Source organism: Rattus norvegicus, chromosome 9, assembly GCF_021556685.1.
Source record: "Rattus norvegicus strain SHRSP/BbbUtx chromosome 9, alternate assembly SHRSP_T2T, whole genome shotgun sequence".
In the NCBI taxonomy this organism is placed as follows: Eukaryota; Metazoa; Chordata; class Mammalia; order Rodentia; family Muridae; genus Rattus; species Rattus norvegicus.
In genome coordinates, this window is record NC_141542.1 from 92,145,538 (window position 1) to 92,287,136 (window position 141,599).

The 141,599-nt window shown below is 47.1% G+C and overlaps 2 protein-coding genes and 2 long non-coding RNA genes across 69 annotated transcripts; 2 read left to right on the top strand and 2 right to left on the bottom strand.

Moving 5' to 3' along the window:
• The first annotated feature begins 4,356 nt into the window (after positions 1-4,356).
• Stk11ip (serine/threonine kinase 11 interacting protein) lies at positions 4,357-21,553 on the top strand. 49 transcript variants are annotated; one of them, NM_001432885.1, is given in 25 exon segments: positions 4,357-4,654; positions 7,230-7,435; positions 7,628-7,702; positions 7,934-8,029; positions 8,378-8,485; positions 8,613-8,684; positions 8,849-8,920; positions 9,582-9,708; positions 9,841-10,010; positions 10,119-10,214; positions 10,346-10,387; positions 10,569-10,718; positions 10,905-10,989; positions 11,454-11,804; positions 11,948-12,153; positions 12,455-12,571; positions 12,691-12,868; positions 14,874-15,086; positions 15,199-15,302; positions 16,334-16,431; positions 16,526-16,704; positions 16,928-17,009; positions 17,174-17,244; positions 17,758-18,005; positions 18,742-21,553. In NM_001432885.1, coding segments are annotated over 25 exon segments (3,357 nt in total). In that variant the 5' UTR covers positions 4,357-4,593; the 3' UTR covers positions 18,892-21,553.
• A 6,607-nt stretch (positions 21,554-28,160) lies between these two features.
• Positions 28,161-40,796, top strand: Slc4a3 (solute carrier family 4 member 3). 16 transcript variants are annotated; one of them, XM_087564735.1, is made up of 23 exons: positions 28,161-28,480; positions 28,639-28,781; positions 29,068-29,233; positions 29,783-30,060; positions 30,139-30,254; positions 30,696-30,892; positions 32,242-32,390; positions 32,494-32,674; positions 33,033-33,168; positions 33,423-33,606; positions 33,959-34,058; positions 34,553-34,737; positions 35,197-35,422; positions 35,566-35,784; positions 36,062-36,210; positions 36,397-36,591; positions 36,849-37,067; positions 37,314-37,403; positions 37,811-37,977; positions 38,565-38,818; positions 39,089-39,258; positions 39,446-39,619; positions 40,560-40,796. In XM_087564735.1, the coding sequence occupies exons 2-23, from the start codon at positions 28,731-28,733 to the stop codon at positions 40,635-40,637; spliced, it is 3,684 nt and encodes a 1,227-aa protein (XP_087420861.1). In that variant the 5' UTR covers positions 28,161-28,480; positions 28,639-28,730; the 3' UTR covers positions 40,638-40,796.
• LOC148003797 (uncharacterized) lies at positions 38,407-78,151 on the bottom strand. Of its 2 annotated transcripts, XR_015629663.1 has the most exons (4): positions 76,906-78,151; positions 70,967-71,089; positions 66,473-66,676; positions 38,407-40,461 (listed from the first exon to the last, which is right to left on the bottom strand). It is a non-coding gene; the product is annotated as an uncharacterized LOC148003797 (long non-coding RNA). The 2 variants fall into 2 exon arrangements; XR_015629664.1 differs by lacking the exon at positions 66,473-66,676.
• A 32,636-nt stretch (positions 78,152-110,787) lies between these two features.
• On the bottom strand, positions 110,788-135,679 carry LOC120094715 (uncharacterized). Of its 2 annotated transcripts, none has more exons than XR_015629662.1 (4): positions 135,604-135,679; positions 135,103-135,129; positions 114,018-114,305; positions 110,788-111,865 (listed from the first exon to the last, which is right to left on the bottom strand). It is a non-coding gene; the product is annotated as an uncharacterized LOC120094715 (long non-coding RNA). The 2 variants fall into 2 exon arrangements; XR_015629661.1 differs by having other exon boundaries at positions 111,595-111,865; positions 134,990-135,129.
• Positions 135,680-141,599: the final 5,920 nt, after the last annotated feature.

Consider the following 141,599-nt stretch of genomic DNA (forward strand, 5'->3'; position numbering starts at 1 on the left):
TTTTTGGGTGCTCTTAACCGCTGAGCCATCTCTCCAGCTCAACTTTTGCTTTTTATTTTACTTAATCTTTTTTTTTTCTTTTTCTTTCTTTCTTTCTTTCTTTCTTTCTTTCTTTTTTTTTTTTTTTTGGAGCTGGGGACCAAACCCAGGGCCTTGTGCTTGCTAGGCAAGCGCTCTACCACTGAGCTAAATCCCCAACCCCACTTAATCTTTTTTATATATATGCTTGCATATATTTATGTGTATGATCTCTGTGTGTGCTATGCTTGTGTTTTCTGTTTTTTTTTTTAAGATTTATTTTATGGGGTTGGGGATTAGCTCAGCGGTAGAGCGCTTGTCTAGCAAGTGCGAGGCCCTGGGTTCGGTCCCCAGCTCCGGAAAAAAAAAAAAAAGAAAAAGATTTATTTTATGTATATGAGTACACTGTCACTGTCTTCAGACACACCAGAAGAGGGCATCAGATCCCATTACAGATGGTTGTGAGCCACCATGTGGTTGCTGGGAATTGAACTCAGGACCTTTGGAAGAGCAGTCAGTGCTCTTAACCACTGAGCCATCCCTCCAGCCCCTATGCTTGTGTTTTATAAAAAGATAGAGAGAGGGAATCTGTTTGGTGGATGGGTAGTCAGATGTGGGGGAAGGGAGGCCTCTGTGGGCCCATGCTGAGGCATCCCTTCTCCCTGAGGGACCAGCCACAGTACAGTATAGTATAGAATAGAGTTTGAGCATAGGGAAGGGAGTTGAGACAGAGAAAGACAGGGAGAGGGAGAGGGAGAGGGAGAGGGAGAGGGAGAAGGAGAGAAAGGGAGGGGAGTAGAGGCGGGCCTTGAGCACCTGGAGAGAGCAGGGGGAGGGGGAGGGGGAGAGAGGGGGTAAAGGGCAAGAGGACAGAGCTAGAGCCGGAGAGGAGGGGGCAAGCAGCCCCTTTTATAGTGAGTCAGTCACACCTGGCTGTTGCTAGGTAACTGTGGGGCGGAGCCTAGGCAAAAATGCTAACAGTGCTGGCTGTGTCAGAGTTAGAGTCAGAGTCAGAGGTCAACTTGCTTTTTCTTTCCACCAGGTGTGGCCTGGGGTTTCAGACTCAGATTGTTAGGTTTTGTGGGCAATGCCTTTCCTGAGACAGGGTTTCTCTGTGTAGCCCTGGCTATCCTGGAACTCACTCTGTAGACCAGGCTGGCCTTAAATCCAGAGATCCTCTTGCTTCTGCCTCCTGAGTGCTGGGATTAAAGGCGTGCACCACCATCGCCCAGCTCATACTTTCATCTTTAACACTTTATTTTGTGTATGCCTGTCTACTGCTTCTGTACTTGGTGCTCGCAGGGCCCGGAAGCAGGGCAGTTGTGAGGATCCACCATGGGTCCTCTGGGACAGCAACAACTCTTTTTTTTTTTTTTTTTGGTTTTTTTTTTCGGAGCTGGGGACCGAACCCAGGGCCTTGCGCTTCCTAGGTAAGCGCTCTACCACTGAGCTAAATCCCCAGCCCCGCAACAACTCTTTTTAACCACTGAGCTGTCTCTCCAGGTCCCCTACTTTTTATTTTGGAGATATACCCTCTTGCTAAGTTGGGCTAGGCTAGCCCAAAAGTGATCTTTCTCTTTCATTCTTTCTAGTAGTTGGGGCTATGGGCTTGTCCTTACCTGGGCAATCAGATATGCCATCACACTCAGATCTATCTGTCTGTCTGTCTGTCTGTCTGTCTGTCTATCTATCTATCTATCTATCTATGCATTCTTTATTATTTTAGAAAAAAATTTGCACTTTTATATTTCTGGAATCTCATGTACAGAATGCAAGGAGAGGAATTTGCCTTTTTCCAATAGATAGGCACTTCTCCCAAGACTGTTGAATTGCCGATTATTCTGCTCTGTGTCCTGTTAATCTATTACTGTTTATCCCTTGGCTATTATCACCAGCTTTGGTCACCATGACTTTGGAGGACACTCTGCTGTCTAGGAGGGGAAGGCCCCTGTTAGTGTTTCTTGGATTTTGTTTTCATTTTTTTTCCTGTCAAAGTTTCTTGGTTCTGGAAATGTTTAGTCTCCCAGATATATTTTAGAATCAACTTGTCCATTTCTAAAATCCTCCGTTGGGACTGGGATTCAAATGTACTGAATTGACACTATTATAATAATCCTAATTTTTTTCATCATAAGCATGATTTGTTTTTCTTTGGCCAGGTCACTTTAATGGCCGTCCAGCTCTTGCTTTCTTCTTATGGATCTGATGGACTCTTAGAATGTTTACACCTCTCTCTCTCCCTCTCCCTCTCCCTCTCCCTCTTTTTTGTAGCTTTGGTTACACAGGATTTTCTTTTTCCCTTTAACTAAAACTTTTTTTTTTTAAGTAACAATTTACAGAAGTACACTTAGAACAGAACAATGTAACTTAGGCAAGAGAGGGAGAAAAAAAAAAAGAGAGAGAGAATTCTTTGGAAGGCAGCCAAGGCCTGGCTTGCAAGCCAAGGACAGAAAGGGGAGTGGGCCCCTCAGGGAGGACGGGAATGGACCGTTTACAATCTTGCTGCTTCTTTAGTTTGGTTTTTCTCTTCCCAATACAGTTTCATTTTCTTTGATTTTTCTCTCTTTCACTTATCTGGAAGCTTGACAGTGTAGAACAAACCTAATTATCAGGCTCCCCATATGAATGGAGGATTTTTACACAGAACTGTGGGCTGGGGAGGCCAGTCTAAAAGCAAGGGTTTCAAAGCACATCTCAAAAGAATGGGTTTTTTTTGTTTTTTGGGTTTTTTTTTTTGGTTTTTTTTGTTGTTTTTTTTTTTTTTGCCTAAGAGAATTTGACTTGATAGTGAAAGTTGACTTAATAGTTATGGCTTCTCCCCCACAGCCAGTTTTAGTTGATCAACAAACAGGGGCTGACAGTTGCCATGTAATGGGGTTACCAATTTCACAAAATACCCTGGATCTATGAGGTTGTATGTAGGAAGTTTGTTCATGCTAGAGAAAACTTCCACCCCCTCTAGCCCCCAACTTGACAACTTGAGATAAAGGTGACTGGCTCCAACCCTACTCTTTTCTAGACTTCTCATCAAAACAAACACTTGCAAGTGTGAACGTTTTGCCTCAATGCCTGAACACCATGTATGTGCAGTGTCCATGGAAATGAGAAGAGATTGTACGATCACCTGAAGTGGAGTCACAGATGCCTGTGGGCGGCCCTGCAGGTGCTGGGAATGGAACTCATATCCTCTGGAAGCCTAGCCAGTGCTCTTAATCATTAAGTCATCTCTTCAGTCCTACAATTCATTTTTAACTTTCTTGTATTGGAAAGGGGTGTTGTATAAAAGACATTTCCCTCCTAAACCCTAACTATTTCATCCAAAGAAATGTTTTCATAATGTAGTTCAGAAGTTGATGTCAACTGACAGACCAGGAGGAGCCAGGGTAAAAGCTACAATGACAATTTGGAAGCTAGAAAACTCATTAGTCTTGCTTTTGTTACTCACTGAATGACCTTTGCAGGTAAATAACCTAACTTCTGTGCATGTATTTTATTTTCAGACCTATAAAAACTATTTTAATTTCAGGTGTACTAAGCTGTAAATACAGTTGAAAGAAAGAAACGGAAGGAAGGAAGGAAGGAAGAAAGAGAGAGAAAACCCGATTCAAGTCACTACCAGTGACTAATTTTTGTTTTTGAGATCGGATCTCACTATGTAGCCCTAGATAGCCTGGAGCTCCCTATTTAGAACAGGCTGGTCTCGAACTCATTGAGACCCTCCTGCCTCAGTTTCCAGAGCTCTGAAATAAGAGACCAGGGACCAATTTGAGAGTGTGCTAAGGAAAAATAAAAGTCTAGAGACTGAGGACTATGACAGCAAAGGGGATTTGAGAGGTGGCATCCCGGGGTTGGGGATTTAGCTCAGTGGTAGAGCGCTTGCCTAGCAAGCTCAAGTCCCTGGGTTCGGTCCCCAGCTCCGAAAAAAAAAAAAAAAAAAAAAAAAAAAAAAAAGAAAGAAAGAAAGAAAGAAAGAAAAGAGAGGTGGCATCCCTGCCAGCCTTAGCCCTTCTGACTGACATAAAAGAACTTCGCAAGGACCACAGGGCAGCTGTTTCACTGGAAAGCCAATATTTGTTTTGGATGAGTTCTTTTCCTTCTAATACAAAATCCCATTTCTCCAAACTTTGCTTCCCCGCCCAGTCTGCAAACAAGGAGTCAGGTTTCTCTCTCCGCTGAAGGGGCCACCCAGAGCACAGCTAGACCTGAGGCCCAGCTCGGGGGCTTAATCCCGGCTCGCTCTGTCCTATTGACACATCGGCTCGCCCAGGGCGTGGCTTCCGGTAGAGAAGGCAGGCTTTCCGGTAGGTCCTTTGCTTTCCGGGGTGGGACTTCCTGCTCTAAAGGAGTCTGACTGCCAAAGTGATTGGAGTGCGGGTCACGAGGGCCCATGGGCTCCGGAGGTCCTATGTTTTTGGAAAGGGGGCCAGAGAAGACGTCCTTTATAGCTGTTGCTTACTTTTTACATTGCACGACGCCTCCATTTGCACGAAAGCTCTGGGTTTTTGTCGACACCGCCCACCTGAGGCTCTTCCGCTTCCCCTTTTCCCAGGCTCCGCCCCCCAGCGTCCCGTGGCTATGACGACCGCCCCGCGGGACTCAGTAGTGTGGAAGCTCGCGGGACTTTTGCGGGAGTCGGGTGAGTGAGTGGACTTCTGGCTAATCTGGTTGGGAGTCCTGAGTGTGGTCGATACTGTCCAGAAACGCCGGGAGTCACTGAGTCACTGCCGGCGAGGTCACGAGGTTCCAGAGTCTTCTGGGTGTGTTCCTTGTGCTGCGTTGTTTCCAGTCACGTCTTTGACAGTCTAAACTCGATCCATCCCTCATACCATTTAACCCTTCAGAGGGAAGGGACCATTAATAGATTAAACGCTTGGAGACAACATAATCACTTGTACAGAAAGCCAAGTATAGTACCTTAAACACCTGAGATTTTGGAGTGAGACCCACGCAGGTTAGTCCCAACTCTATTAGATTTTGATAAGTTTTTAGAGCCTCAGTATTCTTCGCAGATAGGTTAGCATAGTGATCGTACTGAACGCAAAATATATCGGGATTTTGGTTAGCTTATTTAGTGCAGTGCATAGTAAGTGTTCAAAAGATAGTGTTACTATAGTTGCTTTCCGGGTGCCTGGGCATGGGGAAGCTCACCGTGTTGTTACATGGTTGACATCAGTTGTGGTAGAAACAAGCTTTGACTTGATATCACAGATATATATCAGTTATCAGCTCATGATCACAATCAAGATGATTCTTTGAGGGCTGGGGATATGATTCAGTAGCAGAGCATATGTTTAGGGTGTACGAAACTTTGACTTCAATCTCGAGCACCCTGATAGGGGGTAAGGGGAGATTCTTCTTTGAGCCTCAGTTTCCCTTTCTGTAAAGTGGGCTTAATAGATGTCTTTAGGAGATAATGATGTGATGTAGATGAGGCAGCGGAGTCATTTGGCATGTGGTACCTGGATGACATTAGTACACTGTACTAATCGATATCTGTACACTGACATGGCATCCGTGGAGTCTCTTGATGGCAGTTCATTTTCTGGTTTGCGCCTTTTCTAGACTTCCAAGGGACTCCTTAAATCATGTGTATGTCTATACTCAGTGTCTAGTACATAGAAAATCTCTTTGTAAGATTTATTATTCAGCAAAAATCCGACTTGGTTCCCAGGCTAGGAATCATGGGTTGCATGGATATATGACTGTGATATGATCGTGGGGATGGAATCGTTTTATGTCTTGATTACAGTGGTGGTTGTCATAATCTACACTAGCAGAATAGAGCTAATGCAGTAACTATTATACCGACACCGATTTTTCTGGTTTTGATAATTGTACTATGATTCCATAAGTTTATTTGGGGAAAACCGAGGGAAGGGTATGGGAGATCTCTGCTATCTCTTGGTACCCTGAGCTGGCCTTGAAATTCTGATCTTTCGCTTCAGCGACTCATCCAATGGAATCACAGGTGTGTGATGTTCCTCCACTGACTTCTGCAACATTTTTTGACTTCTTGATTTTTGTCTCCCTCCCGGGACAGGGTCTCACTATGTGGCATTGGTCTGGAATTGACAGAGATCCACCTGCCTCTGTCTCCCACCTTCTGAAGGATTAAAGGTGTGCACCACCACACCTGGTTTCAGAATATATTAAAAAAAATTTCTACAGCTATTGTAAATGTACTTTCCTGATAGAGGAATAAGTGGGGAATATCTGAAAGACGTCCTCACAGGGCTGATAATCTAATTAAGTAGAACAGCTTTAAGAATTGCTGTAATAGGGTTGGGGATTTAGCTCAGTGGTAGAGTGCTTGCCTAGCAAGCGCAAGGCCTTGGGTTCGGTCCTCAGCTCCAGAAAAAAAAAAAAAAAAGAATTGCTGTAATGAACAGCAACGTGCATTTCAGTGTTGTTTGAGAATGTCTATAAATGTGCATGTCATTCTTACACCAGAAAAAGAAGGAAGGATCGACATACAGTCAGCCTTTGTGTAAAAGTGGGTGATTGCAGGGTGGAAAGTGCAGGGGCATTATTTCTTTAAAGGTTTTTATTTTGTGTGTGAGGAAACCTTTGTGTCAAGGCCAGAGGACAGCCAGGGGCCTCATGTTTCAGAAGTTATCTACCTTGTTCTCTGAGAAGAGCGTCTCCCACTGAGACCTAGAGCTTGCTGATTAATTAGACTGGCTAACCATTGAGCCCCAGGGATCTTTCTATGTCTTCCTCTTCCGTTCCCACCACTATGTAGGTGGTGGAGGTCAGATTCAGATTCTCAGGCTTTTTCAGCCAGTCCTTTACTGACTGAGTCATCTCCATATCCCCCAGAGGTATTGCTTTGCTTTGCTGGGTGAAGATGATCTTGGCAGTAGAAAGGGCTGTATCAAAGTGAAAGAGAGAGAGAGAGAGAGAGAGAGAGAGAGAGAGAGAGAGAGAGAGAGAGAGAGCGCGAGAGTGTGAGCGAGAGCTGTGAGCCAAGTGGGCTATGTTTCCAACTCTGTAAGTAGCCTAGGCTACGAAAAGCTAGATTTTTGTTTGTTTGATTGATTGTTTTTTAAAATGGGGAGCTATAGAAGATGTTTGAGCTGAGGAGGAGGTAGACAGTTTGATTTCTCAGTGGAATATCTTCAGTACATATGGGAATGGGTTCATTATTTTGGGGGCCCAGAAGGAAAGACCTTTCATTCTGTCCTCCTTCCCATTTTCCTTTCTTCCTGCAGGGGATGCAGTTCTCTCTGGCTGTAGCACACTGAGCCTGCTAACAGCCACACTGCAGCAGCTGAACAGAGTGTTTGAACTGTACCTAGGGCCATGGGGCCCCGGCCAGACAGGCTTTGTGGCTCTTCCCTCCCACCCTGCAGACTCACCAGTCATCCTCCAGCTTCAGTTCCTTTTCGATGTGCTGCAGAAAACACTGTCACTCAAGGTCCTAGGAGGGGCATGGGGATAGGACATACAGAGAGCTCTAGGGAAGGCAGGGGATGGGGTGGGGTGTGAGAAGGCTTCGAGGCTGAGATCCAGATGGTGTCAGTGATACCTACCGGTGCTTATGCTGAGGAAGTGGTGCGGGTGAGAGGGAGCTTGCCATGCATCAGTAACCTGAATGCTCCTTTTTCAGCTGGTCCACACCCCTGGTGTTGGCCTTCCAGGGCCTATCAAGATTTTCCCCTTCAAGTCCCTTCGACAGCTGGAGGTAAGGGAGTATTAAAACATATGGGGGGCAGAAACTAGTGCAAAGCCTTTTGGTGGGAAGTCATGTCTGAATGTTACATTGCTCCTCAGTGAGGTCTTTTCCATTCACACTTCCTCAAACCAAAGCTGGGCTTTGGATCTTTTCCCTCCTTCCCATCAGAAAAGGTAGGGATGAGGCCTTCGTTATCCTTGAAGCTTTGCTTACCTTCCTCTTTTACTTCTCTTGTTCTAGCTTCGAGGAGTCCCTATCCACAGCCTGTGTGGCCTCCGTGGCATCTACTCACAGCTAGAGACCCTGGTTTGTAACAGAAGCATCCAGGCACTAGAGGTAAGGAGGGCGAGGGGTGGACCTTCATGCCTTATCCTGAGAAATACAGAAGACCAAGCTTTGTGGTTTCCCAGTGTTCTCCTCCCTCTGTCCTGTGTGACGCCACAGCACTCTACACCTGTCTGTGTGTTTACAGTCACACCAAGCTGTGTATCGTCTTGTGTCTGTCTCCCCATGGTCTGCATGTGGTCCCCATGGTCTGCTCTTTAGGGACAGAGACTTGAGCTATCTTCAGAGCTGCGGGGTCTCCAGGTAGAGCCGGAACATATGAAAGGGGGACTGGAGGATTGAGCATGTCGGGGGAGAAGGCAGAGAGTGAAGTTGTAGTTATGCCTGTCCCCTATCCAGGAGCTCTTGTCGGCCTGCGGTGGGGACCTCTGCTCTGCCCTCCCCTGGCTAGCCTTGCTCTCTGCCGACTTCAGCTACAATGCACTTAGCAACTTAGACAGCTCCCTGGTGAGTGTCCCCCAAGGGAAGTGCCTTTGGGGAGGGAAAGGAGGGTCCTTTGGGGGGATCACCAGCTGTTTGACAGGCATCCTTGTGGGAAGAACCTTTTTGTGCTTCCTTTTCCACTCTCCTTCAGCGACTCCTGTCCGCTCTGCGCTTCCTCAACCTGAGCCACAACCATATCCAGGACTGCAAAGGCTTCCTGATGGTAAGAGGGGTCTGCCTGAGTGCTGACGGGCTTGGCCCTCAGCTGACTCCACTCTCTCTCTCTCTCACACACTGATTAGCTTGGGCTCCACATTGCTCTGGGGCCTAGGCGGAGGCACATCCAGTACTGTGAGAGTCAGTTCTGTGTGTGGGTTTCTCCTCTAGCATACAACAAGGCTTGGAATACTGGATGACCTAGGGCAAGTCAGTCAGCTTCCTGCTTCGTTCACCTGTAAGGTACACATCACAGTAGTACCCGTGAGGAGTACCTATGTCCCTTAGCCTAGTGTGTGGCTCAGAAGTGATAGATTTTGTGATGGTGACAAACCCTTTCCCTGTGTCCTTTCTGTCCTCACTTAAAGATAGGCAGGGCTGAGTACTTGTTAAAGTGGTAAGGGTTCTTCAGTGAGAAGTAACATGGGGAGGATTCAAAGTGAACTGTCTGGAGAATGGAGGGGTGGGAAGGGCGTGGATGTCAGCGGCACTAAGGGAGCTGGGAATTCACAAGTCAGGAAGTGGTGCTGGACCCACCCTGAAGTGCATGGGTTTCCCACTGACTGCACTGACTGCCTAGGTAGTTATCCTTGTCCCTCAGAGCCTAGGAGACAGACCCCATGGCTGAAGCTGAGGATTTCTTTGGTTGCTCTGAGTGTTCCTCAGAGCCTTGTCTTTTTCAGGTGGGAACTTAGAGGTTGGAGCTACCGTCCAGGGGTGTAGCCTGGAGCTGTTGGGAAGGTGCTGACGTTTGTTCAGCTCTTTCAGTGCGGGGTAGAGGAAGTCATTTGTGTTGGCACTGCAGTTTCGTAGGCCAACGTGCATTTGAGAGGATAGCACAGAGGACCCTGCCCAGAGCTTTGTCGAGTTGATCGAGAACCTCTGTCTCCTCACCCACCGCCAGGACTTATCTGAGCTGTACCATTTGGACATCTCCTATAACCACCTGCGCTTGGTGCCAAGAATGGGACCGTCAGGGGCTGCTCTGGGGACTCTGATCCTGAGGGCCAATGAGCTTCGGAGCCTTCAGGGTGAGTAGCAAGCGTACATGGGGTGGCGTCAGTCTGGAAGGAAGCAGACAGGAGTGGCTCGGGTTGGCGGCTTGAGCCTCATGAGAACTTAGAAATAGCAGTGTGGTGCTTTCTCCTCCTACTTCTGTCCAGGGAACACAACACCACACCCCCTCACCCACAACATGCCTCCACAAGGCCTTCTCTCCTCTGCCGTAGGCCTGGAGCAGCTGAAGAACCTGCGGCATCTCGATGTGGCCTATAACCTTCTAGAAGGACACACAGAGCTGGCACCACTATGGCTGCTGGCTGAGCTCCGTAAGGTGAGACACAAGTGCCTAATGGGCCTGAGAGCCACCTTCAGGTCTGATTCTCCTTGTACCTTCACATAGGGGCATCCTGTGCTTACGCTGTCCCCTTTCTGCCCTCAGCTCTATCTGGAAGGTAACCCTTTGTGGTTCCACCCTGCGCACCGGGCAACCACCGCTCAGTACTTGTCACCTCGGGCCAGAGATGCTGCTCATGGCGTGAGTGATTATCTTGTGTCTGTCCCTGACTGAGAGGCCAAAGTCCCAGTTACTCTATAGTGCTGTGAGTTTTTGGAGTCATTGGTGATGGGCTCCATCTTGAGCACTGTCCTCTCCTTTGTCTTGCACAGTTCCTTCTTGATGGCAAGGTTTTGTCCCTGAAGGATCTTCAGGTCAGTCGGGTGGGGATAGGATGAAGGAGAACGTGTGGGATGACATGAAGGGGGAGGACGGTAGCTTGGGAGACAGGGTAGGAGAGTCTTCCTGGTCAGTGGAGTGTAGGAGCCTCCTCTTGGTTAGCTCCAGCAGGCAGAGGTGCTCCTTTGGGTCTGACCCATTCCTGTCGTCACACAGCAGACTTCAGAATCTTCACGGCTTGGTCCCATGACCCAACCTTTGTCCTGGCCAGTGGGGAGTACCACTGAAACCTCAGGTGGCCCTGAGCTGAGTGATAGCCTCTCCTCAGGGGGCATTGTGGCCCAGGCTCCACTTCGTAAGGTTAAGGTGAGTGGGTTCTACTGGTTTGTGCCTGGACTTTCGTGGTCTCTTTACTGGTACTGTGGGTAACTTAGAAGACTAGCAACAGGAAGGCGTTGTCCTTCTTAGGACTTGGTATTTTATGGTAAGTTAGGTAGGTGGCCATGGATGGCCAGGTTGCCTTTCATAGACCTCCATCTCTGTCCAAACCAGAGCCGAGTCCGTGTGAGGCGGGCTAGCATCTCTGAGCCCAGTGACACAGACCCAGAGCTTCGAACTCTGGACCCCTCCCCGGCTGGTAAGTTGACCTGCCTACTCTCTCCCTTCTAGTCCTCTCTAGTCTTGACGTTGCCTTACATGTAGGTGTCAGAGAAGAAACTTCATTTTGGGGTGGTATGGATTATTGAGGAGGGCCCTCAGTCTGTTGTCTTTTTAGTTTAGTCCAAAGAGAGAGATCTGCTTCCAGGCCACATTCTCCTAAGGAGCGTGAATTTTATAGGGTGCTAAAGATTTTAAAATAAAGAGATTTTATGGCCACAACCATTTTGGAAGCACACGCTGAAACAATGTGAAACAGGTTTTTTTCCTTCAAGCCTCCTCCGAGTCTGAGATGTGTGGCCATGTTTGTTTTGTGTGCGGTCCAGGATTGCTTATGGTCACAGTATTCCGTAGGACATGCCTGTTGAAGAGTAGCCAGAGAGAGAGGCTGGGGTCAGCCAGGGTCTGGGTGGGGCCTTAGCTCTATGTCCTCCTCCATCTCAGGGTGGTTTGTGCAGCAACACCGGGAACTTGAGCTGCTGGCCAGCTTCCGGGAGCGGTTTGGCTGTGACTGGCTGCAGTATAGGAGCCACCTGGAGACCATGGGGAGCCCCCCTCTTGCCACCATCAAGACTCCTGCCCTTGGAACCCCTCCTCTGGATGCCCAGAGCCTGGAGACTGCACGCAGCCCTCCAGCGATAGGGGAAGACACTAAGGAATCGCCAGAGAAGGTGTCAGAGGAAGGCAGGGAGGAGCTCGAGCCCCACGAAGAAGAGAGGGAAGAGCAGGAGAGAGAAGAGGGATCGAGAGAGGACCTGGGGGAGGAAGAGGAGCAGGAGCAGAAGGCAGTGGAAGGTGAGAGCCCTGCCAACATAGGGGCTTTGGGGTATCCCAGTGTTAGACGGACAGGAGAGGCCAGGCTGGGTAGAAGACCACTCACGGGATAGCAGAGGCCTGGACGCTTTCTTCACTACAGGTCTCTTGTGGTCTCTCCGCAGCAGAGCTCTGTCGCCCCATGTTGGTGTGTCCCTTGCAGGGAACTGAGGGCGTGCAAGGAAGGGAGTGCTTTCTCCGGGTCACTTCTGCCCACTTGTTTGAAGTGGGACTCCAAGCAGCCCAGACTCTGGAGCGGCTGGAGCTACAGAGCCTGGTGTCAGCTGAGCTACAGTCAGAGACTGAAAGCCAGAGAGAACCAGGGTCTGAGGTGAGTTGTGGGGTCAGGTGCTTGGGAAGGGGTTCTTGGCTTTCCAGAGTCATTCTTGAGAACCTGTTGGCTCTTGTGTGCCAGGCACTGGGCTCTGTGTTTCCCATCCTCTCTCATGAGAACTTGGTGCCAGGAAGGGGTGCTGGGTGTGTGCAGGGCTGTCGTGTGTGACTTGGGAAGGTGGACAGAAGGATGGGTCTCACAAGGGCTTGATGTCAGCACTAGCATTGTGGGCTCCAGAGTTCCTGTTTTCCTCCAAGTTCCATGTAGCCCTGATCCCTTTTCCTCCTTTCTTGCACAGGGCTCAGGCCCACCCTCTGGGGCTCCAGTTCTTGTTCTGCGCTTTTCCTACATTTGTCCCGACCGGCAGTTGCGTTGCTATGCTGTGCTGGAGCCAGAGGCCCATGAAGCCATCCAGGTGATGGAGTCCAGAGGCAGGTGGAAGGGTGGGGGTAGCAGCTTCGGGCTGGAGGCTTAGAGCTCGGCCAGGCGGGTCCACCTGCTCACGGCTAGCTGCTTCTGACCCACCTTCCTCAGGAGCTACTTGCTGTACTGACCCCATTCACCAGCGTGAAAGACCAGCAGCCTGGGGAGGCCAAGGACCCACAGGGGCCCAGATTCCAGTGCCTGCGCTGTAGCTGTGAGTTCAAGCCTCAGGAGCCCAGGTTGGGACTGGAGAGTGACGACGGCTGGAAGCCTCTGTTTCAAAATACAGGTACCAGCTGTGCCCTTGTCCTCCTTGGCCACCCAGCTCTCCCCACTGCAAGGAAGATGTTTCAGAGAGGAGTATGGAGAGAGAGAGCGCTCGAGGGAAGACGTACTTAGGAGCGTGGAAGCAACTGTTTGGCCTGAGGGAGAGATATGACTCACTGCCTACTGCTGCATTTAACCATTGAAATGGTCCCATCAGAGTCCGGAAGTGCTTTTCTGTGACTATGCTTAAACACCCTCTTCAGGTTTTCATCACTTTTGGCTTTTGGCGGTCTGTGGGTAACATCTCAGGAATGGCGTAAAGCCTCCTGAGCCCTCCGTGCAGCCCCAGGTCATCCTGTACCCTCTGTGCAATGGCTGTTGAGTGAGCTGCTTTGGTGGTTGGCACAAGTTCCCTTCTTGACTGACCTTGTAAGCATTTGATAGGATACGGCACCTTGTGGTCTCTCTTTGATAGGCCACTCAAACAATAAGGGCTTTGGAGACATTGAAGAAGGAAGGGAAACTCTGGATAACAGCTATGTGAAACACGGTTTTTGTCAGCCACACTTCTTGGCAGCAGACATAGCAGGACTAAGTTATTTTTTTTCCAGAAAAACACCCTGTGTCAGTGTCAATTGTGAGCCTGCCCTGGCAGACCCGGTAGGCATAGCCACATAAGCAGTGTGATATCACAGTTCTTTCTGGATTCTGACTGTCTCCTGTAGATACTGTAGCTTCTGCATTGGTAGATTTTCTCTTTAAAGGTTTTGATGTTTCAAGACCAAGTCTCATATTACTAGGCTGGCCTCAAACTTGAATGTACCTGAAGCTGGCCTTGACTTTGGGATAGTTCCCCTGCTTCAGCTGAGTGCTGGGATTTACAGGCGCGTGCTACCTTGCCCAGCTTTCTTGTGAGACTTCAATATGACAATAAAGCGCCAACCATAGCCCCTGGCACAAAACGAAGGTCCCTCATATATGCTACTGCTATTATTTCCTCAGCTACATAGCTGTGGCAGGGCATATAAGTTATTTCGTTTTTTCTTTCTTTGCAAAATGGGATGGAAAAGTTTTGATGGAGCCGCCACATAATAATATTGATGTGGGGCTAGCACATGCCTAGAGTTCTGTAGCCATTCAGTATCTCTCCATCTCTCCCCTCGTTGTTGATCCACATCCTTCATTTACTTGCATCCACTCACCCATCCTGCCGACTCCTTGAGGCAGATGTGATTTTTCATTATCATCTTACAGATAGTGGTCAGGCTCAGAGGAGCTTCGATGGCTGGTCCAAAATTATCCATTTATAGTTAATGAAGCTGGGACTTAAACCTGCCTGGCATGAGGGACCTCCTTGCCTTCCCCAGTCTTGGTTTTGGTCTTAGTCGTTATCACCATCGTCGTCGTCACCACCACCACCACCGTTGTGTGTTTGTGTGTGTGTGTGTGTTTGTTTGTATGTGCATGTGGAGGCCAGGGACTGACCTTGGGTGTCCTCCTCAGTCATTTTCCACCTTAGTTTGTTTTTTTTTTTTTTTTTTTTTTTTTGAGCTAGGGACCGAACCCAGGGCCTTGCGCTTGCTAGGCAAGCGCTCTACCACTGAGCGAAATCCCCAACCCCTCCACCTTAGTTTATGGCATAATCTCACTGACCTGGAGTGCATCAGTTTGTGTAGACTGTCTGGCCAGCGAGCTCTAGGGATCTGCCTGTCTCTTCCCTCTGTCTCTTCTCACAGAGCCTTTACTTGGGGCCTAGGAATCTTAACTTGCTCTGATTTGGTTTTGCAGTACCTGGGGATTAGAAGATAGGCTGTACTTTTAGGAGGCTGTTGGCCATGGGCTAGCTTGACCCTCAGGGATGGGAGAGGCAGATTAGAGACTGTGCTTAGATATAGGGGTGAGGGTGGGATGTTGGGAATGCTGGCTGGGACGAGCTAGAGATAGCATGAGGAGGTTGGATGGTGGCAGGGAGCATTGTGTGCATCGTGCCCTTGGGAGGCTCACAGCGTGTCTGTCCCACCCTCCAGAATCTCCTGTTGTGTGTCCAAACTGTGGGAGTGACCATGTGGTTCTCCTAGCTGTGTCTGGGGAAGTCCCTAATAGAGAGCGGAACCAGGAAGAACAATCATCAGATTCTGCCTGTGACCTTGCTGACCACAGTGGCTGTCCCAGTGTGCCTGACGGCATCCCACCTCAGGCATCCATATCCCATGGCTGCAGCAGCTGGAACCTCAGCCCGAGTGAGTATGGGTGAAACAGTGAAGTGTGCTTGGGGAGGGAGGGGCTTTGGGGAGGGTAAATTGGAGCTGTGGTTTCCCAGAGTCAGGCTGATGACTCATTGGTTGTTCATAGCCCTTGGACACACAGGTTTTCGATCTGTGGACCACCGACTCCGGCTCTTCCTGGATGTTGAGGTGTTCAGTGACTCCGAGGAGGAGTTCCAGTGCTGCACCAAGGTCTGTGCCACCCACTGACCTGTGGCCCTGGGCATCGAGTCAGATGCTTGGGTTTCAGCAGCAGTGGATAGTTGCTGCGTGGCATGGTTCTTCACACTTAAGGTTCAGTTGTCCTGTCCAGGTAGGGATAATGCTCTTTGATGCAGAGCACAGGCCAAGAGCAGGTTTCTGTGGTTCAGCATAGCACAGCCCAGCCCAGCCCAGCCCAGCCCAGCCCAGCACAGCACAGCCCAGCCCAGCCCAGCCCAGCCCAGCCCAGCCCAGCCCAGCCCAGCCCAGCCCAGCCCAGCCCAGCCCAGCCCAGCACAGCACAGCACAGCACAGCACAGCACACCACAGCACACCACAGCCCAGCCCAGCACACCACAGCACAGCACAGCACAGCACAGCACTTGGCACCTACCTGGTAATGGGTCCTCCTGTCAGCACAAACACATGCTATCACTTCCTCCTGCCCAGGACACTCAGGCTCAGCCATGCAGCTGTCTTGCCCTTAGTCATAGGGAAACAGGGTTACGCAGCGTGGAGCTGCTGCATCAGGGCAAGGTCCTAGAGGGGCTGCCTGGTTCAGCCTGCGTGGGTCCATGCTGTAGAAGGCAGCTGTAAATGCACAAGGCCCGAGAGAAGGTAGCTCGTGGGAAAGATGGGACAACCCATGTGCAGGCCTAGAGGCAGGTTCCTTGGAGTCTAGGAGGCTGGGAACAGTGCCCGGGAGCACCTGCCTTGTCTGCCAGGGAAGGTGGGAGGGTCTAGTGACTACCCAGAGGGTTTGAATCAGGGCAGTGACGGGCAAACTTGTTACTTACGATAGTCTTGTCCGAGAGTGGGGGGATGGGTTGGAAATAGGGAGAGGATGCTGGGGAGGCCTGCGTAGACACACTGGGATAGGTGGGAGGGCGATTGCAGGGTCACAAATAGTGAAGTGTAGATGTCGGTGATAGTAACGCGGGTTGGAGTGCAGCCCAGCTTTTGGTCTGGCTCCTGTCTGCTTGGTTTATTTCTGGTTGCTCATCAGCCTTCTCTACCCTTAGGTGCCGGTGGTGTTAGCAGGCCACACGAGGGAGTCTCTGTGCCTTGTGGTTGTGTCTGACCGTATGCTTTACCTGTTGAAGGTGACAGGGCCCATCTGGTGAGTGTGCCAGTGTAGACCTGAGGCCGTGTCACAGTCCTGCCAACCTCATCCTATCCTCCTCTTAGTCTTGGCTACTCTGCTCTCTCCACAGCGGGCCTCCTGCTAGCTGGCTTGAGCCCACCCTGGCCATTCCTCTGCAGGATCTGAGTGGCATGGAGCTTGGCCTTGCAGGCCAGAGCCTTCGTTTAGAGTGGGCAGCTGGGACTGGCCACTGTGTGCTGCTGCCCCGAGATGCCAGGCAGTGCCGTGCCTTCCTTGAGGAGCTCACTGGTGAGGGAGACTCTCACTGGGAGGGATGACAAGGAAGTGAGGCTTTCGGGGCCTGCTGCTCAGTTTGGTGCTCACCAGTAGATGGTCCTGGAACTTCCTGTTCTGTCAATCCCACTGGTAGACGTTTCTGAGGTCCAGAGTTAGCAGAGCTTAGCCAGGGTCGAGGCTGAGGTAGAGGATTGCAGAGGATTGAGGGTTTCTGTCTCTGGCTGGCTTTCTCCAGGGGTTTTGCAGTCTCTGCCTCGTACCCAGAGGAACTGCATCAGTGCTACAGAGGAGACGGTGACCCCGCAGCATCGGCTCTGGTAAGTCAGCAGGTTAGGGTTAGGTGGTGTCCAGGTCTTCTCTTGACAAATCCCAGACCTATATAGTCCCATACTTGTGCCCACATCTGCCCAGCTACTCCCACTCCTTGAAGCCCATCCTGCCCTGGCTGATTCTCTTCCTGTGTCTGCTGTGATCTCCACAGGCCATTGCTGGGGAAAGATACTTCCGCAGAGACGCCCCAGTTTTTCTACCTTCGGGCCTTCCTGGCTGAAGGTAAGGCGGAGTCTGCAGGTGCGTCCCTGGTTTCTGTAGCTGTATTGCCCTTGGCCTGTCCACTGTTGCCCCTGTCGTACCCACGGAGTGGTGCTCAGTCCCTGGCACTGGACTCCTCACCCTCGCAGCATGTCTGCTACAGGATGGCTGTTTCCCACTTCTCCATGTGGGCTAGGAGATCCTTAGCGCTTCAGCTGCTCAGAGACCTTAGCTTTGGCATCCAGTCTTCCTAAAGTGGGTCATCGGCTGGATATGTTCTACTCATCCTGTCGAGAGGCCATGGGCCATTGATTGGGGTGGCTGGGGTGCTGGTTCCCTCACTTTAGGCCTTCAGGTCTTTTGGCTGTTAGTGGTCCCTGGAGTTCGTGGAAGCAGAGTGCCAATTTGTGGCCAACTCTTTAGTGCGGCTCACACCCCTTCTCCAGGGCAGCACTAGGACACTAGTCTGGGGATCTAGGTCAAACATAACCTTGCACTCTAGGCATCATCTTGCCCCCCTCCCTCTCTCTGCAGGCTCCTCTACCTGTCCTGTGTCCCTGTTGCTGACGTTGTCCACCTTGTACCTATTAGATGAAGACCCTGTAGGGTCCCATGCAGAATCTCCCCTCCCAGTGGGGTCTGGTGAAGCCTCTGAGCAGCCTGCTCCCCAGGGGCCAGGTCCTTCTTTGCAGGTCAGGGAGCAGCAACCACTCAGCAGTCTGAGCTCTGTGCAGCTGTATCGCACAAGCCCCTTGGACCTGCGGCTGATCTTCTACGATGAGGTGTGTATGTGTGTGTGTGTGTGTGTGTGTGTGTGTATGTGTGTGTGTGTGTGTGTGTGTGTGTGTGTGTGTATGTGTGTGTGTGTGTGTGTGTGTACAATGTGGCAGTGCATCTAGGAAGTATGGAATGGATTGGGATGGTGCTAAAGGAGGCGCAGGCATATAGTGGGGATAGAGTCCTGATGTAAGGACCTGGGTTTGGGTAAGCAGCATGTGTAGAAAGCAGCAGTCAGCTGTGGGAATGTCTGGCCTTGGAGCCCTGTACTGAAATACCTAGCTGGTGTGATCAGCCTACCCATTGTATTGTACACAACCGTTTGACCTTCACAACTCTAACCCGAGGAGGAGGTGCTATTGTTAGTTAGTCTTATATTACAGATGATGTAACTAAGGCTCAGAGACATGAAACTTGGACAGGTCACAGGGTAGCGTCAGGACTTGAACCTGCACAGTTCTTGGAGTTGACTTTAGACCTCATGTTCCCTACAGCAAGGGAGATAGAGATGGAACTGTGAGCAGCAGCCCTCTAGAGCCCTCAGACAGTGCTGACTAGGGCTGCTGACTGACTGACTGACTTTAAAGCTCAGAGTTGCCCTTTAATGCAGTGTCACATAGTGGGGGTTTGGGGGATGAGGACATGAGCCTTTAAAAGCCAATGGTGGTGTGTCCTCTCTTAAGACCTTCCTCAGACTCTTGGTATATCTCTTCCCATCTTTCCCCTGGCTCAATCTACCAGGTGTCTCGGCTGGAGAGTTTCTGGGCACTCCGTGTTGTGTGTGGGGAGCAGCTGACAGACCTGCTGGCCTGGATTCGGGAGCCCTGGGAAGAGTTGTTTTCCATTGGACTCCGGACAGTAACCCAGGAGGCTCTGGACCTCGACCGATAAGGTGTCTTCACTGATTTCACTGACTCGCTCTAGAGTGGCACTGCCAAAGCCCTTTCTCCTGGTGTCTGGGTCTGGCTGCTTGCTGGCTGCTATTGGCCACTGGCTTGTGAGGCTCGAAGTGACTCACAGCTTAAGAGAAGGACAAGAGAACCCATCTGGCCCTTGGGTGATCTGACCAGTAGAGCAGGCTAGGTGGTCAGTGGAAATGTTTTTCCAGCACTTTCTCTCAGGTATCTATAAAGCTGTTCCCATGCTGGGTGTCCTGGGTGGTACATAGAAATGTCTCTCATAAAGCCTGCCTGCCCCCTTATTTATCTCTTCCTGGAAGCAACCTTGTTTGCACTGAGACCCTTCTCCAGTCCTGCTCTAGCAAAGTAGGATTACTGACACAGATGTACCCAAGCAGGTTGTGACCTATCCTGTGGCCTTGCATGGGATCACTGCCAATCAAATAGTTGGGCCCATTCAGATTTTTCATTCTTTTTTTTGAGACAGGGTCTCACCATGTAACATTGGCTGGTCTAGAACTGGCTATGTAGACCAGGCTGGCTTTGGATTCATGGAGACCTGACTGCCTCTAAGTGCTGAGATGAATGGCTGAGCCACCAACTGTGAAAAAATTGTGAACTTCCCCTCTTCCTAAAAGTTTACATTTTAAATAAAGACCTACAATAAAAAGTGAGATTCCTCATTGCTGACTCTGGAGGTCACCTCTTGAGCCAAGCATTGTACCTGTCCAGAAATTTCAATACCTATCTTTGCACATGTATTCACTCCCCCCCCAAAAAAAAAAGAGTGGTTACTTCAGCTATCAACCAAGAGACTGATTCTTGGGGTTAATTTCCACCAGGCAATGCCCTGTCTGGTCTGCTGGGAGGGTGAGGGGGAAATGCCAAGTCTTAGGACTGACTGGCCAACAACAAGTGCTCTTGGAATAGCTGTCCTCCGGTACTGCCTACAGGAGACCCAGACAGGCCTGTGCAGAGGCTCACAAAATAATCTCACCTACTTCTCTTTTGTTCAATGCTGCCCTGAATTTTTAATTGAAGTAAATTAAAACTTCCCCAAAATACTAGTCTACTTTCTCAGTGCTGTCCTATCCGCGACTCTGAGCTGTCTGCAAGCAGAAATCTGAAGAAAGCCTGCTCAGACTCTGGCCCACATCTACCCTTTGCACAGATCTCTCTCCAGAAACAGGTCACCGTGTGGATGGGACCAAAGAATCTCCAGTCATTTACGCTGAAGTGCACGGGAGTGTGAACCTGAGGAGTCCAGGCATCTTCCAATTCTCTGTGCTTTGAGTTGAGAAACATCTTTGTTTAACGATGACAGTCCTTGGCAGCGTTGTGAAAAGGTATTCTTTCTGTGTCCCAGAAGACATTATCAGGCCTGAGGCCATTACCACTTAGGGGGGTGACTGCAAGCGTAGTTGTCAGGAGGCTCTTGCCTCACATGTTCTGGGCTGTCCCCAGAGATCAGTTGGTCCTCAGTCTGCTCTTCCCATCCCCCCACCAGTCCAGCAAGTATTTATCGATTGTCTGGCTTCTGTCTGGCCCTAGGCTGGCATGAAGAACACTCATCAGAGACCTGGAAAGCAGTGGCAAGAAAATGCTGAAACCACTATACCACTGCACCGTGTTGTCCATGAAAGTAGGGAAGAGGATTCTGGTTTACTATTTGCTTGTATGTTTAGATCCTAAAGGGATAAACTAGAAATAATGGAAGATAAAGTTGAGGAGAGGCAGAAGGGGATGGAAAGGATTGAAGGTTTAAACTCTTGGGTTTTTCAAGACAAGGTTTTTCTGTCTAACAGCCCTGGCTGGCCTTAAGCTCACAGAGATCTGCCTACCGCTGCCTCCCTAGTGCTGGAGTTAAAAGCATGAGCCCAACTTGAGCATTTAGGTGTTTAAAAAGGAATTTTAAAGCCTCCAAATTAATCATAGAGCCAAAAGTTATATTTAAATTTTTTGAGTCCTTATGGGGTTAAATGATTCTAGGCTTGGCTGAGGGGAGCTGGCCTGCTAAAGACATGGTCTCCGTATAGGAGGTGGTCCTGAGAATGAGTCATTTTTGATGGGGTAAGTAGCATCCTTCCTCCTTTATTAGGATTCTACAGTGGAGTCTGGGCGGTTGTGGCAGCACAAACCTTTAATCACAGTGCTTGGGAGGATGAGGCAGGGGGATCTCTGAGTTTGAGACCAGCCAGGTTTATAAAGCCAAGTTCCAGGATAGATAGAAGCCCTGTCTCGAAAGACTGACTGACTGACTGACTGACTGACTGACTGACTGACTGAACGAATGAATAAATATATCTCCCATATATGTGGGTTAATTCTACAGCAGCTTTGGCAAGATTGCCCTGGTGGCTTACCTGCACTTGAATTCAGTCACATGGTTGGTTCTGTATGAGGGCACACAGGGACTCCATCCACGGGGGTCAGTGTGGTGTAGTTGTAATATAGAAAGGACGCAGGATTTAGAACTGTGTCTTAGTTGTATGACTCTCTGCTTAGCTGTGAGCAAAGAACGCCTCCTTGCTTGCTCATCAGCAGTGTGGGACAGAGACCAATCGGTAACTTATCTACTCCACAGAGGTGTTCAATATCCTTGGAAGTATTGTGCAAACCCTAATGCTTTAAATAAATGCTGGCTACGAAACTTACCTGTTGGTTGCTACCTGTTACTTTGTCACCTGAGAGCCTCAGAATGTTCTTTGTAAGTGGTAGGGTGGCTGCCTGCTTCTTCTTGCCCATGTGTTTATGGGGGGATATTTCCCCGGTGTGCTTTGGAGGAAACTCGGACACCTCTGGAGAGAGCATGAGTCAGGACATGTTTTTTTTCTGGTCCATCCTTTTGTCATTTGACCATTTAGGACTTGATGACCTCGCTGGCTTCCCCAGAAAACATTCTTTTGTTTATTAGTTACTATAATTACTTGTGCACTTGCTCCACAGTATTTGTAGCTGCCTGGCTCTCTGGGAGGAGGGATACAGGAAGAATCACAATCAGATTCTCTTTCAGGGCCTGGTTATATAACTCTGGCCGGTTGTGAACTTGAGATCCTCCTGTCTCGGCCTTCTGAGTCCTGGGATTATGGGTCTGAACCAGCATGAACTGCACAATGGCGGTGTGTAAGGACATACCTTGGGCTTGGCTGTGCACTCCTCCTTCCTGTGATGGTATCATGGCCGTCCTGAGGAAGATCTGAGGCTTAGGTTACTAAGGTGCTCTCACACTTGGACCCTCTGTCTCCAAGATCTGAGCTGTCTTCCCTAAACCACCTTGCCTCCTAGGCCTTACAGAGTGCCCATCCCTTCAGGCTCCAATCCTTTCATCTGTTCTCTGGTGGCACCAACTTCCGAGATCACCACATCCTGCCAACAGAGCACCATCGAGACTGTTGAGCTGTTTACGCAGACTGTTGAGCTGTTTACGCAGACCGTTCTTTCCTGCTACAGGTTCCTTCCCAGGGGCTTGGGCGTTGCCCTTTCCCCTACTTCTCCAACTCACCCTTAGTCGTGAATCTGAATCTTTCATATCCTTAGGGTCATTGCTTAATTGTTACTTGGTGCTGTTGGTGCTGTTACCTGAGTCTCCCGTTACTGGGCTTTTCCCTCCTGGGAATTTCCCTGCCATGAATGCTTTGTAATAAAAAGTAGGTGTTTGCTTGTGAACAATAACCAAATTATTTACATACATACATACACACACACACACACACACACACACCACTTAGCATGGATTATAGAGAGAATGTGTTAGTCTTGCCCTATGAGGTTGGGTGCCTTGAAATAGTGATTTATACTTTCAAAACAGCTGCACTTTAATTTCAAGCTCCCGTCCTATGGGTTTGACACAACTCCCTGACCTCTTTTCCCTTCATGCCTTGGGGGAACCTCCTTCTGTTTCACTGGCTGGAGAGAGCAAAGGTCTGCTCCTTTACCCCCACCCCCCAGCCCAGCTTCTGGTCAAGATCTCTTTCTCTTGCTAACCCATCTCTTTTTCTTCCTTTTGAAAACACCCATGGCTCTGGTTTTGGGGAAGCAAATGGGCAGAAAGGCTGGTAGGTTATCTCTGCCTTCTCTCCCCTCTGTGTCCCCCAAATAAAAGGCAAGCAGGCCGTTAGTTCAGGAATGACAGAGGAGCATAAAAGCTTGGTTCATCTCTCAGGATGCCATCCCAGCACAAACATGTTGGGATGGCTGGTCTGACCCTCAGGGATACTAGCAGTGTCCCAGCATTGGATTTGTGTCAAGATCAAGGCCAGGCACATGTGGATTATGAGATAAACCACTGCAGAGTAACAGCATAGTAAATAAGAGTGACAGTTATTGAGCACTTGTTCTGTGCCAAGCATCGAAGTGGTTTTAAATGACGGCATCTCAAACCCCAGAGCCTGGACCCTAATTTAATGCCACCTTACCTGGAAGAACCCAATCGTAAACCCACTCAGTCCAACTGGCCCTGAGTGCTATGCTCTAGGAAGCAGGAAGATAATTCTAATAAGAGTGTAAGTGACAATCTGGGCTCTAGGAAACCATCTGCACTGTCTGAGTTCGATTTCCAATGCAAGGATTTGTTTATTGGGGCTGGGTTACAATTCAGAAGTTGAGTGCTATCTTAGCATGTGTGAAACCCTGGGTTCAAATGCCTAGGAGGTTGAGGTGGGAGTGAGAGGATGGGGAGGTAGTTGGTGGGACTGGGTGGTATGGGGGTGAGGAGTGGTGGTGGTGGTGGTGTATTGGCCAAAGGGTGTCAGACTCTACCTGGTTAGAGATCAGAGCTGTTCTGGGTCTCCTTGCCTTTGTGGGGTTTGCATGGTTGGTCAATTCACTGTGGCCCTAAACCTACTTCTCTCGTATGTAGACATACGCTAACATGCACTTATTTCATTTGTGCGCACACTGCCCTTTCATGTTTATATGAGGGCTCTGAAGACTTACATCTCTTAGGTTCCCAGCACTGGAGCTACCCAACGCTTCCCGAGCTCCACTATGTGCCAAGTCTCTGTTCTATGTGCTACACACAGACAAGCTCTCTTTTTTTCCCTCTCAACAACCCCATTGTCACTGCTGGAGAGACCAGAGTGCCCGACACAGTAATAAATAACTTGCTCAAGCGGTTATCAAGTGGCCTAGCTGGAGTATAATATCAGGCCACTTGGCCCCCAGAGATCTCGGTTTAGCTTCTCACCTCTGTAGCCTCTAATAGCAAAGATTGTCTTGAAAAGTAAACCTGAGAAGTGAGTGATATGTTTCAGTTTTGCACATGGCTTGGAAGGTTTAGCAGTTGCATAAGGGCATTGAGACATGGTAGGGAGTAGCAGCAAGCTGTGATATTTAGGGGTAAATGTCAGACATGATACCAGAGCCCTGGGGCTCCCCTGGCTTTGTTGCCTATGGGTCTTGAATCTTGAGCAAGTCACTTACAGTTCATGTGCCTCATGTTTCTTACCAGTCAAGTAGAGGGTTGCTGTGAGGGGCCATGAGACTATCACAGTGCCTTGTAGGATGGAAAGGACCACTTGAAGTCCAGGTAAAAAAGCTATCACGCTGCTATCATTAAGAGTAAAGGATGTGCCTTTTGTTTGGTGAGGCTGTAATGGTTGGCAGACACTCTCTGAGTTCACCATACTAACCAAAGACAGGTGATAAGAAGAAAGATCCTGGGGGCTGGGGATTTAGCTCAGTGGTAGAGCGCTTACCTAGGAAGCACAAGGCCCTGGGTTCGGTCCCCAGCTCTGAAAAAAAGAACCAAAAAAAAAAAAAAAAAAAAAAAAAGAAGATCCTGGAAAGTTGACCAACCAAGATGAAGACCCAGTAGACAAACCTCAGGGTAAAGCCAAAAAGAAGTGACACAAAAACAAAGCTCATGACAAGCTCAACATCCTTACCATTTAACAAAGCGATGTATGACAAACTGTATGGGAGCATCTATAAGCTTATTACTTCAGTCATGCTCTCTGAGAGACTGAATATGTGCAGTTCTTTGGCCAAGGCGGCCCTTCAGGAGCTACTTACTAAAGGATGTTTCAAGTACTGAATCCACGTAGTTTACCACAGAGATAGAAAGGGTGGAGATGCATGGACAGGTTCAACCAACTGTACATTAAAATAAAACTCTGCCTGAAGAAAAGAATGAAAGATGTGTGTCTGTGTAGGGGGTGCGGAAGATAAGAGCACTTGTTGCTCTTGCAGGTGACCTGAGTTTAGTTCCCAGCACCCACAAGCTCATAGCCATCCATTACTTAGAGATGGTATCTTCTGAGCATATCACTCACTTCTGAATTCAGGACTTGTACTAGAGACTTTGACTGTTGAAACTCAGGGCCATGTCTTAACCTAGCTGCAAGGGAGTCAAGACGCGTGTGTTTTCTAACTTCTACCTTCAAAAGAGAAGACTTAAATGAAGAAGTTTCAAAGATTTAGGTTGCCCTAGATGACAGATAAGTTATATACTGGTCTAGTTTCTAACATGTTGGACCCCAAGACCAAACCATTCTAGGGGGTGGCTCTAAGAGAAATGCACTGTGTTGAGCTCCTGGCTCAATTGTGAGGAACTGTGAAAAATTGTACTTGTATCTCTATCCAACTCTGGATGCCAAAATGGATCTTGCTCCCTGGACAGAGGACATGGGTTGTGGTGATGTTACATGTATCAAGAAGTCTGGAGCATCAACATGAAGGTGAGACGTTCAAATCAGACTGCATTATGAGGGAGAGTAGGTGGGGTAGCTCTTGTTTTTGGACCTGTCTGTCACTGGTTTTGTCTGCTGTTGCTATCACCATTCCTGCCAAGCATTTAAGCATACACAGGCTCCAGAGGTGGGAGTTGGTATACACCAAAGTGGCCATCCTTGGTGCGTGCAATGGCCATCCTTGTCACAGTAATAAAGACCCTATCAGAGCTCACAGTGGGGGACTGACAGGTACAGGTCTGCTGAAGGCAGTATGCTAGGAGAGCTGCAGGCATAATGAAAGAATACATAATATACCAAATAGAATGAGCCAACAGGAAATAAGAGGTAGGTGAGTCAACATCTCCTGCACACCCTGCTGCAGAATGAGAGAGGAACATGGGCTTCTAAAATCCCTCCCAGGGAGACATTTTACCTCAGCATCCCAGAGATACGGTTGATCAAAGAGAGATGCTTGTGGAGTTGAGACTGAAGCTCCTGACTCCAGGAGGGATGAGGCTGTCCAAGGGATGGGCGTTCCCTCCTAGTGAGAGGAGACTCTATGTGCAACATCCACTCTGGAGTGGGATCTCTGAGGGACAAATCGTGTGTGTGATACGCAGCCCAGCACCCTACGTCTCCCAGGTTGACAAAAGCTTCACAGGCTGTCTTGACATATAACAACAGACGGTTTTCCAGGCTGTGGGGCAGGGTCCAGCCTCTAAAATGTAGAGGATAGAACGAAGGGGCAAGGGATTCTCCTAGAGTGTTCTCAACAAGGGATGGCTCCAAGAAGACTTAAAGCCAAGTTAGCTGGCTCTGGCTGATGAAGTTTGGGCACAATGGGTTACTTCACTGGGGCTGCTGCAGCAGAGGATGACAGAAAGAACTGCTTTACAATGTCTGAAATCCTCTGAAGATGCTCAGGAAGGACCTGTTCTAGGCATCTCAGTTTTCGGAATTTCCTTGCCTTGTGACAGCATACCGCCAGTCTTCACACAGTGTTCTTTCTGTGTGTGTCTGTGTCCAGATCTCCCCTTTTTATAGACACACTGTGTCGAATAAGAAAGGAGCACAGCCACTCAAGGATGGCCCTAACAACCGCAGTGGCTTTACTTCCAAATAAGGGCTCATTCTGAGGTCACAGAAGTTGAGGTTTCGCACGTGAGTTTTAGGGGACGCAATTCAATGCTAGCCTTGTATGTCCTCGTATGCTTGACTTTTGGAAGGTGAATTGCACGTTCTGTTTCTGCACAGCTGACACCCAGCACTGACATCTTTGTACACCTGGATGAAAGTGAGAAGTCTGGGGTAAACGGCAGACAGTAACCTGCAACCTGCCAAAGATGTTCCAATTTGTGGGTAACCTTCTTCCTAGGTGTAACCTCTATGGGTGTAACCTCCTTCCTGCATCCCCACTTCCTTAGCAGAAGGAATAATACTTCCCTATGATGATTAGTGTAAAATGTCAACATGACGGCATCTAGAGTCACCTTAGATGTGGGCCGTGCCTGTGGAGGATTCTTTTGATTATCTTATCGGTGTGGATAAACTGGCTTGCTTGTTTTTTTGTTTTTTTGAGACAGGGTTTTATTTTGTAGTGCTGGCTGGCTGGAACTCAGTGTGTAGATCAGGTTTCGCCTTGAACCTATAGAGATTGACTCGGCATTTTAAGTGATGGGATTAAAGCCGTGCACCACCGTGCCCGGCTCTTGGAAGACCCTGTCTGTGGTAGGACTATTTCTCTGGCCAGGGGATTCTGAATTGTGTAGACTGGAAAGGGAGAACCATTCATCCCTGTTCCGATTGTAGGTATGATATTAGCAGCTGCTTCAAGCAATCCCCAAGGCTCTCTATGTGCCAGCTCTATCCTTGGGTGGGGCTGAGATCGTGCAGGGCAGAGGTCGGAAGGGCTTGTACAGGCTCCTCTCTCCTCCTTTCCTCTTCCCCTGCTGAGCCAGGAGACATCCGTTGCTCTTGTAGGACCCATCCCACCTTCTGCTGACCCGCGGTTCTTCTCCCTTTGTGTATTCTAAGGTGTAGGGGCATGGCTTAAACTGACTGTCATTTTCAAGGCTTTTATGGGCATGGCTATGCTAGGTGCCCAGTTTCAGAGACTCAGAAAACACACTGGGGTCCAGGTGCCCTTTCCCAAGATCTCTCTGACCTTGGAAAGTGAGATAGGTCCTCTACGTTTGGAGAAGAGCTGGGTGGGGGTGGGTGTTGGGCAGAGGAACGGTGTGGAAACTTAGCCCACAGGATTTTACAGTGGTTGGCCCAATTGGAATGCCCCTGTTTCAGCTGCCTCTGGCTACAGATGGGTAGATACTGTGCCAAGGTCAAATGTTGGGTGGCACCCAGCGCCAGAAGCCAGGCCTTTGAAGGGCATCAGCTGAACTGGAGGTGTTGATGGCAAATGCTTTCAGGGGTCTGTGATCTTGGAAACGGGCCCAAGCTGGAGAGGCTTGTTTGCGCGAAGAGGGTCTCCTCCAGGGCTCCTGAGGGAAAGGGAGGGGTGGCTAAAAGCAAGGTGGAGGAGTGCGTTTGAGGGATTGTGGGAATTTAGGGCCGTGCACCCGCCCCTCCTCCCCCCGCAATGCGTGGGGCGCCTGGAAAGGGGTCTTGCGGGCAGGTGGGATCCTGCGGGGACCCGAGCGCCGGGCCCATGCTGGCCCAGTCGGGGTAAGTCAGGAATCGTCCACTCCCATTGTGCGGCCGGGCGGCGGCCGGCTGGCAGAGCCGAGCTCTAGGAGGTGGAGCCGTGGACTGCGGGCTCCGGCGCCTGCGTCCGACCTGCCCGGCTCTGCGCGGCGAGAGGCCGGACGGGAACCCGGCAGCCGCGCCCCGGCGCTAGCGGGGAGGGACATGGGGCGCGGCGGCTCTCCCAAGCCCCGCAGGTTCCGGAGCCCGGAGGTACTTAAGGGCAAGGCGTGGGCCGCGGGCCTGGTGGGGACATCGGACTAACCTGGACCGGGTTGGGCCTCGGAAGTGAGAGCGGGCTGGGTACGGGGATGGAGTACCCCGGAGGGGGCCCACCAGCGCGATTATTGACCCCGCCCTCCTTCCCCAAGGCTCCCCAAGAGGTCTCCGCAGCGCCCCCTTCTTCTCACCCAGGATTTGGGTCCCGTAGTGACTGAGAGACTCCTAAGTCTTCAGCCCAACCATGGCTAATGGGGTGATCCCACCGCCCGGGGGCGCCTCCCCCCTACCCCAGGTGACTGATGCGTGGGGGTGGGGTGGGGGAGGAGGGGCAGGATGGGTGGGGTGTCCTCTGGATGACCCTGGGATTGGTGGTGTAGAGGAATAGGTGGTCTTTGGTATTTCATGCATTTGTAGCTGTGATGCTCCCAAGGCCTGGGGCAAGTCCTCAGAGGGCGTTTTGGGGATTTTGATGCAGGCAAGAGTGGAGGGGTTGGGAAGGCCCTTGAAGTATGGAGTTGGGGGTGGGTGGGGAGTGTTCATGAACTAGGGATACTTAGGAGAGGTTATCTGGTCTGCAGGTCCGGGTGCCCTTGGAGGAGCCCCCACTGGGTCCAGATGTAGAAGAGGAGGATGATGACTTGGGCAAGACCTTGGCTGTGAGCAGGTTTGGGGACCTCATCAGCAAGACCCCGGCCTGGGACCCTGAGAAGCCTAGCCGCAGCTACAGCGAGCGCGACTTTGAGTGTGGGTAGCCTGGGGACCCCTAGTGCTACAGCCTTCACCACCATCACCTTCATCACCACCATTACTGCGCTCACCTCCGGCTTGATCACTCAGTGTTATCCTGTGCTGGACGCTGTGCTGGGCCACCATGCCATGTTAAGTCATCCTGCCTCCCATACCATCACCTTGTTCACCTGTCAGGGGAGCTGGGCTCCAGACCAGGGGAGATGTAGGGAGGTGAGCCTGAGGCCTCCCTCAGTGACCTTCATTATTCACTCTGTCCCACTCACCCTCTGCTTCACTGTGTTTCCTGTTATGTCTTCCCTCAGCTTCTCTTTCTCTCTGTACCACATCTCCCAACTCCCTTTTGTGACTTTTCCTTTGTTACTCTTGTCCCCATTCCACCTGGCCTCACCAATGACAGGAGCAGGGGCACAATAATTGGGAGAGGTGCCCTGGCTCTAGGGTGCCTTTGTTTTTTAGATCTTGAGCTAGAATAAGGTGTGTACTCCTTGTGGGAGAAGCCCCACTCTGTTTCGGGGGTCTCAACCCACTCTCCTGCACCCCCAGTTCACCGGCACACATCCCACCACACCCATCACCCGCTCTCAGCCCGCCTGCCTCCACCCCACAAGCTACGGCGACTGCCCCCCACCTCTGCTCGGCACGCCAGGAGGAAGAGGAAGAAAGAGAAAACCTCTGCTCCCCCCTCAGAAGGGACACCCCCTATCCAGGAGGAGGGGGGAGCTGGAGCAGAAGAGGAGGAGGAGGAAGAGGAGGAAGAAGAGGGAGAGTCTGAGGCAGAGCCTGTGGAGCCTCCACCCCCAGGGCCACCACAGAAAGCAAAGGTAGGGCCTCCTCATGGAAGGCTGGCTGGTCAAGACGTGACGTGATGAAGGTCTGAGTCTGTCCATGTGTGTCCACAGTTCTCCATTGGAAGTGATGAGGATGACAGCCCAGGTCTTTCTATCAAGGCTCCCTGTGCCAAGGCCCTGCCTTCCGTGGGCCTGCCGTCTGACCAGAGTCCCCAGCGCTCCGGCAGGTACCAGTCCCAGCTCCCAGGACCCAGCCATCCCGGAGCAGAATCCACTGCAGGCCAGAGCAGTTGGCCCAAGTCCCTGACACTTACCTGATTCCTAACCCAGAAGAGCGCCCGTAGGTGTGACCTGGAAAGCCAAGAGAGTGAGGAGAGTCTCATCTGTCTCCATGGTTTACAAGTGGGAGGAGGGAGGAAGAGGGGAGAAGAGAGAATAAAACCAAGAGGTTAAGGGTCAAGACTCCTCTAGGCCTGACGTGTTGAAGAGAGAGGGGTACAGGTAGAGGAGATGAGCCAGCGAGTGGGAAGGATGGAGCTTGCTGGGAAAGGAAGCCTCTGTATTCACTCACATTCTTGAGGCTTGGGGAGTTAGTTATAGGAGCCTGCTAGCCTAGCCAGATCCTTGCCTCTCTCCATCAAACCTAAAGGCTCATGTTGCTTCCTCAGCTCCCCCAGTCCCCGGGCCCGGGCTCCCCGAATCTCTACAGAGAAGAGTCGACCCTGGAGTCCATCAGCCAGCTATGACCTGCGGGAGCGATTGTGCCCAGGCAGTGCCCTGGGCAACCCTGGGCCAGAGCAGCGGGTGCCCACTGATGAGGCGGAGGCTCAAATGCTGGGTTCTGCCGATCTGGACGACATGAAGAGTGAGTGAGACCCTGTGGCAGAGAGAGCTTAATTCGACTAAGCCACCTCTCTGCCAGAGCTTTTCCCTTAGTGTCACTCAGGAGTGCTGTCTGAGCCACCTACTGCATAAATCCACCCTGTTCCACACACACTCCTGGAGGAGAGCTCTCCTAAGGCCTCCCGCCTTTATAAACTCTACGCTAACCCACTTGCCTGGAGGCTGAGGGCTGAGCTGCCCTGCCGGCCCCTTCTCCCCAAGCCAGGCCTGCTGCTACCCTCACTCCTTCCTACCACCCTTGCCCTGGCCTGGCTGTGATCTCGGCACATTCCTTCCATCTTATCAGTGCCTGGCTCTGGTGCCACCTGTCATCACCCACGGGGCTCTGTGCCCAGGCTAGGGGCATCACTGGTCTCCTGCCTCCTCCTCCTCCTAAGGTTCACAGGGTGTGGGCGGGGGCAGAGGGGGGGGGAGTTAGGGCTTTGAGCTCAATACGTCATGGAAAGTTGCCAGGGCCTGAGGACAGGGACAGGAACAATCCGATGGCAGCAGCAGTGGGATTGGGGGAGTCATAGGGAGGGTGTATATAGGGGGACAAGGAGAGTTGGGAGCAGGAAACCTTACCACGTCCAGCTCTGTGTGGGCAAAGGCAGTTCCGGTAGGGTCTCCCACTTTTTGGGACAGCCAGGACTGAGGCCTTGGCCACCAGGGGAATGACAAGCCCTCTGGACAAGGTCATGGAGCCCAATGGAGCTCTGGGTCCTAAGCCTGGGGACACTGAAGACCGAGGCCCTGGGAGGAATCCAGCCCCTGGCACTGGTGACTTAGTGGCCTCAGAGGATTTGGAAATGTTTGTACTGGACTTTGAAGACTATGGCCTGTGGGAGCCCATGAGGGGCCACCCGAGCCCCCTGGCAGGGGTAGCTGCTTGTGAGTAACTGGGCAGCTAGCCTCTCTCCAGCTGTTCATCTGGGCAGGGCAGGTGGGAGGGTAACCAAGCAGCCCTTATAAACTTGCTTGATGGGCACTAGTGGGTCTGGGAATTGGGTGCTGTGGTTATGAAAGTGTTGGGAGCTAGGTGTCTAGGGGCCAGCATTGAACCCATGGCCCCACAGGTTGTGTCAGGGGCTTTAGGGTATAGATGGGGCTGAAAGCTTAAGTGGGATCTGGCTTTTGTTGTGACTTGGCCAGTGCTACAGTGTTGCTTTGTACTGTCTGAGACATTGTCGCCACATCTGTGAAATGGCTACCTGGATAATGTGTATGGGATAACAACCTGGACCTGGTGGGTACAAAAGGGGCCTAGAGCATGTGGGCTGTGATCATGACCTAGAGATGGATCCTTGGAGTCCAAGTCCACCTTGTCCACAGGTCATCGGCTGGAGGACAACCCCGGAGTGCGGCGACACTTGGTGAAGAAACCATCCCGGATACAGGGTGGGAGAGGCAGCCCCAGTGGCCTGGCGCCCATCTTGCGCAGGAAAAAGAAGAAGAAGAAGCTGGATCGGAGGCCTCATGAGGTAGAGTAGCCTGAGGCTGTCAGCTTTTGGGATCCAGGTTTTCCCCTTTGTGACAGTCCCAACTCTGACAGCCTCCGAGCCCTCACCTTGATACTGATTGCAGGTGTTCGTGGAGCTGAATGAACTGATGTTGGACCGGAGCCAGGAGCCACACTGGCGGGAGACAGCACGCTGGATCAAGTTCGAAGAGGATGTGGAGGAGGAGACAGAGCGCTGGGGGAAGCCTCATGTTGCTTCGCTCTCCTTCCGTAGCCTCCTGGAGCTTAGGAGGACCATTGCCCAGGGTAGGGCTCCTTGGGCTGGCCCTTCTCCCCACCGTAGCTCCATCTGTGTTGGGCTGCCCAGTGTGCCGGGATCATTTGGGGAATTCTGAGGGGCAGGACTACACATTGCACCTGGGCCTAATGGACGGCCTTCTAGCTGTCTGCACTCTTAGGGTATGACTCCCATTGCTCGGCTCCTTGTGCCTCAGCCCCTCGCACACCATTTTCCATATGCTCCTCCAGATGCCTGTGAGGTGTGTAACTGCTGTTAGTGCATTGGCCCTCAGCTCACTTTACACATTGGCCTGCCCTTGGGGAGCAAGGTAGTGGGGTGGGCCTCCCTTCTGGCCGGACGGCTCTTTCCCTCACTGTGTCCTAGGAGCGGCTCTCCTGGACCTGGAGCAGACCACCCTGCCGGGCATCGCTCACCTTGTGGTGGAGACCATGATTGTATCTGACCAGATCCGGCCCGAGGACAGGGCTAGCGTTCTGAGAACTCTGCTCCTGAAACACAGGTGTGAGGGACTGGGGACGAGGGCTCTGTCTGCTCGGGTGTCTTAGAACCACTGTCTCTTCCCAAGGGATCTCAGCCTGAGTTTGCATTACTCAATGTGATGGGAGAGCTTATCCCCTCCATCTTTCTTCAGCCTCAACCAATACAAAGCTCTCACATTAAGAAGCACTCTGGGCTGTGCTCCCTTACTTCTCATCTCCTTGAGATCTCCCGTCTAACACAAGCCTCTCCAATGTACCTTGCCCCCTTCCTTAGCCATCCCAACGATGACAAGGACAGTGGCTTTTTCCCTCGAAATCCGTCAAGCTCCAGTGTGAACTCAGTCTTGGGGAATCACCACCCAACTCCTAGTCATGGCCCTGATGGTGCAGTACCCACCATGGCTGATGACCTAGGGGAGCCAGCCCCATTGTGGCCACATGACCCTGATGCAAAGGAGGTTAGTGTACCTTGCCTGACCTGGGCCTGGGAATCTAGAATATGCCCAGTTTAGTTGAGATCGGGAGGGCTGGGTGCCTGGCACCGTGCCAAGCATGCTGTGGGTCTGGGGGCACACAAGGGCTCCCCGTGCTGACGATACAGGGTTTTGGTGTGGTGATGTGCCTGACCCACGGGAGTCATTCAGCTGATAAGGCTGAGGTGGGGTAGGGCATAGAGGAGGGTGAAGTGTCCTCCTAAGAGGCTGAAGAGAGAGGAAGCAGAGCTTAGACCTAGGGCCAGGACAAGGGCTGGAAGGGCCTACCGTGGCCTCTAGGCTGGGTCCCAGCCCTATTCCAGTTCTGCGTCCTCAGAAGCCCCTCCACATGCCTGGGGGAGACGGTCACCGGGGGAAAAGCCTGAAACTGCTGGAGAAGATCCCTGAGGACGCTGAGGCCACTGTCGTGCTTGTGGGTGAGGAGGGCCGGGGGCTGGAGGCAGGGCATGGTGAATGTCCTCTGTTATGGTCCGTGCCCCTGGACCTCTGGAGGAGGCTACTCTGAATCCTTTCTTCTCCATTCCCGGTTTCCTGCCATCTTGGCTAGTTTAATATCTAGTACCACTGTAAGAATTAGGGGGAGGACAAAACAATCCTTATGGGACACCCTTACTTTCCACCTCTTGGTAACTGCTATGTGAATATAGACACATAAGCGAACAGGGTACTTCAGATCTGAGATTTCTTTTTTTTTTTTTTTTTAATTCTTTTTTTTTCGGAGCTGGGGACCGAACCCAGGGCCTTGCGCTTCCTAGGCAAGCACTCTACCACTGAGCTAAATCCCCAACCCCCAGATCTGAGATTTCTTTTGCAGTGTCCAACTGCTCCCACTGTACAGGAGAACCCAGCTCTCCCTCCCAGAGCCAGCTTTGACTCTCCTCTGTCCATCAGTGCTTTTGCCTTCCTTCAGGCAGCGTGCCTTTCTTGGAGCAGCCAGCAGCAGCTTTTGTGAGGCTCAGCGAGGCTGTTCTCTTGGAGTCTGTGCTGGAGGTCCCCGTGCCTGTTCGCTTCCTCTTCGTGATGCTGGGGCCCAGCCATACCAGCACCGACTATCACGAGCTAGGGCGCTCCATTGCCACGCTCATGTCTGACAAGGTTGGTCCTATAACCTGGGATGGGTTCTTTAGCCTGTCTGCCTGGGTCCTGCTTGTCCCCTAGCTGTCTGTCTCTAGAGTGGAGTTGGCAGACTCAGCTCAGGGTAGAAAACAGAAACCTGGGCTGTGCATGGTAAAGGTGGGAACAGTAAGAGAGACCCAGACTCAGTGTCTGGGGTGTAGTAGGAAATGTGGACTGTCTCCCTGCCCTGTGTTGATGGTGCTGACCATGGCTGGCCTTAGACAGAAAGGTCTCCTAGCTGGGGTGATGTTTGGGGTGCTCATTAGTCTGTAGGATGTGGGCACTGCCTAGTCAGAGATGTTCTGGAATCCTCCCCTAGACTGGCCTGGTGCATATGGCTGCCTTCTCCACTCTACCTCTATGACCCAATATCACCTCTCTGAAGTCTCCTTCCTGGGCTCTCTTGGCCCATCCTTGAGAGCCATCTCCTCTCTCCAGCTGTTTCACGAGGCTGCCTACCAGGCAGATGACCGGCAGGACCTTTTGGGTGCCATCAGCGAGTTTTTGGACGGTAGCATTGTGATTCCCCCATCGGAGGTAGAGGGCCGAGACCTACTCCGTTCCGTGGCTGCCTTCCAGCGAGAGCTGCTGAGGAAGCGACGGGAGCGGGAACAGACCAAAGTGGAGATGACCACCCGGGGAGGCTATGTGGCCCCTGGCAAAGGTCAGACCCCAGCCCACTCCTGACTCCCTGAATCCTGTGAGCTCTTTCCATCCCTGCCTCCCAGAGCTGTGGGGGATGCAGCTAGGGCCTCCAGACAGGATGGAGTGGCCTGGGTTTCACCAGACTCTTTCCTGTTTTCCCAGAACTGTCTTTGGAGATGGGAGGCTCCGAGGCAACCTCTGAAGATGATCCCCTGCAGCGGACAGGCTCAGTGTTTGGGGGGCTAGTACGGGATGTGAAGCGCCGGTACCCACACTACCCCAGTGACCTACGGGATGCACTGCACTCTCAGTGTGTGGCTGCCGTGCTGTTCATTTATTTCGCAGCCCTCAGCCCTGCTATTACCTTTGGGGGTCTGCTAGGTGAGGCTCTAGGGGTCACCGTGGGGGACAGATGTCACCTGTAGGGTTCTATGGTTCACATCACTCAGAGGGTCAATGGACAGAGGGGAATAAGAAAGCCACAGGAAGCTATTGAGCCAGAGGACTCAAGTGATCCATTTTCGGGGTGCCATAAAATGGAGGTGTAAAGGCAGAATCCCTGTAGTTTCCTTGGGGATGTGAATGGTTCCTTGTCTGTTAGTCTGGGAGCTAGATGAGGAAGGGAACAGGCTATCTCGCTGACCCCTTTCCACCCCAGGAGAGAAGACTGAGGGGCTGATGGGTGTGTCAGAGCTGATTGTGTCCACGGCTGTGCTTGGGGTTCTCTTCTCTCTGCTGGGGGCCCAGCCGCTGCTCGTGGTGGGCTTCTCTGGCCCTCTGCTGGTCTTCGAAGAAGCTTTCTTCAAGGTGAAGCCTGCCCCTACCCCAGGCACTGTCCCTCCCTCCTGCCCACTGTCAGCCCCTTATCCAAGTGTCCAAGTGGGTCTCTGTTATCTCCCTTCTTAGCCTTGGAGTCCACTCCTGTTCATCCCCCAGGTACCAACCTCAGGGCAGACGGCCCATCTGTAGGTAACCAATCTCCTTACTATCTAGTTCTGCCGAGCTCAGGACCTGGAATACCTCACCGGTCGAGTGTGGGTGGGCCTCTGGCTGGTGGTCTTCGTCCTGGCCCTGGTGGCGGCTGAGGGCAGCTTCCTTGTCCGCTACATCTCGCCATTTACCCAGGAGATCTTCGCTTTCCTCATCTCACTAATTTTCATCTATGAGACTTTCCACAAGCTCTATAAGGTGTGGTAGTGTCCAAGAGGGTGAGTAGGGATAGGGTGGAGGTGGTGTCCCAAGGAGACTTGGAGCTTGATGAGAGAAGACATAGGGAAAGGGGCTTCGTGTGTGTGTGTGTGTGTGTGTGTGTGTGTGTGTGTGTGTGTGTGTGTGTGTGTGTACATGTGCATGTGTACTGTCTTGGGAGGTGGGGATTAAGGGACACCAGGGCTGGGTTTGTTATCTGCCTGTGGAGAGTGAGGCCTCTTCTTCTCCACACATAGGTGTTCACAGAGCATCCTTTGCTGCCCTTCTACCCACCGGAGGAGGCCCTGGAGCCTGGCTTGGAACTGAATAGTAGTGCCCTGCCCCCCACAGAGGGACCACCAGGTCCCCGGAACCAGCCCAATACAGCTCTGCTGTCCCTCATCCTCATGCTGGGGACTTTCCTCATTGCCTTCTTCCTGCGAAAGTTCAGGAACAGCCGCTTCCTGGGGGGCAAGGTACTCTGTTCCCTTGGTTCCTATTGTCCCTGCTAAGCTCAGCTCCTGAGAGAGCCTTCCTCCCTTCTTGGCCTATCCATTGGCCCAACAGCCCCACCCCCACCCACCAGAAGACAGGAGTGCCTCCCAGCTGTGACTGGCGCATGGGCTGGCACACAGGCTGGCACAGCTTAGTCCCAGAAAGGGTTGGGGGGGGGTGTCTCCTGTCCCTTAGCCTCTTGCTTCCAACTTGGCTGCCTTTGGCAGGCTCGGCGCGTCATCGGGGACTTCGGCATTCCCATCTCCATCCTGGTGATGGTCCTTGTGGATTACTCTATCACAGACACCTACACACAGGTGAGCTTGCACCAATTCCCCTATGGCCGCTGCAAATTTCCACCAGCCCCAGGATCTGGAGCAGGGTTGCAGCCCAGCTCTCCTGGTTGAGTGGCAAGACGTCGGGCCAAACCAGAGGCTGGACTACCCAGGGCATCTAACTGTGTATGATCCCAAACGGGAGGAATTTGGAAGAGTAAATACGAGCTGGTGCAGAGTGCCAGGTCTCTCCCACAGCAGGTCTCCTGACAGCTTCGAAGCTAGGGGGAAAGTATCCCATTGCTATGCCCTCAGCCAGCCCCTGGAATAGTGACTTTGGAGAATGACCTCAGAGCTCCGGGAATACTGTGGTAGGAACAGCTGCAATGTAGACCTCTTCTATGGGCAGCCTCTGGCTCTGACCCACGTCTTCCTTCCTGCCATTGCAGAAGCTGACGGTGCCTACAGGGCTCTCAGTGACTTCCCCGCATAAGCGCACGTGGTTCATCCCACCCTTGGGCAGTGCCCGCCCCTTCCCACCATGGATGATGGTGGCTGCTGCTGTCCCTGCACTCTTGGTCCTCATCCTGATATTCATGGAGACTCAGATCACTGCGTGAGAGGACTGGAGAGGGAGGGGAGATGGACGGGTGGCTTGGCTTCAGGGTTAAGGCAAGCATACCTTACCTGTCTAGTGAGCCTTATGGTAGGCTGCGAAGAGTTTGTTGGGATGTGATGGGAGTGAGGAGGAGGAGGGGGAGGGCTGAAGGAGGAGGAGCAGGAGGAGCAGGAACTACAGTAACAGGCTGGAACAGGCATGGGCACGTGGGCCCAGGCATGGTTCCCCTATGAGGGTTTGACCTGGTACCTCTTGCTGTCACCCCTGGTGGGGTGACACTTGGAAGTTCTCAGATTCTGTCAGGGTGTTCTCTCACCCAGCGATGCTCACACATTTCTGTTCGGTTCAACCAAAATAACACGGTCTGATCTGGCATCTGGCTTTTGTGGTGCCTTAAATGTTCGCAGCGTGCGAATTTGGCTCAGATTTACTGGAGTGTGAGAACTTTAATTTGGGAATGTGAAAGAGGAAGCTGCCAGGTCCGGGGAGCGCTGTCGTCTTTCCCTCCCCTCAAGCCTGGGTGAATGCTGGGTGCAGTGCAGGTCTGCCTGCTAGCTAGCTCCTTCCCCTCCAATCCCACACAGGCTCATCGTCAGCCAGAAGGCACGGAGGCTACTCAAGGGTTCCGGCTTCCATCTTGACCTGCTGTTGATTGGCTCTTTGGGTGGCCTCTGTGGGCTCTTCGGCTTGCCCTGGCTCACAGCCGCCACCGTCCGCTCTGTCACTCATGTCAACGCGTTGACGGTGATGCGTACTGCCATTGCACCTGGTGACAAGCCCCAGATCCAGGAGGTGCGGGAGCAGCGAGTCACCGGGGTGCTCATTGCCAGCCTCGTGGGTGAGCACCGGACTCTCTCCATAGACTTGCTTTCTTGGGCCCGACGGCTTTAAAAACCTCATCATCCCGGGCTTGACCCTCCTGAATCTGCAGGCTCATCAGCTTGGCTCTCCCCCAGGTCTCCAACCTGTCACCTCACACTGGGATAGGTTCCCTGCTTCCCCTTTGTCCTGATGCATCTCTATGTGGGAGGCCCAGATTGGTCAGATCAACACATCCCTTGCCAGGGTCTGCCTGAGCAGGATAGGCAGCTCTGTGTTACTCTTCTAGGTCTGTCTATCGTCATGGGAGCTGTGCTGCGCAGGATCCCGTTGGCCGTGCTCTTTGGGATTTTCCTGTACATGGGAGTCACATCACTGTCTGGTATCCAGTTGTCCCAGCGTCTGCTGCTCATTTTCATGCCAGCCAAGCATCACCCCGAGCAGCCCTACGTGACCAAGGTCAGGCCCAAATGCATGGAGTTGGGGACATGCAGGGGTTGATGGGAGGGTGTCCGGAGGGACTCCTCAGCTAGGGATGAGCAGAGGGAATAGGAGGAGGATGACTGGGCCCCTGAGAGCCACGGTCCCAAAGGTGTGGGTGGGGCCTGAATGGCGGCTGTGTAATGAGACTGAGCCTGTACCCCAGGTGAAGACATGGAGGATGCACCTGTTCACCTTCATCCAGCTGGGCTGCATCGCGCTCCTCTGGGTGGTCAAGTCAACGGTGGCCTCACTGGCCTTTCCCTTCCTGCTCTTGCTCACGGTGCCTCTGAGGCGTTGCCTTTTGCCCCGGCTCTTCCAGGACAGGGAGCTGCAGGCGGTAAGGGATGGTGGCTGGCTTAGGGCTGGTGGGCTCCGGTTAGATTCCTGGGTTCCTGCCGGCGTGTGTGAACCGGGCAAAGCGACTGGAATGCTGTTTTCACTGGCATAATGGGGTTGTAGAGCCGACCAAATAAGCTGGCAGGAGATTTAGCTACAGATCCAGGTAAAGCTGCTGATAGGAGGCTTCAAAAAGGACAAGATGGGGCCGCTGTGGACAGTTGTGCTGGTTGTACCCAAGCAAAGCACTTGGGTGGGATAGCACAGACATCAGTCCTGGGCCCTGTTTCTGTCAGCTGTAACAAAGGACATCTTTTTTGTTATTCTTTCCTGTTTTCCTTCTTTCCTTCTCTTTTTCTTCCTCTTCCCTCCTCCCCCCTACTTCCTCCTCCTCCCTCCCCTCCTCTTCCTTCTTCAACAGTTTTCTTGTTGAGGGGTTTCCTTGTGTAGCCCTGGCTTATAGACCAGGCTGGCTTCAAGCGCATAGAGATCCACCTGCCTCTACCTTCTAAATGCTGTGCACTACCATACCCGCTTTTGAAAATGTATTTTATGTGTGTGTGCTGAGGTCAAAGGGCAACCTTTGGGAGTTGGTTCTCTCTCCACCATGTCAGTCCTGGGGATTGAAGTTGGGTCATCAAACTTGGTGGCAGCACCTTTTTCTGAGTCCTCTCACTGTCTGACTTTTGCAGTTCTTTCATGCTCAGATGTGGGTCACAGAGGTGCCACAGCCCTGGGCCTGTGCATCCTCTGTCATAGTTGCTATTGCACTGGTCCATTTGGGTGTTCTGGGTGATCTGGAAATGAAGGTTTGGGGCAGGGAAGCACTTCCAAGCTGGGGTCCTGGAGAGGGAGAGAAGGTGTTCAGAAGAGGATGTGAGGACCACAAGATGACGTTTGCTGTCCCCCTGCTTTCCCTTACCCTGTGCTCTCTTCTGCAGCTGGACTCTGAAGACGCAGAGCCAAACTTTGATGAGGATGGTCAGGATGAGTACAATGAGCTCCACATGCCTGTGTGACCCTCAAGATGGTGGCCCTCCGAGACCCCACCTTGGTGACTCACCTCAGGACCCAGGGATGTGCCTGGAGTCACTGCCCATGCCAGGACAGTGGCCCCTTGACTTTCACAGCCCAGACGGCACCGGCTTTGAAGTCATTATAACACACTCCTTGTCTTGTGTCTGCCTCATTTTCTTGGTGCCACCAAATGTGGCTTGTCAGGCCACATTTACCTCTCTGAAATGTTACCAGGGTCATCCAGACTGGAAGAGATTTAAAGCAAGGGACAGAGAGGGCTTGAGGGGGAGGGGTAGATTCAAGACTACAGAGCCCCAAGCTGGCTCCCTTCTTAGCTCCCTTGAGTGTAGTTGAAGAGCAGGAGGTTCAAGGTCTACTGAGGGTCACATGCCCATTAATCTAGCCCTGGATTAGAAAGGAGGGGACGAGGAGACACTGCTTCCCTTTAGTCGCTAGGGAAATCAGGGTGACTTTAGTCCTCTGGGGCTACAAAGATGAATGAAAAATGTATCTAGGAAGCATGGGTAGCGGCTCAACCCCCTAGACGCCAGAATGGCGCGGGGTTTGGGGCCCACTGGACCATTTTAGATTCTTCTGGCTTAAGAGTGAAACGGTTCTAGGATTCCTGAAGCCACTCCTTGTGCAACAGTCTGTTTTGCCAGAAATAACCCTGGAGGCCTTGAGGAGGGTGGAAACAGGACCCATTGCATCACGGTTGCTAGGTAACCAGCCGCCTGGCGCCTGCCGGCCTTGTATAGCCCTCTGGTGGTTGTTTTGGCGCACTGTATGCTCTGTCGGTTGAGTAGGGGGAAGGCTGCCACCTGGCGGATCCGATTTAATCCCAGGTTTCATTCAAGCGGGTTCAGTTTCCAGAGGACTCTGGGAGGAGGTTCATGGAGGGTTAATGACGCCCTGGCATCACATGAACCTTTCCTTCTGGAGCTGGCTCTGCAATCCTATTCTTATCTGATTTGACCTCTCCTTTTCTGTCGTGGGTTCAGGCCTATAGCTAGTGCCTGGGGCAGGCAGGGGACACAGCACTTGAGATGTTTACTGCCTTCCTAAGTCAGAACAGAGACTATAGTATCGGGCTGTCATCATGTTTTATGCATTTCATCCCAGTCTCGGATGGTGTCATGCCTTTGACTGGCTCCCCTAGCCTACGTGAAGACAAAAGTCTTGTTAGATGGACCATGACAAGGTAGAATGTCAAAATAACTCTGCCAAGGATCAAAACAAAGGTCAGAGGCAAAGCTTAGATGACAGGCAGGTGTGGAGCAGATCTCACACACAGAGAGGGCAGGACCTTATCACAGTCAGGCTTGGCTGACAGGCTTCTGTGAAAGCCCCCTTGCTCTCCGAGCTTGGAGCCCTTTCTGGGTATTAGCTGACAGCTGGCTCTTCTGTTGTTCTTCCTTTACAACTCATGAAGAAGCCTGCTTTTCCCAAGAGCCTTCTCGTGCAAGCGAGAAGGAGGGCTCCATGTGGAGATGAGTCCTAGTCAGGGTTAGTGGCAGGTGACAGAGAGGTTCAGTGAAGTAAAGAGACCCTTTGGCCTCTGATTGAAGGTGAGAACAATATGAAATTAGAGTCAGGTAGCCATGACGACCAATATGGAAAGGACACGGTGAGGATACTGGAGCTGCAGAGGACCAGCTGAAGTTTAGGAGGTCAAGCCTGAGCTGAACCTCACAGGAGACAGAGTTCTGGGGTGCGTGCCTTGAGCAGACCCATAGGGCTTTCTCCACAACCCCAAAAGTCACCAGGAAGGGTGCTGTGAGGGAGAGGAGTGGAGACTAGGTTGATTCTGTAAGAGATGGGCTGACAAGACCATTCCATACATCCAGGCTTGGACCTGGGTGACTAGACTGAATGTCATTTGAGGATATTTGGAATTTATCCCAAAGTTGGTAGTCCCCATGTTTCCACTGACCATCTCTTGACTGGGCCTTTGGCCATATCCTCTCAAGGGCCTGGGACCTTTGAGGACAATTTTTTTAAAGCATAGAGGGGCATCAGTAGAGAGGTGTTCTGTTCCTACAGCACAGCTTGAGAGGGGAGGGGTGGATATTACCAGACAGCTGTTCTGGAGTATGGCCCTCCAAACAAAACAGCTGCTGTGATGAATGAGTTATGCCTGCTTGTAAGAGAGCATCAGGAGAGGCCTGTAGGCTGTTGGCATTTCCCCAGAACAGGGCTTGGACAAGGTCATCAGAGACTGTAATGACTTCTCAAAGCCATCTGTGTGCAATTCTGCCTTGATTGCACTTAGTGTGTTCAGGGGGCACGACCTCAAGGTCTCGGGAGGTGCTAGGTCTCTGGCAGCTAGAGTATGTAGGCGGGGAAAGGTTATTAGAAGGATGCTTCATTTATTTGCCTATGTATGGGGAAGTCACCATCCATGCTGGGTTCCTTGCCCATGCTCTGTGATCAGTCAACTTGCGGGTTCTCCAGAGTGAACTCTGTGGGATCCTACTTCAGTTTGTTGTTGGGACCTTATAAGGAGTGGGTAGACTTTGTTTATGTCTCCTCAAGGAAAACCTTCTTCCAATAGGAGTTGAGGAAGGGGGAGAAAGGTCATGGTCTATTAAACAACCAGCCCAGCTTCTATGGCTTAGGGAGTAGGCAGGTGCAAAGTGTTGGGGTCAGGGTGGGGACTTTACTCTTCTTTGTAAGTTTCAAAGTAAGATTATGGGCAAGAGTCACACCTTGGCCAAGTGTCCGGGTTCTCATTATCCTTGGACAAGTTTAAGTCCATTCGTGGCCCAGAGTTCTAACTCCTTTTCTTTGTACAAGGAAGGTGACTGTCACTGTCCTGGTTCCATGCTGAGGATTCAGCTCACTTAAGACAGCTGAGGACCCTGTGACAGCTTCTGCTGTCAGAGCTTGTGGACCATCTGCTCCTACTGTCCTACACACCTCCTTTAGGGTACAGAAGCTGGCAGTAATGTGTACCATTTGGTAGGCCAGATGACATCTCTTCTTGTATCATATCAGGTGACTCAAATAATCACCATGGCTGTTGACACTTGGCCCTCTCAAAGGGAGTTCTAAGCAGCAACGGGGAAACAAAGCTAAACTCAAGGGCACCTGTACCAACACAGCCTGCTGCTCAGCTCTCAATGAAGCCATTGCTGAGAACCAGCAAAAAGCAGATTCTGGCAGTGCCTACCAGTGGCCTGAATCCAAGGTGGCAAATTAGAAAATGCAGAGTGAGGAATTTGGTTTCCAGATAAATTATTCAATCATTTGAATTTGATCCATTTCATGTCTCATCCATTGTGGCGGGGGGAGCACAGGCTCCAATATTCATAGGATTTATGTTCTGTGAGGAAGATTTACCGTTTGAGCAGGCTGCTGGGATTATTTTCAATTTCCTAGGAACTGTTTCTTAATATCGAACGATGCTTTATCAAATGCTAACTAAGCAGACAGTCACTGGGATATTCTCTGGGTGACAGATGAATCACAGTGTTTGTAGGTGATGGAAAAGAGTTGCTCAGAGCTCATCCATATCCTGTGTCCTGGGAGAGAAGTGGAGGCCAGGCATAGCTTGGGTCAAGGTACAGTGGAGCATGGAGCTGGTGCAAAGACAGAAGGGAAGGGGGCTCTGAGGAAGCGTGCCTCTGAACCAGGCTTGCTTCTACAGTGGCTTAGTGTCTCCTCGTACGCCACCAGACCCACCCTGCACCCATTGATTGTGCTTTCTGTGAGGTAGGCAGAGACTAAGTCTAAATCGTGGAGGGAGGGATGGACAAATGTCAGAGTAGGAAGGACCACATGGTTCTAAACTCATCTCCTTTAGGATCCAGCATTGCCACGTGTGACACCAATAGAGCTTTCAAAGAATTACAAAGAAAGATCTTGTTTCTCGTATTCGTTTCTATTAAAGTTGCCATTTCACTGTGGCTGATAGGAATAATGCCCTAGAGCCCAAAGAGGCAATGTGGACATCCTTCTGAGACAGTTTGTAGAATTTTAATCTAGCAACATGGTTGCTCTGGCCGGAATAAGTCATGCCCTTAGCACATGCCTTTAATCCTAAACAATGCAGCTAAGATTAGTTTCTATAAGGAATCAGCCATGTTTGAAGGTGACGACTAATTGAGGGACAAAGTGACAAATCAGAGAAAGATTTGACAGAATGAGTCAGAGATAGGATACACCCAACTCTCAAGGGAACAGCATAGGAAAGAGGAGATATTTAAGAGCAGTGCAGGGGGAGAGAGAGAGAGAGAGAGAGAGAGAGAGAGAGAGAGAGAGAGAGAGAGAGAGAGAGAGAGAGAGAGAAGTGAGTTGGAAACCAGTTGGGAGTGAGTGCAGTACAATGGGGTTGAGTTCATTCATGAGTTCTGTGCAGAGCAGCAGAGGCAGTTGAAGCCAGAGAATAAGAAGAAGCCAGAAGGTTAGAACAGATTACCAGAGTTAGTTTGAGGCCAAACAGAACAATTCAGTCAGAAGCCGAGAGAAGCCAGATTGAATCAGTCAGCTTGGAGAGGAGTTTGAGACGCAATGAGCACAGTAAGTCTCTGAGATGGCAATTAGTGCAGAGAGTAGAGGTTGTAACAGTTGGAGAAAGAGATGTTGATGATGCTGTCCCGAGTGCCAGGCTGACAAGCTGACATTGGTGGGCTAAAGAGAAAGTACAACCATGTTTTCCAGTTGCTGCAGGAGATGAGAAAGGAAGATTAGGAAGTCAACCTGCTCTTCTTGGACCCTGGGTCCATCTGTGCTTCCTACTCTACCAATAGCTCCTCAAGATACCAGATCATGTTCTTCATGATTGCTTTGGCAGACAAGTCATAGATGGGACATTTGTAGGTACTTTTTCCAAAGCCAGGATGACCGGAGATGGTGTTCAGCTCTCTCTTCTTCCCTCCAACCCTCTCAGTTTCTTAGTGTGTCATACGGTCTCTCTGTATCCCATTCATCCAAAGAATGTAATAAAGCCTTGAACTCTGGGTGTGGTGGTGCACATCTGTAATCCAGCATTTGGGAGCCACAGCAGTGTTTGAGGTCATACAGCGAGAATTGTCTCAAAAGTCAGGCAAGGGAAATGGTGAAGTCCAGGAAGGAGTCTATGTGTTGATGAGCTTTGAAGCCCAGACTCAAGTACTCTCATCCTATCGATCTTTGGAGTACACTTTAAGGCCTGACAGGGATTTTGTCTTCTGCTTCCACTCATATTGGTTCTAGGTTCATTATTTAGAAGGAATTGGAAGTCCAGTGGTGCCTACCTGTGGAGTCCTTCTGTTTGGGATCAGCAGACTATTCATAAACAGGAGTTGTTAGCAAGTGGGTAGCAGCTTCCTGCTTCCCTGAGCCTTCCAGGTTCCGTCTGTGTAGTTAGATGCCCTGTAGACCGCACTGGTACATGTGGAGGGTGAGTTGGCAAGCTGTGACAGTTCACCATGAAAGACTCTGCTGCATCTTCACATTCTAAGTAGCTGAGGGAGGTTGTGCAGCTTTCCAAGTGTTAGGTAGAAGGAAGCGAGTGGGTGAGAGTTTAGGAAGAACAGACTTCTGGGAACCCTGAAGGGAACTCTAGCCTAGACTAAAGCCTAGAGTGGCTAAGAGCACTGGAGTATATTATTTTAGAGTGTGTGTGTGTGTGTGTGTGTGTGTGTGTGTGTGTGTGTGTGTGTTGGGACAGAGACTTGCTATGTAGCTCTGACTGGCTTGGCGCCCTCTATGTAACTCAGGTTGACCTTGAACTCAGCATTTCTCCTGCCCTATGCTCCCGAGAGCTAAGATTATAGGCACGAGCCATTACAACTGGAATAGACATTATATTTTGTTGTCTTTTGAGACATAGTCTCTCTATGTAGCCATGGCTGTCTTAAAACTCACTCTGTAGATCAGAACCTACAGACAACTGCCTACTTCTATTTCTCAAGTTCTGGGATTAAAGGTTTGTATCAACACACCCTGCCATAATTTTTTTTAATTAAAAATTTGTGTGCACGCGCATGCATGCACATGCGTGGTATGTGTGTGTGTGTGTGTGTGTGTGTGTGTGTGTGTGTGAGTTAGAGAACAATATAGGGGGGTTGTACCAACCATGTGGGTACAGGAATCCAATTCAGATCACAAGGCTTGGCAGCAAGTGCGATTATCTGCCAAGCCATCCTGCCGGCCTGTGAACATTTAAAATGGTTCCCTTGTGTCAAGGCAAATAGCCATGGCCCTTGGCCCTTTCCATTTCAGGCACTGTTTCCCTAGTGGAGGAGGGCACACATATTGGTGCTTACGATGGCTTGACATTGTGTTTGGATAGTCTGTCAATTCGTGGTTAGGTGTCTCTACATGTCATAGAGAAAACTCAAGCAGTTCTGCAGCTGCATTAGAGGCTGAAGTAAATTTATAAGGCAAAAATAAGGGAGTTGGTGCAGAGAGAGAACTGGACATTCAGCAGGTGCATATGGCACAAATCATGACAATCATATGACAGAGGTGTCCCTCTCCCTCTCTCCTATCCCTCTTCCCCTCCCTCTTCCCCTCCCTCTCCTCTCCCCCCTCTCTCTCTGTGTTAGTAGTGATGGAACTCAGGGGTCGTATATGCTAGATGAACTGTCTGTCCCAACTCTCACTTTGACCTTTTGAAAAACATGCCTCCTTCAATCTCAGAGCATCTAACATAAAGTCAGAATTGACAGCTCCATCCTAAACTTGTATTTTTTCCGATGAATCATTTCGGACCTCATTTCCATAACAGTTTAAAGCAATCTCTTATTACTGCTTCTCCTTGCTACCGAAATGCAAATGCACAGTTTGCATATTTATTTTAGAATGCTGCAGGGCAGGAACCAAGCCTATTTTTACTCTTCCCTTTACCAGGCAACAGAGAGCCACACATGACAGTCTGCACTGCCCCCAGGTTGTGATCTGGGAGCATCCTTTGCTGGTTTTGCTGTCACTAAGGGCATTGTGACTGAGTGGCCAGAACCTCAAGACTAGAAGCTGTAAGTCCTGAATCCTAGCTACCAATTGGCAGCTTGGGCTGTGCTGTCAATTCCTTCTGGGAGATATAGAATTTGGCTGCAGGGACTCTTGCAAGGACCTTGTTCTCCCAAATGACCTTGACCACTGTAGTACTTGGGAGACGTAGAAAAGAGGCTGCCCTAGGGAATTAATAACTTCAGGAACTTCTTCCTAAAGCCGCTTCAGATAGAGCAGAACATAGAAGCTTTCTTTGCTAGGCCCAAGAAAATCAGGAATTCTAGAGCCATAGAATGTAGGGCGCCCTCCAGTGGTGAACAACGGTACTGCGCATGTGCAGGTTTTGCACCTGGTGTCAGTTGGCCGTTAATATGCTAAAGAGGGGTGGTACCATGCTAGTGAGGTGATTCATTCTCCGCCAATCCCTGGAGGACAAGTAGTGGGGTGATAGTGGGGTGACCCGTGCCCCACCAATCCCTGAGAGATTATTAGCATACTGTTGTGAATATAAGGCGAGCAACTTTGCCGCTCGTGGTCCCCTGTCCCTGTTCAAGAGAGCTGTAACACTAAGAGAGCTGTAACACTAAGAAGAGCTGTAACACAGTAAAGGCTTGTTCGCAGAAGAATCCTGTTGCCACACGTCGTTCTTACTGGCGGGACATTAGGTGCGCGACAAGTAGTGCCGAGGGGACCCTTCAGTGTGCTGAAGAGGATTCAGAACTGCGAGAAGGTAAATTAAAAGGTAAGCTTCGAGAGGCATGCCCCTTTTTGGATTTAAGAGAGCATGTCAGAAACGGAGCAGAGTGAGAAATTAGGAGCACGCAAAAAGAAAAAGGTTACTAAAACAAAAGTGAAAGAGATACAAAAGGCGGAAGAAATGCCGCTGGAGGAAAAAATAGGTATGCCCCGGAGGATGAAGTACAAGTCATCCGGAGAGGATACTTTGTATCCATTAAAAGAATCAGAAGCCTTAGAACTGGCTGGTAGTGACTCTGAGCAAGAGTTGTCAGAGTCGGAGGAGGAGGAATTAGAGGAAGAGGCAGCCATATAAGAGGAAGAAAGATATGGGCCTAGGTGGAGAGCCACTGTGAAGAAACCTAAAGTTATGGATCCTTTGTGGGCAAGGCTGGTAATTTTGTTTCTTTTTTTCTTTGTGTGGGATAGAGAAGCCACAGACAGCAAGCTTAAGCCAGGAACAAAACCTCTTTGGCGAATGGTCCCTGCCTGCTTAGAGGATAAACGATGTGAGGAAGCTGGTTGGACAGGTCAGAGGGTCCTTGCAGAGCAACAAGAAAGTATGTCAGAGGGAGAAAAGGTCTCGAAAGAAAAAAAGAAAAGAAAAGGAGATAAAAGGAACAGAGAGAAGGTAGAGATAAAAAATGGGGTCAGTGCAGCTTTTGTTGTGGCTCAAGTTGAGGCTATTGCTAGGTATGTGATTAGGCTCTGGAAACCTCACAGAGTCATACTGATCAGATTTGATAGAGGTAGACCGCCTGAAAATTTATTCAGGAGAATCAAACAAAAAGATAAACTTGAGTGTGCCTACTTGGATTCCTGGTCTCAAGGAGATTTAGCAAGTGACAAGGTGCTTCTCTCTTTTTTTTTTTAAAGATTTATTTATTTATTATATATATAAGTACACTGTAGCTGTCTTCAGATACACCAGAAGAGGGCATCGGATCTCTTTACAGATGGTTGTGAGCCACCATGTGGTTGCTGGGAATTGAACTCATGACCTCTGGAAGAGCAGTCGGGTGCTCTTAACCGCTGAGCCATCTCTCCAGCCCCGACAAGGTGCTTCTCTTAAAAAAGCAGTTTCAATCAGCCCTTGGAGCCTTGCACCTGTAGCTAAGATATGTGTAGCCACTTCAATTTTGTTTTCTGACTGGTTTTAAATGTATAAATATTCTCTACATGCCTTGGTTATGGACTATTGGCTTTCAAGTTATTGGATATGGTTTAAAAAAATGTAACATTGATAACAGAAAGTTGACATAAAACTGGTAAATTTGGACGGAGTCATTCTAGACAACATGTGGCATGAGCCAATCTAGGGAAACAGGTCTAAATTGGGATGCCTTTGCTACAATTTTTTACTGAACATCCAGTGATCTTTCCTAAGATCACTGCCTCAGAGCCTTTGTATGGAGTGTTAGATATTTATACAGATGGCTCCAAGACAGGTGTAGGTGCCTATATGGTTGATTCTCAAGAACCAGTATTAATTCAATACAGTCCAGGTACCCCCCAAATTACAGAATGTAAAATTGTATTGGAAGTTTTCAAAAGATTTCATGATTCTTTTAATTTAATTTCTGACTCTGCTTATGTAGTTAATGTTGTGCGCTCACTTGAAATTGCAGGGCCAATTCGGTCGACTAGTACTGTATGTCAAATTCTTTTAGAATTACAAAATTTGATTTGGGCCAGAAAAAATAAATTTTTTATACAACATATTTGAGCCCATACTAATTTGCCTGGTCCCATGACCAGTAATAACACCCTGGTGGATGCTAGTACTCGTAGAGAGTTTATTTTTCATGCCGCTCTGGTTGATCTCGCTAGAGAATTTCATCAAAAGTTTCATGTACCTGCCTTTACTCTTCAACAAAAATTTAAAATCTCTAGAGCTGCAGCTCGTGATGTGGTGTTACATTGCCAAAATTGTGTTCAATTTCACCACCCTCCTCATGTGGGGATTAACCCTCGTGGTCTGATCCCACTAAAACTTTGGCAGATGGATGTCACACACATATCTCAATTTGGAAATTTAAAATATGCTCATGTTTCTGTTGATACCTGTTCCGGTATTATACACGCTACTCTGATGACTGGTGAAAAGGCTCGTAATGCCATTAGCCATTGCTTAGAGGCATGGGCAGCCTGGGGAAAGCCTGATAGTCTCAAGACAGACAATGGGCCTGCCTACACTGCAAAGTCCTTTCAGGCATTTTGCCAGACAATGCAGGTCAAACATACTACAGGATTGCCATACAATCCCCAAGGTCAAGGAATTGTGGAAAGGGTACATCGTACCTTAAAAGAGCTTATAAAAAAACAAAAAGAGGGAATTGCCAGCAGCCGAACACCAAAAGAACAACTTTCTTTAGCTCTTTTTACTCTAAATTTCTTAATTTTGGATGTGCATGGCCGCTCTGGCGCGGATTGCCATGCTACTACTACATCTATAACTAATGCAGAAGTAAAGTGGAAGGATGTCTTAACTGATGAATGGCGTGGCCCAGATCCCGTGATTTTGAGATCTAGGGGAGCGATTTGTGTTTTTCTGCAGAATCAAGAAAATCCAATTTGGGTACCCGAGTGCTTGACTCGAAAATTGCCTTCTGCTCTTCCTGAAGATGAAACTACGAACCCTACTATTACTACTGGGAATGGTAATACAGGTTAATTCGCTCACCCTGTGGGCTATTGCCAGATCCTGGCCAGTACCCATGCCAGTTCATAGCAATTCTACTGTTTTGAGAATAAGACTGGCAAGCATAATCTCTGGCCTTGGTTTCAATGGATGCTGTCCAATGAGCAAGGGGCATATACATCCCTGACCCCCTTTGCTAGGTTGATGGGTGAGAACTTCGTGCTGTATAATGTTTCAGCTACCAGAAAAGGTGATACCAGGTTGATCAATATTCAATATAATAACCTCTTGGCAAATAATATTGCCACTAGTACTTCAGTATGTGTTAGATCACCTTTTTTTCTTTCTGATAAGCACTAATGTCAGCAATGGTGTTTTAAATTGTAATAGCTCTGATGTAGTCTGCTATTTAGCTGAATGCTGGATGGCACCAATGACACCTCAGTGATGGTTAAGATTCCCTCCTTTGTGCCAATCCAAGTGGAGGCAAATCCAGATAGCTTTCCTATTCTTAATTTACTGAGAGCCAAAAAAGATTTTGGAATTACGGCAGTCATAATTTCAGCCACTGTGCTGTCTGCTGCCGCAGCTACCACAGCTGCAATCGCTATGACCAATCAAATACAGACGGCTGAGACTGTCAATCAGATTGTAAAAAGAACTGCAGTGGCGCTAGAGATACAAGAAGAATTTAATACCCATTTGGCATCTGGCCTTCTATTAGCCAATCAAAGGATAGATTTAGTTCAAGAACAAATTGAAGCACTGTATCATATGACACAGCTGTCTTGTGTTTCCTCCCTCAGAGGTTTATGCATTATTCCTTTGTGAGCTAACTTTTCTCAGCATTTTCAACAGAGCAAAGAAATTTCGAATTATCTGAAAGGAAACTGGTCCATGAAAGCAGAGCAACTATCAAGACAATTGCTGATGCAGATTGCTGTCCTCAACAGCACTAGGTTGGACCCCATCACAGTTGAAGACTTTACCTCATGGATTACCAATGCTTTCTCCCTTGTTAAGGAGTGGGCGGGCATGTTTGCCTGGGGAGCTATTGTCCTTCTGGGATGCAGAATAGATCTCTGCCTTATTGGCCGTTTAAAAAGAGAACATGCCAGACACAAAGTGGTTGTTTACCAGGCTATGACCGCCATCAAAAAGGGTGCTTCTCCCAACATATGGCTGGCCTCTTTGAAAGATTAAGAGTTCGCCCTAGATCATTTTTGTCACTGTCACGTGGAGTCATTGTATCCAGAGACGGGCAACTTTCCTCAAGCTCGGACCAACCTAAGACATGGGGCCCGGTGGCGATAGGGTAACTCTACGACGGGTAAGGCCGAGTTTGGATGAGAACGACCTAAGACAGGAGCAATGACAAGATTGAGGTGACACCCAGATCTAGACCAGTCATTTTATTAAACAAAAAAGGGGGAGATGTAGGGCGCCCTCCAGTGGTGAACAACGGTACTGCGCATGCGCAGGTTTTGCACCTGGTGTCAGTTGGCCGTTAATATGCTAAAGAGGGGTGGTACCATGCTAGTGAGGTGATTCATTTTCTGCCAATCCCTGGAGGACAAGTAGTGGGGTGATAGTGGGGTGACCCGTGCCCCACCAATCCCTGAGAGATTATTAGCACACTGTTGTGAATATAAGGCGAGCACTTTGCCGCTCGTGGTCCCCTGTCCCTGTTCAAGAGAGCTGTAACACTAAGAGAGCTGTAACACTAAGAAGAGCTGTAACACTAAGAAGAGCTGTAACACTAAGAAGAGCTGTAACACAGTAAAGGCTTGTTCGCAGAAGAATCCTGTTGCCGCACGTCGTTCTTACTGGCGGGACATTAGGCGCGCGACAATAGAAGACCAGATAGGAAAAGGATGTGGGGTCCACCATGACCTTAGAGAATGATTTGGGGGTCAGACTTAGGTAGCTGTAAGAGATGATCAGAATTCAACTAGATATTTTGATATAAAACCACCATGGTTAGTCTTAACATCCAGAGTTCTATGATCTTACAGGTAGCATATAGAAATGACAAAAAGTCAAAACAAAACAAAACAAAACAAAACACCCCGGGCTGGAGAGATGGCTCAGCGGTTAAGTGCACTGACTGCTGTTCCAGAGTCCTGAGTTCAAATCCCAGCAACCACATGGTGGCTCACAACCATCTGTAATGGGATTTGATGCCCTTTTCTGGCATGTCTGAAGACAGCTACACTGTACTCAACAACAACAACAAGAACAACAAGAACAACAAGAACAACAACAACAAATTAATTAATTAATTAATTAAAAACAAAGACAAAAGACCCAAAAGGGTCTGTACCATTCAGGCACCAGGATATGCTGCTGGCCTTTTTACAATCTGAACTCAAGTTTGTGTGGAAAGCACTCTATCAGCTAAACGATCTCCCTAGTCCAAGGACAAAAGATTCTTTAGAGATAAACAAACACATAGTTCTATGCTTTCAGGGTTAAATAAACACCAAATCAGGTATAATACTTGTGTGGATGCTGTGGACTGGCTTGGAGACGGTCACCTAAGAGGATGAGTTGCTTAGCAACCTGCATCTTTAAATTAGAGATTGGCTCAAACTTGGGCCAGTCCCAGGGCTTCATGGCTCAGTCCACCAACTGGTCTAGGTTCTAGTCAGTGTTCTACTTAGAACCTCTGGCTTGTTAGCATCCTCAGTTAGTTGAGAGGAAGTTACCATCTTCTCCGTGGTAGACATTTTAGTAGCCCTGGGAGCAATACAATTAAGACTGCTAATGTTCAAAGGAATAAAAACTATCATTTTGGTTCTTGCCTTCCGGCTTCCACTGTCTCCCCATTCTCTTTCCCCCTCTCTCTAAGTACTCCAGCTGGCCTCTACTTCTCTTCTCTTCTCTTCTCTTCTCTTCTCTTCTCTTCTCTTCTCTTCTCTTCTCTTCTCTTCTCTTCTCTTCCCTTCCCTTCCCTTCCCTTCCCTTCCCTTCCCTTCTCCTCCTCCTCTCCTCTCTTCTCCTCTCCTTTCTTTCTCTCACCCCCCTCTTGACTACCCTCCCCATGCCCTGACTAAACTCTATTCTATACTATTAAAAATTTCATTTTAATCTCTTCAAAATAAACAATTGGTGCATATGCAATAATAGCTTACAGATGTATACCTTACAACTTATAAAAGATTTTGGCTTATTACAGTAATACATCACACTTAGCATTCTACTGTAATGTTTGTTCTCTCCTTGATATGTGTAATTCTTTTTTTTAAAGCATGCTCACTTATTTTTTTAAATTTATTTATTTATAACATATAAGTATACTGTAGCTGTCTTCAGACACACCAGAAGAGGGCATCAGATCATTACAGATGGTTGTGAGCCACCCTGTGGTTGCTGGGATTTGTACTCAGGTCCTCTGGAAGAGCAGTCAGTGCTCTTAACCACTGAGCCATCTCTCCAGCCCGATTCTTTTCAAGTTGAAATCTAAGATTATATCGACTTTGTAACACTTAGCGGAATTTAAGTTTCACTTTTTTCCCTCAATTTATTAAGTCTATTTGAAAAATCACTTTTGTACCTTGGGAAGTTTGTCAGTCAGGTGAAGTATCTAAAATGGAATCAAATACATTAAATGTCACTGGTTCTTGACCTAAAGTTATTTTCAAGTGTAGTATCAAACATAAAATTTATAAATACTACTTATGATATTAAAGAGGTTTAATTAAGTGTATACATGGGACAAAGCATTAATCGAATGCCTTCCAAAATGCTTACTGGTATTTATTAGCATTGTTAAATAGGACAATAAACTGGGCAATGGTGGCACACACCTTTAATCCCAGCATTTAGGAGACAAAGGCGGGCAGATCTCTGAGCTCGAGGCCAGCCTGGCCTACAAAGTGAGTCCCAGGACAGCCAGGGTTACACAGAGAAACCCTGTCTCAAAAATAAATAAAAATAAATAGGACAATAAGATTCTTCATTTGCTTTATAAGCTTGAGGAAGGGCTATAGATGTCTAAATCTGTAAACTAAATATTAATTCTCACCTTTTGGCTTTTGGCTCGGAGGAGGCTACGGTGCAACTTTCTTTGGTCAGCCCGAACCCAGATTCATCTAACACCAGCTGCCTCCACCCATGCCGCCCAAGTTCTACCCCAAGGAGATCAAAGTTGTGGACCTGAGATGCACCGGAGGCTAGGTTGGCACCACATCTGCCTTGGCCCCAAGATCAGTCCTCAGGCTTTGTCTCCAAAACACAGTTGGTGATGACACTGCCAAGGCTACCAATGACTGGAAAAATCCCAGGTTACAGTGAAACTGACCATCCAGAACAGACAGGCCCAGACTGAGTGGTACCCTCTGCCTCTACCCTGATCCCCAAAGCCCTAGAGAAGCCAACAAGAGTCAGGAAGAAGCAGAAGAACATTAAACGCAGTGGAAACATTACTTTTGATGAGATTGTCAACCTTGTCTGACAGATGCAGCACTGGTCTTTGGTTTGGCATCTCCTGACTAAGACTATTTCTCTTGCTTTAATCATTCCTTAGTTGCGTGTAGTTCTTAGTGTAGGCTTGAGGTATGGTCATCCTCTACCCCATCCCATGTTCCTGAGTTGGCTGGTGTGTGTGTGTGTGTGTGTGTGTGTGTGTGTGTGTGTGTGTGTGTGTTCACTTTGGTATGTCAATTGGTGTCTTCCTTGTTCATCTCATGATTAGACAGTCATGTTGGTGAGACTTTATAGATATAGAAGTGTTTTTTTTCCTATGTTCCAAATCCAACCTTAAGGGACATAATCACTTTCCCTCTAATAGGCAAAGATTCATTAGTGTAAGAAAGCCTGGAGAATGGGGAAGTAGAGAAGGGAAACATGGGTTCCGGGGTTGTGAATTTGCTTTCTTTCCAAGGTTGAGCTACTTAAGGGACTCACCTCACTAGAAGAGACTTTGATTTCCTTTGCTCTTTTATTTGGGCTTAGAGAAGTTTTTTTTTTTTTTTCTCTTTTCTTTTTTTCGGAGCTGGGGACCGAACCCAGGGCCTTGCGCTTGCTAGGCAAGCGCTCTACCACTGAGCTAAATCCCCAACCCCAAGAGAAGTTTTGACAACTGAGAGAGCTGGTCTAGGTTTTGGGCTGGGTCTTATCTTTCTGTGCTGCTATAATAAAATATCTTAGGCTGGGAAATCCATAAAGCAAATGAATTTATTTCTTATGGTCTTGGAGGCTAGGAAGTTCAATTTAGCAGATTCAGTGTCTGGTGCTGGGCTGTGTCTCTTTCCAAGATGGCACCTGTTGCTGCTTCCTCACATGGTAAAAAGAGGAGAGAAGGGACTAGAAGGCTTTCTCTGGTACAAGGGCACTAATTCCATTCATGAAGTCAGCACTACCATGATGCACTCACATGAATGGCTAGCTCATCTCTTACACAGGGCCCCTCTCCAACAAGAATTTTGTCAAAACACCTATGTTCTGCAGGTTCTGAGGAGTGCCTCTCAGTAAGCCCTTAGAGGTTACTTTCTGCTGGGCTCTTTGCTCTGCCTATCCATCTAGACATTTCCCGTGGGTGAGAGCAAGGTCGCACTGTGGGAGATGCTGAGATTTTCCTTCCTCAGGGGGTTTTGTGGCCAATAGGCAGAGGAAATGTGCACCAGTTCAAATTCTTTGCTCTCATAGAAGCTGGCTCCAGCTGACTTAGTTACAAGCAGGACTTTGGAAAGGGATTCAAAGAACTCCTGCACTGTAGAGGAAGGGACTCCAACTCAGACATAGCTGGTCAGAACCATAGCCAAATCCATAACCTATCAATATCTGGTGAGGCCACTGTCTCTGAGCTCAGGGTGCTACAGTCGAGCCTCTGAGAAGGATGTAAGCTTTGCTACTTTGTCTCTGGAGTGTCTACCAGAATTCTACCACCATCCTACTTCTCCGTATTGCTAGCTCCTGGATCATGGCCTTGGGTGGAAATACCTGACTGGACACATTTAGACTAGGTGTCTGCCAGGAAGGCCAGAAAGAGAGAGGCTTAGTTTCCATGATGGGCAGTGAGGCTGACTGTGAAATTCACGGTAGTGTTAAACTGGAGCCAGCTTACAAGGGCTCCTGTGAGAATTTCAGGGATCTGTGAACAGATAGTTCAATTCAGCTATCAACAAGTAAATTACAGCTATATAAATAAATTGCAAAGTACAGCTAAACTCTCTTTTCTCTTGTGTATAAAAGAAACAGAATTCTATAGGAAGAGACAAGAACACAGACTAGCTTACCCGAGGGACAGGTTCTAAAGCCTCGAGGGGCAGTGCTTGGGTACATTCTTTTTTTGATTCATATTTCTTTTTCTTTTTGCCTTTTATTTATTTATATTTTTTTGGAGCTGAGGACTGAACCCAGTGCCTTGTGCTTACTAGGCAAGCTCACGACCACTGAGCTAAATCCCCAACCCCTTGATTCATATTTCTTCACAGTGAAGCTGAAGAAGCTGAAGGAACAATAAGAGGCAAGACAGAATCCTCAAAAAGGAAATCGCTAACCAACCTCAATACCCAGGCTAGACCCACGCGAACAAAATACTCCAGGTGTGTCTGTTTTCTCTAGCTGAAGGAAAAGGTGACTTACAGCAAGGCAGAAAACATAAAGATGACTATTCAAAATATCATAATAAACAACAAACAAACAAACAAACAAACAAACAAACAAACAGGGTCCACTCCCTCCCAGTCCAACAAAGGTTGAGGTGTATGCTTAGACTTCCAACTCAGAAGGACTGTGATGGGGCACCTCAACACTCCTGTTAAAGAGGTGTCCCAGAGGCGAAGTGGGGAGCCGGTTTCCAGCTCCCTATAACCCCCAACAACAATGAGGTATCCTTCCCCTATCTCCTCTGGATGGTGTTGAGAAGCTTCATGGCCTTTCTGAGAGATAGAGTGTGTATTGTGTCTACATAGTGATTTCAAGACTTCTTTACAAACAAACAAATGAAGAAGAGGAAGAAGCCTGAAGCCATTGCCCCCGTACTACCAACAACCATCAGGACTGAACTGACATGTAGGGCACACTAACTTGGAAGCATCATGATACATACTCCTTTTGTGTTCTGTGTCTGTTCTGACCCTCTCGCCATTTTTGTCTCATTCTTCATGGAGTATATACTAAGAGACAATATTCTGGACTATAAAACAAGTTGCAACCAGATTAAGAGAATCAGCATAGAACTTGTTCTCAAACACCGTGGACTCCAATGAGAAATCAATAATAGAAAATTAACAGGAAACTCTCCAAACATATGAAAGTTAGACAGGTTTTGAAAAATAGTCAATGAATCCAAAAGAAATCATCAGGGAAATAAAATATTGAACTAGATAACACTAAAGCTGTTATATATCAAAATTTGTGAAATGCAGCTATAGAAGTTCTGAGAGGGAGATTCATAGCTCTAAACATATACATGAGTGAAGTGGAACATGCTGGGTGTGTTGGTGTATTTCTGTAGTCTAAGAACTCTGGAGGCAGAAGCAGGAGGATGGAGAGTTGAGGCCTGCCTCTGCTACACAGTGTGTTCAAAGCCTGAGTTACATAGATCATATCTCAAAAACCCAAGGACAGGGGTATCCTAGGCGTAGAACTTCTGCCTACTCTTGTTGTTTGAGTGAGAATGGCCCCCCATATGCTCATATATTTGAATGTTTGGTTCCCAGGCAATGGAACTATTTGGGAAGGATTAGGAGGTGTGGCCTTGTGTGTGTCACTAGGGGTGGGTTTCAATGTTGAAAAGCCCATGCCAATCAATCCCCAGTTAGTTCTCTCTCTCTTCCTCTTCCTCTTCCTCCTTCCCTCTCTCCCCCTTTGCCTAGGGCATTAGAAACAAAGCTCTAGAGAAATGCCTGCCGCCATGATCATGGAATCTAACCTCCAAAATTCTGAGCCCCAATAATTTTGTTGTTGTTTATAAGTTGCCTTGATCATAATGCCTTTTTATAGTAAAAGTAACTAAGGCTGGGTAGTAGTGGTGAATATCTTTAATCCCAGCACTCTGAAGGCAGGCAGATCTCTATGAGGTCAGTTTGGTCTGCAGAGCAAGTTCCAGGACAGCTAAGACTACAAAGAGATACCCTGTCTTGAAAAATGAGAGAGAGAGAGAAAGAGAGAGAGAAAGAGAGAGAGAGAGAGAGAGAGAGAGAGAGAGAGAGAGAGAATAAAAAAATAACTAAGTTTGGTCCCTTGAACTGAAACAAACAAACAAACAAACAAACAAACAAACAAACAAAAGAAAACAACAAACCCAAACAGAAAAAGAGGAATACAAAAAACAGTTGTAGTAGTACGTGGCTGCCATCCCGGAGCTTGAGAAGGAAGGCTGATGAATCAGAGACTCACCTGAAACAGAAGCAGAGCTGGCCCCTGTCTAAGGGAGGAAAAAAAGGAGAAATGATCTCAAACCAATCTTCTAAGTCCTATCCCAAGAACTTAGAAAAAGTCTAGCAAACCACAGCCAAAGGAAATGGAAGCAGGGAACTAGGGAGGACCCAGCAACACCGAGTAGCAGGGCGTGGTTCACCCCTGCAATCCCCAGTATGTGGGAGGTGGAGGCAGGAGGGCCAGGGGTTCAAGGCTACAGGGTGGCTTCAAGAAACAAAAGGTCCTCCTCACCCTACCCAAAAAACAAAACAAAATAAAAGCAAACGAACAAACAGTCTCAGGCTTGGGGGCAAGGAGGAAAATCAAATATATAATATTATTTGCAACCACTCAACTATATAAAATATTTAGGCATAATCTAACATATATAATCTATATGGTGAGAACTGCCACGCTGAAGGAAGAAATCAAAGAGGATGTGAATGAATGAGGAGACACACCTTGTTTATGAGTAGAGAGTTCAGTATCATAAAGGCATTGATTTTTAAAAACATATAGGTTCAATGCAATTTTTAATCAAATGCTAAACTTTTAGTACATATAGATAGAACTATTTTATAATTTATATAGAAAAACATGGGAATCATAGTAACCAGGAGAACATGAAAAGGGAAAATAAGGGTGACTTCATCTACCTGAGTCCAAGAATTACTATATAGCTTCAGTAATCAAGAGAGACAGACACATGGATTAATGGAGCACAAACGGACGACCTAGAAATCGATCCGCAGACATGTACTAACTGACTTTTGGCAAAAGGTACAAAAAATAACTTAAGGGATAAAAGACAGCTTTGTCAATAACGAATGACATAGTGGTCGCCCTTTCATAGGCAAACAAGATAAATAAAATCCTGGTATAATCTCAGTCTGGAAAAAAACGAAATCAAATCACAGGCTTTTTTAAATTATGTTTTTTAGTCATTTTGTTTATTTATGTTTGTACATGTATCTGTGTGAGTGTATGTGCGTGTAGGGTGTGTGTGAGGGTATGTGTCTGTGAGCTTGCAGAGGCCAGAAGAAGGCCCTTGGAGCTCAGGCCTTTGAAGGACACTGGGCTTGTTACGTGGGTGCTGGGATCCGAACTCTGGTTCTTTTTTTTTTTTTTAAAGATTTACTTATTTTATTTATGTGAGCACACTGTCACTATCTTCTGACACACGGGAAGAGGGCATCAGATCCCATTACAGATGGTTGTGAGCCACCATGTGGTTGCTGGGAATTGAACTCATGGCCTCTGGAAGAGCAGTCAGTGCTCTTAACCACTGAGCCATCTCTCCAGCCCCCGAACTCTGGTTCTTATAATTGTTCAGCCAGCATGTTTTAACCACTGAGCTATCTCCCCAGCTGTATAAAAGAATCGGTCGGATCCTTTGCATCTAGACTAGGCAAAGAGCTCTTAGATTTGACAGTGAAGACTACTGACCTAAAGCTTAACGTTTTCACTCTGCAAAAGAATTTGATACGTGAAGCCAGGTGCGTGCCTTTAGTCCCAGCGCTTGGGATGTAGGGGAAGGTAGGTCTCTGTGAGTCTGAAGCCAGCCTGCTCTACACAGTGAGTTCCAGGCCGGTCAGGGATACATAGTGAGATCCTATTTCAAAATGTCTCCTCCACCCCCTGCTGCTGATGACGTGAGTGCACACACACACACACACACACACACTCTACAGATAGATCATACACTGTGTAAGGACCGGCTTGTGCTGTGTACATCAGAAGGTCATTCCGTTCCATTGCTCACTTGTACTCCAGTTTCTCCCTCAGAGAAGGGCAGAGAAACTTATTCCGAATAGAGCACCTATGGGTCATTCTTCACCATATTTTATGTGAAGACGCATCTTCGTTTCTTTGGGGTACGAGTCCGAGAGTTTTATTGGTAGCTCAAATGGAAGTTGGACATTCAGGTGTCCAAGAGAGTGACATCACATTGGCAGCTACACATCACCTTAATGGAAATGAGTAGACAATGCAAGCAGATGGTGTTCCTTCTCTCTCCATAACAGGCTGCTCTGCCTCTGCCAGTGTACCACTGTCTGCAACCTAGGAGGGTTCTACAGGCATAAGAAGTGGGTTTAGGTACAGACTGACTCTGGCTGCTGCCCAAATAATGAATGTTTACTAAAAAGTAGGAAAGGGTCTCAGACCATTGTAAGGGGAGTCAGAGCCTGGTCCTCCCTCAGGCTTTTTCCCTGTGTTTTATTTTATTCAAGGGGCCAGCTGCCCATGGTTGAGGTGGATCTGAGGGTGGATATGAGGGTGAATCTGAGGCATTGGTTCCTCAGTGTCTGTAATCTCATCTTTGAATTTTTGGTAAAGGAATGGGAAGATAGTGAGTGTCTTAGGGTTTTATGGCTGTGAGCAGACACCATGACCAAGGCAACTCTTTTTTTTTTTTTTTCTTTTTTCTTTTTTCGGAGCTGGGGACCGAACCCAGGGCCTTGCTCTTGCTAGGCAAGCGCTCTACCACTGAGCTAAATCCCCAACCCCAAGGCAACTCTTATAAAGGACAACATTTAATTGGGGCTGGCTTACAGGTTCAAAAATTCAGTCCATTATCATCAAGGTAGGAGCATGGCAGCATCCAGGCAGGCATGGAACAGTAGGAACTGAGAGTTCTACATCTTCATCTGAAGGCTGCTAGCAGAATACTGACTTCCAGGCAGCTAGGATGAGAGTCTTAAAGCCCACACCAGCAGTGACACTCCTACTCCAACAGGGCCACACTTTCTAATTGAGCCACTCCCTGGGCCGAGCATATATGAACCATCATGGTGAGGCTCCAAAAACATGGAGGCTTATGGATGCTCAGCTGCTTGACCTTTCCCCTCAGCCAATGCCCTTTGCCCTTTGTATTCTCCCTGTCCATCGCATTTTGGTTCTTTCCTTAGCACTTTGATCTAGAGACCGAAGGCTGGGAATGCATCACAGACAATGGATGTATGAACACGGGACGTATGGAGCCTTTAGCAACAGAGCTAACAAATTGGTACTGGGTGTACTCATAGTCCCGGCCACAGAGAGCGCTTCTGAAGGCAGAGTGGAGCTGACACAGAGGTGAGCTACAGGCAGGGTGGGCAGGCAGAGAGATAGACTTTGTTGAGCTGAGTCACTGGGACACCCCCGCCCCCCAGTTCCTGGTCCATTACAGCTAAATTCTAGCTCACTCTTTTTCATTTCTCTCGCCTGCCCTTCCCAGCCATACTCTATTTTTGACCCGCACAAACTATAGTTGAGGGTTTTTATTTTTTATTTTTTCTTTTCTTTTTTGGCATGCGCCGCTGAAAGAATTCCAGATAAACATTCTGTGAAGAGCTCTCCCTGGTCTTGACAGAATCTCTTCCCTCCCATGGTTCCCCTCTACCGGGAAATTACATATGCTGTCTAAAAGTGCCAGTCACATCTAAACGCCGCAGGGCAGCGTCTGTCCCCGAGAGGATCAGCCAACCTCAAGACAAGCCCCAGGGATCTCTGAGAGGCTGCATTTCTCCTGAGATCTTTGGATGCCTCATTCAGCCACTGAGTTGAATCAGAGTCACGCTAACAGCATGAGCCTGCGGTTTATATCCTATAAGACACATTTGGACAGAAAGTTCCGTACTTTTTTTTTTTCTCCCTTTAGTATAGAAAAACATTCCTAAAACCAAGTCAAACGTTTCTGAGAAACATTTTGTGGGGATGAACCGATCTGGTGCCAAGACAACTCCGTCTCAGGCTCCCGTACTCCCTGATTTATTTTGGCACTGAAACGGTTGCAGTGCCACCCTTCGCCACCTTTTTTTTTCTTTGTCTACAATGGTGAAAGCTGCATACGGTTTATTTCAATTAGCTTAATTGTTTTTGGTGTTTAATAGCTAATTGTCTTAATTAGCTTCCAAAGCACGACAATGCCAACAACGGTAATGACTGCATCTTGTCCATATGGTTACAGAAGACAGATGAGCTGTTTCCGTCCTCAGGCCGTGTCTGTCCCCGGAGGACAGGGCAGATTCGAGAGAGGAGGAAGACAGACATCCTCAAGAGGGCTGACCTGGCCTTGAAAGCAGAAGCCCGAATATTAAGAATAAAGAGGAAGTGACGGATGGGAAAATAAAACCAGAGGATTAAGGATTTATGGAGAATTCAAGTCATCAATTTTCTTAATGTAGAGACCACAGAATGATGCTGGGTGAATAAGAGCAGCAGCACATTTCTCGGGTCCGGCAGGCTATGCTGGCTTTGATCTGGAGAGCAAACATTCAAAGAACAGATGGCAAGACCCTAAGGATGAGAAATGTCCCATGGCACAATATGTCTTAAGAATAGCTGGCACCAGTCAAAACCTGGGTGACGTTCCTCTGGCCAGTCTGGCTCAGAAGTAGTTTCATAGCTAGTGCTTTGTATACACTAGGAGCTTACTATATATTCCAATCAGCCGCTGTCTGGAAATCCTATAGGTTCAACCTTCAAAATATGTCTAGACTCTGATGCTCAGGAACTCCTTAACCGCTGTGCTGACCTGATCCCCTATCATCTTTGACCTGGCCACCTCCACCAGCCTTAAAACTGGTCTTTCTGCATCTACCGGCAGATTCTTAAAGAGTTTATTCTTTTTAATATACAAGTTTAAAAATGTATCTAATTTTTTATTTACTTGATAGGTATGAGGAGGAGAGTATGTGTGCCATGGCACACGTGTGAAGGTAAGAGGACAACCTTTGAGAATCAGCTCTTTTGGGGTTGGGGATTTAGCTCAGTGGTAGAGCGCTTGCCTAGCAAGCGCAAGGCCCTGGGTTCGGTCCCCAGCTCCGAAAAAAAAAAAAAAATTTACGTATTTGGGGCTGGGGATTTAGCTCAGTGGTAGAGTGCTTCCCTAGCAAGGGCAAGGCCCTGGGTTCGGTCCCCAGCTCCGAAAAAAAGAACTAAAAAAAAAAAAAAAATTAAAGGGCCCCATGCCACCCTCATAATCTTATTCAGCCTTAATTATTCCTCCAAGACCCCACTGCCAAGCACCATCAATTTAGGGACAAGTTTTCAACATAGAAGCTCTAGGGGGATGCATCCAAACCATGGCAACAGCTACAGGAAGCCATTTAAAGAAAAGTCATAATGCTATGTGACTTTTGTGAGCACCTGCTGGCAGCACCTGGGTCACTCAGAACAAAGCCTCACGATGGCAATGTGCAGCAAAGGCCTTCTCATCCTGTGTCACCTTTCTGACCTCTTCTCCATGTGCCCTTCCTTCCCACTTCCACTGTCCTTCACATGCCCACACGTTAGTGCCACATTGCTTGGGTTACACCTACCTGCAGGTATTTACCTCAAGGAGAATGGAAAGTCTAGTCCCTGTGTATCGCTTACTTGCTCGATGCTGGGATGAAATGCCTGATATTCTGGAGGCAAAACTCTGAAGGAGTTGGGCTGGATCAAGGGGGGAGGAGGAAGTCACTAGACTGAAAGGGTCACTAGACTGAAGGAAGGAGGGATGCTTCTAGAAGGAGGCCTGGGTCAGCACGGAGGACTGGTTATAGGATGATTTTCAGGAAGGTAGTGGTATTCCTTGGGAGGTGTCTGGAGTAACAAAATACAGTGTTTCTGACATTGCTTATAGGACCTCTGAGCTATATGATTCATGTTTGAAAGAGCAGGAATTCACTGTTACCAAAGAGTGCTACAGGGTATTTGAACCTGTTTCTAGTCAGCCATTAGCACTCACCACTAATCCCTCTGACTGGAATATACACACACTCCCTAAGTACACACCTTTAATCCCAAACAATGTAGGTAAAGTTAGTTTGAAGAAGGAGGTGGACATGTTTGAAAGTAATATTTATTTATTTATTTATTTTTTTTTTTTGGTTCTTTTTTTCGGAGCTGGGGACCGAACCCAGGGCCTTGCGCTTCCTAGGCAAGCGCTCTACCACTGAGCTAAATCCCCAACCCCGAAAGTAATATTTAATTGAGTGGCAGAAAACGTGACTTATCAGAGAAAGATCTGACAGAATAGGATATACCCGACTCTCATGAGAAGAGAGAGGAAAGGGAAAGTACTTGAGAGACAGTGCAGAAGTTGGGGGCAGTTTTGCCGGGAGAGCTTTACAGAGAGAGAGATTGGAGAGACAATAAGCTAGACACAGGTGGAGTCAGAATGAGCAAGAAGGAGCCAGAAGATTAGAACAGATTGCTAGAGTTAGTTTGGGGCCAAGCATACAATTCAGAGGCAGAGAGAAAAGCTAGATTGAACAAGTCAGCTGGGAGAGGAGTTTGAGCCACAACAGCTGAGTTGACCCAACCAGCTAGAGTTCAGAAAGAAGAAGAAAGATTGAGCTTACGCAACAGCAAGTCTCAGAGGCTGAAAACATTCTAGGCCTAGATAAGATTGTTCTGGAGGCTAAAAGCTTCCAGGACTAGGCCTAGGTTAGTAGACAGAGGCAGTAAGTAAGCCTCTAAAAGGACTATTACTACAGGAGAATAAATGTTACATTTACAATCTGGCACATTCTATCTGCCACACATTGTTCTAAGCATTTTATATGTAGATAATCATTCATCCCTTACTATTCAATGACGTAGCTACTCTTACTATTTGGCCAATGAGGGGCCAAGGAGAGGTCAAGCAATTTGCATATGGTCACTAGGCCAGTGAGTGGTGGAACAGAATTGAACCATGCAGACTGGTTTCAAAGCATCAGGCTACTTAGTTATACTTTGTGCCTACGACTTTAGGAAACACCTCTCTCGCCCTTGCTTCAAACAGCTTTTGGGGAGCTATGGAGGCAGAGTCCCTTCCTTCTGACTCTTGTTTTCCTTCTGTCCCTCCTCTTCCCTTCTTTACCCTCTAACTTCTGACATTAGTACGTCAGCCGGGGAGTGTGGCTGGGTGACTTCATGTCCTGTGAATTGATGGTGGAGAAGGGTAGTGTGTACTCCCAGGTCTGGCTTGGGTTAATTTGGATTTTGTGGGGCCTGAAGTTCATATTATCTATTGTAGGAGGACACATCAAACATAGACGCGGGGGAGGGGGAGACAAACAAAAGATAGAAATTATCCTTTTTGCAAATTTCATGAAACGACTGTCGAGGTGAATCACACCTTCCCCATCTTTAGCTCTTCAGAGAGAGAGAGCTTCCTTAACTCCCTAGAAACCTGTGTCTCACCCTGGATCTGGCTTTTCTGAGCGTCCCAGAGGGGAAACTGGACCAGCTGAGATTCCGTCTTCTGATCGACTTGAGTTCCTCTTAGGACAACAGCCAAATGGAGGAAGAGTCTCCTGGAATTGTTCTTTCTGAGTCTCTGAGGTGTTGGGGTGGCCCGACTCCCATCGTAGCTTGTAAGGGGAGGGGGTCCCCATTCAGTCTCATCTGGGGAAACAGTGATTTATGAAAGGCCAGGTGGTCTTACCAAGCATGGTTCAGTTCTGCTTGCAGTTCAGAATCTAACACTTGAGAGGGAAGAGTTTGTGTCAAGGAGAAAACATTGATTATGAAAAGTTAATTGGGAAATGGCTGCTTTATTGTCCCGAGGACCACGTCAAGGAATGTGGATACATGGAAGGGTTTTTGGGGGGGGGTTGAAGGGAGGAAACAAGAGGTGTCCAAAGGGGGAGCAGACTGAAGACTACTTGCTGAGTCGTATATCCACCAAGCCCCATGAATATCCCTGCCACATGAGATAGTCCCTTTCTCCTTTGTCACACCTTCTATGTGGTACCAGTTGACCTAATCCCCAGAGCCAGTCCCTGAGATTCTGTAGACAAATGCGCCATCCCTTCCCTCCCTGAAGTTGATCATTACACTTTTTTAATTAAAGAAAAAAGATAAATCCATGGCTCATGCTTCAGTGTTATCTGAAGATCATCAGTAATTTTGAACAACTGATAACCGATTACGGAGTCTTGGGACCAGTGTGGTCTTGTTTTTCCTTGCAAAGTCTGACTCTGACAGTTAGTGTCTCTGTCATATGAAGGTCATTTTTTTTTTAGAGTTTTTTAAAAAAAGATTTATTATGTATATGAATACACTGTAGCTGTCTTCAGACACACCAGAAGAGGGCATCAAATCCCATTACAGATGGTTGTGAGCCACCATGTGGTTGCTGGGAATTGAACTCAGGACCTCTGGAAGGGCAGCCTAGGCTCTTAACTGCTGAGCCGTCTCTCCAGCCCTTTGTAGACTATTTAATGCTGGACAAAGGGGAAACATATAAGTAGCTTTACTAGGGACAACTTACAAAGTAGGGCTGGATGGAGGAAGGCAAATGGGTGAGAGATAGATGTTGCTATGATAGGACTACTGCAATTCCAGCCCTGGGTAAGTGGAAACAAGTCCAAAGTCATGTTCAGCTACACAGGGAGCTCAAGGCCATCTAGGGCTATTGGAAACCTTGTCCCAAACAAACAAACAAATGGGCAAATTAATGTATATGCTCATGTTTCCCTGGTAGGGCTTTGGGGGATAAGCTACCATGGGTCACAGTTGATGGATTTAGCTCTGTCCCCCGTGTTGGCTATGTACTTAGTTCAGCCTGTTTCTATACATCGTGCAGTCACAGAGTGGCTTGGCTTCAGCCTCCAGGCTGTCCTGGCCTTTTTAGAGTGTCTAGCTCTGTTCTCCATCCCTGTTGGGGTCAGCAAGGCCACGTGAGAACCTTTCTGGAGATGTTTGACAGGATGGCTTCTACCAAGAGAGGCAGAGACAAGCTGGGTAGTGATGACAGGACCTCAGGGCAAACCCGTGAGAAGTTGGAGTCCTAGGTGGGAAGGGTAAAGCAAATGTACCCAGGGAAATCCGTCCTCAGTCACTGGACTCTGAGGATTATGTCACACGGAAGGGGCTGTCCTTGTGACCTTGGCGTGTGCACTGGATTCTGCCAACTCCGCTGTGTGGTCCTGCCTTGGACCACAACTTCATGATGGTTCTCCCTGAGCGGACAAAGCCCACTGAGAGCATTCACTTGATATTCAAGTGTCCCCCACCCCCCACCCCCATTAATTTACTTCTCTCCCTCGATCAGAGAAAATTGACTGTAAGTGGCTACTCCACAGACACTCCTGCGCTGCAAATTAGAGCTAAGCCAGCAGTCCTGAGATTTACAATTATAACCTCCTGGAATTGAACTATTAACTAACCCAAACATGAGTGTATTAAGTCACCGGCCATGGCTTGAGCGATTACCAACGTCCCCTGTTCAGTCGATAATTTTAAAGTGCTTGGAATTGCTATTGCCTCTTCAATCATATCCCTGGACTGAGGTCATCTCTCCTCTCTCTCTCTCTCTCTCTCTTTCTCTCTCTCTCTCTCCCTCCCCCCTCCCTTCTCTCGAGATACTCTCTGCTCTCCAAGTTTTCCTGAGGTCTCACAGGAGCCTGGATAGGATGTCTTTCTTTTGTCTTTTAGGAATTGTTTGACAAGGAAGGTTTGAAGCTTGAAGGTAGTGAAACTGAAAATCTAGCCAAACTCCTTGTAATCCCCAACTGTTTAAGAAGGACTTGGGATCTGATCAAGAAGCCAGTCGAGCAACAAGCAGACTCCATCTAGACACGGACATGACAGGTGAGTTGTAATGGGAACACTGAGGGCACTGGCTAAAAAGGTAAATCAATCTTAACAGCAAGGTCTGCTTTATTAGCGTTGTGGAGAGGGGTCCTGTTCCCATCTCTGTTTATTTAGATATGTGTTCTCCTTATGTTTCCCAGGGTGGCCTTGAACTCTTTGGCTGCCCCAGCCTGAAGAGTTCCCAGGGCAGGTCTGCCACTTTTTTTTTTAAAAGTCTTTTATTACTACAATATCTTTTTAAAAAATATTTATTTATTTATTTACTTATTTATATGTAAGTACACTGTAGCTGTCTTCAGACACACCAGAAGAGGACATCAGATCTCATTACAGATGGTTGTGAGCCACCATGTGGTTGCTGGGATTTGAACTCAGGACCTCTGGAAGACCAGTCAGTGCTCCTAACCACTGAGCCATCTCTCCAGCCCGCAGGTCTGCCTCTTACCTGTTCTTTTGACTGCTATTTTTATTTTATTTCATTTTTTAAAATTTATTTCTGAGACAGGGACTCTCTATCATGTAGCCCTGGCTGTCCCAGAACTTGCCGTGTTGACCAGGCTGGCCTTGAACTCCCACACATCCATCCCACCTGCATCCTGAGTACAGGGATTTAAGGCGTGCACCGCCGTGCCTGGGCCTATGTTTATTTTTATGGAGACTTTGAATCTCACATTCATAGGCCATGGGAAGTGGATTGTACTTTGAAAGAGTGGAAGGAAGTCTTTTTCTTTGAGAGCAATGTTAAATAAAATGTGAGACGATCTAAGGGAGAATATTTAGAAGACAGTAGCGATAAGGAAAGGAAGATGGCAGTGATTTTGAATGTGGGACACGGAATGGAAGCAGAGGAAACAGTAGACGGTCATGGTGTCTGAAGGAGCTCTGGCACCAAAGACCCTAAGGTAAGGATTTGGCGGACATTTTTATATGCAAGTAATGACGTTTCTCCGGGAAGTGGCCTCTGCCTTCCACTTAGTTCCGTCTTTGTCTTTCCGTTTGTGGCTACACAGTGAGACCACTAGGTCAGTCTGACAACTGTCCCATCTCCTGCCATGTCCTCTCTGGCCCCAGGATCATGCAACCCTACTGTCTAGGTGTGGAGGGTCTCAGAGAAAGTGCTAGATGGAGTCCAGGGCTCCTTGGGAGTCTCCCAATATTCGGGAACTTGGACTATGGGTGCCTGATTATTGCCCACAGTGATGAACAGTCACCAGCTTTTTCATTGTCCTAAATAAAGAGAGAAGAGCTGCCCAGGGTCAGAAGGCCACAGCCAGTGAGTGTTAGCCGTGCCCATCCACAGGAGATGGCAAAGGGGACAAGGGCAGGGATCCATGAAGGAGCCTTGTTTTTAGATATCATAGACAGGCAGATCCAGAAATATGGAAATGTAGTCCAGGAGCTAGACTGAGTTATTACAGAGAGGAGTATTTGGGGTCCTATAAAGAAGGTTAGAGGAAACGTAAGTCATAAATCAATAAGTCATATTGGTGATTAAATAAAGACCTTTGAAGGACCTCAAACGTGAGATCGTTCCATAACTCTATACCTCAGACCTCTAGAATGTTCCCGCTGGGGCTCTTGGTGGGATCCTCCCAGTACAGTTTGTGTCAGCTCTGGACTGGTCCTGTCTGAGAAGTGTTACGTATGACTTAAGCATCCTTGACTTCTTTCTGTCTTCCTCTAGATCCTTGATTTGATCCACGTCCTTCCTGCTAGGAGGGCATGTTACAATTCTGAGATTCTTTCTCTAATAAAGGATTAATTCCTGTCTGGAGAAATACTTTGGTGGCGTGTGTGGGGTGACTTATTAGCCCTACATGTATTTGTTTCTTGCTCGTTGAATAAATAATCAGACAGTAATGTCACCACACATTTGAGTCGAGAAGGTCTCTTAATTTCCCGGGACTGCTTTTAATGGAATCCCTTCATGCTAAATATTTCCCCCTCCCCTGAAATAGCATGCTATAGTGTACAGGAAGATTTCCTATTCAACAGTGAAATGGCTGTGCTATTTTGATTACATTCCAAATCCATGGTAATTGTCTGGTTTTCCTTTTGTAAAGGGAATTCAGATACCTAAACACAATCGCACCTCACCCGTTCCGAGCGTAATGAAGGATTCTGCCAGCAGAACCCAGCACATCGTGAATAGCTTCTTTGTTCACGTTTGGTTGCCTCAAATCGTCCGGGATTCAGCGGCAGCACAGATGTTCCCAGCTGCTGGAAAATGAAGCTGGAAGTTAGAGCTGGTAAGGAGAAAAATACCTAATTCAAATTCCAAGAATGATTTGACCCAAGCCAATTTCTACTTGAGAAAATGGGGTCAACACTCCGGACCCCACAAGAACCACCCTGGTGATTAAAAAGTAAATCTCGAGGAATTAAATTATGTTGCTGTTCAGCCTTCATATGTATGCTTAGAGGGGGAAAAAAAACCTCACAGTGCATAAAAGGCTGTCGGAATAACTTAATTTAGGGATGGTGGCAAAGCCTTGCTGTGAAAGGGTTTTCTGGGCAGTGAGCATTGCTGGGGGTGGGGGGGGCTGCTGCACACATCACTTGCTATCTGAGAGAAAGAAAGAGGGCTTTCTAATGAATAATTTCATGACTTTCTTTTTTTTTTTTTTTTTTTTGGGTTCTTTTTTTCGGAGCTGGGGACCAAACCCAGGGCCTTGCGCTTCCTAGGTAAGCGCTCTACCACTGAGCTAAATCCCCAGCCCCAATTTCATGACTTTCAACCACACACATACTGCTTGAATATCAAATTATTTTAAATGAGAACTTCAAAAGGGCCTAACTGTTAAGTGAATGAAAAGCTCTCAATAGCTGCCTGACAGAACAAAGGCTCAGAGAAAAAAAAAAAACCCACCAAACAGGGGTGGCAAAGGTGCCAGACTCTATTGGGCCAGGCATCCCAAGACACACGCACAAGGTCATCTTGCTCTCTGATGTAAGCATGTGTGTGTGTGTGTGTATGAGTGTGTGTATGAGTGTGTGTATGAGTGTGTGTGAATGTGTGTGTGAGTGTGTGTATGTGTGAGTGTGTGAATGTGTGTGTGTATGTGTGAGTGTGTGTGTGTGAGTGTGTGAGTGTGAGTGTGTATGTATGTGTGAGTGTGTGTGAGTGTGTGTGAGTGAGTGTGTGAGTGTGTGTGAGTGTGTATGAGTGTGTGTGTGAGTGTGTGAGTGTGTGTGTGTGCCTTAGCCTATTCAGGTTGCTATAACAAAATGCCTTAGACTGGGTAATTAATAAACAAGAGATGTTCATTTCTTACACTTTTGAAGGTTGAAGAAGAGTCTGAGATTAGGGGAAAGAGTAAATAGTAAACCCCACTCGCCCCTTCCTAACTTGCAAAGATTATGGTGTTTTTTTTTACTTAGGTTTCCATTGCTGTGGTAAAACACTGACCAAAACCAATTTGTGGAGCAAAAGGTGAAATAATTCACCTCACAGATCATAACCATTATGGAGGGCAGTCAGAGCAAGAATTAGAGACAGGAAGTGAGTAGAGGGGTGCTGCTTACTGGCTTGCTCCCCATGGGTCACTCAGATAGTTTCTTATGTAACCCAGGACCACCTGCCTAGGGATGGTACCGCCCACAGTGGGCTGAGCCCTTCCATATCAATCATTCATCAAGAAAATGCTCCACAGTGGGCTGGCCTACAAGTCAATCTGATAAGGACATTTTCTTTATTGAGGTTTTCTCTTAGATGACTCTTACTTGTATGAAGTTGACAAAAGACCTGCCAAGGACAGTGTTTTATTTGTATACATACACATGTGTGTGCAAAGACCAACTCAGGGTCATCAGTATGTCCATGACTTTAGACAGTTCCCATTTATTTGCATTGAGAACACTGAAATCTGATCTTCTAGCTATTTTAAATATGGAACCAATTATAAACTATAGTTAACCCCAAACTGCATTTAGTCTCTGCTATGGAACACAAGAACCACTCAACCTTCTCACTTATTTTGGTACCTGTTGTCTAACCTCTTCCCATCCCCCACTCTACCCTTCCCCAGCTCTGGGAATCGTTCTATTCTCCACTTCTAAGGGAACAGTTTTAAATACTATTAAAGTTACAGGTATGTATGATGTATGTATGACTGTGTCATGGTGTCTGTGTGGAGGTCAGAGGAACATTTGTGGAAATTGGCCCTGAGCTTGTAGGTCCTGCAGATCAAACTCAGCTTATCAGACAAGTGCTTCTACCCATGAACCATCTTGCTGGCTCAAGCTCAGCTGTGTGTGTGTGTGTGTGTGTGTGTGTGTGTGTGTGTGTGTGTGTGTGTGTAAAAAGACAGTGTATCCCTGACTATCCTAGAACTTGCTCAGTAGACTAGGCTGGCCTCACCAAGCTTAACTTTTAACACTTTCTCCTAATCTGTATTTCTGTTCCTGACACATTCTCTTTTTTCTTGTGAACTACCATGTGGTTGCTGGGATTTGAACTCAGGACCTCTGGAAGACCAGTCAGTGCTCTTAACCACTGAGCCATCTCTCCAGCCCCAAATTCTTTTAATTTAATGTCTGCTAGGTTCATTCACTTACCCCTTTTAAACAGTCACTAATCCCATTCATGAGGACCTTGCCTTCATGGCTTAACCACCTCTAAAGACTCTGCAACTCATGATTACACAGTAGCGCTCTCTCTCTCTCTCTCTCTCTCTCTCTCTCTCTCTCTCACACACACACACACACACACAGAGAGAGAGAGAGAGAGAGAGAGAGAGAGAGAGAGAGAGAGAGAGATGACATTCAGATCATAACAGTGGATCATCTCAGGATTCTAGGGATAATCAAATCTCTCTTATCGCATTTTCCCGGTGAAAACACAGAGGTCAGAACAGGTGTCCCCTAGTCCCCTCCCCTCCCGTCTAGTCTAGACATGGCATCCCAAGTCATGGCAGAAGGGAGAATTAATGATTGATGAACTGCTTTCGCCTGTGAGATTAGCGGAAGACAATGATTTATGTATCTGCCTTCCTAGCTGATACCTATGTCTTAAAAGAGCACACCAGTGTCTTCAACTCAAAGAAGTGAAGGGAGGCAGGGGTTTCCAGGCAACTGGAACAGGATGAGACATTACTCCTTAATATCCAACAATTGGATGTGAATTTATTAAGTTGCCCACTGAGTGTTGTGGAGGAAAAAAACAGTCTTAAAGTTTTGCCTTGTTCTCTTCCAGAATAACTTGATATTCATGCGGCATCTTTAATCTTAATCCCTTTGTTAATAATACTACCACCACCATCATTTGACTTGGCTACTTGCTTTATCCAAGTTGAGCCTCAGGAAACTGGACACATGGGTATTTGCCTTGGGCTTCTTCTCCTGTAGAAAAGCTGGGAAGTTGGGAGCAAGATTCAGGTTCCCCAGAGTGCATTAAGTTTGTGAACTGGGAGATTGGGGTCTGATTTTCACTCACTGAAGGGGGAAGGCATTTCTAACAGCAGTGCCCTGCTGTGTGGACTCCATCTTTGCTGGCTTGCTCTGCTCTCAGGGATGCACTTATACTTGGGGACCCAGATGGCAGCACTACCCCGGGGGAGGGGCAGAGGCTCAGAGGCTGATGGTAGTGCCACTGGGCAAACTTTCGGCACAGTTTGCAGATTACTGGAGAGCAGGGTTGTGTGTGTGTGTGTGTGTGTGTGTGTGTGTGTGTGTGTGTGTGTGTGAGAGAGAGAGAGAGAGAGAGAGAGAGTCTCCTGTGTGGAGATAGGAGAGCAAGTTTCAGTCTGCCTCCCCAAATGCAGTCTAAGATATTTGTGGGATCAAGAAGCAGATGGTCTAAGACGTGGGGGAAGGTGATGAACTGAGGGAGATCCCAGGTAGTCAGCTCTCTGAGCACACATGCTCGAATGTCACAGCTCCCCAGGCCTGTGTTCAGAAGAGGGCAGCATTTTCCGTGCCCTGAGGGTGAAGATTGGGCCCTTTGATGACAGAAGTTCACTCCTCAGGCCTAAGTGAATGACTGGAATTTCACCTGGCTCAGGCTTCCTCCAAGCTCCCGAAAAATAGCTTCAGCAACTGTGACCTGTGGGCTGAGCTTACCCATGACCTGTAGAGTTGGAGAAATGACTGAAACCAGACTATGCAGGCTGAGGAGGCTTGGTCAGGTTTGTCTTGGTTCCGGAGGGTGGGCGGGCAGCCCTGCTGGCTCCTCCTGGCCTGTGCCCGGGTCCCAGGTCCAGGGAGGTGGCCAGCAGCCACACTTAGAGGGTCCAGAGGATAACCAGGCCCTGCCTTTACATTCCGTCTTCTGCCTTCTCTCATTTCTATTCTTGGGCACCATAAGGAATTTCCCCCACACTGCCTTGTCATCTGTTGGTTTTGAAAAATTTATGAAGACTCTCATTAGAATTTAAACATTTTAAAACTTCATATAGATCCAGAATATTTTTATTAGGTTTAGTCTCATATTTTTTTGGGGGGATATATTTGGCAATTTAAATGAGACTTTTCTTCTTTCATTATATTTTCAAATCAGTTGTGGGGGTAGAATAAGCTATTGATTTTCAGATATCCATTTTTATAGCTAGCCTCCTATTGAATTCTTTTTTCTTTTTCTTTTTCTTTCTTTTTTTAATCTTTTGAGACAGGACCTCTCTGTGTAGACTGGCTGTCTTGGAACTCCAACTCTGCCTCCTAAGTGCTGGGAATGAAGGCATGAGCCACCATGCCAGGCAATTCTGTTGCTTTTAACTCGATTCTTCAATTGCCAAGTGTGGACTCAAAGCTTGTCGCAGATAACTGTAAAACTTTCTTTTTATTAATGTCAATGGCTCTGTTCACCTTTCTCTTTTTTCTTAGCTTTTCCTTGGGTTTCTTCTGCCTCTGATTTTGCTTATTATTTGAAGTCTAGAGCCTGACTTGGCCTCTCATTGTCCCTGAGGAGCAGGAGTTGCAGGTTCCAGGGGGTTCTTAGAATTTGGGTCCCAGGACATTGCAGGGCTAAGTTATTTTCTCCATTTGTGACTTATTGAGTCTGGGTCAGACTCCCGCACTCCCCTTTTGGGGATCTTTTCCAGCTTGACTTGAATTCTTGGAGTTTAGCAAGAAGTTTTAGGAAAAAGAAACAAGGAAGGAACACACACACAAGCTTACCGTTGTCTCAGTGTACAGGTTGTGCAATCAGGGATACACATCATGGGCGTATTTCTGAGTAAAATTTTGCCTTTTAAAAACAGTGCTGGGGCTGGGGATTTAGCTCAGTGGTAGAGCGCTTGCCTAGGAAGCGCAAGGCCCTGGGTTCGGTCCCCAGCTCCGAAAAAAAGAACCAAAAAAACAAAACAAAACGAAACAAAACAAAACAGTGCTATCTAAATACTTTTTAGATGTTACTTGCAGAAATTGAACTTGAACGTGCTTACACTTCCAAAAGCGGGGAGTTTAAGGAATAAAAGCATAAGACAGAAAAAAAAAAAAAGAGGAGGTGAGATTATTGACTCCTGTGACCAAGTTCAGGAAGACTGGGTGTCTGCTCTATTTTCTATAAAGACAGACTTTGAGGATTGACTTTCTTGAGGACTGACTTGCTACGAGGTTAGATTCCATCCAAGGACAGACTTCTTTGAGGATAGGCTCTGTCTGGTTTGAGGATGTCTAACACAGCTTTTACAGTGTCAGCAGCTGGGGGGGTGCCATCTTGAAAAAGGGAACTATCTACTGAGTTCCCAGGAAGTGCCAATACCATCCTAAGCATATAAGAGGCGTATAACCTTGGAGTAAAGGCATAGTGTACCTGTATGGGTGGTTATTAGGCCCATACGCCCGCTGGGATTTCCAGGTCCTTGTGTCCTGGAACAACAAACTGGACTAGGGACACATGGTCCAGTCAGTGGCAGAAACAATTTATTCAGGACAAGAGCACTTGGAAGCAAGGATGCGGATCAGAGAGGCAGAGAAGAAGATTGCAAGTTCAGTGGCATCATCCCTTTAGAGCTACGGACTTTTAGGAGCATTTACACAGTACCTGCCCTTTCCTGTTGGAAACCTCAGGTTTTTCTCTGGCATCTTCCGTTCCTTACCTGTTGCCCTTGGTGGTGAGGAGGGTTGTCGCTGATGCCCTCTGACCCTCTCTTCCATCCCACTCTTCTGCCTCTGCATGATTATACTCTTCTTACTCACGAGGAAGTGGAGCCTTGCCAAAGTACGTGTGCAAACTCACAAAGCCAATGAAGACATTGGAGTTTAGAGATATTTGGCCCAGAGAAAGGAGGCTCTTGGGCCCTGCAGAGCCTCCTCTGGAGAGAAGAGTTCCTCTTGCCAACTCCAGCTGGAAACATTCCTGAAACCAAACAAGCTGTGGTTGGTCTGGCTTGATTGTGTGCCCATGCCTGTTTCAATCACTGATATCAAAGGTACTGGTTGCTAGGTGTAGTCCAGTCTGGGCTCTTTGCTTTTCTCGGGGGTATAGGGAGAAGAGGTGTTTCCTAAATAAGGGTGTGTGTGTGTGTGTGTGTGTGTGTGTGTGTGTGTGTGTGTGTGTCTAGGCGTGGCTTTGTTCTGGGTGGGTGAAATAGTTAATAATTCTTAAGCACAAATCCTCCACTCTGGGTAGACCAGCCATCTCCAGAAGGTCTGAGGATATCAGGCACATTTCTGCCTCCCCACTTTTTATATACCATCTTCTCTTTCTGAATGCCTTTCTCTCCCAACTTGACAAAGCCTGCTTCAGTTGAGGGATTGCCCAGATCAGACTGCAGACTGGCCTGTGGTTACATCTGAAAAGGATCGTCTTGAGTGTTGATAGGTGTGTGTGTGTGTGTGTGTGTGTGTGTGTGTGTGTCCACTGTGGGTGGTTCTATCCCTAGGAAGGTAGATGTGTGCCGTTTTGAGGTGGTGAATGAATCAGAGAGAGCAAGCCCACAAGCAGCCTTCTGCCACAGTTTCTGCTTCAAGCTCTTGTCTTGAGCTTCTGCCTTGACTTCCCTCAGTGAAGGACTGCGACCTGGAAGTTAAGAGATGGTAAATTCTTTCCTCCAGCAACTTGCTTTGGGTCAGAGTGTTTTCTCGAAGCAAGATGAAGCAAACCGGAGCAAGTCTCTTCCCCTAAGCATCATCCAGTTCCCCTCCCTGCTGATTTGGAAGATTTGCTCGACAGATTTTCCACTGCCATTCAATTAGCAAGAAGATGGTTTTATCTTCCAGAGGAAGAGAAGGAACAGCTTTGCTTCTTCACGTTTCCTGATCTCGAACTTTCCAATTGATGGAACTTTGCTGGGGAACAAAGTGGTTCAAGGTGCCTGTGCCAAGATATTAGCATATACTGCCCCAGGCAGAGACACCGCTGGGCTGCTCTGTCTGCTTCGCCAAGTTCTCTTATGTAACTGACAGCTGAGGGTGTTTTGAAGGGAACGCAGGGTGTGTCAAACGATACATCTTAATAGAGGCACCAGCATGAAGAGCTCCCTTTTTCTAAGAGCAGGTTTTTGCTGGAGGGGAACTTGGAGGTGAGAAGCTGTTCTTGAAGGATGGGAAGGAAGGCAGGTGGGGTCAAGAGAGTTTTTAATCTGTAAAGTGCTGTCGGTAGAGGGTACCCTGTGGAGCTCCTCTTGAGGCAGGAGAGATGTTTGCTACTGGGGGACTACACACTGCACCGGGGTTAGAGACCAGCCCTTAACTTGGCATACTGGTGGCTTTAGATATAAGCTCCAAACCTGGTAGTAATTTTGCTTATTTGATGAGGGTGGGGGTTAGAGAACGTAGCTCCGAAGTTCCTGGGGCAAAAGGGTGGGATCAGGACACCTTTTCCTAGATTCTAGGTAGGCGGTGTCTGCCTGAGATGGCAGAGAGTGGCAAGGGCTGAGACAGGCTGATGCTTACACTTGGTGCACGGCTCACTTTCCAGACCCCACAGCACAGAGACTCTCTCCCTGAGCTCAGTAGCTGTCCTGTGAGAGGCCATGTATAGGTGCTCTGGCTGGCCCTGCAAGCTGTAGTACCAGCCATGTGAACTCAGAGCCATCCGGGAGTCTGTGACCCAGGTGTCTTCCACGTAAGGAAGAAAAGAATCAGAACAGCACCCCAGTTTGCCTCCTGATCCTCCACTTTAATCTCCTGGGCACTGGGATTACAGGTGTGCACTATTACGCCTGGGTTATACAGGCACACACTGCTGGGCTCCTGTTTGGCAAGGGTTCTGCCCACTGAACTACAATCCCAGTCCCCAGTCAGAATCTTTTGATACCAATGGCAGCTGAGAGCCTGGGACCCTCTTCAGCCCCTAGTTCTAGGAAGTGAGGTTCCATGAGGCTGGAATTCTTTCCAAATGCCTGAGATACCAGGCTACTTGGTATAATTTCATAAGGCATCCCGAGTGTACAAAAACAATGCCATCTTGTCCAAGAATATTTTCCCAGCTTGGAATCTGCCCAGTTCCCATGGCATTTGGGCACTGGGATCTAACCTGTGAGTCTTGATGGAAAATTCCAATGAACCTCTCCCTCCCCGGCCCCAGCTATATTTAGTCTCAAAGAAGCAAGTCCTGGTACCTTAACTCCAGGGTAGTCAACTACACAGAGGGCTGGAACGTAAGGGTTCTTCTTATGTATTGTTTTGTCCCCAGTTACAGAGGGCGACATTGGCTTTAGATCACTGGTACTTGAAGGATTTCTATCAGCTAGTCGATCAACCAACAGTGGTTGGCCGACTACTCTTCTAAGTGTCAGTGGGAGGAATGAAGTCCCAGCCCCTGCTCTTGAGAACTGGTAGTTGGTTTGGAGAAAGGAGACAGATGTAAAGTAAAAAACACAAGACTCCTCCTCGACGATTCCCCGAGTAGGTACCATGCGCTCACTTACGAGACTGGATGGCAGGCACTCTGTCTTTTTGGTGTGTTTGGGGGAATCTAGGGATTCCTACAATCGAATCCTACAATCGTAGGATTGCAAACAAAGCCAACTTCTCCAAACAGGAAAACAGAAACAAAAGCAAGTGTGTGGGTGGCCATGGCCTCTGCACTCCCAATAAATACAGGTTAGCAATTGCCTGGGTTCCTTTTTTGCTGCTGTGATAGAACGTCCCGGCTGTTGTTAGAATTACTGTTCTAATAAGTTGATACAAGACACATAATCCAGATATTTTATTTATAAGCCAAATGCCTAGATTGGGCAGATCTAGGGCTATTCTAACTTATTCTCCAGCTATTAAAGCATCGGTTACTTGCTATTTCTCCTGGCCACGCAGTTCTGGTCCATGGCAGCTTCCTCCCCCTCTCTGTCCTTCTCTCTCTCCCCACCTGGAACCTCCTCTTGAACCTCCAGTCCCGCCTTACTTCCTCCACTGCCCAATCACAGGCTCTAGCCTTTTCTACTTAACTTCTCCCCAGTTAAGTCAGAGAAGGTTCACGCAGCATCACTTGAGCATCTTCTTGTTAGGGGCGACTACATCTAGCGCAACAAGTTTTAGCTATAGGGTACAAGCAGCATCAGACAGCCCACTACACCTGACCAAAGCAACTGAAGGGAGAAAGGGTTTATTCTGGGTAGTAGTACAGTCACGACAGGGCAGGGAAGGCAGGGTAGCAGGAGCCCAAAGCAGCCAGTTGCATTCACACATCACCATGAGTAACGAGTGAGTATGAGTAGCGAATGCAAGCCAGCACTCAGCCCTTTCTCCATGTTATACAGCCCAGGATCCCCTGCCCAGGGATTTGTGGTACCCAGAGTTAGGGTGGGTCTTCCTGCATCCATGACCTAATCAAGATGGTCCCTCACAGGCATGGCCAGAGGCCCCTTTCTAGGTGATTCTAGACCGGGTTAAGTTGACGATGAACACACACACACCCCAGGAATACTATCATAATCAGCCCGACTTGACGCAAAATAGTATAATATGTTACAAAACAGCCATGATTTCTACCCTCATGCACACACAGGCGATACATACTATACTGAGCTACGGATGACTGTGATGTGATGTGGCTAGGGACAGGGGCCCACAATGTGATATAAAACCTGGGACTTCTACGGTTGATAACATCACGCTGATGGTGACTATTTCTGGGGACAGGCAGGGCGTGCTTACATTCATAACAGAGGCTGGATTTTAGTTACTGGTTATAAGGGGTGCATGGTCTGTAGCAAATTTGCAAATGATAACAAAAATTGAAGCTGGCCTTGCTTGTATCACCACCATGTTTAAACAACCCAGTGACAAATGACTCAAGCCCCCGAGGTTCCAAGGATTCTCACTGCCTGCTCCCACACCCTGGTTATGCATTGGGTCCATATGGAATTCTTTCCCTTACCAATTCTCAGACCTCTGGCTTCTGCCCATGGACCCCTCAGAGATCTGTGGACTCTAGGTTACACACTCCTATTGAATGACGCTTCACAGACTAAGAGGTGGGCTTTGGATTAGGTGGATCTGAGGTTCGCTTGGATGTGCTAGTTAGTCCTAGAGGAAGAAACAAGTCTAACGTCTCAAACCCAGGAGGAAAAACTGAGTTGCCTATTAACAGAGTAAAGTTGGCCACCGAGTTCTCCCTGAATCCCTCAGTCCTTACCTGTTACAGGGCCCTCCTGGCTGGCATATCCCTCCTCTACCCTAGACTTCTTCAGCTCAGGGGCTGGGCTGCTCTTCCCTATAGAATCTAGCCATTTTAGTCACAAGGCCTTTCCCTCTCCCCTACCCTCCTGGCCTGTTCGTCTGACTCTCCCCTCCCGCATCTCCTCACGTGGTCCAGTTCAGTCTGGTCATGTTTGCTCCAGACTCTCCCAGATGTTCCTGCCTCTGACTATGCTCTCCCATTTATCTACAATAAACCTCCTTCCCCACCATTCCTGGGACCAGTCATTTTCCTTTCCTTTTTATTTCTTTTTTTTTTTTTAATTCAACAACCATTCTGAGAAACACTTTCTTTCTTTGGAAGAAGGGGTATAGGAACGGTGCTGGTGCGGGGAACACTGTATCCAGCTTGTGGAGGCATCTTCATTGGTGGAGACCCACGTTGATGGTCTTTGTGATGATTTGCCCTGTCAGTGGTGTTGAGTTTGGTTTATTAGGTGAGAAACGAAGCCCTCCTTTCTGTCAAGGGTGCTCTGAGGACTGCTTTCCTGCTGCCCACACATGGAGAACCCGATGAGTGTTTTCTGTATGTTTTCTTGCCATGGTGGACTCTGGGTCACACTCCGGGATTGGCTGCCAGCCTTGCTCAGTCGTCCGGGAGGGCTCTTCTGGACCAACTGGAACATGCTGGTTCCTCAGCTCCATAGGAGGCTCCTGGCGCTCTCTAGTTGGGACTCTGGAAGTTTTCCTGGCCTGTCCCATTAGTAAATAGTAAGCAAAGTGAGGTAACACAGATGCAAGACAACCCTGTGTACGGAGGGGACTTTTTACCACTATAATTAACAAGCCCTGTGCTAAGGAGATGGGTTAGTGACTTAGCACTTGCCACACAAGCTTAAGGACTCCAGTTTCCCAGAAGCCATGTAAATGCCCCTGGGGTGTGGCTGCCCACCGGTAATTTCAGCCTCAGAAGGCAGAGATGGGATCCCCAGAGCATGCTGGGTAACAAGCCTGGGTTGACTCAAAGGGCTTCCTCACTGACTAAGGTGGGAGAGCAATGGAGGATGGCTCCTGACAGGCGAGTGCACCCATGTGCCACAGATCCACTCCCACACACGCCTGCATAAAGAACACACACAGGAAAATGGAATGTCACGGTTGAAACGAGCTCTCTCTGGATTGTGTTTCTTTCGGAGCAGCTCTACCTCAATTCTCAGGGCCAGGGCCTCTCTTTGTCCTTTGTTGCTCCTTGCCGAGCCCTTAGCGTTCACACACAGTGTTTGCACCTTTGGCTCCTATGTCCTGTGAGGTGAGCAGCGAAGGTCGATTGCATCCTGATGAGTATGGAGGAGGAACAGGGTCAGAGGTCAACCGCCCAGGTCCAGAGAAAGGTGCTCTTGTCTCAATGTGTTTACGCTGCTGTAACCAGAAACCACAGACTGTGCCTTAGATACCTACAGATTCCAGTTCTCATGACGCTAGAAAGTCCGGGGGCAAAGCGATTCTGCGTCTGGTGAGGGGCTGCTTTCTGCCTCTTGGGTGGTGGTTTTTGTGATATCTTTGCAAGGCAGAAGCAGACAGGCCCGGTCTCTTGCTTATTAAGGACCTCATTTATTTTTATTTTTAAGCAACTGATTTCATTCTTTGGATCATTTCCAAAAGCCCATGGCTTAACACCATCAGGTTGGGGCTTATGGTTTTCCATATGGGCTCAATGGTACTGTAATCGAGAGCTTAAAACCTTCAGTGCCCTAGACCCTGCTAGAAACTCAGACTTATTTGGTCTGAGTGGTGACCCGAAAGCTCTTGGTTGCTTCCGCTGCTGCTCATAGCGGAGCCATCTTGGGATTTCTGATTGGTTTGGATCTGGACATGTCAAGCCATTGGCTGTGTGCTGCTACATATGCAAATCATATGCAAATAACCTCTTCTTGGGGAAGTGGGGTAATGGTGGTCTCTGCCTCTAGGTTGAGAAACCCAAATGAGACACTGTGTTCAACACCCAGCCAGTGAGCAGGGGGCCATGATGTCCTCTCTGTCTCAGCCCTTTGCTAGGTTCCGTCACGAGTGTTTACCCTACAACCGCATCAACTCTGGGCGCCCAGGGTTGAAGTGGGTTCTTGGTGGCCCTTGTCCACTTTCCCACAGTGGACCACTGAAGCTGGGAACTGTATGACACCTTCAATGACAAGGTACGGAGTGGCAAGGGGAGAGACGTCTGCATTTAAATCACTTTTACTTTTTATTAAGAACCCCTCTCATGTGAGAAATGCTCACACGGTCGCTTTCCACGGTCACTGCGTTGCCGTCATTTTCAACACTCTGAGGACAAGATGAGATTAGATGGAGGGAAGGGGCCGCGCTAAGATGAGCATCAAGGACTGGATTTAAATCCAATTCGCCAGGTGAGCCTCTTATTACAGGACTTGAGGCAGGGGCCTCTGTGGCCTAATCCAAGGTTTCTCTAACACCTGGGTCACTGGCAATGTCACTGCTGCTTTTATTCTGCGGATATCAAGGGGATAGACAGTCAGAGAGCTTGCTCAAACTAATTCTGAATTCCCACAGTCGCTTGCCTCAGAGGCATGGAATAGACACTCCTGCCAGCAAACCTTCCCCTGATCACCTGAGATCTGAACTAAAAATGGTTTAACCCTTCGCGATGCTTAGACAAGGCCTGAACTCGGATCTTTCCACTCTATATGAGTGAATTTCAAATGGAAGATTTCAGGGATCAAAGAAGGGGACAGGTTTAATTATCTCGCGGCAGCTGCACCCTCTCAGCCTGCGCAGAGCGCCCCCGCTTGGTCAGGAGAGAGCGGCACATAGACCGGGTACATAACACAGAATGGTGACATGGGGTTGGTTTGATAAGCGGCTGTGACCAAGGCCTTGAGGGAGCACGGAGGGCATGATTCCTAAGCTGACCCGAGAGCCATTCTCAATATTTTCTGTGGCTATTGTAAGATAGAAATGGCTAGTGATATTTATCTTTTTATTTATTTTTGCACAGCTGGCCATGAACCAAGGGCCTCACATATGACCGGCAAACACGTTACCTCTGAACTGCATCCTTAGTCTAGAGATGCCATTTAAACTGAAGTCAGGAATTCTAAGTAGAACTCTGGGGCCAGTGAGATGGCTCTGGAGGTAAAGAAGCTTGCTGCTGAGCCACAAAACCAGAGTTCGATGCCTGGGTACCAGATGCTGGGAGGAGAGAACTGATTTCTGCAAGCTGTTATCTGACACCAGCATGCATACAGTGATCTTCCCATGCCCATCACACAGTTAAAAAAAAATAAAAAGATGGGGTTGGGGATTTAGCTCAGTGATAGAGCGCTTACCTAGCAAGCGCAAGGCCCTGGGTTCAGTCCCCAGCTCTGAAAAAAAAATAAAGAGGAAATTAAAGTTATTTTTATTTTCTCTGTCTCTGTACCTTCAGAGGCCAGAGTGAGTCAGATCCCCTGGAGGTTGGGTTACAGATATCTGTGAGCTTCCTCATACAGATGCTGGGAACCAAACTCAGGTCCTTGACAAGGGTAGTGTGTGCTCTTAACTGCTGAGTCTAGCCCTAATCAATCAATCAATCAATCAATCAATCTATCTATCTATCTATCTATCTATCTATCTATTCTATCTATCTATCTATCTATCTGAAGGGAAAATTATACAGATTTGGGGTTTAAAAATATGGAGTTGGAAGAGTGTGTTGCAGGGTTCATAGACTCAGGACTAAACACTGTGAAAAGCAAGTCCAGGCAGCCCCGCCCTGCCGCTACAACTAACAGACCATAAAAGGAAAGGAATGCAGAACAGACCAGGAGTACCTGGATCTGACTCACAGGCCACCTGGCAGGAAGAGATAAGCCCCCAGCCCCCGACATCCAGGACGCCCCAAACCTGCCAATGTGTGTAGCTATACCTTATTACCTCATCATGTGAAATAGCCAATCATATGTGAACATGTCTATGTGCCTCTTTTGAATCCACCAATCCCCGTAACTATGCATCTGCTTCTGTACGCCCGCTTCTGCTTCCCCAATCCCTATAAAAGCCCCATGCTGGAGCTGCTGGGTGCGCAAGTCCTCCGAAGAGACTGTGTGCCCGCAGGTACCTGTGTTTTCCAATAAACCCTCTTGCTGATTGCATCCGAGTGGACTCGGCTCGGTCATTGGGCGCTTGGGACTCCTCCTGAGGGAAAGGTCCTCTCCGGGGGTCTTTCATATCTATCTAAGCAGAATTCTGCTAATGGATTTTAGGAAAACTTCTGTTCCTCTGATAAAAGAGGAGAGGCAGGTGGCTCTGCTTTTTCTTTCCACCGTCTGGAAAGAAAATATGATGCCTGCAGGTGTGGCAGCCATGTTGTCTCCATGAGGCCGCAAAGCAGGATCAAAGGAAGCTTCTGCTGGGAGTCTAAATATTTCTGCTCACGGCATCTTGAACTGCCATTTGACCAACTGCCCACATTGGAGATTAGAGGAATGATGTATGCAAAAAGAAACATGGAGTGGATGCGCTACTTATAGGTTGGGGGACAAGGGACAATAGGGCCCATGGCCAGCCATTCCAAAAGGCTTGGGAGAGCTGTGAATTCCCTCACTTGTAGTATAACTAGGGATTTCAACAGTCCATCCTGCCCCAGGTTCACACTCCTGGGACCTGTGGTGCTCAATGGGCAAAGAGCCAAGGGTATCTGGCTTCCAGAAAAATAAGAAAGGCCAGACTGCCAGGGTCGTTCCTCCCTAACCAAAGACATCAAATTCCTGAGGAGGGATGGGAACAAGGGTCTGGGTTGTTTCAGTCAGGTGTCCTGCCCCACATTACACCCCCAACACATTCTGCAGTTATTTTGAGAATCACATGTGCAAAGAAGAGAGACTGGGTCAGTTAAGGCTATCTGGGGACTGCCCAGTACAAACAAGCCTTAGACAAAGACCATTGAAAAGACACCATGTCCTTTGTTGTTAGGCCTCCAGTTACAGCCTACCTTGGGATTTCTTATTGTGGAGAAAAAAGAAACACCTATTTACCTAAGTGGCCAAAGGTTGGTTTGTTTTCATTTGTTTTTTCTTTTTTTTCCAGGTCCCTGCATCCCAATGCCATTCTCATGGACACAGGGAAAATCTCCATGTTCATGGGGATGTGTCGTGGGGAGAGCCAGGTGCTGCAGGAGAGGGGTCTGGGGAAGTTTTCTGTGCTCAGGGATGGGGTGAGGGGGGGATGGCATTTATACTGGGGCATGGAGAATTCATTTTGTAGGGAGAGAAGGGAGCTCACCGGGTGACATAAGGTGAGTAAACGGGAGGAGAGGAGTGAGACGCTCTGTGGCTTAGGTGACTCCAAACACTCAGGGTTATTTGTTGTCACCGCTGGGTGTGTGCACGGGCTAGAATTTTAACCACCCCCTGCCGCTCCTAGTCTTAATTTGGAAATGGGTTTAGAGTCACATTTTTGGGATTCCGCACATGTGACCTACTGAGCTATTTGTCGTATGTTTGCTGCTGTTTTCGACACTTACCCTGACTTCCTGTAGGGCTCTGCGCTCAACCTCTGGTCCCAGGGCCCCCTGGTGCTGATTGGGTGTCTGGGTCTCTCCTGTCTCTTTTGGTCTCTTGGCTCCTGATTTAACCAGGGCGTTTGCTGCGATTCCTTGGCTGCCATCTTGGCTGTGCTGCAACTCCTGCCCCCTCCTTCCTGAGGCTGCCAGTGGCTGCTGCATCTTTGAGGGGACCAAGCCTCCCAGAGTTCGCTGGTGGCAAGGCAAGAACATTCTCACTGTTCTTTTAAGTTAAAGTCTCTGATTTTATTTTATTTTTTTCATAGGAATGGACGGACCTCTGAAATTTTATTTATTTAATTTTTTGCTTCAGTGAGATTTACTTTACCTGTGTATAGGATACATTGCCCACCCTCTCCCAAATTATGTTTCAGATGACACATAGACTTTTAAATTCTATCCTATACACATTTAATTTGTTATATAATGCTATGCAGCAATGCTATGTATAATAATACTGTACACACATTCATTAAAATATGCAATTGCTTACTACATATAATTTTCCTGTAACATTGGTATTGATGGTTGAAAAAGGTAAAAGAATGGGTTATGCTACCCTCTAGTGGCAGAGTGTGCCAACACACTTCTCAGGAAAACAAAAGTTTTATACCAACTTCACAAACACCCATAGAAGAGACCACATTGATAAATACAGGATTTGGATAATTCCCTATGTGACACATGTACATATTTTTTTTTTGGTTCTTTTTTTCGGAGCTGGGGACCGAACCCAGGGCCTTGCGCTTCCTAGGCAAGCGCTCTACCACTGAGCTAAATCCCCAACCCCAGCTAAATCCCCAGCCCCGAGAAGGACCTATTTTTAAATGCATTTACAACACTCTCCATATTGTAGAGGCTGAGATATTTCTTTCTAGCCCTGTGGTTTTATTCTTTTTTTCAGGACGATGGGCTGTCAGTATATTAAAAATGAAGTATTTTAAATTAAAAAGAAAGGATTTATCTATGTGTTATATATGAGTACACTGTCGCTGTCTTCAGACACACCAGAAGAGGGCATCAGATCTCATTACAGATGGTTGTGAGCCACCATGTGGTTGCTGGGATTTGAACTCAGGACCTCTGGAAGAGCAGTCAGTGCTCTTAACCGCTGAGCCATCTCTCTAGCCCAAAAATGAAGTATTTTAATAACAAACAATTTTTAATTAAAAGGTGTTTTGGTAGTTGACAATAAGAATGTACTGCACGTCTGCAATGCTTCCCATGCAGCTTATGTTTCTTCCCAAAGAACTTTGTAGAAAACTGGTGTGTGTCCTGGTACCCAGAGTATTTCATGTGAGGCGCTGCAGGGGCTGGGTACAGCCGCACACTGTGGACTGCAGCCTGAGGCGTGACTTCTAGAGAACTCATTCTTCTCTTTTCTTTCTTTTCTCTCCCTCCCTTCCTTCCTTCCTTCCTTCCTTTCTTCCTTCCTTCCTCTCTCTCTCTCTCTCTCTCTCTCTCTCTCTTTCTTTCTCTCTTTTTGTCCCCCCTTTTTTCTTTCTGTTTTGAGACAGAGTTTCTCTACGTACCCCTGACTGTCCTGGAACTCGCTAGACTAGGCTGGTTTCAAACTCACAGAGATCCACCTGCCTCTGCCTCTTGAGTCCTGGGATTAAAGGTGTGGGCATTATCATGCCAAATTCTACTCAGAAGAAGGTACTAGGATTCTTGACTTCAGCAAAAGAGGAATTGGAAATTTTTTGTTTAAAAACTTTTAATGACATTTATTTATTTAATGGTGTGTGTGTGTGTGTGTGTGTGTGTGTGTGTGTGTGTGTGTGTGTGTGTGTCCAAAGACAGTTTTTGTGAGTTGGACCTCTCTCCACTATGGGTTCTGGGACTGAACTCAGGTTTTCAAGTTTGGCTGACAAATACCTTTGCCCACTGAATCATCTTGCCAAGTCAAGTTGGAGTTTGTTACAGAAAGATTTAAAAATAGGTTTCAGTGTGAACATATGGGGCCCTTAGGTAGAGGACAGCGTGCAAGCCAGCGTGCACCCGAGTGTAGGCAGTGTTTCTCCAGAGAGAGCTATGCCTTTGTCTTAAGGAAACGCACCTGAGAGATTGCGTTGGCTTCCGAATTACGCTGCCCCAAAGGTCTCTGCACATTTTTTCTTTTTCTTTTAGTAAATGGGTTACAGGGTAGTTTGTAAGGATTGTAGGCCGATAAGAAAGGTCAGAAGGGTTAAAGAGGGCTCCATCTTTATTCAAATCACCTGGCAGGGGCAGCGTGTTCCTCCTTACCCATCCGGATGTTCTGGATTCCTGAATGAAAGACACACACAGCCTTATGTTTTATTACATATTATATTTTGAACAGCTCAATGGTTGGGCCACTCCCAAACCTCTATGTGGCTAACACCACCTCCCCTCCCTGATCCCTGTTTTGTCTCCAAAATGATTTTGGGGTTACTTCTTCAGGTGGGTGGGAGAGATGAGGGGGAATAAAAATTTTTCTTTCTTTAAAAAATTTCCTCACTTATTTAGTTGTTTATTGTGCATGTGTATGTGTGCACCACTGTGTGCATGGGGAGCCAGAGGACAGCGCTGGTCAGTCAGTTCTCACCATTCACCTCGTTGAGGTGGGATTCTACAGCTGTGTAGTGCAGACGAGTTGGCCCGAGAACTTCTGTGTGGTTCTCTTGTCTCTGCCTCCCATCTTGAAGCAGACAATGCAGGTAGTAGCCACCGACAGTCAGCCTTTTCAGTGGTGGACTCTTGACATTGAATTCTGGCCACTGGGTTTTCACATCCAGGGAGGGCCTTTACCTGTTGAGCCATCTCCCAAGTCCCGATTGTAATTGTCCTAACAACCGCGAACAGCTGGAATAAGGACTCAGTTTTCTATCTAACACACAGTTCACGAGGGGTTAAATTTTGCTATTAATTCCAAGCTGGCAAACTCTTGTTTAGGTTTTTGGAACTGTTTGGCCCTGCTGGCCCTCTGTTTCCCAAAAAGATGTTTGTTGTTCTATCGAAAATGCTCTTTCCAAACATCTTCTTGTCTATTTTTTTTTTTTTTTTTTTTTGGAGCTGGGGACCGAACCCAGGGCCTTGCGCTTGCTAGGCAAGCGCTCTACCACTGAGCTAAATCCCCAACCCCTCTTCTTGTCTATTTTATCAAAATCTAATTTAGAGTCTTTGGAGCCCTTGCCCAGTCACCTCCCGATCCCTTTCATCCCAAGTCCTCTTCCGCACATGCCCCTTTCGGTTTCCTAAGTAGGCACTTGAATAATTAAACCTCTATGTTGGAGGTTCTGAGCCCTCATTGACATGCTAATCACCCTATGGCTCTCTTGTGGCTTCTCCTATTTCCTTCCAAGATGAAGTGCACAGACAGGGACAGCAGTCAAGGTCAGGAGTGTGCATTCGTATTACACACCAGCCATCACTGTGGCGATGGCCTCTTAATTCAGACTAATAACGCGTCATTTGCTTCCCTGACCTCCAGCAGTCAGTCCCAAGCAGCCCTCATCGGTATCCTCCCTGACGGTTTTGAGATCTTGTCTTGAAGAAGTTATGACTAATTTAGGGTCCATCAGCCGTCATAAATACTTTAAATTGCTTTTCCGAGTGTGAAGTGTCTCCCATGGGTCGCTTAATTTACCCAGCGTCCCTGGTTGTTTTTGTCCCAGACCAGTCCTTGTCCCTGCCCTTAGTAACTGTTTTCGTTGTGCTCATTGGTCAGTCTGAGGAAATGGAACTTCTATTTGGGGATGAGCCAGTGTGAGATGGAATGCATTAGGATTAGATTTCAAGGTTTTTTAAATTTATTTTTTATTTTATTTTTTGAGCCCAATGAGACTTGTTTTTCTTTTTTCTTTTCTTTTCTTTTTTTTTTTTTTAGGGGGGGGGGCTGCTGAACCTGGCATCACACTTAGTAGCCTGGCTTCTGGTTAGAGGAAGCCTACACGTTGTCTTTTACTTGAGACTTTCTCAGTTTTAGTTCTTTTTCTTTTTTCTTTTAAATTGAATTTTAAAATTTACCTGTGGAGAATTTCTGAGACAAAACTCTGCCCCATTGACAAGACTGGACCTGCCTCCAGTTTTCTCTGCTTGGTTATTTATAAGTTTATGTATATATTTATTTTTGTATGTGTGGTGTACACACGTGTGTGTGTGCCTGTGTGTGTTCCTGTGGAGAACAATGGGTGTCTTGCTCAATCACTGTCTACTTTATCCCCTTGACACAAGGTCTCGCAGTGAACTAGGAGCGAGCCTTTGTTTCTGGCCCTCAGCTCTTGGATTACAGGTGCATGGTCAGTCATGCCCAGTATTTTTTTATGTGGGTTCTGGGATTTGAACTCAGGTACCTGTGTTTGTGTAGCCATCTCCATAGGCCTTTATTGATAATTAGAAGAAAATAATTAAATTAGCATATAAAATAATGGGCTTTCTTATGGCATTTTTATACATAGTTTTGGTTGATTTTTGTATCCCTCCCCAACTTGCACTAGTGAATTTAAGAGATGTTTACACACACACACACACACACACACACACACACACACACACACACGTAAGGTCTATGTCTTGGCTAGTTTTATGCCAACTTGACACAAGCTAGAGTCACCAGAGTGGAGGGAATCTCTTTTGAGAAAATGGCTTCATAAGATGAGGCTGTCGGCAAACCTGTATGACATTTTCTTAATTGGTGATCAATGGAAGAGGCCCCAGCCCATTGTGGATGGGAACACCCTTGGGCTGGTGGTCCTATGTTTTAAAACAAAGCAGGTTGAGCAAGCTAAGGAAAGCAAACCAGCAAACAGCACCCTCATGATCTCTGCATCATCTCCTGCCTCTAGGTGACTGTCCTGCTTCGGTTCCTGTCCTATCTTTCCTCAGTGGTGGACTACGATGTGGAAGTGTAAGCTAAATAAACGCTCTCCTCCCCAACTTGCTTTTGGTCGTGGTGTTTCACCACAACCATAGTGACCCGAACTAGAACAGTCTAAGTATGGGTGGTCATGACACTGTTACATCAATGACAGAGTTCCTGGCAGGTCAGGGACAAGCCATGATGTGCATCAGTGTTGTCTAGCTTCTCTGTCAACTTGTCTGCATATAGAGCTGCCTAGAGGGCTGGCAGGGCACAGCAGTGTGTGTGTTTGTGAGGTTATTTCCAGAGAGGGTTAACCAAGCAGGGAAGACCCACCTTCAGAGGGTGGCATCATCCTGTTGGCTGGGGCCTGGGCAGGATAAAGGTGGAGAAAGGAGAAAGGATTCCCTGCTTCCTAGGGATCTGAACAAGTCTCAGCTAGCACACCTTCCCTGCTTTGATGGACTGAGCTCTCTGAACCAGGAGCCCAAACAAATCTCTTCTCTCTTGAGTTGTTTCCATCAGGCATATGATCCCAGAGAATTTAGATAGCATCGTAACTCAGATGGTTCAGAAAAAAATAAGGGAGAGGAGGTTATTCAATTATATACATTAATTATATAAATTATTAAATTGTATATTAAATTTGTACATTTGTAAATACATACATAAGGACAAAGCAAATGTGGCAAAGTGTTGATGATGAATTAAGTGAATTCAGGTGAATAGGGTGAAGAAGAGAGGGGAATGTGGGTGCAGGGTCTGGGGCAGTTCCCTGATAGTATGTTTCCAGCTTTCCTATCGGGCTGAGGTTCTTTGAAAATGACTTGTTATTAATTAGGAGTAAGGACAACAGTCTAGAGGCTCCCAGGACATCTGATCACCAGCTGCCTGGCTCTGTCTTCCCTAGAGTGTGCCTTGGTGTGTTCTTGGGTTTAATCACAAACTGTGTCAGTAAATGCCCTGTCTGTCTGCTCCCTGTCCCCACAATGATGCTCTACCTCAGACAGGAAGACCTCAGACAGGAGGGCCACTCGCTGTGACAGGGGCAGGGGGCAGAAGAGGTAGAGGGTGTTGGTCTCTGTATGAGCGGTAGTCCGATGGAGGCCAGGCAGAGTTACTGGAGCGAGGAGGGACAAGTTCAGCCACAGAAAGTCTAACTCCTTTGGAGAACCAGGAACCTGTCCTGGAAGAAGCTGGAATTAATAAAAAAAATATATAGTTTGTGGAGCAAAGCAGCACCGTGATGGGGGCCATTGTGTGTGGGATGCTGGAGGCACCGAGGGGAGCAGTCTGCCTGGGGAAGAGAGGGTGAAGGCAGAGTGCGGGAGAGGCAGACAGGGTCTCATGACTCATTTTAGAACATTTTTCTTTATTCTGAGGACCACTGGAAGGAGCAGGCACCAATGTCATGATGAGATTTGAAATTTTTTATTTTGAAAAGAAAAATCCCCTCTAGCTGTAATGTAACGAAATACAATAAATGAATGAACAACTAAATAAATGATTGAAAAAGGAAACATGATGAGGGAGAAGCCAGGAGGCTGTTGCAGCATCCAGCAAACGGTGACGCTTCGTGGACCAGTTGGTGGCCGTGTTGAGAGAGAGAGCTGGTTAAATTGCAGAGATGTGTGGCACGGTAGGACTAGGTGATTAATTGGACTGTCCTATTTTGACATTCTTTTATAGAAAAAAATTTCTATTTTTCCTCTGGGTTTGTAGCTTGGCTAGAAAATATAGTTTTCTTTTTTTGCCCCCAAAGCATTTACAAATATTTCCATTTCTATGACATTGACTAATTGTCTTGCCTGTGCACGCCTGAGACGAGCAGTCCTCTCGTGAAGAGCATGGGTTATCTCATTCAGTAAGAGCATGCTCATTAGGAGCTGGGACCTGCTTGTCACATCCTGGACGCTGAAGAGTGGAAGGTGGGGTTTAATGTGGCTTTTAAACAATCTATCGCACTTTCGAAGTCCCTTTAGACAGTGGGATCTTTGCTGGAAGATATGAATTTTGACAGGGAAGAAGCCCGACAACGATGCAATCTCAATCCTGACAAATAATTGCCGTTGTACTTCTCCGGGCTGAGATAATTTACAGTTACAGCTGTACACGTTCTCTTTGATTTATGGCATCCGGTTAGCCATGGAATTACTTAGCAAAACCAGGTTGCTGTATGTAAGTATTTTTCCCCTCTTGCCTAGAAAAAAATTTTGGCCTGAAGAAAAGATGACATTAATTTAGGGATAGTGGAGTTATCATTGAGTTATCAAAAGAAATCTGAAGACATAAATCAATTCTACTACGTGGAGAATGTTAAATCAATAAGTGGAGGGAGACTCCATTGATTGCGTAGCTGTCATTCAAGCCTTTGGCATTAGATCCCTCGGCCTTACGTTTAATTGAAACGATATTGTAGGTAACTTTGGGTAGATCTGGGCATCCTTCTCCCGTGTCGGATAGTTCAAGGCGAATGAGATGATTTGGCTCTGCCATTCCTCTCCTGAGAATTCAGGGGTAGGACTTTACATCAGTTCCCTGTCGCCTGGAACTCTGCACAGAGACAGGCCCAACTCTTGTAAGCTACTACTTTTATTTAAAAAATGTATTTTAAAAATGTTAATAGCATCTGTCTTTATCTTTTGCTCCTTCTCTTCCTGCCCAGCTGTGCCATGAGGTGATGAAGTATGCATGACAGTCAGAAGACGATGTGTGGGAGTCGATTCTACCCTTCACCGTGCGGGTCTCAGGGATGGACCTTGGGGTGGTGGAAGCTGCTTCCATCCTCTGAGGCATCTCGCCAGCTCATCAGTTATTAAGTTTAAATTTAATTTACAGAAGACAGTACAGGTAAAGTGGTTCCAGCATTGAGACCCGAAGGGGTCTGACTAGCAGATCGAGAAGCACTGTTCTAAGACTTCAGGCAAAGGATTGGTAGCAAGATTCCATCAGACCCTAAATAAAGGGTGTGGGTGCTACTCAGTGCCTCTCCTCCCTCCCCCTCCTCATCCTCACACAGGCAGGGTTTTTATTGAAGACGGCTCGACCTCAGTACACAGATGTGACCCAGGTGTCTACAGTCCTGTCCCCTCCTCTCTAGGTTAAGCAGCTCTAAATGGTCAGCACAAGACCCTCAGGTGTCCTTCAGTGTCTCCCGCTGGCCATGGTCTTATGCCGTTATCATTGACCTTGTTTCCAGGGGAGCTGGCCCGATCAGTTGTGGGCTCAGGACAATCTATCATCGTAAGCAGGCAAGATTCAGAACAAGATATCAGTTTAGCTGTAAGGGCTAGGCTGGTAAAATCATATGTGAGGGAGGATTGGTGCGTGCCTTCGGAGGGTTCTTCCAAGAGGCCCAGCGGCCCGCCAGCAATGTGGACACACCGTATGTACTATTCAAGTAACTGAGCTAAAAATTAGGCGACTTCCACGACAACTAAACCTCGTGTACACAAACACCTCGACCTCGTGTACACAAACACCTCAAACACTCAGTTTCCGGAAAGGTAGCAGCAGGTCTGCAGTTGCTCCTAACCACTTCCGGTGGCATGGCGGACTTAGGTACATCAACCCCAAAGTTGGTCCTCAGGGATCGGGGACTGGGGCAGGGGGTGGGCATCTATTGTTAATTATAGCCGTTATTTAATTATGCTTAAAACTTGTGGAGTGGTGTATAACCATCTCAGCCCTTGGGGTGTACAGGCAGAAGGATCGGGCTTCACGGTCATTTTAACGACATAGTGAATTGGAGGCTAGCCCAGACCGCGTGAGACCCCATCTCAAAGAAAGGCAGTAGAGATTAGTGAGAAGGCTCGGCGGGAGAAAGTGCTTGCTGCACAAGCTGGGGAACAAGAGTTTGGTCTTTGAAACCCATAGGAAGATGGAAGGAGAGAACTGATTCTACAAAGCTGTTCTCTGACCTCTGCATGCACTGCGGCCCATCCTCTGTATCACACAATAGTAACGAATGCGAGGGTTATAAAAGCAACGTGGTAATATCTCTCATTTATTACTACGTCCACTGGTCTCCATGCTAATGGTTCTTAACCTGTGGGTTGTGACCCCTTTCGGAGGTCAATGACCCTTTCACTGGGGTTGCATATCAGATCTGCATATCAGATATCTGGATTATGATTCATAACAGTAGCAAAACTATATACAGTTATGAAGTAGCGATGAAAATAACTTTATGGTGGTGGGGGTCACCACAACATGAGGAACTCTATTAAAGGGTCTCAACATTAGGAAAGTTAAACACTGGTCTGTGATTCTGATGTTTATGTCTACTTTCTAAATGTGGTAGAAATCCATGTGGTACTGAGGAAAAAAATCCATTTTTTTTCATTCTAAACTCTGACATCATCCCAACTCTGCACTGTGACATCACCTCAACTCGGCACTATGTGACATCACTTCAATTACATATCCTGAGATTTCATGTTCATTGCTTGTATCCAACCCCGGGGGGTATTTGCACCTGGGAAATCTGCATATGCTATACACCAGGTTTGATTTATTGTTTTGTTGATTGTCCAGGCTTGCCACAGTGATGGGGCAAATGTGAACAAGTGTGTTGTGTCTGTACTTGTGTCTTTGCACAGAGGGCATGTTGAGATTCTCCCAGCACTTAAAACCATTATCTAATAGAGCAAGTTAGTGCTCGTGGCTGAACAGGAGGGACTGCAAGTCCATCTTATGGCCTTTTATTTGTAAAAGGAAACGTAAACCAATCTGGACATTGCCGCACTTACTTGTTAAATGCAACCATGTTCAGCCCTTGGGAAAGACCAAGAAAGCATCCTCTGGGACACTACTCGCTGTATGGTATTTGCAATACTATATGGTCTAGCTTGCTAGTATCCTGAGTCCCTTAAATCCATAGTAACTGCTAAAATTCATAGAACATTTACATGCGTGGCATATTTCCTTGCACAGACAGCTCTCCCTGGAGAGCCCGGAGGGCACATTCCCGTATTCTCTTATTTACCACGTGTGTAAAGCAGGGGATTTTCTTCCACAGTTGGCATACTCCGCAGTACAGCTGTTCTTTTTGTCCTTGTCTGTCGTCAGTCACAGAGAGCCATAAAAATGATCACATTCAGACAGCTGGAGATGTTCAAAGGAGGTGGGAACAGGGTTAGCGAGTCCTGGATCCTGTCACTGTTTTAGTACCTGACAGGGACCAGGGAGGCAAGCTGTAGTTTGGAGATACTGTGCATCACGGTAGGGAAGGGATGGTGTGACATTAGACAGCCAATAAGGAAGCAGGGGAGCTCTGGTGAAAATAGGGCAGATTATAACTAATGAGGCCCACCTTCCGGTGGCCCACTTCCTGAAGCAAAGGCTCACTTCCAGAAGGGTTCACAACCTCTCAAAACAAGCACCACCAGTTGGGACCAAGTGGGGGACGTTTCGCATTTGAACCAGGGCAGATCGCCTGGAGTAAATATCATCACTAGAGACGATATTGTTTGTCACTGTAGAATATTTGAAGTTTGGTGTATTTGGTAAAACAGCAAGGACAGCCAAAGTTACCATTTATAAAGCACATCCACTCTCATTAGCTCATTTCACACTTCCAAAGATTTCTCTGCTTCAGGCAATTCTTGGGCAGCTATATGTTGTGGGGAGGCTTTTTGTCTAAGCCTTTTCAGGACACGTGCAGCTAGCTTAATGCCCCTTCAGCGTGCACTTGCCGGTGAGACTTGGTGCCCAGGGCACTTACTGTTTCCCACGTATTTATTACACCCCATCTGCAGTGAATTCAGGGCAGGAAATAAGACCCCTTAAGGGATTATTAACAGTTGGAGTGGAAAGAGTGATCCCACTTGTCCAAAGTAAGTGTGATGTAGTTATCTTCGAATCCGTTTCCCTCTCCAGGGATATGATTTAGGGAAGAGGTGTGGCTCATATGAAGGGCCAGAAACAGCTGCTGCAGCTCTTTTGAAAGAGGTTCTGATCCTTTCCTAAATGCTAAACCCTCTCTGGGTTTCTTTCAGGGTTAAGTTAAAACAACAACAACAACAACAACAACAACATCACCCAACCCAACCGAACCAATCAATAAAAACGACAAAATGAAGACTTGAAAGCGAACAATTCCCCAAACCACAGACTAAAGGATGAAAACATCACAAAACCCATTTTTATTATTTATTTGTTGTGCGTTTATTCGATTGTTTGGTTGTTGTGGGACACCTTGTAGTATGTAAGATTTGCTCTGGAAAGTTCTTCATAGAGTACAGACTAAGACAAGAGCTTGCACTCAGTGGTTCATGCCCGTTAGTAACCATTCTGGGTACGTTCTGAGGTGTACTCAGCGTCTGGAGTCGACGGTTATCCGGTTGAAATGGGTTGATTTTCAGAGCCCTGTGGGATCTCTGAGGCCGGAGAATGGGCTTTTGGGATGAAAGGCACTGACGAGTTTGTTGGCGACCAAACTACCAAGATTGTATCCTGGCTCCTTCCCACGTTATGCGAAGATGATTGCATTGTCTATAATAGCGTCCCTGGCATGCTATGATTGAAAGGGCTCGAAAGTAAACAGAGGGCAAAAGCAGTTTGGAGGACAGCGCAGACTGAGAAGGGAGGCCAGCTCCTTAGGGTCAGCAGATATATGTGCAGGCTGCTGGGGCAAAGCTGTATCTTATGCTTCTAGAGACAGCCAAACATGCATTTTTTAAAACCAAGATTTGCCTTTTTCTCCTCTTTAGTTATTGATTACCTCTGTGAAGGAGAGAATATTGACGTGGGCAGAAGAGCGGAACGAGTTGCAATCGTTCGAGATGGAGTGTCTTTGCCAGGGATTCGTGTTCAGATTTAAGTGGGAGCCACTGTGGGTTCTGAAATAGCTTCTATAACCAGTTTTATCACAGACCTAATCATCCAAAACACTATCCTCTGTAATTTGACTGAAAAGCAGCTGACAGCCAGGCCTTCAATTCTTGAAAAGGATTTAGCAGCCAGCCGACTTATTAGAGATGCCCAGCACCATCCCCTCGCTTACTCTAACCACAGCTAAATAAAGCCAGAGGCTTGAATCAAGTCTGGAGGTGGGAGGGCAGGGGACGGATTCCTGAGGGAAAACAGTTGGGTTGAAAACAGATTAGACAAGGCCTTGCTTGTCCTGTAGAAGTTCTAGTCTCAGGTCTGAGGACTTAGAAAGAGTCCCTTTGTTCAGAGGACAGTCAGAGTGTCGAGGGCCCAGAGTAGATCTAACTCTGCAGCCTCTTCCTCACTGTGTGGCCTTAGAGGAGAATTTGACTTTTCTGAGCCTTGGCCTTGATGTGCAGCCATCTTTGATTTTTATCTCCTTTCGCCGTGGAATCTAGCTTTTAAAAATCGATTTATCTATTTTATTTCATAAACTAGATGTTTCGCCTTCAAGTGTGTCTGGGTGAGGGTGTCAGGTCCCCTGGAACTGAAGTTACAGACAGTTGTGAGTTGCCATGTGGGTGGCTGGGAATTGACCTCCCCCCACCCCCCAAGAACAGCTAGTGCTCCTACCTGCTGAGCCATTTCTCCAGCCCCGAATCTCTCTATTTTTCAGACTAAGAATCTTTGAAGACTTTGCTTACATTATGCTTCCTTACTTTCTTTTTCTCTTTCTTTCATTTTCTTTTTCTTTTTCAGACAGGGCTTCTGTGTGTAACAGCCCTGGTTCTCCTGGAGCTCAATTTGTAGACCAGGCTGCTCTGTTTGGAGGTACTGGGGAGGAGTCAGGGCCAATTCAACAGACCTGCCACAGCAGGTTTCTACTAGTAGTGGGGGAAGGGAAGGTGACTGGATGGGGTGTTTAGTGGTTTCCTCCCTCCCCATTCTTTTTTTGGCACGGCGCTGAGTTAAACCTAGGGCCAGTATTTTCAGGGTGTAACCGAAGATGGCTACACATCACACTTTCTACTTCTGAGCTGATCCCCTACTCCCCACTTGTGGCTCTTAGTCAGTGAAAGACAGGACACTTCTTGATAAGTGAAGCGAGGGTCAGGAAAGTCAGTTCCCTTGTGGCCTCTTGCCTCTCAGCTGTAATCCCTGATGAACACCTTTCAAAATGCCGGCTGAGCCAAGGGAATAGCAAAACCAAGGCAGCCTGATGAGGCTGGCCTGAGGCTCTCTCTTTGTTACAGCTCTGCCTTTAAGAGCTCTCTAGAGCCGGGTTAGCCAGCTAGCAGCAGGTAGAGGGGTTTAGCCACTCTCAAGGCCCCTTGGTTTTCATGGTGGGATAAAGAGATTCTATTCCATCAGTCATCTGATCCACCTTGTCTTCGGATCATGTCGAAACTCCTTTTGGCTGGATCCCCCAGATCATAATGAAAAGGCAGATTAACCTGATTACAGAGGTCGGCCAACTCAGTGCTCTCAGTTAAATGACACCCACCACGGACCCCGGAGCGGCTCCCAGCACTGTTCCCTGGCTTCGTTATTACAATGACTTCATTTAATAAACCCGCTGTCAGCACGCCGCTAATCCTCAGTGAAGTTTAAGTATGAGAGTCCTTGTTAGCCATGATTAAGCGACATGGATGGTTAACAAAATTTTCTCATGCCCTAGGATTCATTTTCATTAAGAATCTAAATTGATTAAAAAAAAAAAAAAGAAACCTTCTACAAGAGTACCTGATTGACAGCGACTTTATGGGTTTTCATGATGAAGGCTTGTTAGCAGGAAATCGATTTAATTGTTCAACCTGACTATACGTTTGGCTGTGTGCTAGGACGCATTTCCTTCGCAGGGTTCTGTTTGCCCTCCCATCCCTTTCCCACTTTACTGTTTGGGTCCTGCCAGTATAGCAGGATGGGTGTTCTTCACAGATTTATCATCTTTTAAGAGGTGCAGCGTATTCCCCAGGGGCGGGGGCAGTGTAAGGAACCGTTTTCTTTAGTTTGACCTGTGGCGTCAGCCTGGGGTCTTGTTACCCGACTGACCTGTTCTCATTTCGCCTTGAACCCTTTCCCCTCAGCTGACCTTTTGCTGGAATCCTTATTATTTGCTCCCCTCCCCTCCCCGACCTTTCACTTTCTTTCCTTTCCCTATACAGCCAAGGATGACTTTGAACTCCCGATTGTCCCACTCCTCACTGAGCACTGGGCTTACAAAGCAGATGCTGCCATGCTGGTTTAGGTGGTATTAGGAATCTAGCCTCGGGCTTCCTGCATGCTCTGAAAGCACCCCACTGACTGAGATACTTCCTCACCGTCCCCCCCCCCCCCCGCCCCTGTCCCTTGAACACTGTGTTCACTTGAGTCCTTGGAGACGCAGATGTCAAAACAGGCCCAAACATGTGAGGATTTTGTAGGAGAGACTCTTTCTGGATAGAAAGTGGGACTGAGCTGAGAGAGTCCAGGAGCCTCAGGCCTCTAAGACAAGTCTGAATCCCCAGTGAAGAAGGAAGCTGTGGTGGGTCTAGGCCAAGGAAGCTCCACGAGGCCCCCAGGGCCTCAGAGACAAAGCTGATTACAGCTTGAGGACTATTTCCCTCAACATCCTTGCTGTATGCAATGGTCTCTGTCTAAGGCGGTCCCACTTCAGAAGGAGCTCGGGGACTCTTGATGAGTGATCCAGGTTGGAAACAGAGGTCTGTGAGAGCCTTCCCACAGCTACCATTGAGTCAAGGTCTAGAGTTAAGCCAAATACGACTGAAGAAAAAGATTCTGACTGGTGCTCAGAGGTTAAGAGCACTGACTGCTCTTCCAGAGGTCCTGAGTTCAAATCCCAGCAACCACCAGCAATGCAGCACAGATAAATATCAATATTGATGTGCCCATGATTGGAATAAATATTATATATTCCATTATATGTATATAACATTAACCTATACAGAGGCTAATGTTCCTCCAAGAATCTACAGGTTTTCAAATAAAAAGCCCAGTGCTTTAGGGACACCTCCTCTAGAGTTCTTGGTCACAGGCATCCTAGAGACCCCAAAGTGATACAGTTTATTGTCATTGACCTTGTGTGTTGACCATAACTTGATGGTAAGACCCTGCTGCTGAAGACATTTTGGTCACAGAACATGGAGAATCCAAACTTGTACTGACCACGGAGCTTCCTGTTGCTACAGTGCAGCGTGTGCTTTTCAGGCTGCTGTGGGAGAAGAGTTACCAACCATCTCACCCCGCCCTTCGAGCTACAGGCACAATGGGCATGGCAGAATATGGTTGATGTCTATATGCGGGTGAGGGCAGGCACAAGATAAGGCAAGAGCCTGTGATTGGGCAGTGGAAAGGAAGGCGGGCTGAGAGTTTGAGAGACAGAGAGTACAGAGACAGAGAAGGAAGGAAGATGGAGGAAGAGAAGGACCCAGATCTGTGTGGCTTTAAGTAGCCACAGGTAGTTATGAATATCTTTCTTATAAGGGATGGATAATTACAGGACAATTTGTCCTATCTAGGAGCGCGGTTTATATCAATATCAATTGGCTCTGGGTTTATTGTGTGGATGTTTTGTGGGGTGAGAATCTCAAATATAAATCTGATTGATAAATTACAAGCCTCTGGAGTTTTGGTGTTGCCGGGTTACTGGGAATCGTGACTATAACTACAAGGCGTGGATGGCTGCATGGGGCTGGCATGACAGCAACCCGCCATGGGAACTTAGTGAGTTGGGTATAGACATTACAGGAGCTCCTGGCCACAGAATCTGCTGAGATTAGAACACCGCTGGTGCCATGTGGCCTGCCGGTGCCGGTGCTAGTGTGAGATGTGGTTCATTTTTTAATATTTCCCGCTGCTACACATGGGTATCACAGTGTCAGGAGTGTTATGGAGATAACCAACTGCTTTCTGATTGGTTTTAAGTTCAGCTTCACAGCAGGGACTGTCTGGCTCTGTAAATCTGTCTAAGAACCTATAACTGGGGGAACTCACAGACCCCATGGGTAAACCTACTACTATTATTTTGCCAAGTGGACGTAGCATCAAACTGCCCTCTAAATTCATATCTTTATGTCCATAAATTAGGGCAACTCTCAGACATCAGAGAAGTCTCTTTGCGCAGAGGATGATGGTTAAAGCAGAAACTCATAAATGGCCAGATGCAGAATGCTCAGGCACAAACAGGGCATGTTTACCGCACCTCCTTCCCCAAAGGCTCATGGAGCATGTGTAAGAGAAGATGGAAAGAGTGTAAGAGCCAACGTCACAGAGTACTGGAGTGAAACGTGCCTCATGAACTCACAGTCCAGGTGTGGTTGCCCGTATAAGACCTGCGCAGGATCAAGCCAGTTTAGAAGCCTAGAGTGATTTAGGGAGGGACTCACAAGCTCCCAACCCTATCTGAGGGAGGCAGATTTTTTTTTTGTACTGTTCCTGATACACCACTCTGGTGATTAGTCCTATACCCATGAGTGTATAGGACACAAATTAGTCTAATGTGGTTAAAACAAACAAACAAGCAAACAAGAAGTTGGGAACGAGTGGTGGTGTGTGCATATGTGTGTGTGTGTGTGTGTGTGTGTGTGTGTGTGTGTGTGTGTGTAAGAACTTAAGGGGGGATTAAATATGATCAAAATATATTATATGCTTTTATGAGATTTTTCAAAGAATAAAGACATTGCATTTAAAACATTGAAAATAAATGTACACCGTAAGTGTAGCAGCGTGTTCTTTTAGAGGGTAAGCATGTTTCCTCCCCGTCTGAGCAAGAGAAGGTCAAGAATTCGGTCCCCAGCTACGAAAAAAAAGAACCAAAAAAAAAAAAAAAAAAAAAGAGAGAAGGTCAAGAAGGTGTTTTGGTTGATCTGAGGAAAACATTATGTTGGATCACTTCTCCTTTCTGCCCCAGGAAGATGGCTGGGGCTCTTAGTGACATGGAAAAAGACTATGGGGGCTGGGGATTTAGCTCAGTGGTAGAGCGCTTACCTAGGAAGCGCAAGGCCCTGGGTTTGGTCCCCAGCTCCGAAAAAAAGAACCAAAAAAAAAAAAAAAAAAAAAAAAAGACTATGGCTGTCTGCTTTCCAGAAAAGGGGGTATGAATAGATATTTGGGGACCAGAGCATGGGAGAAGAAAAGACGCCCGGGACTGCGGGTTCTGAGGGAAGTTGAGCCCACATGTGCCCTGCACACCAGGGGTGGCTTGCAGTCCAGGAAGCAGGGGACCATGGGAGCCGAGAGGGAAGGAGGTAAAGGCTGTTCTAATGAACTGCTGTCATGAGAGATGGGTGCAGGGCCACAGCGGGCTTCACGTTCTTGGCTTGCTCTTCCTACTTGCCTGGCCTCTGCTCCCAGGGATCTGGGAGAGTCCTTGCAGGTAGTGACCCTACTACTCTGTGGTGCCCCTGTTTGGAAAGAGGCTGAAACATACGAATGCCTTTGGGGACCTATGGGCGAGCAGAGAGACTGGACATCTTAGTTACAAAGAGCTGAGGGGCAAAACAGGCTTTTAAAATCTTTTTTATTTATTGATAAGTTGGAGTATTAGTCACTGTGATAAATACTAGATGGACTTTCTTTAGGCATCTTTGAAATAAGAAAAGGATTTTGTGTGGTTCTCTCCGGTTAGTAATGAGGGGTAGGAGGAGGGGAGGGAGGGCAGTTAAGGATTGTAAACAACTCCAGCGCTGGGATTACCTTCACTGGACTGCATAAAATCCAGATGGGTCTTCTCCTTGTTCCTGTCTCTCCTGGTTTTCTGAAGTCCCCCAACGCACATAAAAAATCAGGTACATTATCTTCTATGCTTGGCTTCATAAAAATTAATTACAGGGAAAATGTATGCTGTGATGTATTCATGCTACTCCACTGAGAGAGGAGTCTTTGCGGCACTTTCTCCTGCGAATAGAACTCAACAGTTCTCCTTTGCACTGTAAAATGGTACTATAGTCGTGCAATGGTACTATAGTCGTGCAATGGTATTACAATTGTCCTGTGGTACTCATGGTGGCACTGCATATAAGGCACTGCATAAGCCTGTTGAGTTCTGGATTTTACAGGTTTGGGGAGGGGGCTGTGGAGCTCCACTTTTCAATCACCCGGGATTAAACTTGGCATTCAGGATTTTGTGCAAAGCCGGTCCTGGCTGGTTAATACTCATTCTGACCAACTGTGTGAAGAAAAATCAATTCCACTCAGGCACTCAGCCAACACACGCTGGTTACTGGTGGACTGGGTTTGTGGAAACTGGCAGTGTCCTTTCTGAAGTGGGACTTGTGCCTCAGTGGTCCATGTCTGTGTCATGGCGGCTGTCAAAATATTTTGAGTGTTGTAGGTCTTATATCTATACTTTTTCTTTTCTCGCGTGTAGGTCGGATTATCAAGCTGTAACCCAAGATATTATTATGTCTAGCTATGAAAACAAGCTCCAACTGACATGTCTAAAATTTATGGGCACCTGATGAAGTGTAATGGATTTACAAGGAGCTACCCTGAGGCTTCATCAAGGCAGGCCACTGAATTCTGTTAAAATAATTGTTCTATTTACAGCCCATTGGACTTCTAATGGGCAGACTGCCAATTAGGGTTGATCATCTGTATAATTATATATAGGTCAGCAGCATACCTTATGTGTGACCCATTCCTTTCTAGAGCCCAGTTTCATGGGGATGCTCTTCTAGTCCAGCCGTAGTCTGCCTTTCTGAGTTCTGGGATGGGACAGCTTGCCTGGCTAGCTCCTCGTGGGACTGGACACACACTTTTATGTAAGATCATGATTGATGGATGACCTCCTGTTGTGACAGCCTTAGCTCTGAGTGTTATCCCCTACCAACACTGTGTTTCTGAGAGAGCACTTTGAATTGGGACCAAGAGGGGAAAAGGAAGAAAAATTTGGTGGCGATGTAATTACAGCGAAGTGGGAGATTGTGTTTCTCCCTTCCAGTTTTTCTGGGCCACTGTAAACAAATCTAGCTGAGAACAGCTCGTCATATGAAGTAGACTTCAGGTATAGAACTGACCCATGATTCCAAACACATAGTTATGATGTGTAATAATAATAATAATCAATAAAATAACAGTTGTCACATGGGTGGGCAGTGGGCCACACCCAGGGTGAGATGGGTTCACATACAGTATCTCGATTTTCAGGACAACACCTTTGAAACTAGGCATCGTTTCTCCCTTTTATGGATATATAACCCCGGGTTTTAGAGACTTAGGACCAAGGCTTATTTGGTTTAGCAGGAAGTTCTAAGTCCACCCTTGTTACTTTGTATCTTTAAAAAAAAAAAAGTCCCAGTCCACCAACCATGTTTCTGAGATCAGGTTTGTGTGCAGAATTCACGTTTCCTGCTCGCTTCTCCAGTCAAGGTTATCTTGAGCACAGAAAGTTCTTTAAATATTTCAACCACCTGTCACCCAAGGAATGTTATGAAGCCAGGTTATCCCTGAAGTGTCCCCATGCCCCTTGGCATACAAACAGCTCTAGCTGGTTTAAAATTAGACGTGAAATTATTTCACATAGCTGCCGTGCAGCGTGGCTCGGCGCAGCTTTCAAAGCAGCCTCAATTGCACTGAACTTCACAGAAACAGATAATCAGAGGCTAGAACCGAGAGCACAGTTCCTGCCTCCTAACTGGCACAAAGTGGGGACATCTGTTCTGCATGAAGCCTGGGTCAGGCCTCCGCTCTCATCTGTGACCTCCTGCGGTTGGGAGGGAAGGTCCTGGATTATGTGCAGACTCCTGAGAACACTGGAAGCTAGAGGGAAACCAGCAGGAACAAACCACCCTAATTGGTCTGAATCCTCCCTTAACCGTCAGTGATAATTTGGGGGTTGGTAGCTTGTCTTCTATAATTACCATTTCCCTTCTGAAGATAGAATTTCTTGTTTTGGGTGCAGGGGCATGCAGTTACACTCCACGGGCTTTTATGGGGATGGTCCTTGCCCTGAGACGTCTGACTTTCCTTTGGGATGAGTGATCCAGATTGTAGAGTTTGACAAGTTTGTTTCAGGCCTTCCTTCCGTGACCTCAGTGTACCGTAGCTGTCATCAGTGGTTGGCATTATTTAATGCTCAGGATGGAATAAGTATTCAAACTCTCAAACCTGGTCTGAGGCTTTACTTGATGCTGTTGTTGGAGTTTTCAAAAGCCCTGTTTATCCAGAGGTAGCTACGATCCTAGGGCCCTTCAGAAATATGTATGCTCCTGAGAAGGCTGGGCAGCCTCAGGCTCCCCGAGTGCACTGGGGTTGTATTTGGGACAGAGGTAGATGGAAGATTTCTTCTAAAACTTTAGGATTATAACAGCCCCTCTTACGCCATTTCTTCTTTCCATCAGCAGTATAAATTCTTTATTGAAAACTGGAAAAACAAAACAAAACATGAGGAGGCTACAAAAAGAATAAAGGTTCTTTTTGACTGGAGAAAAAAAAAGAAAACTGAATAAAAAAGGGCAGGGGTGACTCAGTGAGCAACAGTGCTTGCTCTGCAAACACGAAGATCCGAGTTCGAATCCCCAGGACCCACGCAAAAAGCTGGGTGTAAGTGCATTTGTCCATAACCCTGGCGTTGTGGGGCAGGGGGTAGGCAGATTGGAAGAACTCATTGTCTAGCCAGAGGAGTCAAAGCACTGAGCTTCCAGTTCAATGAGTGACTCTGTCTTAAAGTAACATGGAGAGTGCTATAGGAGACACCTCAGCATGTGTTGCATGTATTCATGGATACCAGAGCACGCACATGCACTCACCATATACACATACCATATATGCACCCATATAATAACACATCAAGTGCATGCATTCCCCTACCCTACACTTTTTTTTTTATAATATTGAAGATTGATCTAAGAACCTTCTACACGGTAGAACTATTTAACTATACTGAACTATATAACCAGTCCCTTTTCTACTTTTTTGAGACAGAGTCTCACTAAGTTGTCCAGGATGGCTTTGAACTAGTTCCGTAGCCCAAGAAAGCTTGCATTTCGTCCTCCCAAATGGAATCACAGACTTGGGCCTCTAGGCCCAGCAGTCAGAGGAATGAATTATCAATCTTGGAACATGGGTCTCAATACACACATATGTACTCTTCAGGGCAGAGAAAACAGGGAACTTCTGAATAAAATGTGTGCGTCCTATGCCATTTTCTGGTAGAGATTACAATATGGTGTGGCAGGCAAAACTGGGCGAGGAATATATGAGATTTCTTACACATTTATAGCATCATGGGAATCTATAGTTATCTTGAAACAAGAAGGTTAAACAAAACAACACTGCAAACTTCCTCACATTCATCATGTTCAATCTCTCTTTTCCCATCCTGTGGCATTCCACTGTAGAGGACTCTCTTCCGAGATGAATTGCCACCATTTTCGTCATCTTACGAGCGGTCACCACAGCTGGGCTTGTTGACTGTGGAGGGTTCCTCATAGAAAGAGGGATGGGGAGGGTGAAGGGACCTTTACCCGAGTATCTACTGCTCCTCCCATACGGTTGCATGCAATTCTGCAGGAATTGCCCATGACTTCAGGAAAGGGCTAGAGTCTACAGCAAAAAGAGGACTAGGAGAGGGGCTCTCCACTTTCCCAGTGCTGCAAACCTTTATACAGTTCCTTATGTGGTGGTGACCTCCCAACCATAAAATTATTTCACTGCTACTTCATAACTATATGACTATAGCTACTATTATTACTGTTATGAATTATAATGTAAATAAGTGATATGCAGGATATCTGGTATGTGACCTCTGTGAAAGGGTCATTTGATCCCCAAAGGAATCACCACCCGTGATTCCTGAAAACTGCTGATCTACACAGTCATTTAGGCGTCACCGTCCCTGCTGGGTGCAGATCTTCAGTGTGGCTGCTTTAACTCCATCCATGTACCTGCCCACAGCCTTCACCCATTGCTAGGTATGTGAGCCTAACAAACTTATTGGTTCCCCAGAGTGAACCTTGGTGGATTTGTGGTCGGGGGCCTTAAGAGTAGACATTGTTTACTGCTCTCCCGGCCCCCACCAGGGGGACACATTATTAACATGTACTCTAGGAGCTGAGATATTGAATCGGAGCCCTAAGGTGAATGGAATCAATGTATCTGGGATGGGAGAGGAGGAGGGACCTGAGGAGATGGGGCTAGACGAGGTGATCTCCCTGGGTAGGAAGAGGACCAAGAGACAAGGTGAGTGGGTGAGCCCTGGGGCCTCAGCAAACAAAGGAGAAGTCTGGCCAGAAGGGCAGGAGTTTGTCTTGGTGTAGGAAGGCCCTCCGAGCTCCTGACATGAATGGGATTGGGAGGGCCATAAGATCCTTTCCAGATGTGCATCTCAGATACATGCAATTCTGCATTAATTGCCCATGATGTCAGAAAGGGGCTAGAGTCTATAGGAAGGGAAGGACTGGGAGAGGGGGAAAGGAGGATCCTGGGGGAAGTCTTGAGGGTAAAGACCCCTGGCTTGGGAGCAGATCAGTTGGCTCCAAAGATGATAAAATGCCAGGTAAGCCCCGAAAGACAGTTCAAATCTGAGCACAAAAGATGAAGAGCAGAAGATGGCTGAAGGAGATGGGTCTAGGAGAGGATGGGGAAGGAAGTGAAACACGAAGAAATTAAGTTTGGTTGAGCAAGAAGTGGGGGAGTTGGGGTAAGGGTAAGAGCTAGGGTAGGGGCCAAATGATGGTTTCTGAGGAGGTTGGTCCATAGGGGTGGGGTCATTGAAGGCTCTGTGAGGAAGTAGAGCTCTGCTTTGGGTTTTTGGAGAGATTGATCTGGAAGACTGATCTCTTTCTCTCTCTCTCTGTTTCTGTGTGTGTGTGTGTGTGTGTGTGTGTGTGTGTGTGTGTGTGAGAGAGAGAGAGAGAGAGAGAGAGAGAGAGATTGTGAGGGAAAAATCCCAAACCCATTGCTGTAACTTAGAAGAGAGAGACACAATGAGGTATTAATCATGATTAATTCTCTTCACCTGTATCTGTCACTGTCACAGTGAAGTTTATTTCTGTCTCTTGGAAAGTAACAAGCTGCCGAGAACCGGTGTGTTGGGCTCTAACACGACCAGGAAGTCAGTCATCTTCTAGTTCTGTGCTCTACCACCCCTGGGGTAGTGTTGTTGTTTTCAAGATCATGTCAGCCTTGAAACGAACAGAGGAACAGGGAAGCAGGCTTTTAAAGGGGACCTTCAGAGCTGGAGAGGTGGCTCAGTGGTTAAGAGCACTGGCTGCTCTTGCAGAGGACTTGTACTTGGTTCTCAGTTCCCATGTCGGGTGGCTCACCACTGCCTATGACTCCAGCTCCAGGGAATGCTCACACCTCTGGCCTCTGTAGGCACTACACTTTATGTGCACAAACCTGTAAGCAGACATTGCCGTGTACACACGATTAAAACATTAAAAAGTAAAAGGGAAACTTTGCCGAAGTCTGACTATCATATTTGCTTACTTCCCGTTGGTTAGAGCTTAGGCACATAGGCCCCGCTAACTAGATGAGATCTGGGAAATGTATTCCTCTAACTGGATGGTCCCGTGAGCTGCTAAAACTCAGGAGTTACTTACTAAGGGGAAGGGGAGATGGGATGTTGGAGAGGGCAGCTTGTAGGTTCTGTCTCAGAATGTGAATTCAAGGGCTGGGAAAGGGTATGTAGGGGAGTGGGGTGGGGGTATGTGACATACTTTCAGGCAATAATGACTAGGCTTGACAACTGATTAGAGATGGGGGAAAATAAGAAATTTGAAGCTTGGGTAAAATGAAAAGGTAAATAAACTAGTAAGTGTCGAGCAGGCAGGCGCTGCTTTAGTGTTTTCACACAATCTCCCACCATTTCTCTTGGGCTTGTGGTGAGAGAGAGAGACTGCTAACTGTAGGTGGCACCATTCGATGGGGTGGGGTCCTACATCGACTGGAAAAAGGAGGGAGAGATCTGAACACTGTCTTCATCTATCATTCTTTGCTTGCTAACTGTGGGTACAATCAATCTTACATGAGATTGTTTGCTTGTTTGTTTATTTGAGTACACTGTCCCTGTCTTCAGACACACCAGAAGGTAGCATTGAATCCCATTACAGATGGTTGTGAGCTACCATGTTGGTTTCCGGGACTTGAACTCAGGACCTCTGGAAGAGCAGTCAGTGCGCTTAACCACTGAGCCATTTCTCCAGCCCTGTTTATTATTTTTTTTAATGTACCATTTTCAGGCATTTTGTCACAGTGGTGAGCAGAGAAACTAACATATTGTGCTTATCTCGTGGATAAGACGATGAGGCCTAGGGAGGAGAACTTACTCGTCCTAAGTGTTAGAGCCAGTGTTGAACTGAGCTTGGAAAAACAGTCAAAGTGTGGATGATTTTCCATATATTTTGATCATTGGCAGTTCTGAGCCTTGGCCTGGGATGGTCCCTGAACACTGGCAATACCTTTTGGGTTCTCCGGTTAGTTTTGGAGGTTGCAATCAGATTTTCCAGTTGGTCGGGAAGTAGGCTGCCCCAGAACCTATGTTATCAGATCCAAATGGACTAAGAAGGAAAGAAAGAAAAAAAGAAAGAAAGGAAAGAAGGGTGGAAGCAAGAAAGAAAGAAAAGAAGGAAGGAAGGAAGGAAGGGAGGGAGGGAGGGAGGGAGGGAGGAAGGGAGAGAGAGAGAGAGAGAGAGAGAGAGAGAGAGAGAGAGAGAGAGAGAGAGAGAGAGAAAGACCAGGAGGGAAAGCTGGTAGTGTCTAGTGTTTTGCACATCTCATGTCTGGGTGGAGAGCAGACTGGGTGGTCTCTCCTTATGGTTTCTGGGGCAGCGGGCAGATCCGAGCTTCAAGGGCTGGGACATGTGGCTCTAGGAAGGACAGAGAGGATTTGTTTTGTGGCCAAATGTAACTTGGAAGAGAGATTCTTTGCTGTTGCTGTTCTGTAGCATGATGGAAGCCTCGTCCATGCCAGGGCTGAAGACCAAGAATGGAGTAATGTCTGCAGAGAGCAGGGTAATTAGCAATTTCTTTAATTAGAGTTGGGTTCCTGTTTCCTCAGTCAGTTCTAATCACTCTCTAGGCTGTAACTCGGCTTCTTTGGCCTGCCCTGTGTAGTCACGGAGCTCAGAAAACCACAACCCATGGGTCTTACATAAAGACAGGCGTGGTTCTTCATTTCCAAAGCAGTGAGGATTCAAAGAAGTAGTTTGTGGATGTTTTGGCAAGCTCTCAAGTTGGTTATTTATTTCAGGAGTAATAAAGTTGCCTTGTTGGTCATAAATGCCTGTTAAGAAAGAATGGTGTGCTTAGATTTCATGCTTCAGGGAGCCCAGTGGCTTCCATTTTTCACCCAGGTGCCTCTCTACAGTGACACCTGAAATCAAAGCTTGGAGATTTACTTAGGTACCCTAAGATCAATCTTGACAAATTCACCAAGTTTTCTTCTTTCTTTCTTTCTTTCTTTCTTTCTTTCTTTCTTTCTTTCTTTCTTTCTTTCTCTCTCTCTTTCTTTCTTTCTTTCTCTCTTTTTTTTAAAGTTTGCTAGGATTTAGCCACCATCTCTGGAATAAGACATCTTTCTTTTAATCTGATAGAAAGTTGCTCTTAAATATACTTAGAAAATATATTTCTTTAAACAAAATTATGATGGAGACTACAATAAATCAATTGGGGAGAAATGTGCTTTTGATGTGTTTGTGTGCATATGCGTGTGTGTGTGTGTGTGTGTGTGTGTGTGTGTGTAGGTGTGTGTGTATGTAGGTGTGTGTGTACTGCTGTGTGGGGCAGAGGTGGACACTGTCTTCCTCAATCACTTTCTATCTTATTTATAAAGCAAATGGTTTTAGTATGCAGCTCTGGCTGGCCTGGAATTCTCTATGTAGACCAGGCTGGCCTCAAATTCAGAGACTGCCTTAGCCTCTGCAGTGCTAGGATCTAGGGCGTACACCACCACACCACCTCAGCTTTTAAGATAAGGTCTCTCACTGAATTTGGAGTTCACTAATTTGGTTGAACTGTTTGACTAGCAAGTCCTAGGGATTCCCCTGTCTCTGTTTCCCCAGTACTGGAATTACGGACATGGGCTCCTGGATTTTTATGTGGGTGCAGCAGCAAACCATTTACCCACTGAGCTATCTTCCTGGCCATCAACAAATGGGTCTCTTTGGACAACAATCTCACATTGGGACAAACGTTGATGTTTTGATATATGGTACCCATTCTATACTGTTACTCAATATGTATATGTATGTGTGTATATAATATATATGTATATATATAGATGTAGTATATGTATATGTACATGCAACTTTTTTTTTCTTTTGGTTCTTTTTTTCGGAGCTGGGGACCGAACCCAGGGCCTTGCGCTTCCTAGGCAAGCGCTCTGCCACTGAGCCAAATCCCCAACCCCACATGCAACTTTTTATTGGTTCTTTGTGAATTTCACATCAAATAGCCAACCCTATTCGTCTCTCCATTCTCTCATACCTGCCCTCTCCCACTGGCAACTTCCTCTCCAAAAAAAAAAAAAAAAATTGTGGAAGCTGTAGTATGTCACAGTGTGTCCCACAGTATACCCTTTTGTCCATACCTCTTTGCTTACAAATGTTCATTGCAATGACTCATTGGTCTGATTCAAAGCTTCTGGCTTCTGCTACACTATAAACACTGGATCCTCACTGGGACTCCTCTTGGATACCCTTTTGTTGCCCTGTGTCATGGAGATCCTGAAGCTTTGGATCTGCAGGGCCAGCTCCTTTATACTTCACAGCTCTATCATTTCATCAACGAGGTAGATGTTGGGATGGACCCTGGATGTGGGCCTGGGAGGTATCTGAGATGGTGGGCCCACCAGCTCTCCAATGCCCTCATCACCAGGTTGAGCCCTCCAGCACTGCCCCAGCTAACTCATCCAATGCCAAAGCTGGCAAGGGACAGAGCCAACTCTCCCCAACCCATGCCCTCAGGACTGCCGCACTGTGCCCACTGTAGCAGGCACCCATGGCTGTAGGGCCAGCTCTACTGTGCTGCCCAAGTGAGATGCAGGGCTTGCTCTCCCAACTGCTGCAGCAGGTTAAGGGCATAGTCTCATGCTCAGGCCCTCGTGGGTGGCTCTCCTGTATCACCACCACCAGGGCCAGCTCTACTGTGCTGCCCAGGACAGGTGTAGGGCCCGCTCTCCAGGTTACTTAACATTCCTATTTTCCATTGTACATCTCCTTTTCTTTCAACCAAGATTTAATTGCTAGGGGACCAAATTCATTTATTCTAATTTTTCTATGATAAAGATATAGAATAAGATATAATTACATTGTCAATAACCTTACAGTCCGAGAGAAGGTGCAGTGGGGCAGATGTAATAAATGCAGGTGACATTTCAACAGGAAGGCAAAAATGTGTTGGCATGTTCACATGTAAACGGGGAACCCTGGGCTTACCTGCCACTTCAAAAACTTGGAACTTTCTTTTACAATCCTTGGAGTCACTGGGAAGAGAAATCTTCTACTGAGGAATTGGCTCTCCCAGGTTAGCTGTGGGCGTGTCTCTGGAGCATTTTCTTGATTGATGATTGTTGTGAGTGTGTGTGGGGGCGGTGCCGTTCCTGGGCAGGTGGTCCTGAGTTGCATAAGAGAGCAGGCTGAGTAAAGGGCGGGGAGCACGTCTGCAGGCAGCATTTCTCCATGGCTTCTGCCTGTGGACCTGCTCTGACTTCCTTTGATGATGGGCTGTGATGGGGGCATGTAAAACAAATAAATGATATTTTCCCCAAGTGTTCTGGATGGTATTTTATCTCAGCAACAGGAAAGTTTATTAGAACAGGGGGCTATTCGGCAATATTTAATAAAACTGGTATTTATCCTTTGGCACAGCAACATTATTTATAGTAATTCATCCTGCATTTATCCTAAGGATATATAATATATAATGTACAATATATAGCATACAATATACAATATAATATACAGTATATGGTCAATATAAAACAGATAACATAGCATATAGCATGTAACAGATAACACACATATAACATAACATATAATATACACTATATAACAGATATACTATATACTATGTAATAAATATATAATGTATAAGTATATATAAATATATTTGAAATGAAATACCACTAAAACTAAAATATATTACGTATACCAGATTGTGTTGCTGACAGAATACTTGGCAGAGATAATATAAGGGAGGATGATTTTCACTCAGGTTTCAGAGATTTAAGTTCATTCCAGCAGAAAGGCATGGGGGAGCACCGTCACTCACTATGATGCCCAGGGAGGAGACAGAGCAGGAGAGAGGAGGGAAGAGGGAGGGAAGGAGGGAGGGAGGGAGGGAGGGAGGAAGGGAAGGAAGAGGGATGGAAGGAAAGAGGGAGGGAAGGAAAGAGGGAGGGGGAAGGAGGGAGGGAAGAATGGAAGGAGGGAGGGAGGGAAGGAGGGAGGGAGGGAAGGAGGGAGGGAGGGAGGAAGGGAAGGAAGAGGGATGGAAGGAAAGAGGGAGGGAAGGGAAGGGGAGGGAGGGAAGGAGGGAGGGAGGAGGGAGGGAGGGAGGAAGGGAAGGAGGGAGGGAGGAGGGAGGGAGGGAGGGAAGAATGGAAGGAGGGAGTGGGTAAATCTGTGACTTCTCCTTTCCCCTTTTATTCCATCCAGCTTGCAGCTGTGGAGTGGAGCCCCCCCCCCCCCTTCAAGAGGCTCTTCTTAGTTAATCCCCTCTGGAGAAACTCTCGGACATGTGCTCTCCTAATCTCCAGGCTCTCATCAATCCAACCATGAAGTTAGCACCACTGTATTTTGCTTTTTATGTACTAAAGAAGGAAAGATAGGCCAACATCTGTATTTGCTTATTTCTCCCAGAACAATACAGAGGATCAGTCAGGAAACACTGAAGTTGGCTGCCAACACGAGGAATGATGCAGAAGAAATATGGAGTGAGCCGTACTGCTCTGGATGTGCCTGCTGCATAATTTTGACCTCTGGAAGCATGCTAGTGTCGATATATTAAAAAATTCATAGGATTAGAGAGGATCCTCTAAACTGAGAACAAACTGAAGCTAACCCATCAGTTGTGGTTCAGATGATGGCTTAACCACACTGATGGGAAGGAAGGGGAGAAATCTGCCTTCGACTATATACCCTGGGTTCTAAGTCCCTCTCCAGTGCTGGATGTTGAACTCAGAGCCTAATGCATGCTGTGTAAGCGCTCTATCGCTGACTTATACCCTTAATCCCAACCCTCATTTTAAGATTTATTTTTTTATGTGTTTTGTCTGTATGCATCTCTGTGTGAGGGCATCAGATCCTCTGGAAGTGCAGTATGGACAGTTGTGAGCTGCCATGTGGGTGCTGGGAATTGAACTCAGATCCTCCGGAAGAGCAGCCAGTGCTTTTTTTTTTTTTTTTTTTTTTTTTTTGGTTCTTTTTTTTCGGAGCTGGGGACCGAACCCAGGGCCTTGCGCTTCCTAGGTAAGCGCTCTTCCACTGAGCTAAATCCCCAGCCCCGCAGCCAGTGCTTTTAACCACTGAGCCATCCTTTCAGACCCTCTACTCTCGTTTTAAATGAAGGGATAGAGGGACAGGCAGCCTGAGTCTTTTACAGTAGTTTATAGTTATAGGAAAAATAATTTGGAAACACTTTTCTGTGTTATAGAACATAGGGAACTGGTACCAAACATGTGGGTGTTAGCAATCCGGGTTTTATCAGGAGGAAAGGAAATGTGTAGAGTTGGGGGAAGGAAAAAAAAAATCCCTGTTGAAATGGATCGAAACTGAGGCTTGCTTCAGAGTGTGACATATTTCTACCACACACGTGTGCACGCACATAGCAGCATCCAGACGTATGTATTAATGCACACACATATTTATTATCTAGCTTTTCTGTAAGTACCAAAGGAGCAAACATCACAGTAGCAACGAGCTCACGCAGTACTCAGATCTTGGTTTTTAATGCCATTCCGTCTGTGTGGGTTAACGTTGGCAGTCAACTTGACTGGATCTGGAGTAAACTAACTGGCAAGCCATTAGACAATTGCACTATGAGATTTCTTTTTGATTGGTTATTAAAGTGAGAAAGCTCACCCTAAACGAGGATAACACCTTGTATGCCCCTTCTCGTCTTTAAGTTCTGTTGGCAAGCTCGTCTACTCTGTTGGCATCTTTCTGTTAGGCACGTGCCACCATCCTTTGCTGCTATTAGAACCTGGCTTCTTCAGCCTTCTAATAGCTTCTTTGTCCTTCCAATATACTGAAGACCAGTGGCTCTCCAGTCTTCCAGGCCTTCAGTGCCAAGCTGGGGACTGATGAAACATGTCTTTTGGATGGAGTAGCTCCTCTGTCCTCAGACTCTACAGTGGAAGGCAGCCATTGTTGGATTACCTAGACTGTATCATGTAAGCCAACCTAACAAATTCACCCTTAATATAGATTTATTTTATCAGTTCTTTTCCTTTGGAGAACTCCTGACTATGATACCATCCAAAGGTACCAAGGATCTGAGGAGGAAATAGGCAATTCTAGGGCCAGGGCAGGCAGGGGTGTACATGATGATCTTAGAGAATCAACAGGTGATTGGGTGGTGGTGCTGAAATCAGAAAGTTAGCAATTTCAACCATTATGGCAAAGATTAGATCAAGCAAGAATCCTCCATGCATGTGGGATATAGGGTGAAGAGCAGGATATTTATATAGTTTCAAAGTCTCTCTCTCTCTCTCTCTCTCTCTCTCTCTCTCTCTCTCTCTCTCTTTCTCTCTCTCTCTCTCGTATTAGTTATAAGGGGAGGATAGTGTCAAATCTATTGTAGGAAATTTCAATATCTTGAGCGGGTTGCATGGACAATGTGTGACTTGTTGAGGACCTGGTGGTATCTGTGCTGTGTTCTAGCCAAGAATGCCTGTCTTGGGTTGGGGATTTAGCTCAGTAGTAGAGCGCTTGCCTAGGAAGCGCAAGACCCTGGGTTCAGTCCCCAGCTCCGAAAAAAAGAACCAAAAAAAAAAAAAAAAAGAATGCCTGTCTTAGTTAGGGTCTTATTGCTGTGAACAGGCACCATGACCAATGTAAGTTTCATAAAGGACAGCATTTAATTAGGGCTGGCTTACAGGTTCAGAGGTTCAGTCCATTATCATCAAGGCGGGAACATGGCAGCATCCAGGCAGGCCTGGTGCAGGAGGAGCTGAGACTCCTACATCTTCACCTGAAGGAAGCCAGGAACAGACTGAGCATCCTCAGGCAGCTAGGAAGAGGGTCTCCAAGCCCACCCCCACAGTGACACACTTCCTCCAACAAGGCCACACCTTCTAATAGTGCCACTCCCTGGGCCAAGCATATGCAAACGGTCACAAGGCCTAACCCCAAACCATAAGGAAATATTAGACAAACTCTCAATGAGAAAAAATTAAGAGAACTCCAGGCTTGGAGAAAGGCCATTGTATATGACAAAGAAAAGTTCTAGTAATGTCCCAGGTTAATGAAAGGTAAAAAGACCTGACAGCTAAAAGCAATCGTTGACTGCAGAGCAGGGGTTCTCACCCTTCCTAATGCTGCAACCCTTTAATACAGTTCCTCATGCTGTGGTGACCCCCAACCATAAAATTATTTCTTTGCCAGTTTAAAAGATGAAGTCTCCATCTGTAATTCAACAGTCAAGTAGTAGTTATAGTTGTTTCAAGTGTAGAGATGATAGGAAAATCATAACTGGAACAAACAAAACTGAATCACAGTAGGTTTCTAATATTTTATTTTTAGAGTTGAGGACATGCCCCCAATATTATCTTATTCTGACAATTTTTTCATCTTTCTGTATAACAGACAAGGAGATTCATTCATCCTAGAATTCAGTGGCACAAATTTTTGATTGAAAAACTAATAGCCCAGAGACATAGAGTAGAACAAAAACAATACTGGGGAAAAAATAAAAAAACAATTATTTCTTTGCTACTTCATAACTGTAATTTTGCTAGTGTTATGAAGTGGTAAGAATATCTGTGTTTCGTGCTCCACTATGTTCATAGCAGCTTTATTTATAATAGCCAGAAGCTGGAAAGAACCCAGATGCCCTTCAACAGAGGAATGGATACAGAAAATGTGGTACATCTACACAATGGAATATTACTCAGCTATCAAAAACAATGACTTTATGAAATTCATAGGCAAATGGAGGGAACTGGCATCCTGAGTGAGGTAACCCAATCACAGAAAGACACACATGGTATGCACTCATTGATAAGTGGCTATTAGCCCAAATGCTTGAATTGCCCTAGATGCACAGAACACATGAAACTCAAGATGGATGATCAAAATGTGAATGCTTCACTCCTTCTTTAAAGGGGAACAAGAATACCCTTGGCAGGGGATAAGGAGGCAAAGATTAAAACAGAGGCAGAAGGAACACCCATTCAGAGCCTGCCCCACATGTGGCCCATACATATACAGCCACCCAATTAGACAAGATGGATGAAGCAAAGAAGTGCAGGCCGACAGGAACTGGATGTAGATCTCTCCTGAGACACAGCCAGAATACAGCAAATACATAGGCGAATGCCAGCAGCAAACCACTGAACTGAGAACGGGACCCCCATTGAAGGAATCAGAGGAAGGACTGGAAGAGCTTGAAGGGGCTTGAGACCCCATATGAACAACAATGCCAAGCAACCAGAGCTTCCAGGGACTAAGCCACTACCTAAAGACTATACATGGACTGACCCTGGACTCTGACCTCATAGGTAGCAATGAATATCCTAGTAAGAGCACCAGTGGAAGGGGAAACCCTGGGTCCTGCTAAGACTGAACTCCAGTGAACGTGATTGCTGGGGGGAGGGCGGTAATGGGGGGAGGATGGGGAGGGGAACACTCATATAGAAGGGGAGAGGGAGGGGTTAGGGGGATGCTGACCCGGAAACCGGGAAAGGGAATAACAATTGAAATGTAAATAAGAAATACTCAGGTAGGGGTTGGGGATTTAGCTCAGTGGTAGAGCGCTTGCCTAGGAAGCGCAAGGCCCTGGGTTCGGTCCCCAGCTCTGAAAAAAAAGAAATACTCAAGTTAATAAAAAAAAAAAAAAGAATATCTGTGTTTTTCAATGGTCTTAGGGGGCTTCTATGAGAAGGTTGTTCAACCCCAAAGGGGTGGCAATCCATAGGTTGAGAACCACTGCTCTAGATTGACTTCTGTATCTGAAGGAAAAACTGTAAATTCACCATTGAGTCAGCTGACAAAAGGGGGCACAAAAGGGGGCCATGGACATTAGATTTAAGTGAAAATATTGTTTTATGTTAAATTTACTAAGGTTGCTAGCTATCCTTCTGTTACGTACGGGAACATCTTTATGCATAGGAAACATAACCACTAATATAGAGATACGAGGCCATGAGGTATTTAGTTTTTTCTGAAATGTTTGAGGGAAACACACACACACACACACACACACACACACACACAGAGAGAGAGAGAGAGAGAGAGAGAGAGAGAGAGAGAGAGAGAGAACACAAGAAAGTACAAAAGCAGGCATCAAATGCTAGAGACAATTGGTTAATAGTTAACAACTAATGGACTGTGAGGAAAAACCAAAAATAAAACAAAGCAAATCCTGCCATCTTTAACTGCTGCCATCCTCACCATTTTTTTTTCTGAGTTTAAAATTATTTCAGAATTTAAAGTTTAAAATGATTGAACATCTTACTTTAATTCAGAAACGTATCCTCCCCTCCCCATTCCACCTCCCATGGACTAGTTTTATGCCAACTCAACACAGTTGAGACGAGAGAACCTCAGTTGAGAAGAGTGGGCTGTGGGCACACCTGCAGAACATTTTCTTAATTAGTGATTGATGCACGAGGGGCGGGGGTGGGGGTGGGCAGTCGATTGTGGATAAGGCAATCCCTGGGCTTTTGGTCTTGGGTTCTATAAGGCAGCAGTGTGAGCACAGCCATGTGAACGAGCCAGTAAGCAGCACCCTTCCATGGCCTTTGCCTCTGGTAAGTCCGGCAGAGCGCTCTAAATTTAGCTGGACACGGACCACCCGATCTTCATAGCCTTGGAGTGAATGAGGGTAGTTGTTGGGGTAAAAACCTTAGAATTAGTTCATAATGATTGACTTGTGTGTTGTGGCCATGGCCTAATGCTTGTTCACAGTGACAGATGACCACTTTCTCTCCTCCTTTCTGTGAGATTATTTTGTCCTTGGCTTGTGGATAATGCTGTGCATGATGAGGCCCCATGTGCCAAGATCAGCGTATGATTCATTCAGAGTGTGTTTAGATGAAGACAGGGCAGACAGATTTACATTTCCTCCTAGCTAGATCAAGCAAGAATCGTTGTGGGTGTGGGATTTAGAGAGACACACAGGAGAAGAGCAGGATATCCATATGGTTTTATTTACTTGATTTTAAGCTGTGTCTCTGTATGTGTCGCTGCACCCATGAATGCAGTGCATACAGAAAACAGGAGAGGGTGTGGGAGTCCCTGGAGATGGAGCGAAGGAAGGGTGGTGAGCCTCCTGATGTGGGTTCTGGGAACAGACCTTGGATCTTCTGCAAGAGCAGTCTGCATTTTTAACTGAAAAGCCATTTCTTCTATGACTTTAAAGTATCTTCTTAGAACTTGAAGTTCTTTAAATGGCCCTGGTGCCTCACTTCCTCCTCCCCCTCTCCCTCTTCCTCCCCCTCCCCTCTTCCTCCTCTCCCTCTTCCTCCCCCTCCCCTCTTCCTCCCCTTCCTCCCCCTTCCCCCTCCTCCTTCCCCTCCCCCTCCCCTCCCATCCCCTCTTCCTCCTCCTTCTCCCCCCTCCTCCTTCTCCCCCCTCCTCCTTCTCCCCCCTCCTCCTTCTCCCCCCTCCTCCTTCTCTTTCCTTTAAGAGTCCTTAAGCAAGTAGGGTTAGGGGCTTGTGGAATTTAGAGGAGGCTGACTGAACAGTACTTTCCCAAGTTCAGTGTTCTGAAAGGTGGATTTTCAAACAAACCCAAACCAACTAGACTGTAAAGTATTGCTACAGTTTGAATAGGAAATGACCTCCACAGGCTCATGGTTTTGAACACTTGGCCTCTAATGGTGGTACTGTTTGGGTTAGCTATGGACCCTTTAGGGTCAGGTACCCTTGTGACTGGCTAGGTCAAGGCTACTAGAAAGGCCTTGAAGGTGATCTCTGCTTTGGCCTTTGGCCTGAGCTCTCTGTGTCTACCTTTACCAAGATGTGAAAAGCAAAGCAGCAAGCCCTTGCCATTGTGCTACCCCTGTGCTTTCTCCACTGTGATGGACGGTATTTGTGAAAATCCAGGAAGTGCCAGGATTCTGAACTCTAAAAAGGAAAGCCCAGGAAAGCCAAAACAAATCCTTCCTACCTTAAGTTGCCTCTGTTAGGTATTTGGTCATGGCTATGAGACAAGCCAGGAACAACATTACTCTTTTGAGTTTTGAAAGGTTGTACCTAACACATACAGATTGTTTTGGAAAAATGTAGTTAGTTATTTGCTTAGTGAATTGAAGTCTTGCATAAGGCCCAAGGTTGTGATGACATATGGCCCCTAGTTCTTTCATGGGAAGCTGAATCTTGAACACAGAGCTACCTAAAAGATAAGGGAGCTGCCTAACTGTATCCTCCCCTCTCCTCAGACAACTCTGTGAAGAACATGTAATTAAAACATCAAAAACGTGGGCCTGGGGAGATGGCTCAGCAGGTGAGAGCACTGGCTGCTCTTCAAGAGGATCCAAGTTCAATTCCCAGCACCGATATGGCAACTCACAACTGTCTACAATTCCAGTTGGGATTTGACGCCCCCACACAGACACACACATGCAGGCAAAACACCAATGCATATAAAATTTTAAATGGAAAACAGAAAGGACCCTAAATATTTCATGTTTTTTTTTTTTGGTTCTTTTTTTTTTTTTTTTTTTTTTTTTTTTCGGAGCTGGGGATCGAACCCAGGGCCTTGCGCTTCCTAGGCAAGCGCTCTACCACTGAGCTAAATCCCCAACTCCAATATTTCATGTTTTAGGATGTTCTCTATTGATTGATAGTGACTTCTTTGAGTCCTGTGTTGAGGATTGTTCTCCAGGAGCATTTGGGTTTGAGGAAGAGTTCTGTGATTGATTTGTGATGCCTGCTTGAGGTGTAGAATGGGAAAGTTGATCAGGTGTATACAGCTGACACAATTCTCCAGGGCTCTGTTTATTTGAAAGAATAGCTTCATTTTATGTATTTTCTTACTAATCAAGGGACATTGGCTGTGGCGTCCCAGGTTTGATAGAGGAGAATCACAGAACCCTTACGGAGACTTTGGGCATTTTCTTCTTGCATACACCTTTCTTCCCAATGCAGCAAAGAAACCGCAGAACACACTGTACATCCTGCCCCTAGCTTACCTTGTTTGAGTTTATCTGGCAGGCACGCTCCTCTTGACATTTAGAATCCCAGTCTTTTTTTAAGAGTTCAGAATGCTGACATTTATTATTCTTGGATAAACACCGTGATATTTCCTCATAATCTAAGTGCCAAGGAAATCTGACCCCACTCAAACTCTCTATTGCCTTCTACTCTGCAGTAAAGAAGCCCAAGAAGCAGAGGAGGGGACTTTGTAGAGAGTTCTCCGTGAGGCTTCCACTGGTTGCTCCCGGATGGGTGGGGAATTCCCTCCTCTGAGTTTTGACGTTCAGCTCTCCTAGGTGATCTGATGCGGCACTGGGCTCTTCTGAACTATCAGAGGCAATGAACACTCACCAGCAGCTCAGCACAAGGTTGTGGTGGTTTGCATATGCTCAGCACTATTAGGAGGCGTGGCCTTGTTGGAGGAAGTGTGTCACTGTGGGGTTGGGCTTGGAGACCCTCCTCTTAGCTGCCCGGAAGACAGTCTGCTCCTGGCTTCCTTTGGATGATGATGTTGAACTCTCACCTCTTCCAGTGCCATGCCTGTCTGGACACTCTTGTGTTTCCTGCTTTCATGATAATGGATTTGGTAATAGTGTCTGTTCACAGCAGTAAACCCCTAACGAAGACACAGACTTTACAATTTTACCTGGTCCCATTTGCCAATTGTTGATCTTAGGGCATCTTCCCTACTTTCTCTTCTGTTGGCTTCAGTGTGTCTGGTTTTATGTGGAGGTCCTTGATCCACTTGGACTTGAGCTTTGCCCGTGGTGAGAAGAATGGATCGATCTTCATTCTTCTACATGCTGACCTGTGGTTGAACCAGCACCATTTGTTGAAAATGCTGTCTTTTTTTTCCACTGGATGGTTTTAGCTCCTTTGTCAAAGATCAAGTGACCATAGGTGTGTGGGTTCATTTCTGGGTCTTCAATTATGGGTCTATCTGTCTGTCTCTGTACCAATACCATAACATTTTTTTTTTAATCTCTATTACTCTAGACAAAGGCTTATGGCTTTGTGTCACTTTTCTTAGATTTCTCATCATTTCTGACAATGTCACAGAGGCTACTTTGAAGGTCTTTTAAGACCCTACTGTGCAGAGTGAATTCTTTCCTAGAAACTTATTTTAGGAATTAGTTTTCAGGGTATGAATGAAAAAGGCAGAGTCATACTGATCAGGTAGAATTGAGCCTTCCATCCTTCCTTTGTTGAGGGTTGATCTGGGGCTTCTTGTATTCATTTGCTAAATTCCAAGATCTGGTTGCCCCAAGATGAGCAAATTCCTACCTACAGCAGCCTTTGTTGGAGGTTGCAGGTAGGGACCATGAAGGAAGAGAAGAACAGGAGGAAGAGGAGGGGGGAGGAGGAGGAGGAGAAGGGGAAGAAGGGGAAGGAGGGGAAGGAAGGAGAGAAGAGGAAGAGAAAGAGGAAGAAGGAGGAGGAGGAGGAGGGGCAGGAGGGGAAGGAGAGAAGAGGAAGAGGAGGAAGAGGAGGAAGAGGAGGAGAAGGAAGAGCAGGAAGACCGAGGGAACATGAGGTCTCTATTAGTAAAGATGGACCAGAAACACATGCCCGACTGAAATGCCTCCCCAGGACACCAGCTGGAGCAGAAATAACCCAGGAAGATTCAAACAGCAAGTATTTGGGGGACACAGTTGGACAAGTAGCCAGGCCAGCACCAGGCCAGATTAGGGGTAGAATGCCACCCACACAAAGCCTGACAAACAAACACCAGTTTGAGTCTCATTCATGGGGGTCGGCCTCCTTTATATGATTTCACACTCCTTGCTTCCTCTACCAGGATCTGGATTCCTCTCACTGCTGGTAACCCACAAAGCCAATTCCCTGCAGCGGAACAGCGGGAGGTATTTTACCTGGAGGCAGGGTACTAAACAGTGCTTCGAAGGAGCCAACACATGCTTTATTCACCAATAACCCTAGTAAGGAAGACTGCGTGAACGTCCTGTTTTCCAGTAGCAGTGTCTGCCTGAGCTGGTGGGACCCATCCCTTCCTTAAAGGAGAAAACAAACCTCCATCCATGTAGGGCTCCCAGGTTGCTCTGGACACTTGGAGGTCTAGGCTCCAGCTTTGGGGTCAGATGTGTGAGCAGGAAGATAGAGGCCAAAAGAGCTCCAGAGGATTTGTAGTGGAAATTCGGCCCTAGACGGAGAGGAAGTAAGGATGGGGACAGACAGATAGGAAGCCGGGAGCAATGTTATTTAGAGTACACAGGAAGGGTCTATATTTCTATTTTGAAAATTGCTGAAAATGGTTCTTTCCTGGCTTACTTCTTCTTCCTGTGTCCCCTTTTCCTTCTTAGAATAATGTGTGAAGATCTTGTAATTAAAACATTGAAAATAGGGGTTGGGGATTTAGCTCAGTGGTAGAGCGCTTGCCTAGGAATCGCAAGGCCCTGGGTTCGGTCCCCAGCTCCGAAAAAAAGGACCAAAAAAAAAAAAAAACCAAAAAACAAAACAAACAAACAAACAAACAAACAAAAAAACCCCAAAAAACAAAAACATTGAAAATAGAAAAAAAAAATCCAACCCTAAAATGACATCTGTAAGTCTTTGCCGCTTCTTTCATTAAAAGAAATGAGAAACACAATAAAATTAATTTCAGTGAATTTTCATCTGAGTCTCCATCAATATCTTGTCCCAGCTTTATTCTACGCGGATGGGTGGTCAGGATGTGATTATGGCTTGAGATTCTTTGAAGAGTCAGGGATAGTCATTAGTTATGGGAGATTTGAAATGTTAACAAAACTCAGAATATGTAAAATTTGAATCTTGATTATCTGTATAGTAATTAGTAAGCATGTCCCAAATTCTGACAAGGTTTAGGCTTCCCCCCTGACCCTTGCTTATCTTTTCGAGACAAGAGTTTCACTGCGTAGTCCTGGCTGTCCTGGAACTCACTCTGTAGACCAGGCTGGCCTTGAACTCAGACATCCACTGGCCTCTGTCTCTCCAGTGCTGGGGTTAAAGGTGTGCGCCACCACTGGGCTAAGACTCATATTTAGATTTCCGTGTGCATTTCACATGCCTGTCCACACTCATCTGTGGGCTCTGCCACCTTCCCTCCCCGGGCTCCTGCCCGGTCTCACCTCAGGCTGCCTCAAGGTTCCCCACCCTGGAACGCCCTTCCTAGTTCCCTCACCACAGCATCTGACTGGCCCTGCCCACTCCATCCCCAGCTAGGCTCCGCCACGTTACTTTGATCACTGAGGGCAATCAATAATAAAAGCCCCCCCCAAAAATATTCATGAAAACTTCTTTTATTTGGTTGCTGACTAGCTTCTAGACTCCTTGTTACAGTGGAACCTGGTGAAATGCTAGCCTCTGCCTGTCAGCCTTATCATATACCAGCCAGGCACACAGGACTCACTAAAGTCAGTACTTGGTGAATGGTATAATGTCCTTAAGCAGAGCTATAGAAAACAAAACAAAACAAAAAAAACTCCTGGGGGTAGGGAGATGGTTCAGCAGTTAAGAGCAGCGGTCCATCTTGCAGAGGACCTGAGTTTGATTCCCAGCAGCCACATGGTGGTTTACAACCATCCCCAATTGTAGTTCCATGGGGATGTAATGCCCTCTTCTGACCTTCATGGGCATCGGGCACACATGTAGTACACAGACATACATGCAAGCAAAATACGCATAAAACCAAATGAATAAACCTAATAAAATATTTTTAAAAAATGAAACAATGGCCTATTGCTGAAGGGGTCATTTGTAAGCGAGGTATGGGATCTCTTTAAGCAAACTGCCATTGACACTGCTCTGGGGTACTGGTTTGGATAAACACAAGATTCTTTGCATTCCTGATTATTAAAATACATGGCACATGCTATCTAAGTTATTGGTCAGGTCCCGTGAGCCAACTAGGCATGAGCTTGAAGCTGTGACCTTTTTGGCTCTAGGGGTAAGAGTGTGGGGTGTGGGCCATACATGGTATTTTTAATGTTAGAAAGGGAGACAGTTTGGAGTTTTTTCTGAAAATAAAAACATGGTCTTTTATCAGAGGACATTCAGGGAACCCAGAGTGTCTTCTCAGTGGGGTCGTGTTTGAGGTGGAGGCAGGGGAATCAAGGAGACAAGGGGCTCCATGTCTGACTGATGCTGCAACAAAACAACATGACCAAAAAAAGCAAGTTGGGTAGAAAAGGATTTCTTCAGCTTATATCTCCAGACCATAGTCCATCACTGGAGGAAGTCAGGGTAGGAACTCAAGCAGGGCTGGAACCTGGAGGCAGGAGCTGATGCAGAGGCCATGGAGGGATGCTGCTTACTGGCTTTCTCACCATAGCTTGTTCAGCCTGTTTTTGTATAGAAACCAGGACCAGCAGCCCAGGGATGGCACCACCCACCATAAGCTGGTTCCTCCCTCATTGATCACTAATTGAGAAAATGCCCTACATCTGGATCTCTTGGAGATATTTTCCCAACTGAGGCTCCTTCCTCTCTGGTGACTGACTTTTGTCAAGTTGACACGCAAAACCAGCCAGTACTTTGTCTTAGGTAGTACTCTGCTTTCGCTTAGCAGCGTGAGACCAAGTCCTGGTGGTTTCTCTACATGCCATTACTCTGTTACCCTTTGGAACACTTCTCTAAAAGGTCCCTAGGACACTGATAAGACCCAAGCAGATCTCTGAACCCACAACAACACGCGGCAGAGGAGGCCTTGCCCTGGAAATCTGTGGGATGCTCATCCCTACTGGGGCACTGCTCACCTGAGACCCAGGGTGCAGAGGGGGCACTGTGGTTACAGAGTCTGACATGCAGAGTAGAGTGAGGAGTTACTGACTGCTTTGTTCCCCCATCAGAAGCTGGGCAGGGATGCAGGAGGCACCAAATCCCAGACTTTCCGCTCTTAGCCACACCCCTCCACCTCCTTGGACCCAGTCAAGAGGTCACCCCAGGCATTTTACAGTGTTCTGCATATAGGAGCACAGTCACCGTTCTTGACAAGTTCCTGCCTTCTTACACCATTTGGAGCTTCTGTCTCCGCCTGCCACGAAGACACCCAAAGCTCTAAATATCTTTTTGGTTGTACGGAATGTTTAGAATTGAAGAGCTGGTTCGATACAATTAAAAGCTTCCAGAAAGCTGTTATGGCGCCAATTATTTACTTTGTGATAGCAGGCTATTTAAATTTCATTACGGAGTAGAAAATAGGGAGATAAGAACAAATTATGGCCAGGCTGGCTGTGACCTCAAAACCTTTGCTCCTTTTGTTCATAAAAGTACCAGAGGCAGGGCATTCGGATTCAAGGATCATTTGGTTAAACTGTGCGTTCCCCTAAACGAAAGTGCTTCTTAATCTCTTCATGGGCTGTTAATGGGCCATTTATCAGGGTCTTACAAGGCAAAGTGAATGTGGAGAAAACAGGGTTACCAACTTGGTTGGGCCACCCTGTATCACAGGTGGCCGGACAATGACCCAGTGACTCTGGACCTTGACCTAAACATTTCCAGTCCCCAAAGGAAATAAATGACTGTTCCCCCTCCGCTTTCTGGGCTCCCTTTTGACGACATCACTTTGGTTGTTAAAACACTCCCTCACAGTTCCCAGTTCTTATTCAAGCTGTTCTCCGTGGTGGCTTAACTATAACATTTCCAATATTGCTACTTGTCATTTGGTCCTCTGTACAGGAGGTAGATGGCAGCTATGTGGCAGGATGGAGGACCTGGTTCATGTGATTGTCAGATGTATAAACACTTGATTTATGTATGCATACACATATATGCACATGTATGCGCACACATGCACACACACACATCCACACACAGGTATAATTAACACAGTAAAGTTGATAGATGTCTTAAGTTTCTAATTTTGTTTTGGCCCAAAGTTGTGTATCTATGACCAAAATCAAGATAGAGGATTCTTTGGTCACCCAGAAACATCCCCTTGTATATCTTCATTGTGGGTTCCTTCCTTTTCCCTGAGGATGAGTTAGTTCCAAGAGGGAAGTAAATTAAGGGTCCATGTTGGACAACAGGCTATCCAGGCAGCACAAAAACCCCTCCCCGGAATGGACAAGTGACTGCTTAGATCGACAGAGTGCTCATAAAGCATGCGGACTCCTTATTGTGTCAGTCAGAGAGATGTGCTAAAAAAATGACCAATCTCCAGTATAATCACCTTAGTCTCTACCCAGTTTCCCTCGTTAGATTTATAAAAGGCCACCAGGCAGTGGAACACTGTGCTATCTCTCCCTTAAAGCCTCTCTCAGTCTTGGGAATTCTTACTTTCCCTTAGTTCTCTCTGTCTATTCCTTATTTGAATTTTCTTGTTCTTGGGCACCGGGCAATGAACTTAGTAGCCATGGGTTCAGGATGGCTTTGGTATGCACTACATGTCTGGAACCCTTAGCTCCCTGAGTTAAGCTCATTAAAAGTCAAGAAAGGGCTGGAGAGGTGGCTTAGTGACTAAGAGCACTGGCTGCTCTTTAAAGGGTCCTGGTTCCATGATTCCTCACACCTACATGGCAGCTCATGACCTTCGTTATCTCTAGTCTCAGAGGATCTGGGACCCTCTTCTGACCTTCACAGACACTGCACCCATATACAATGTTGACACACAGATGCCATATGTACCACCACCACCACCAGTAGCAGCTGAGGAAGGCTCTGCTGCTCTGAAGGAACACACATCAACCTTCCTTATGAACGGAAGTTCAGGAGAAGAAGTCACACCCCTGTTAAAGATTCCACACAGCTATTGGATGAAAGCTCTGTGGTTGTAGAGAGCTGGAATGATCCAGAGGCAAATTATCTCGGGCTATCTTTAGTCCACAATTTGTTGCCTGCCTCTTTGTTCTTTTGACCATCAGGAAAACCTTCAGAATGCATTTTAATGTCCTCCAACTAAATGCTAAGAAGGTCATAGGATAGCATCTGAAACTTACAGCAGAGTCCGTCTCCCACAGTGACAGCTTACAGCCACCAATGCTCTTAGGGAATGACTGACCTTTGATTTTTTTCTTTCTTTCTGTGATTATAAAAGTTCATGCAACTTTATTTGGGGCAGCATCAATCTGTGTCCCAGGATGTGGTGGTTTGAATGAGAATGGCCTCCACAGGCTCATATATTTCAGGGTTTAACTCCCAGGGGGTGGACTGCTTAGGAAGGGTTAGGAGGTGTGGTATTGTTGGAGGAAGTATGTTATGGGTTCTGAGGTTTCAAAAGCCCATGCTAAGCCCAGTGTCTCTTCTCTCTCTGCTTCTTGTTCATGTGCCATGCCTACCTGTCTGGCCGTATTGCTTCCTGTCATGACGGTTGTGGGCTAACCCTCTGGGAGGGTAAATAAGTCCTTAATTAAGTGCTTTCTTTTGGGCTGGAGAGATGGTTCAGTGGTTCCTGACTGATTGGTCTTCCAGAGATCCTGAGTTCAATTCCCAGCAACCACATGGTGGCTCACAACCATCCGTTAAAGGGATCTGATGCCCTCTTCTGGTGTATCTGGAGACAGCTACAGTGTACTCATATAAATAAATCTTAAAAAATGCTTTCTTTTATACATTGCCTTGGTCATGGCATCTTTTCATAATAGAACAGTAACTAAGACACTGAGTCAGTGTCCCTCACATTGGCTCAGAATAAATGCTCTCATACTTCTGAGGTGAGAGTTGTATTTTGGATGGACATATATTCTGGATCCTGGCAAGCCCTGCCCAGGTTCCTCTCTCTGCAATTTTGTAATTCCTGAAAGTTACACATGGGGAACCCTCCAGCATTGAGTCTGGGTTCTTTCCCTCACGGCTCTTCCATCACGTGTGGGTCAGTCCTTTGGTTTTTGTTGCCGAGCTGTGTTCCATGGCACGGCTGCTGTGTTCCATGGCACGGCTGCACAGCTTCAGGCTTCATCCCTTCCCAGCCAGCCACTGAGTTCTTGGTAATGAAGAAGAAAGCTGATGTAAACATTCATATACAGCAGTGGTTCTCAACCTGTGGGTCACAACCCCCTTGGGGATTGCATATCAGATTTCCTGGATATTAGATATTTACATTACAGTTCATCACAGTAGCAAGACTACAGTTATGAAGCAGCAACGAAGTAATTTTGTGGGTCATCGCCACACAAGGAACTGAATTAAAGGGTTGCAGCATTAGGAAGGTTGAGAACCCCTGATACTTCCTCTCTCCCTTTGCATCATGTATCCTGGTTGGAACTTTGTAATCTTCTACCCATCTAAATTGGCACGTCAGCCATGTAGCCATTGAAGTGGTCTTGCCTAGGCACCCATATTGTTGAAATTTCATGAGCGTGCAAAGCGCACTTTCCCTGTGCACCATCTCACTGGTCTAGTTTCTTTTTAATAGAATTCTTGTTATCCAGATGTTAGCATCTCTCTTAACCTGTTAGCTTTTCTCCTGTTATTTCTCTCTCCCCGCTTTGTGTCAGTTCCTTCTTCTTTCTAGACTATTTCTTCAATCTCATTGTCTTATTCTTCAGGAGCGTCCATCTGCTTCTATTCCTCCCAATATAGCCTCGCTACTAACGTATCTGTTTGGTTCTTTTCCTGTGTTCTTGTTCCCTCTTTGAGCCACCATGTGGTTGCTGGGATTTGAACTCAGGACCTCTGGAAGAGCAGTCAGTGCTCTTAACCACTGAGCCATCTCTCCAGCCCATGTGTCTGCTTTTGATATAACCTGCAACATAGGTTATTCCCATGGTGGATTAACTGCCACTCAAATGTCATTACCTTGTTTTGCATGCGCACGGCCCCCTTCTGTATGTTACTCAGGCAACTCATGATGACGGAAGGACCCCCAGCACTATTGTCCACAGTGAACATAGGATGGGTGAGGAAAGCCTACATGCTAGGAATTTCCATTCAGTTCCTTCTTGTTCTATGAAATTGCCCCTCAGGTCAGGTCCTCATCCTTTGTCCTCACAGAGAGAAGCAGATTTGTAAGAGGCCAGATTTCCAGTGGTTTTGAATCCTGCCTGTACACTCACATTGCCCAGGACGCTTCTATGTTGATGCTTCTATGTTCACAGCAGGCTCAGGAGATGCTGGTGGAATTTAAGCCTCTGTGCTTTTGGAGCCTCATGGATGATTTTAATGTGTAGCCTTGCTTCAAATGCATCAAGACTCCGCTGGGATTCTCCAGCCCTGGAAGTTTGAAGAAGTGATATACAAATGACTTCTGGAGGTCAGCTGGTCCACCATAGTTTTCTGAGGACACCTGGACCAGATGTCTATGTCTTGTCAGGTAAAGTACAGGCATCTTTCCCCCAAGGAGGTAAGTTGTGAGAAAAGGGAACCAGCGTCAGAATTCTGCTAATTTTTCTGTCTTGTCCTCTAAGTGTGGCTGACCTGTGTCCTCCCCTAGGATTGAGCCACTGACAAAAGCAGCCTGGTCAAGAGCTTCTTGTAGTTTTCTTCTATGCTTTTCTGGTCCGGTGGGGGTGTCTCTGGGGATAGGAGTGGGGAGCTAGCAGCCATGCTGACTGATCATTTTGGCTGGAACTGGAGCCATTCAGAGTTTGATTGTCAGACTTTAAATGTCATCAACTGCTAGGCGTTCATTAGAAATATAGAATCCTAGGCTCTACCTTGGACCTACAGAGAATCAGAACCTGTACTTGTAAAAGGCACCCGAGTGACTCCTGGCACATTCAGGACTAAGAAGCCCAACTTCTTAGCATAAATGATGGGAAATATTTTAATTGAAGCAGGTGTCTTTCTGACCAAGTTCTTTATAGTTTGTCGGTTATGCTGTCTCTAAAATGTTAACTTGGGTTCATTGATTTGAGCTACTTCTACTGTGGGCTGGAATTCAACAACGCTGCAGATGCCTTTTCCTCTCTAAACTAACGGATTGGTTTAAGGAAAACAGTACCCAGGAGTGTTGTCGTCGTCTTTACCGATGTGCACAGTTGGTTGAGACATCTTTAGAAGGATCAGGAAAGTGTCTGACTCTGTTAGCCATCATCTCCCTAAGGCCCAGCCCAATATACAGCATACAATGGGTGCTTAACAAGTATTAATGACCTAAGAAATGACAGGCAATTGTAAAGAGTCACTTGCTGTTGGCCTTCTAGAGGCCAGTATGAATGACTATACCTGTGAAGTATTATTTTTGTTAAGATGTATGTATAGGAGCCGGAGAGATGGCTCAGCGGTTAAGAACACTGTCTGCTCTTCCAGAGGTCCTGAGTTCAATTCCCAGCAGCCACATGGTGGCTCACAACCATCTGTAACGGGATCTGATGCCCACTTCTGGGGTGTCTGAAAACAATAACAGTGTGCTCACATACATAAACCAATCTTAAAAAAAAAAAAAGAAGCAAACTTGAATGTATACTGGCAGTTAAAGACAATTTGTATTATTTAACTCTAATTTTAATAATTTTTTTTTGAGACAGACTCTCATTATGTAACCTCAGCTGGCTTGGAATTTACCATGGAAACCAGGCTGGCCTTGAATTCATAGATCCACTGCCTCTGAGTTTCAAGTGCTGGGGTTAAAATGTCAAACTCTCTCTCTCTGTGCATCAATACAATATTTGTGGTGTGTGCTTATGCGGGTGGTAGGTACATGTGTCCATGAGGGTGGCAGATGTGTGTGAGCATGCGTGAGCACAGAAGCCGACAACTATCTCCCTCTGCTGCTCACCACTACACTCTTGGAGATGTAGTCTCTCACTGAACTAGGAGCTTGCTGTTTCAGCCGGATGGCTGGCTAGTGGGCACCCAAGAGCCACCGTCTCTGCCTTTTGTGCTCTGGGTTACAGATGTCTGCTACTGTGCACAGATTGCTTAGGAATCAGAACTCAGGCCCTCATGTTTGCACGCAAGCACTTCACCCATCCGGCCACCTTCCCCATCTCTCTTTTTATTTTGAGGCAGGTCTCACACAGCCTAAGCTGGTTTTGAACTCCCGTTGTTGCCAAGGATGATCCTGAATGTCTGGTGCTCTTGCCTCTACCCCTTCTGTGTCGGAATTAGAGGTGTGCACCGTGATGACCAGGTTATATGGTGTTGAGCACCAAAGCCGGGGCACATTGAATGCAAGGCAATCACTTTACCCACTGAGCTACAGTCCCAGCTCCTAAACGGGCTTCCTTATTTCTTAGTCTCAGGTCTGCTTTTCAGTCCAAATACATGCTGCTATAGCAGAATATTATAGACTGGGTCATCTATGATGAAAAAGGTCTTTACTTCTCCAAGTGTAGGAGGCTGGGAAATTCAATATTAAGGCACCAGCTTCTAGCAAGGGCCTTCATGCTGTCATTCCATGGGGGAAGGCAGGTGAACAAGAAAACACACAGATGAGGCAGGGACAAAAGAGGGCTGAAGGGCGTTCACTGCAAACTTGTGATAGCGGATCGACTCCTGCAGCACTGACTCATTCTATCATTTCTCTGCGTAGTCCTGGCTATCCTAGATTATGGTCTGTAGACCAGGCTGCCCCAGATGCAGAGATCCATCTGCCTCTCCCTCCCAAGTGTTAGAGTAAAAGGCCCATGTCCCTCTTGATGATCCACTCTCGACGTAGTAATTTTCAGTATCTAAACCAATTCTTAAGAGATCCCCACGGGGCTGGGGATTTAGCTCAGTGGTAGAGCGCTTACCTAGGAAGCGCAAGGCCCTGGGTTCGGTCCCCAGCTCCGAAAAAAAAGAACCAAAAAAAAAAAAAAAAAAAAAAAAAAAAGAGATCCCCACTTTCCAACCCTGTTCCTGGCATACACCAACTTTGGAGGACACATTCAAGACATAGCAAGGACTATATCTTTTCTTAAAGATTTTTTCCTACACCTTTTCATAGAGCAAAACAAGCCAAAAATATGTGTGTTGAGGAGTGTCTCACTTCCCTGGTATTCTCGGGAAAGAATCTGTGTGTGTACTATAGCAAATGAAAAGCAAGGAGGGGGAAGAGGTATGGCCAATTCCAGAAATTGAGTCCTATTATGTGAAATATATATATATAAAAAGGCACTTCCCCCAGCTAACACCGGCAAGGCACAGGCGGACACACAAGCCTGTTCCCAGCCTGGCAGATTCTCTGACCCGGAGCTCTGAAATCTTGCTACCTGGTTGCTAAGTTCCCACGGCGGGTTGCTGCCACAACAGCCCCACGCTTCCAAATTCACACAGCTAGTTGGGGATCCACTTCTTGCAAACCCACGCTTTGCTGCTACTGTACCTTTCTCTTTGGAAGCCAGCTGAATCCCTGTGTGAAGGAAAATACCACACAAACTTAGTTTAGAATCAATAGATAATATATTCGCTGGGTGCAGCAACTAGTATGGTAATTTGTAAGCTCTTCTAAATTATAAATCCTCCAGCAGCAGATCCCAAGGATCTGCCACCTGAACCAGGAGCTTCCCTCTCCTACATTTTAGCCTCCGCGCTGTCGTCTCCTGTCCAAAAGAAGTATGTTTCTCCTGCTTCTCCTCTTCCTCTTTCTGACCCGGAAGTCCCACCTACTCTTTGCCCAGTGATTGGTGCCCTGAAATCTTTATGTATTAGGGGAAGGTTCTGTCACAAGTCAGAGCTGGTTGTAGAAGTTAGGCTCCGGTTCTTCCTCCCAGCTCCATGCTCCCAGAAATAAGACCCAGACTCTAAATATATTTACAATTACTATATAGCTGGGCTCTTCTCTGACTAGATCATAACTTATTATGATCCACTCACTCTAGTTTACCTTCTGCCACGTAGTTGGTTACCTGAGGTCAGTTACCACCCCTCTGTTTCGTCACAGCTTCCCAGGCCAATCTCCTGCTCCTGGCTCTTTCCCAGAATTCTTTCTGCCTCCTGGATGTCCCACCTTTTGTTCTACCCTTTCCCATAGGTAGGTTTTTGTAATTGACAGGTGATGCATCCATACAACACACGAGACATTCTCTCTACAGTTGGTCTGCTTGTTTCTGTTTTCTCTCTTCAGGCAGGTGCTGCAGGAGACCAGTGCACACTGTAATGATTATGGCTTCGTCTTCCCTCTCTCCTTCCGTGTCTACTGTCTGATTTTCAAAGGGTTGCTGAGTGTGAAATAGTCTGACCTCTTGTCAGCCAGAGAGCCGGGTGAGGGAGAGTGCTGGCTTCAGAAAGTTATATGATAGAGATACTAGCCTTTCATTATGCAGGGGATATAAAAACGATTTAAAATAAACCCTTTATTTAATTTGAATATTTTATTGGTAACGATGGAGCGTGAGTTATATGACACTGGTACTGATGCTTTTTATAGGCGTTTGAGAACTTTTATAGTTTTATCGACATATGGTCCAGTTTCCCTCACTGAGTGGGACTCAGAGCTTGCTCTCCTCTTTCACCTTCTTGATTTAACAGTCACATTCATAGAATTATTGGTCAATTAAAAACATTTTAAAGGGACTTTGCCCAGCATTTCTGTGGAAAACCTGAAATATGGTATTTTTGTTTTAAATTTGGACAAACTAAAGACCAAAGTGACATCCGTAATCAGGGTAAGAGGATGGTTGACTAGTGTTGAGAGCCAGTAGCACGAGGCACCCCATCTTCTACTTGTCAAAAGTGACGGAAGCTCTGTGGCGAGACCAGGCCATGCAGGGATGAAATGGAAGTGATTTTGCTCTGAGCATTGTTGAGTCTTCAAGCAAGCGCTAACTCCTTTTCAGTCTTGTGCAGCACAAAATGCAGGGACTGTTAGAAAGAATCGAAAACTTTTAGGGTTGGGGAGATGGCTCAGTGGCTCAAGCGTTTGCTGCTAAGCCTCATGGCCTCGGTTTCATCCCGGGCCCACTACAGAGGAGAGAACCAACTCCTGAAAGTCGTGCTCCACACGCATACCATAGCAATGTGAACACACACACACACACACACACACACACACGCGCGCGCGCGCGCGTGCACACACACATATATATATATATATGCAATAAAGATAAATATAAAGATAAAAAGTCACTAAACTGAGGGCTTATCCATCAAGTGACTACAGATGTTAATGAGATATTTAGGGGCAGCACTTTTATCATTACCCTAGTTAATTTCTATATCTCAAAATAAATTGCAAGTTCTTCATTTCATCAATGACACATAAACAAGAAGCAAAAAAAATAAATTATTGTTTGCCACATGAAGACATTTCTTATTTTTTTTTCTAGTGAATAATTATTCAGCATAAAAAAACCTAATTGAATCTCATTTCTACAAGTCATTAAGGAGTTTTTGAGCCAAACAAACCATGTCCTTTTTTTTGATGGGGTTGTAAATATCACCAATCTGAAAAAAAAAAAGCATCAATCATTTAATCTGTAGCGGGCATTAGTGTATTTGTGTACACCCAGCATGTCTTTGTAGAGTTGGGAAAATGACCAGAGGCAGGAAAAAACCTCACTTGGCCAGCAGAGGTCACTCTTTCTCCTTTATCGATTCCAGTAACTGACTTCTGATTATGTAGTCAAAAGTGTTTTGAGCTTGAAGCTCAGCCAAAGGCTGTGGAAATATATACATCATCGAGGCCAGCTCTGCCTTCTTACATACACACACACACACACACACACACACACACACACACACACACACACACACACACACACACACACACTCTGTTTTACTCTACCTGGGCTCTTAAACGGATAACTTACATACATATAATAAGAGCCATTTGGTTATGCATGTTAATGCATTTCTCTAATTAATCTGTTTCATCAAATATTACTCTAATGTTTATTGGTGCCAGCTCCAATTCTGCCCAGTTCCCTGACTTATGGACCAAAGCATAGATTTTCCTAAGTACCTGCAGGTGACTGGCATGAGCCTTCAGAGAGAGTTTCTGCAGGGGAACCAGGAACTAAATAGGATCAGGATGTATTGAACCCTGGCCAAGCAGGAAGGCCAGTGCCAGGCACTGAGGGTTAAACTAGAGAGGTACAAACGGTGGACCTGGCTTCTGCGTTTGGCTTCGTTATGGAAACAAAAGCATATGCTAGCAGCCCTTTAGAAGGCTGGGCCATAGAATGAACTTAGATGAATTATACATGAATATCAAAAGTATAGACCAGTTATAAGTATCTATAGATGGTCACGACAGCTGAGTGATGGAACTGTCTTGTAGTGAGGTGAACCACTCAGCGTTTGTCTGGCCAAATCATTAAAAGTATTTCAATAATTCATTCTTACTATCTTCCTTTATGGGGGACATAGTGGGCATTTTTAGGAAGTGCCTGGGAAAGTTGAGCTTTTGGTTTTCTAATGATTAGTTAAGATCTTTTCTAACTCTTCCTCTTCCTTCCCGTCCCCTGCCTTCCCCTCCCCCTTCCCTCTGGTCCCATCCCTGTCCCGTCCCATCCCTTCTTCTCCACTCCTCTCTCCTTCTCCTCCTCTCCTCTCCTGTAGCATCCCCTTCCAGTCCTGTTCTGTCACTCCCTTCGCTTTCCCTCCCCTCCTCTCTCCTTTTTCTTTCCTGAAATACCGATTTCATGTTGATGTTTTAGAATTTTGAAAACGTTGTGAAATTCTGAGATTCTCCGTGGCTGTTTTTCATTTTGCCACCAGGTGGCGCCATCACAGTGCGCCGGGGACAAGGCAACCCTTTCTAAAGAACAAAACATGTCTCTCCCTTAGGTAGTGGGTGGCTTAATGACCAGGTCGGTAGCTTCCTGCAGTGCCTGCGAGGAGCTGCATCCAGGGGAGGAAGATCTATTGGGGTTCCTCACATCGCTCTCTGAAATCCTACTTTTTCTGGTTTATGGTTCTGCGCTGGGCCACCGGCCATCTGCTTACCCAGAATGCTCTGCAAAAGTGTGCTGGAGCCAGCTGTTGTACTGGCTAGAGACTGGCTAGGTAGCCAGGAATTTTGCGAGCTGATCGTTGGACCACTGGCAACTAGACATCAGCCTTGGTGGGAGTATTTGAGGCAATAAAAACCACAGGACTCTGTCCTGTTTGCTGGTGTATGTTTGCTCTTGCTTTTGTGACTCTCCATTGTACCCAAACCAAACCAAACCAAAAAAACCCCCCTGTCACCTAACTATAAGAGTGTCAAATTTTAAAAAATGAAAATATTATAGGTAAGGAAAAAATTTCCCCCCTTTCTTCTCTTTCTTCAAAAGCTTTGAAACAAAAGTTGATTTTCTTTTTAAACGATCAAGTATAGATTTCCGCCGTTCTTTTAGCCAAAGTTTAGTCAAAAGCTGAGGGGGTTATCCCAGCTTTTAGCCTCAATCTGATTCCTCTCCTGAAATTAACCTTTGGCCTAGCTATTTTTGCCTCCCTTCCCCCAATTTTATTTAACATTCCTTTATCATCCTCACACTGTGACACTCTGACTTCCGGAAGGTGTGTTCCCCTGACATTGCCCCGGGCCTAGACACCAATCTTTACCACCATTCTAGGTATAGGTGCAACGGGGCCACATGCTCTCACGGTGCACTTGTGAGGAGTGATTGTCAGTTTCTGGTTCTCCACGGTGACACTCTCTTACTCCTTGATAGGCCACACCTGGACTCCACAGTGTGGCTCCGGACTCCTGAGGAGGCAAATACAAGGGAGAAGGCAGACGCACTCATTGCCTTCTACCTGGGCACTGAGCACTATTCCTCCTCAGCCTGAGGAAGGCACGGCTAGGTCGGGGCCAGCATAGGAGGGAGGTTGTGGACTCCAGAAGCAATGGCTTAGAGCTGCTGTGAGGAGATCCTGTTGAGGATGCTAGCATAGCATCTGCTGTAAGCCCATTGTCTAGATTATGGTTCACTCCTGTTTGTTGACTGGCTCAGCGAGTCTCATCCCTTGGGCAGAACATTTCTTTTGCACAGATGTTGCATTAGCTGCTCAGGCTGCCGTAAAGAGACTTTGCACACTGGGAGGCTTAAGTGACTGGCATTTATATTCTCTCTGTGGAGGCTAGAAGCCCCACAAACCTAATTTATGGTGAGCACTCTCTTCCCAGCTTCTAGACAGCCATTTTTTTTTTTCTGTATGGTCATGGAAGGGTCTTCCTCCATGGAGTGTCTATTAACTCTTCCTATGAGGACACTACTTCTAGTGGGTTAGGGCCTCACCCTTAGGACTCCCTGAACCTTTAATCCTAAGGGCCCTACATCCAAATAAGTCTAACTGGGGATTAGGAATACAGTATACAAACTATGGGGACCCACAATTAACTCCATAGAAAATGGCAATCCAAGGTTTTAAAAACATTTGGGGCAAAAAGAAATTTAAGGACATAGTCTCCTTTAATCACCTTTTTGGGTTTACCAGATGTCTAAAGGAAACTCTTCCACCTGGTCCACTTTCTGCTAGTGTGGGGTAAAGTCGTGGCTTTTTTTCCTTGCTTCTCCATAAGGAGGACCTAGAGCTTGGTCTGATTCTCACCTATGGTTCCCACGTGTGTAGCTGCAATTACCCTTCCGAATTTCTCCACTCACAATTAATCCTCACCCATTCATAATTAAATAATAAACCCGTGTCACACTTTGAGGAGATTTCTGGTGGCCAACCGAAACAGCAAGGGGATTCACAATTCTTTAAGGGTAGGAGCACGCTCTCTCTAAAAACTCTCATAAAATAGTGGATTGGAAAAGTTCTTCATGTCACTTATTTTGGTTCTTCCCAGCTGATTTCTTCTCTGATTCCCTTGTCTTTGCCTGGTATATAAAACAGAGTGAAAGTCATAGAGCACGTGTGTTTGTGTACTTTTTATTCCTGCTTAATCATTTCCTTAAAAAAATATGATTCCTATCTCCCTCTTGGTGGGGGGAACTTCTTGTGTTTCTTAGAAGCCTTTGTTCTGTACTTAGAGACCTGGGGAGGAGCGGCGGGAGGTGGGAAATGTTGGTGACGCTGGGAAAAGGAGTTTGAGTACATGCTGCTCTTCTGCATGCACTCGCATTTAACAGGAAGCTTCTGGAAGCAAGGTGCTTGCACGCAAAGAATCTGGCTGCCTGTGCTGAGGATCAGGCTGGACTGCGAGGGAGGTAGTCTGCAGTTGTGTGGGGCCTTTCTTTCAATCATACCATGTACATTCAATCTGCCTCTTCCCCAGTCACCTCAGAGCGGCCCAGCGATCTATGTAGCTGAGCTGGACTCAGCCCCGTAGAAGTTTCAGAGGTGTGAAGAAGTTTCAGGTCTGTGAAACACAGAGGCATCTTCCCTAATCTCCACGTGGGTTGGGACTTGGGACCAAGTTGGTGGGTATCTGGACTTGGGACGGGGCTTGGTCTGGGAGTGGGGCTGAGTATCCTTTCCCCACAATGGATTACTGAATCTCCAGCCTTCAGAGCTGAAGTTCACCAAGGACAAGCTTTTCATTTGGATGAACTCACTGAGGCCCCAGAGAGATCCCACCTTCTTTCTGGGCTTGTCAGAGGCACTTAAGAAATACATGTTGACTTGACATGACCCACTGTGAAATAGGCATGACAAAACTCCCCACATGGCAGCTGGATTAGGCTCCCAGCAGCTGGGAATGATTCTCCGTCTGTTGGTATAAGCCTCAATGGCGGGGCACAGCAGAAAGGCATTGTGGGATGTATTTCCAGGCTCCGGATGTATGTATAAGCCGCACAGAGATTGAAAGTCTCCTTTTTACAAATAAGAGTTTAATGGATGTCAGAGCTGGAATGGACCTTGTGAGTCAGTGGTATCGGTCTCTTTCTACTTCAGACTACAGATCATGAAACTGATGCCGGGAGAGAGGAAGCAATATGGCTGGCGAGT

What these genes read in the sequence shown, in the direction of transcription:
- Stk11ip (XM_087565443.1), top strand. Translation starts at nt 4,594, where the DNA reads ATGACGACCGCCCCGCGGGACTCAGTAGTGTGGAAGCTCGCGGGACTT. An exon ending in CCAGAGATGCTGCTCATGGC is followed by an intron (nt 10,215 to 10,345) that starts GTGAGTGATTAT and finishes TGTCTTGCACAG; the next exon opens with TTCCTTCTTGATGGCAAGGT. An exon ending in GCCTCTGTTTCAAAATACAG is followed by an intron (nt 12,869 to 14,873) that starts GTACCAGCTGTG and finishes CCCACCCTCCAG; the next exon opens with AATCTCCTGTTGTGTGTCCA.
- Slc4a3 (XM_087564735.1), top strand. Translation starts at nt 28,731, where the DNA reads ATGGCTAATGGGGTGATCCCACCGCCCGGGGGCGCCTCCCCCCTACCC. An exon ending in AGTCCCCAGCGCTCCGGCAG is followed by an intron (nt 30,255 to 30,695) that starts GTACCAGTCCCA and finishes TTGCTTCCTCAG; the next exon opens with CTCCCCCAGTCCCCGGGCCC. An exon ending in GCCGCTTCCTGGGGGGCAAG is followed by an intron (nt 37,068 to 37,313) that starts GTACTCTGTTCC and finishes TGCCTTTGGCAG; the next exon opens with GCTCGGCGCGTCATCGGGGA.